Source organism: Dreissena polymorpha, chromosome 2 (assembly GCF_020536995.1).
Source record: "Dreissena polymorpha isolate Duluth1 chromosome 2, UMN_Dpol_1.0, whole genome shotgun sequence".
Taxonomy (NCBI): Eukaryota; Metazoa; Mollusca; class Bivalvia; order Myida; family Dreissenidae; genus Dreissena; species Dreissena polymorpha.
The window spans coordinates 124,137,461-124,281,639 of record NC_068356.1 but is presented as its reverse complement, the minus strand read 5'-3'; the positions used below and the strand labels follow the sequence as shown (position 1 = coordinate 124,281,639).

Genomic DNA, 144,179 nt, shown 5'->3' with positions numbered 1-144,179 from the left:
AAAAAATTAATAACAATTTACAAAAGTTATTTCAATCAAAAGAATCTTTCCAATTTAGAAAATGCCAAATAAAAAGGTTGCCAATGGAAACAGTTTTATAGCACAGTTATCTGCTGAGATTAGTGATTTTCCCAATCCAATTGATCTTAGAAGATCAGATGTTCAATCAATAAACCAAAACACAGTAGGTTAACTTGGCTTATCAGTAAAGATCAAACATAAGGCTATACAGTGCATGAGTACATATACAGTTATTTTATGACATAGAAACAATAGGTTTATTAAATTGCATGCAAACTACTGTCTTTATGTACACCACATTTTATGAAAGAGGTCCCAGGTTTATACAATGGAATTAACAATTAGAAAGTATGTACAGGTTATATTTCTTTAACATTATGGCCTATCACAACTAGACTGTTCACATGTTTATATATGTTTTACTAGGTACATGATGAGGAGACTTTAATAAACTATCTTATCTTAAGTGTAAAAAAAATAATTGTTTGTTTCCAGCGGCCCTACCCTACCTACTTTTTTGCCGCCCGTCCTAATCTTTTTTGAGCCCAAAATTCAAACAAATATCGGACAGCGTATTTTTCGGCGACGCTCAATAAACTTTCTACGTTATCCGCATATTATTTTTATTGTTATTGAAGCGCACGTGGTAGCTGGCCAATCAGCATTGAGTTTGCTCACACAGTGGGTCATTCATGCGCAGACACTGTTGATCTTGTCGTCTGCCAACAATATAGCGGCCGATGGCAAACGTTGTATTTAAAGATTAACAAATTAAAAGAAGCGTAACAATAAATAAATTATTTCTAAGCTGATTACTTAACACTTTTTCCCAACTATCGATCTGAATTAACGGATAATTAAATAATTAGTTCTATTTTGACGATGTTACACCTTTCTGCCGATGATCCTTTGAAATTAAAAGGTGATAATTTACTTGTTTTTTACCCACAAAAATGCTATTGTAAAGCAATATGTCAACCAAATTGTATATTGCTAGGTTTTGCAATGTCTGCAGTCAAACAATATGCACATTTTATTTAATGTGCTAAACGCATACAATATTTCGGACTGTCGTTTTGGGATACATTATTTTTCGTCGATTATAATTTATTTATTTTCGAAGTTCTTTATAGAAGAAATAGAATGACGAATACACATGCGGTGATACGGACAGTGTTTGGTTAATAATATTTTAAATTGTAATCACCTGATAATACAATTGGAAATACTATAAAAAAGAACAATTAGTAAGGGCTCTGGATGGGGTGGGGGATCTGCCCTTTATTCCTGTTGGGTTCCTGCGGCTGCGGTTCCAAGCCCACTGGCCGAATTTTCAGGATTTCAAATTGGAACAATCAATACCCCTATTAAATGTACATCTATAAAATAACTTATGTTTGTACCTTGACAAGTACCATACTGATTAATTCTGTATTGAAAACTGTATGTTACATTATGTTATGTGATATGCCCTTGTTGTCATTAAAAGAAATATAAACAAGTTGATAGTACATGTATATATAATTATTTCAAAACCAGTTTTCATGCATCGAAAAAACAAAAAACCTGGTTGGCTCAAAGAAATTTGGGGACAGCCTAGCCATGGTAGATAGACCCCACGACACCAGTACATACTATAATCTGAAAATGTGGTCCTTTGGAAGCATAAACTGCATCCAAGAAATATAATAGCACACCCATTGGGTCTGTTCATGGTGATAATGTTACATGCAACAGCATTCGCGTCCCCCTAGCAAGGCTTTTGGGCTATTTAATATATTTTAAATTATAAATAATATAGTATACACTCCATGATCCCTAAGGAACAGAAAGTATAACAACACTGAATCCCTATAGACACTGAGGGTCAAGCTTGCTGCGACTTTAGTTATGCCTTTTATTGGTCATAAAATGGACTATTAAAGCAGTTGCCAGAAGTCAACATTAAACTCAGAAATAAGGAAAGCAACAAATGCAAAATTAATGAACAGCAAGTTTTTATTTCATAAAAGCATTTAAATAAAGCCATATAGCATTACATACGTCATCAAATTTATTGTACATACAGTTGAACACAAAAAAATAAGAAGAAGATGCACCATGTACAACATTTTCAAAAAAAATTTTTTTTTTTTAAATAAAATTGTTTGCCTACCTAACTACCCTAATTTTTTAGGCCATGTCAGTTGAAAAAACATAATTTTATTTTAGGCCTTATCTTATCATGTTTTCACTATATAAATATAGAGAAAACTGCACCATCCCCTGGCGGCCATGTTTTTCCACCAATAATGACCATTTTCGAACTCGTCTGAGATATCTATAAAATTGATGTTATAATGATTACCATAGGCAAAAATGTGATTTCTAGAGTGTTCACAAGCTTTTTTTCCTATATAAATATAAGGAAAATGACCCCCCCCCCCTGGCGGCCATGCTTTTTACCTATCCGAACTATTTTCGAACTCAACCGTCATATCCAGAAAACACATGTTCTGACCAAATTTCATTAAGATTGGACCAAAAATGTGACTTTAAGAGTGTTCACATGTTTTCACTATATACATATAGAAAAAAACTGCCCCGCCCCCTGGCAGCCATGTTTTTTCACCAATCTGGACCATTTTCTAACTTGTCCGAGATATCAATGAAACAAATGTTTTGACCGAGTTTCATGATGATTGGGCAAAAATTGTGACTTCTAGAGTGTTCACAAGGTTTCTCTATAGCCATAAAAGGAATACTGCCTCACCCCCTGGCGGCCATGTTTTTCAAGGGACCGGAACCATTTTTTAACTCAACCAACATATCATTTAGACAAAAAATTTGACAAAGTTACATGAAGATTGGGCATCAAATGTGACTTCTACAGTGTTCACAAGGTTTTTCTATTTTTTGACCTAGTGACCTAGTTTTTGACCCAGCATGACTCAGTTTCGAACTCAGCTGAGGTATCATTAGGACAAATGTTCTGACCAAGTTTCGTGAAGATTAGGCAATAAATGTGGCCTCTGGAATGTTCACAAGGCAAATGTTGACGACGGACAACGGATGACGCACGACGGACAAAAGGCGATCACAAAAGCTCACCATGAGCATGTTGTGCTCAGGTGAGCTAAAAATGTAGTGCCTTCCTAGATTAGCCTGTGAAATCTGCACAGGCTAATCATGGAAGACACATTTTGCTTTATGGTCTTTTTTGTTTTAAAGGGGCCTTTTCACAGTTTTTGGCATGTTTTGAAATACGTCATTAAATGCTTTATATTGATAAATGTAAACATGGGATCTTAAAAGCTCCAGTAAAAAATCAAGAATAAAATTTAAAAAAAGGAAAAAAAAAGTAGCCGCGGCTGGACTCGAAAACCAGTGACCCCCGGAGTCCTGGAGTAACCTGGAGTAAAAACGCATTAGCCTGCTCGGCTATTCTGCCAAGCATATTTGGTTGAAGTATTTTATGCATTATATGAGCAATCTTCGTAGTTTCACACAATTTAACGACAACAACAGAACTCTCCAAATTATTCAATCGTTTCGCGTTGCAACCCTTTATAATTTTTAGGTTTTTAAATCGTCAAAAGATGCATATACTGGCTATATCAGACCATGGTAAATGTTCAGTAATACTGTTTCCTCACAAATATCATAACTAAAACGAAAATGTGCGAATCTGAAACAGCTTTTTTCAATTTTGCCAATTTACCAAACCGTGAAAAGATCCCTTAGAGGAAGTCTCTTCTTAGCAAAAATCAAATTAAGGGGGAAAGTGCCTTCCCTGATTAGGCTGTGCAAACTGCACAGACTTATCTGGGACGACACTTTAGGCAAATGTATTTAGCAAAGTTTTCTCAGAACAAGGCTAATAAAAGTGGTGAATACAACTATGTTGATCCATTTGATGCTTGATAAATATACATCAGTTTCTGTAGTTCATTTCTAAAGCATTCTAAAACAAACACAAAATCAAAGAAATTATATGTCAGTATTCACATACCAATATAAAATGGCCTTTCACTCTCTGGAACAAGCTGACTGACTTTACTACCGAGACTGTCAGATTCAAACTGGTCTTTGATTGTTGCTAGTCGAGATCCATAGCTGTAATTGTAAGGTAGATACAAGTTGTTATATTACACAATCTATGTTTCTTTTTCTCACTTGTTAAATCAGGTTGCCTTTTATCACAAAATATATCTCTTATGCATGTAACTATTTGATAAGCCCTCAAACAGCTTATGGAATTGATGACAGTACCTGAAACATAGATAAATGTAAGTCGTTTATTTAACTTCTAAGTGCACAATATTTGTGAGGCAAAAAATAATATTCTGCTATAAAAATACATTAGCTTTGAAAATAGAAAATCAAAATCACTGCGAAAATATAATGTTTTAAATCAGAAATGTCTAGTATGATCATAAGGAAATCAAAAGCAGTGTGAAAATATCATGTATTTTAATAACAGTTTACAACATGATGACAGTTTACCTCACACATATATCTTTTGCCCTGGCATAGGCTCTTCGGTTATTCCCCGCGAATACTTTGTAACATTTACTACCTCCCAAGTAAAACCATCCATTGCTGGTGTCACAGTCCAACTGAAAGGTTTAAAACTTTTCTTAAGGTAATCAACGAGATTAACCCTTTGCATGCTGGGAAATTTTTGTCTGCTAAAATGTTGTCTGCTGAATTTCTAAAATTAGCATTCTCTTCGATTTTTTTTCAAAGAATACTATCAGAATAGCAAACAGTTTCGATCCTGATGAGACGCCACATTTTGTGGCGTCTCATCTGGATCCAAACTGTTTGCAAAGGCCTTCAAAATTCGGTTCCAGCACTGAAAGACTTAATGTGTAGTTATCATGTATATACACATTGACAAGACACTAATTTTTCTCTGACAAGACAAAATGTTTCAACTATTTTTACACAACAATTTTTTTTTTAATTTAAAGTTGTGATCTTTCTGTTAATCAAGTTGGGGACAGATATCATGCCCACAAAAATTGTTACTTTGTTGGATGACGATACTATTATAACAATTTGAGAGGTGTAAATTTTGCCATTTTTTTATTATTCAATGACCAAAATTTGGAACTGCTAGAAACTATCTAGATGGTTATTTAACTTGGATAAGATATTATGCCCACAGACATTACAACCAAGTTTCATGAAGGTCTAATTTAAAGTTTTTGAAATAGAGAAGGAACATTTCTGTTTCACCACTGCTCGCAAAAGGTGATCACATAATTCATACTATTCTTTAAACAGAAATCTTGATGTGTTTAGATTTAAAGGGACCTTATTACGTTTAGGTAAATTGACCAGATTAAAAAAAAAATGTTTCAGATTCGCAAATTTTATTTGTAGTTATGATATTGCGAGGAAACAATAATACTGAACATTTACCATGCTCTAAAATATCCATTATATGCATCTTATGACGATTTAAAAACGTGAAAATTATAAACAGTTACAAACGCAAAATGATCGGATAATCTGAAGAGTTCTGCTATTATCATTATATTTTGTGACACTTCGAGGATTGCTTATATAAAGTAACCTTTCTCTGTATGAGGATGGATGGCTGAGTGGTGTAAATGCTACACTTAACTCTAAGAAGCAGTTGTTCGAGGCCAGTTGAGAATTACTTTTTTTCTGTGTTAAATTTTATTCTTGTTCTTTTTACCAGAGCTATTTAGTTCCAATGTTTACATTTATCAATTAAAAGCATTTAATGAAAAACTTGAATACATGCTAAAATCTGTGAAAAGGTCCTTATATATAAAAAGACAATTTTCCAAAACTTGTCATACATTAATAAATGATGAATGCATTTTATTAAAAAAAGCTAGATAATACTTCTCAGAAAACATGTTAAAAATATAATAATATGATGGTTCATTAATTGATAATGATAAATCTAATTTTTAAAATTATAGAGTAACGTTTTTCTACAATAATTCAGCATAAATATGTTTTACCAGTACCAACATAGGTTTTAACTACAATACCGTTACGTAGACAAATTGAAACCTGCATGTTGCAATAGTAGTGAATTAGCTTAAAATTGCTTCTACAGGTCCCAGGTTTGATGTGAGGACAAACTCATTTAAAAGCAAAACAATTTGGCCCTTAGCATTTAATGTCTCATTTATTTAACGTACCTCATTCAATTCCTATTTTATTTAAACCATGTCAATATAATATTTCAAATTAATATCTCGCATAACATATTATGTACCACTTCCCACATACAGAAGTTCAAACAGAAAAGACCTTCAAACCCCAACCCATTGGCTTTCCACCTATCATTTTCAATGGCTCAGTCTCAGTTATATGGTTTGAACTCTCTATAATGACGATTTCTATAATGATAAAGATTGGTCTGTATGAGTTTATGTCTGATGATATAAATACAAAACCAAGATGGGGATTATACTCAGAAATAAAGTACAATACATTATCACTTATCTTGAGACAAATGTTTCTTTTCGTTCTAAAGTGTCTGAACAAATATATATTTGACCTGAGTGGTGACTACTCTTATTTATTTAACTTGTCAGTATACCCAAAGTGTGGATTCTTCCTATATAAATAAAAAATATCTCAGATTCGCCCATAGGCCACGAATCTTATTATTTTCAAAAAATGAAGAAATGTCAATCATAAACTGGACCTGTTACTAAGTGTTGATAGGTCATTGTGGGCTCAGGTACTACTTAAAATGTACTCTGGGTACCCTTCAGTATACTTAAATGTACCCCGGGTACGAAAAATATACTGAAACGTACCCACGAAATCAAACGCTTAATCGGTTGTTGTTGGCTATTTTTCATTTTAAATTTGTTCGTATTAATGTCAATATTCTGCGAAATGGCCTTTATTATGAGTTTATATTATCGAAACTCCTACTCAAAAAGCATGTTAAGGAAGGTTTTGTTCAAGGAGAATATTGATTGGTATTTTCTTTGCGCTCTGTACCATATCGATTTTGGGTGGGAATAAAACTCGCGTACAGTCTAAACTGGCCAGGTACGTGTAATCAGGGCTCGAATTAAACTTTTGTTTCTACTTGCAGCTTTAATACCAACTCGCAAAATCAAAAACATTCTCGCAAATTTTGCTGGAAACATAATTTAATTTCGTTTTTTTTATTCAACAGTTAACTTTGCTTTATTTTTCGTATTGTTATTTCCATCTGTGGGCAAAAAGAAACTAGTTATTTTTCGCTTCGACGCCATGTCTGTTCAAGTTCAATGAACACATGTGAATTAGTCGACTGTTTAACATTCTTTGTACCAATACCATCTTCATATCTGTACTATAAGTATACTAGTCTATATATATGCGCGCTTCCACATACGGGTATTAGGACGTTCTATGACCTATGGTTTAGCGTTCAGGACGTCGAACGCATTTAGCAATATTACTGTTTTTTTTTCACTATTTCTTTACTCGCAAAAAATTACTAGTGGCTTAAAACTTAACTCGCAATCGGTATTTTTCACTCGCATTTTGCGAGTGTGGGAGTGTTAATTTCGAGCCCTGAGTGTTTGCATCTTTTTCATACACGGGGTACATTTAAGTATACTTAAGAGTACCAGGGGTACATTTAAGTAGTACCCGAGTCGACAATGACCAATCGAGCGTTAATAAGGGTTGATACTTTAGTCAAAGACTTATTAATATACAAATGTATATTGATAAGTCTTTGATTATTAATAATCCAATCAATTAAATTCAAACTCTTAAATAAACAACCTTTAATAAGCAAAATGGCAGCAAAAACTATGATTTCACCTGGACCTTATGCATTATTTGTCTCAGAATTACCTTACGGAACTTCAGCGAGGTTTTTATTTCGCGCAAAGGGAAAGGCGGAAGGGGGTTGCCAGAATTAATTGCGAAGGTAGTGAAGTTAATAAAAGGGGAAAAACTGTGTTGTGAATTAGAGGTTACAGTACAGTAAAAGTTATTTAATACAGAAAAATTGTACAGCAGTATGTAACCGAAAAACTACAAAAATATCCCGTCAATTATTTCATATTAAAATAAACTTTACTTTATTAAGAATGTATATAAGGTATGTATTGTGCTTACTTACATTTACATGTATTCATTGATGATGAATACTTCTCGACATTTCTTTAAACAAAAAAGTACCGTTTTCTTAATAAACTACTGGTAGCATTATAGATTTGTTAAAAAGTCGAACTAAATAAAGATAAGTTTTACCAGTTCAGAATGTCCGTAATGCACTACTCCAAATAAAAACACTCCGATCGCTGCTATGAATTTTAAATCCATATTAACAATGTTTATACAAAATCCACTTTGATTTGCGACAAGCTAGGTCCATACGCAATTAAATCATTTTACAACAAACCGACACACATATATTAGTTCACTTGTATAACTTCTAATATCGTGTGCGCGTATAGACGCTCTGTCGCATTGTGCGCAATTTCACCGTCAACAATCCACCCAAAATTATAAAATACCTGTGCGCGACCCCACCCGAAACTGAAAATTATATTCATGACATGCTAGCAAGTTTATTGTCGGTGCTCTTGGGAAGAGACGGTCTCACTCAAGCGATTCGGCCACCTTTTTAAGTTACTACGATTAAATTTCACAATCGACCTACGACTGCGTTAATGTAGCCACCCCTTAATTGTTTGGGTTAGCTGCGTTCCGTCTGCGGCGGTCACGGATAGAGGTGTTTAATTATCAAAATAAAAACATTTCTCATCCGAAAAAAAAATAATCTGTACATCGCTTTATTAATATTTATACACATTCATATGAGACATATTATGGGTATGGGTTTAGGAGGCAATTTATGTAACGAAATTGTCTGACCACATTTTGTCTTTGGTCAAGTTATCTGCAATTTTACTATCGCATGTGAATTTATAATCAAAAAGGATGTATTCGCATGTAATTTAAATATGAAAGACAACGCCCATCCTATCACTGTAAAGTTAATTTCTTTGTTAACAAAAAACATTACGTTAAGAGCATTGGCATTGGTGGCCATTTGATGATTGTCCATGTACACTGACCCTGCAGTTGTTGAAATTATGTTTGTTATTTATTCAATTGTTATGTGTAAACTCTTTCATTTTTTTTCACTATTTAACAATGAAAGTGTAAGCAAATGCGCACTCAATTAGTTGTTTCAAGAATATGCGAAAATAAACATTATTTTTACAAAATCGACATTGAGACCATTTTTCAAGTTATGTTCGGGCGTACACTTGGTAAGATTTTTATCATTCAAATGAAAAAATAAATAAATACGTTATTCATTTTTACGTGATTATGTTTAAAATCGGATTTGTGAGTCAACAATGACCGACACGTTACACACTACTGAACTGTCATTCAAATGTTGCGGTAGAAAAATGTTGATAGGTGGATATATTTAGACTAGTATATATATCAAAATTTCACATTAACGCTTCGATCATCGTGCACCATGATCCATGCATGTAAAATGGTTTAATGGAAATTGATCACCAATAGCTTTAAATCGCAATATTTGTATAACCAATAATTTAGTCTTCAAAAGAAAGAACAGCAATGATATGCGGCTTAGCAGGCTATGATTAACAATGAACTTGCGTACGGCAGTGATAATCAGTCTGTAAGTTCGCATTATGATTATGTTATGATGTTATCTAATAAAATACAAGGTTAAAACACTGTAAACAAGATTTACTGCAGACCAAGAGAGTGATTGCCTCTTTAGCCTTTTTCATATATGTGATTCTTTTCGTGACATGCGCATGTAATTAATCAATCCTTCTCATGTTTGTGTTTGAGATATTATTTAAATATAAGTTTTGAAATGTTTTATGTTACTTAACCGAGGCAATATATATAGGATCTTGCACGAGTTGTCATATCATACCATATTTTATTAAACGAGTTCAGGAATTTTGTAAGTAAGCGAGCCTTTGGCGAGCTTACTAACGAATTTCCTGGACAAGTTTAATAAAATATGGTATAAAATGACAACGAGTGTCAGATCTTTTTATCACATGCTTTAAAATGAGCAAATTAAAAAAATATTTACGCAAACATAATGTTAAATCCCGAATGTTGTTAACATTTCGTGACGTCATTTGACATTGCAACGTCATTTCAGCAAAATTACAAATCGCGATTGGTCAATCGAACGAAACTAAGCCAATGAAAATGCTTAAAACGTATATCACACATGTGTAAGATAAAACTATTCGTAATATAGGATCTGGCACGAGTTGTCATATCATACCATATTTTATTAAACGAGTTCAGGAATTTTGTTAGTAAGCGAGCCTTTGGCGAGCTTACTAACGAATTTCCTGAACGAGTTTAATAAAATATGGTATGATATGACAACGAGTGTCAGATCTTTTTAATCACATGCTTTTTAATGAGCAAATTAAAAAGATATTTACGCAAACATAATTATAAATCCCGAATGTTGTTTACATTTCGTGACGTCATTTGACGTTGCAACGTCATTTTAGCAAAATAACAAAATGCGATGCTCAATTAACGAAAACTAAGCAAATGAAAACGCTTAATAATGTTGTATTACACTAGTGTAATATAAACAATATGTAATGGTTGTATTACATGGGAAACAGGGTATAGCATGTGATAAATGGTTATATTACATGGGAAACAGGGTATGGCATGTGATAAAATAAGCTACGTCTCAAAACAATCTGGGCAAAGAAAAACGTCAACACAATAATTATGAATGCCTCGAGCAAATAAATAAGTAGATAATAAAATGGATCTTTTGACCAGTGTTTTTTATGGCAATTTCGGGGCCGATATTCGGCCCCATTCCCCTCAAAAAAGAGTATATATTTTCCCCCTATTTTGTAGAAAAAATCCCCTCCAGAAGTTAAAAAAAAATTATTTTTTTTTTAGAAAGAATTATCTAATGATTAATATATCTCAAATTTATTTCATAAGCAACTAACAAAGTATATAACAAATTATTATGTTTTTGAAATATTATAAAGAGTTATATTAAATTATTTTTTCCCAAAACTGGACTTTTCATATAAATTGCCTTTTTTTCCCAAAATGGTCACGAAAAGGCCTGATGTATCTATATTGAGTCAATATTTGTTGATAAAAACATTCCACTTTGGTCCATTCTATTAAAAAAAATAAGCTCAAATTTGCCATTTTATCGATTAAAAAATCCCGATTAGACTCAATATGGCAAGGAAAACTGAGACTGTGCATGAAGGCTGAAATGTCTGAAACTACTGTTGAAAAAATCATTGATATATATTTAAGAAAAAGAACAGAGAAATTCAGCTGTGAATTTTACATTCATACAAACATGTGTATTCATATAATAAATATCGTAACATATAAAAGAGTGATTTATTATAATTTTCCCCTTTTTCTAAAAAACGACGTGTTTTTCCCCTTTGGACGGGCACCGCCACCATTCCCCTATTTGTGAAAACAACACTGTTTTGACGATTGTTAAACCACTCTGTAATTAAAACTATGCGTATATATATATGACATTATAAGGGCTTTAAAAGCCGTCAACGGACATTTTAATTTTATAGCTCTCTTAGTCGGCCGGCTTGTTATCGGCGCGCAAACGAGATGGGGGTAATTGTGAAACCTTGCATATCCTTGTTATCTTACGATGTTGTTAATCAGTGACATATCTAACATTAAGACTGAAAATAGCAAAGGACAACACACCACCCGTGTCAAGCGTCCACACTTAGCTTCGGGCAAGACGATTTTTGATATGTTGCAAACGTGTTATCCGACACCTTGTTAGGATATTGCATTTAAATATTCGGATGGTATTTAAGATATGAATCAGTTATTAGTGCATACAAGTAATGCATCGCTTGATTTCACTCTTAACATACATGCTAGACTTAATAAATGATACCGCAAAAATCATATTGTTATATATGACGTTTGTTGGCGGAAAGTGTACATTCTTTTCTAAGCACATTCCTGCTGATAGATTCTATCTTTAAATATGTCTTACCATATTAATGCAATCAATTACGTTATTGACCCAACGTTTTGTTAAATCATTTAATCTCATCCGATAACCGTAACAAATGGTTCGCTTAGCAGGGTACATATTTATTTAGTTCGTACTAAACTAAAATAAATAAATTAGAATAATTTTTCCCTAATTAGTTTTTATTGTAAATCTGTCGGTTTATGATTTGATTTCATTTGGACGAATTAATGTGTGTAGCTTTGATCAAGGTACGTTACTAATAAATACATACATGTATAGGTTGATACAGCACACATTTTGTGGTACAGTTTAACACAAGATTGGAGTAATAAAGAGTGAATCACCGTCGATTATGGGGTATAAGGTTCTTTGAATAATTCAACATTCGCAGCTTTACGTGAATTATTATGCGATTGAGTTACAGGTACGGAGCCTCGGGGACTAAGTAGAAGTTATCGATGTCACAAATGAAGAGTAAGTTTCCACAATTGACAGAATACCGACTAACGTTCCATGAATATTGTGTATTAAACATGTATGCATGTAGTATTGGTGCTCTATTGATATATTGGTAGAGAGTGCGTTGCCATCAAAAATGTTATATATTTGACCAGTTAAATTGCGCGTGTATATCTTGAGAAATGTTTGTTGTCCAGAATTAGAAACTAATTCGACCAGGCGATTTTGAGTAGACCCGAGTTCGCCAGCTTGGCATTATGTCCGCGGAATCTGGAAAATATCATAAGACGTACAACTAGTACCGTAGCTTTATGGAACATTAAGTAGTGGCTGTCTCCACTGCGGCTCATCTCGTTATTTTAACCATAAAAAAACTGAACAGCTTGTGTTATTTATGATGCATAAAAACGTCATGCAATCGCGTTGTATGATTAAACATATCGAGTGATAAAATGATTTCGGTTGCAATAAGTAAAGGGTGCAGTAAAAGCGAAAACGTAAATAGTATGATAAATTCAAATTTACGATCGAAACGGCATGATGAATTCATCCCATAATGCCCGATCGCTGCAAATATATTTGCTGTCAGATTTTATGAAGTTTTTCAAATTGTCAAACCAGTCCACAATAAAACCAGCCACTTGAAACAAAAAACAATCTCAGTATAATGTAACAGGAATTGAGATTTTTACAGTGCATTAGTGTTTTTTTTATCCATGCTTACAACTTAAAGAATGATTATACGGTAAGGACAGTGGTGGACATTTCATTGAAGAAGAAATAAAAACAATCGAAAATCTAACAACATCCGAAACTGTTAACTGCTATTGAATAGCAGACAGTTTTAAACCAAACCAAAATATATTCCGAACAAGTGAAAAACTAGAAGAATAATTTTATGTTGAAAATGTGTAATTGTTAAAGCTTATAAGCTGAACAACATTTTCTGTTAAATGTTCAATCAATTTGAATGTATTAAACATGCACGTGTACTAAGTTTTCTTCGCCGAACATGAACGTTTACACAAGTATAACCATGATATTATTAAATACGTCCCAGTTACAAAATAGTCGCAACTCAGCTGGAGAACTATATTTTATTTGTCACTAAAGGCGAACGATCTGCAATTTTATTTCCAATTATCCACACCCCAAAACGCGTCATGAATTCAATCAGGTAGGGACGAAAATAAAACTGTTTGATTATTACTGTGCTGAAGCTTCAATCTTTCTGAAACGAAACATTTCAGGTGAAAAGAATTCCAACTGTTTAACGATAATGTACTGCATGAATACATGTTATTTCCACGCCTGACTGCCCCTAAAATCCAAATTTCACATTTTACGGTCGTTAATTGCTTTCTTTGAAAGGAAATTGTATCACGTTTACATGACGTAGGTTATTAAAAGAAAACATTGCTTACATTCGTTTCAGTTGAAAAATGCGACTAAAAAACGCAAATTAACAGAACATTTTATATAATCACACATTCACTAAGACACATGTTTGCTTTGATACAGAAAACAAATGAGTCGCACTCTGAGCAAATTGAGACGATTTCATGTGCATGTGGTTTCGTTCCAGATTAGCCTGTGCAGTCGAAACAGGCTAACCAGGGTGACACTTTCCACCTAAACTGGATTTTTCGTTTAAAATCCTTATGACGAAAAAATGGAAAGTTGCGTCGATGATAAGCCAGCGCGAACTGCACAGACTAATATTAGACCACACCAAGAGCGAGGCTAAATAATTGATTGTCTGTGCACAAATATCAATCTTCAATAAAGTATATCAAGAAATACTTAATTGTGGGATCATAAGCACCTCGGCTATATTATGCATGTGTTTTCCAAAAATCTTATTTAACATACTGTTTTCCACTGTACTTGACCTTTTTGAACCCCAATTTTTCTTAATGACAGGGGATCTTGAAAAAAACTCGTGTTACCACTGCTGGTCTCTTCATAGCAACCGTGCGGAAAGAAATTGAAAACGCCTTTTTAATGGTGATGAAACTTGATACATAAAATACGCGTAGAGTACTGACATTTCTAAAGGTTTGTGGCGTTTAAAATTTTGTGTCCATGCTGATGGATGCTGGTTTGTTAAATAAATAATAAAACATTTCGCACCTTTCAAACATGTAACTGTGCAGTCATAAAGCGAAGTCTTAATGGCAATATGTGCAGCCATTATCATTGAGAGCATTGGTGCCGTAGTCAACTTGGTCAATTTAAACATTTAGAAGGATAATGAAAGGCCGTCAGACGACTTAACACAGAATGAGAAAGATCGTTGTTTGTATCTACAGAAAAGTTGTGGAGTAAAAAACTTATTTATACGCGACACTTCTTGTCATCTAGTGTTATTTACGCATATGAGTAAAACGTTTGTATTGTACTACGTTTCTTTTATTTCAAATTTATTAAACTAACTACACATTAACTCTTTTCATCCTATACGGTTGTGAAGTACTTTTGTTGATAAAATTAATGCTTTCCATTTTCAAATTCTTTGTACGGTATCAACAAAAAAAAAACAACCAAATCTTTGACCATGGTAATTTGAACTTCACGTACACATTTTAATAAAGCCTTAGAACGCTATAATGGCAGACACACCATAATAGATGGTTTGATTTCAAATTACCAGACACATTTGAGTACCCGATTCCTACAGCAAATGAATTCATCATTCATGAAATAAATCTCTGCCTATGTATATCTCCCACAGTTCGTGTAGAAAGGATTGGCGATGTTCGTAGGTCCTATAGTCCGTTCATCTTAAGACTACATGTATATGATTCACTAGGACATGGTGCAGGCGTGTTGATGGTATGTCCGGAGGGACAAGACAAACACTATTTTGGCACATTAGTGAAATGCAGTCCGGCAAATGTAAGCAGTTTTCTGAGTTTTATGAAGGAACCCAAAATTACGGTAGTCCTCACAATAGAGCGTTACTTATGGGCTTCTGTGCCTCTTCATGTCATGGAATCGACTTGAATGTTTCATAGAAGGACGACAGACTATATTTTTAAAGAATGCGAGCTACATAAGGAAGGTATCCACAGCTTGCCGAGTCTGAGAGCTCGTTCTGTTAACAGGAAGGTTGGTACGAATGTATCGTGGTGTACCTGGCATAGTGAACACAGAAACAGCAACATCGGCTTGTCGAAAATCGCCTTAATTAACTTTACGCCTAGGAGGCGTATGCCCGTGTCCGAGCGTTTCAAGACAGCTTTAAGGATGCCCCTATGCCAGTTTGAGACAATAGTTGTGCGCTATTTCCGACTGGCTTATTTCGCTGCTACTTATCAGTCCCATAGTTGGCATCCTAAGATAAAATACAATTGTTGACTGCTGACTGGAGCAATGTTTATTAATTTGTTTAAGTTCCCTGTTAGGTAGGTTAAACCTTAGTGTCCTCTGTGCATGCAAATTCATGAAATTTAAAATATTTTCCAAATTATCATAATTTTGTAAAATACTGAAGTATGCCAGTTTCTAATATAATTAATTACTATGTTCCGGCAAAGGTTTAAACCATCAGAAACGCGTTACTATATTTTATGGGCACTAATTTGAAATGGGTCACGCGCCGATATTATGTATGCTAGCTACACCTCTCACCTAAGATAGCGTAACACGTTACTGATCTAATTTTGTTGCCAATAATTATTTTCATTACAGAGGTTCCAGATCGCTTCAACCTAAATATTTCAAGAACTATTCCTGACTGCGGTACTCTGAGAAGACCAATGGAGTGTTCTGTGCTCCTTGTTACCTATTTGCTGGTGATACTAAATACCCACATTTGATCAGGCAGCCGTACCTGGATTGGAGCAACGTGTCTTCCACTCTGAAGAGACACGAGAAAAACCCTGACCAATTGACCATATTGCAAGAGTAGAAACACTGAAAATCAGCCCAGCTACGCCCCTGAAATTTACTGCATTTATACTGAATGATAGCCAAGTGTATGAATTGTTGAGCACTATCTATTGTGTTTGTGTCATGCACTAATTCCGGAGTGTTTTGATCCTTGCGGGTTTCTTATCATGATCATGTATTAATACTTTGGTGCATTATACGCGGAACGCCGGCTGTAAACGTAATTGTATCATATGGTAAGCGTCTCATTCAGAGCCTTTGCCGGGCTGCCAGTTTAAGGTCGCCTATTTTCAGACCCATAGGCACTGCTACGTGAGGGTCTTGTTTGTGTGGGGCATTTCACAGAACATGCTTTGTATGATGGTAGATGGTAGATCCAGCAAGACCTCACGCGACATTTACCAAGTTGTCCCCTAGAGATCTAAAATGGACGCCGTTATTTTTTAAACTGTAAATGAAATTATCGATATCATTTTATTATAACAATTTGCGAAATCCAAAAATGCGTTTTGTAAGAAGTACATTATTAAAATGTGATCTTTTTGCAAAATTTTAAGGTTAAGCAAGAAAATCAATAAATGAAACGTATTTTTGCAATGTATACTTAATTCAGTATAGCAATGTGATGATAAATAGAATGTTAGGTTTAGTATTGAAAGCAAAACGTATGATGTTTTGTTTTGTGATTAATTTTTTATTTCATTATATTGGCAACCAATTGTGCTTTCTTAAATGAATTTAGTATCCCACAGAGACCCCCTGTTTCTAGTATAGTCTCGATTTCTTCTATGGTTTTGATTTTAACCTTAGTGAATTATACATACAACTATGTGAATGTTTCTATTGCATAATGTTTATATAACAAAAAAGTATGCATTTTTATTTTAGTTTCACAACGGATGGCTTTAAAGCCCTCTTCTCTGTGGTAAATATCAAAAGTTCTTTATATTAAGCAGTACACTTTACATCCATTTCTGTAAGTAATAAAGCTGTATTTTTAATTGTTTATCGTAAATGTATAATGGTGTTTGTTGATGTATTTGCCAATCAAATATAAACATTATCTTAACACGTGCGTACAGCTCATGTCATATAAAGCATATATAACATTGATACTGTCCTTTACGTTCAGAAGTTCTGTTTTGTTTTATTTTGAAGTTTGATTTCACAAACATAATTTGCTATAATTTGGATTTTCTTTTATCTGAAAATAGTGTATAAATAAGTGCAAGTTTATACATTACTATACATGGTGGCGATCTTGTTGTTTTTTGGGGTACTACTTAATTTGTCGTTAGGGGTCTGGCGTCCGAAATATCCGCGGTACCTTATTCTAGCATCATACCAAGTACCACGATTCCAGAATGAATGGTACATTTTATAATATACAATAAAAAGACCATCGCCAGCCGTAGTTTATTCAAGTGCTACAAAGACAGTCTAGTAATAGAGCGGGGCATATATACTTACTTGTCTGGTACCTGGGTGAATATCAGTCTCTTTCTGAGAAGACTGGGCATAATGCATGTGCGTTAAGTGTCGTCCCAGATTAGCCTGTGCAGTCCACAGAGGCTAATCAGGGACGACATTTTCCGCTTTTAGGACATTTTTCGTTTAAATAAAGTCTCTTTTTAGCAAAAATCCAATTTAGGCGGAAAGTGTCGTCCCTTATCAGCCTGTGCGGACTGCACAGGCTGATCAGGGACGACACGTTATGGGAAAAATACGAATACACGTTATTCTCTACGTTTTCGGACACTCTTAGTGTCCGGAATCCTCTTTAGCTAAAGCAATTATATTTGTGACTTATTTTTCGGACATTTCCCCAGATTGTTATTACTCTAAATTTTCGGACAGTTCCAGTTTTCCAGATTTCATCATATTTGCGTTAATTCCGTGACATATCATATACATGTCTTTTTACGAACGGATACAGGAAACACGGACTGACAGATGAATACAAAGAGTCACTCAACCGTCAAATTTGCTATAGTTTGTTACAACGGCATGTGCAATTGATGTAGTTCATGATAAAGAAATTAAGCAGATGAAATTATCTTCGTACCGAAACCGATACGTTTCGCAGTGTTTGCTTCGTATCATTTCGAAAACAACTATTTGCTGTCATTTAGTGCCACTTGTGATAATTTGAATGCTTTGAAAATTATTGTTTAGTTGGTTAAAAAGTACAAGCCCCTCTTGTTTGAGGCAACAACTTTAGTAATGCACGTAGTTGACGAAGAATAACGGGCTGTGTGGGGTTGAATAGCTCGCTGGGACCTGATATGTATTGATCTCTTGCGGTGCTATATTTTTGCAGAAGATGTCTTCAAATCAGAATGTTAATTAGGTTTGGAAGTCAAATTCCTCAGCGCTGTTACTGCTTGTGGGTTTAGTGTCAGCGCCAACTTCGTTCCAGAATCCTTTCTGCTCGGGTTCAGGCAGTTCATCGATAAACTTGACCTCAGCGGCTTTGAGCCTAAAGGCGACTTCTCGTATTTCACGATATAAACGTACATTTTGCCTTCTTTTACTTGCATCGTTTTCGGGCGAATATGCAACTTTCCCATCGGAATTCCATGCGATTTGAGACTTGACGAGCTTCTCGTGACGCGCCGTTAATGCTGGGAAAACTCCAGTTAAAAAAAACTCAGAAGTTAACCTTTGGATTAGTACTGTACAGAAGCACGATTGATACAGTTTGATTAGTACTGTACAGAAGCACGATTGATACAGTTTGATTAGTACTGTACAGAAGCACGATTGATACAGTTAATAGTACTGTACAGAAGCACGATTAATCCAGTTTGCGATTATTTTTCATGTTGCAGTATTTTTTATTTAGAACTTTAGAATGTTGAGTTTTTAGCATAGGTGCAACGCACCTATGCTTATAGTATATACTACATTTCGAAAATGCACACGATACGGTTGACCATTATGAAGCCTTACCTGATAAAAAATCAGACGAAATTTCTATTTAATAAAGTATGTGGTAATTCTACAATTTTTTATTTGGAAACATTTTTTCTAACGTTTTCTTCCAAGAATATTGCTGACACCGTTTTTAGTGAATTTTTCTAAGACCGTTTTATGTCAAAAAATCTTCTTATGACCTAAAACAAATTTCGTTCGTAAAACAATTCTGTCTGCACTATAAATCTCAATTTCCTACGCAGTGGTCTCCCTTATACTAAAAGTTACTGACCGGGCGAAGCAAGGGAAGTAACTGCTGTGAGGAGTTTCTATAAAAATCTGCATTCAGAAATCTGTATTCAGGTTACAATATACTAAATCATTTTGGTGTTCAATGCTATACCCTCTAAAGAATGGAACGTCATTTATTTGAAGACACAATTCTCTGTATGGGCACTTTCCATGACTTTATTTTTGAATATTTCTGTGTGCATGTGGTAGGGAAAACATTGTTGTATACTACAATTTCAGTGTTTTGCTTATTTGCATATAGGTTGGAGACTACATGAGATTTTGACAGATGGCGGGAAATCCTCATCAACTGGAGATCAGCCGGTAAAAAGGTGGCCTTAAAACAGTGACCGTTGATTCGCGTCGAGTTCTTTCTTACATACTGCATGACCTATATTTTTTATTGTTTAAATCCATTCGGCTTGGCATGCTCTTTAAGAAAAGGTATGGGTATGGGGGTGTCTACGCGCACAAGTTTGACTTTATTTTTCGTTGAAGTTGTCGGTTTTACATTGAATTTGTTAAGGAAATCTTTTGGTATATTGTGACCTTCAGAACTAAATCTGTTGTGCACGTCTGCATCTAACGCTTACCACAATTTTTACGACAAATTCTTGACGCAGACGAATAGGGTAGCGTCTATTTACTTAAGCAGCAACTTCCCTGTATCTTGCACCTATGCTTTTAACGCCATCGGCGCTCTCGTTGATAGATGGTGACGACAAATAGAGGACATTCGTACATCGATTGACTGTATGCAGCAAAATTCTATGTTAGCAAGAAAAGTAATTATTTTTACCCACCATTCATATGCCTAATAATACAAAGTGACAAACTACATAATGACACTTCGTTTACTTGTGTAAATAACACTTGTTCAAACCACAATACACATTGTTTCAAATTACTCGCTTGAGTAATTATATCATCACAATGCATCATTCGTTGTCTTTTGATTTTATCAGCCACAAAAGAGAGCTGACACGGTATTTTGGACGATTGACATACTAGCCTAGAACATCAAAGGCGATAAACGGAATGTCATACCAGAAGTATTCACCAATACTAAGCGATGTTTGTTATCAATAAGGTGACAATGCAATACCTATACTAGAACACCTATTATATTTAAAGAAATTCCATCACATGTGCGTAGATAATTATACAATAGATGAATCAGCTGGATAAATGAACATTTTATGTCCATCATACGACATAAATTTGTTTACTCGCCCGTTGTTTTCAGCCTTTATTTAATAATCGCCATGGTTTATCACAGAACATGTATTTCCTTAATCGTTTACATTTGTGTTCACGATACTGAGAACGATAAGTTGTTAACTAGTAGGATAATTCCTTATATTGTCCTTGAAAGAGACCAACGCACATGTATATTATGTAACCTAAATGGCATCGATGATGAATTTCACTTTGTTCTTTAATGTCCGCATTATAATGATGTTAGGAATGCATTAGTTCCAAAATATTATACAATCCGGCCAAATATGTTCAAGTTTATTAAACTACTTAATAGTTCAAACAAAACTGTATTAAAAAAGCTAGCCATGCATAGTTTAAAATGCTATAAAATAAGAGAAAATGCTATATATATGTAGTGTAAAATAATAATACATTTTTTTGCAAAAAATAAGGTCAGAATTATGTAATTATTGCTACAATTGTGAAACTATACGTATATAATAATACTGTCTGATGACTATGTATTAACCCCATCCATGTGACATTTTCACGAAATGTGTTCACGAAATATGTTTATTTCGTGTTTATTTAGATTAACTGTATTTTTAAATGATGTGTGTATTGTGTGTTCTCAACGCATGCTGTTATTTATAATGTATGGTTACGACGATGAGCTTCACATGCTTAAGTGAAAAATGAACTATTCTGTTATGTTCTGTTCTATATTTAAGAATTCTAAACCGACATACACTATCGATTCAGATAAACACTATCAAAACCGATAGACACTATTTCATTTCTCCATAAAAGTGTAATAAGGCCGATCCATTATTATTTCGCTTCGCTTCACACGAATTGCGATAAAATATGGCGAACTTCTTAACTTAATAATTACCGGTAGTAAATAATGACAATCAAGTACCGTGTTCATCATAAACTAAGTATGATCGGCGTATATTTTCTTTGATAATGTTTTGTTCAAAAGCGATACAAAATATTGTATGTTCAAACAGTCGCCTTAAATACTTGATAGAACATACAATTGACAAATACATGTATCATCAGAGCTGTGAATGAGGTAAAATGTTGAGTGTTTGGAAACCATACCATGGAATGGTACAAAACATTAAAACAAAAGCAATCGCGAACTTGTAACTTTAAACCTTGTATGGGGCTTAACTTGGACATGTATTGTACTGGCTAGACAAAATACCGTAGCCAAACATCGGAGTTGAGCTTTTTGCTTTTCAAAAACCGCGCTATTCAAGGTCAGCAGGTTACTCAAGTGAATGTAGTCTTATATAAATCGCCCATTGACGTTAAAATAAAATTACCTCACATTATTGAATATACCGGGTAGCTTATTAAGATTCGTTTGGATTCATTTCGTTATGATTTAGTTGTATTTCGTGAGAAAATACATATTCGCTTGTTTATAAACAGTATATCTGAATTGGCTGTTAATCGTGCAGAATACTTAAAGAACTTAAACAAATAACAGATTTTCAGAGAGATTTTAATTGCTTATTAAGTAACGCACAGTGCGCACGCGTTCAAGTTTCTTTCTATAAACATAGCTTATGTATAAAGTGAGTAGCAAAACACTGTATTTAATATATCATAACAATGCAGATGATCTACTGTTCATTTGAAATGTTACATACCAATTGTCCCACTGTCAAGGCTATAGGCGATGCTAACAGCAGCAATGTCACAAGTTTTCCTATTCCACCCATGTTCTATGCAGGCATATCCCGGACGCTGCTCTTAAGTTTGTAAGGATTTCAACTGATCCCAAATTCCAGGTTTCGTCGCTGATTGTTCGTCCACAAAGGGCGTGACTGACACCTTTTCAATTACGAGTTGCACAAATCTTCGATTAAACCCGATTTCACATATAACCAATTTCCTTCAATTTGGTATCTGCCCGCTAAATACTACAGTGTAAATTAACTTTGCCCCCTTTCCAGCCCCTTTCTTTTCGCCGCATTGACTACATGTGCACGTTCGCCGTCTATCGCCAGCAAACACACCTTTTTACGCAGATGACTTTAACTTCTTCAAGCGCAATAAGTGACAACCACGCCTCGCCGAGCAGTTGTCATACGAAAATTTTAAAGATATTTAAACAGTTCACGCTCACTCAAGTGAATCACAAATAACTCTTGTTTGGTTTAAAGATTCACCGTATAATTTTCATCCGCATACAGGTATACATTCGATCCGACAATAATAGTAGTATTTGTTTCCGAATAGTGGCCTTACCAAAATAGAAACGACGGAATCAAGGCCGTAGAATATTTGATTAAGCAGAAATCAATTAATATGTGTTCTCTCGTCGCGATATATATCAAAGAGGAAATAGAACAACAGGTGTCATCAATACAGTCGGAACTTTTCATTAGTCAGAAGTAAAAATGTTATACATGTGTCTAAAACACATATGGGCTACTATCATAGTTAAGCGACGCATTTAAAACTAGGATAAAGGTGAATGAATCGATTGTTATCGATCAGTAGCCGATATCGTATTCATGATTTATACAATTGTTTTAGCCTGGTGCTTTGCTTGCATATAAGGCAAACGGCGTTTGAATGCGTCACCTATTGATGTTTTTGTGTGTTGATAAACACGGCCTACAAAACGGTTGAATATGTATCTTGATGTGGTCGTCTGGTTAAACATATGACTTACCAAATAATTCAAATATAAAACTTAGATTGACATCATCAGAACCATTCAGTGGCAAGTAAAGTAGCATCAAATTGTGGATGATTCCATAATATATGTGTCGTGTTCTGAGAAAACTGGTCATAATGCTCGTGCGTAAAGTGTCGTCCCAGATTAGCCTGTGCAGTCCGCACAGGCTATTCAGGTACGACACTTTCCGCTTTTGTGACAAATTTCGTTTAAATGAAGTCGCTTTTTAGCAAAAATCCAATTTGGGCGTAAAGTGTCGTCCCTGATTAGCCTGTGCGGACTGCACAGGCTAATCTGGGACGACACTTTACGCAAATGCATTATGCCCAGTTTTCTCAGAACAAGGCTCATATGATCGTTTCAGGCATTAAAATATCCAGAATTGTATACCTTTGCGTATGATGCTTGTCAATCTGTATCTGTCACAACTATTAAATACAAAAGAGGTTATACAGTGAATAAATGTTAGATAATTAAGTGGTTTTTCAAAAGCATATACTTTTTCCAAATTGCCATTTTTAACAATGCCTTAAATGACATGGTTAACAAAAAGCGTATGTTTAATGCATAAATAATGAACCATGCACTTTCTGTCTTACTGAACAATGAAGAATATATATTATTTTATTATACTGAAAAAAGAATGCATATTAAGGGCTATATTCGATTTGACAAATCTTGAAGTCTTTGTTGTAATGTGCATTTTATAAAATCTGATTTACATATACATGTGTTTTAACTGATTATAATATGCAAAACTGCTTACAATTTTACTAAAGTTTAGACAAGAACACCGCCATGAAATATAGATAAAGAAATTGAAACGTCGCGATTTTTTTTGCTACAATCATGTTAAGAAAAGCTTACCTCTCAGAACATACACAAAATAACATGTATCAGTTTACAGTATTTTTTAACACATATTCATAAACAGTATACACACTACAAATTAATTCAGCACATAAAAGTAAGAGAATATAATTTGCATGTTAATAGCTTGAGTGTTTACAAGGATTGTTTCCGGATTTTCACGTATCATAATTCCGTACCCGACCAACCAGTTAACAATTTCATATTTTGTAACTTAGCTCGCATTTTCAACGTTCATTTTTGTCAATATTGTGAGCATTTTAATAATTTAAAACGTGATCAACGTGTATTTTAGAAATAAAACTAATATAACTTGAACGTCGCGTATGATATTTAGTTTGCTTTAGTTTTTACGAAAAATAATATAAGTACCGTAAAGTGGAAACGATTGAAAACCCTTAATTAAGAAGATTGTCAGAGTAATAACTGTCACTTTACTATATAGAAGTCAGTGACTCCTACATTAAAGCAAGAACACATATTTACACTTAACATTGTGCAATTATTCGTTTGTGCACAAACAATTTTTGTATCTCAAATAAGGATTCCGATTGCCTTGTTGCGGGTCCGTTTTCAATAGCAAGACAACTACGCAATTTGTTTTAAAAATCCGGGTTTTACTTTTGTGTACATGTGCCTCTAAGCACGATTCATTTGAGTTAATCAGAAATGTTCATCTTTATTGCATTGATGTAAAATTTTCATATCGTTTTAAATATACCAGGAACACAACTTTATGAAGCGGAACATATACGCCAGGAGTTCAAACTGGTGAATATATGTGTTCTAGTTAAATTACCCTTTACCGTTTATATCGTATGTTCGGCTGCTAGGCTTATATGGCAATTTATTTTTCATTTTATTTCATAAAAATTATTATTCTATAGGTTGTACAAAATACTATTACATCGACAGACATAGTATATTTAACGGAGCATAACGTAGGTTGCTAATTATCTGTTTGCCCCTGTATTATTAGTAATTCAAGGGAGACAAATGTTATTTTTATTTATCGAATAAGCTCCCTTTATGAGAAGCGATGTGTTTCTTGCATTTTTTATTGGCATGGTCATGGGAAATAAACATAGAATCAATGGTCTCGTCGAATACTAAAACAATCGTATTTTCAACATGTTATATCCAGTCAAATTTTTAACGAGGCGTTGTAAGCTAAAATGTTGAAATAAGAAAACAATCTTATAAGCTAAAATGTTGAAATAAGAACACAATCTCACACTCCTTTAATCTATGTTTTCTCTTGCTTGCAACAACGTCAAAAACTGCGACTTACGGGAGTAAGTCTTGTTTAGTAATTTCTTTCGGGAAATTATAGCATTCGCAGCTCGGAAGTTATTTTTTGTTCCTGTAACATTTATTTTAGAAACACTTTTCTACTACAGAAGAACGATTCAATTAATTATAAGAACATAATGCTATAAATAAATGAAATACTAATTACATATTTAAATATATTCAGGCAAGTGGTACCGCAAAACCTATCAAAGATTCTGCACGTATCTATAAAGATGTATTGTAAATAAACATATCGGAAAAATCATTCATGTATCAATTGTGCACTGCTTATTAGCCATACATCGAAACCTCAGTGTTTTTGACAGTGACCAAATTGTGTTAAAGATTTTTGTTTGCAGTCGTATTGCTGAATATTGAAAAAAAAACTATGACTGAAGTATTGTCATGCCTAACCAATCCAAACTGTCGAAGATAAGGACGTGCATATGTACATTCACGATTGTGTTTATGTACGACCACACGAATAGATAATGCCGCAAACAGATAACAATGCTCTATGCAGCCGTCACGTCAATTGTTTTCGGTAAGCAAGTTGTTTAAAGTACTTGTTCAACTTCAATCTTTAATAACATTCATTGACTCTTTCATTTAAAGTACAATTTAAACAGAGAGCCGAATTTCATTTTAGTTTAACGATATACATGTACGGATAATTTACCTATAATCTAGGTAAAATGGAAACAATACCAGTGTTGATCAATGTAATTAGTGTGCGACTATATTTTTCAGTCCAGATATTTCGGATTGCGTATGGAGAAAGCTCTGCAGATCCGTGTCTTGCCGGAAACCACGATAACATTACGTCCATGGGTTTCCGGCAAGTGACCAACAAGGACTGTTCCCTGAACAGGGTCACTGATTACCGGCTCGTCCGCGCCTGGTATTACGCGGGACCGGATCCCATTCTCACCTCACCGCCTGATCAGCTGTGCAGATGTGGGGCCAACTTCCCTATATGGATGAATGGTGAGATATTGCGTGTTTCAGTTGAAGTGGTGTCACTTATGTTAAAAATGGAACTAAGTCATGTGTCTATAATACCTAATATTTACTGGTTTCGTAGATGAAGATGGATACATGCAATTATATTTTTTACTTAAAGGACTGTACTGAAGCACGGGTTATCTTACGATTCAAAGAGCAAAATTGGTACACTAATTTATGAGGAAATTATATTAGTTGTCCTGATCGAATAAATTTCAAAAAGTTACCATTTTAATAAAATGAACATTCAACATATTATTTTTCTTATTAACCACAAGTTTATAATCAAAAGTTCGCCTTACAAATATAAAAGTTTTCCTTAAAAATGTCTCGCACCAATTGTGAGAAAATATTTAGCCTTGAGCCTTGATATCACGACACTGTAGATGAGTTTCAAAACGGTTTATGGCTTCGACTGCCAGGTTCTTTGCCTCACCCACAAGATGGAATCGTCTCACGTGACACGTGTCTCAAGTACTCGACTATTTGTGACACGCGCTTCGGTATCCAGGTGAAGAATTGCGGAACATTCTACGTGTACAAACTGCCCCCAACCCGCGAGGACCACACGGCCTATTGCTTTGGTACGTTTGGTACTACTACTACTACTACTACTACTACTTCTACTACTTCTACTACTACTACTACTACTACTACTACTACTACTACTACTACTACTACTACTACTACTACTACTACTACTACTACTACTGCCACTACAACAACTACTACTACTACTACTACTACTACTACTACTACTACTACTACTTCTACTACTACTACTACTACTACTACTACTACTACTACTACTACTACTACTACTACTACTACTACTACTACAACAACTACTACTACTACTACTACTACTACTACTACTACTACTACTACTACTACTACTACTACTACTTCTACTACTTCTACTACTACTACTACTACTACTACTACTGCCATTACAACTACTACTACTTCTACTACTACTACTACTACTACTACTACTACTACTACTACTACTACTACTACTACTACCACTACTACTACTACTACTACTACTACTGCTGCTGGTACTACTACTACTACTACTACTACTACTACTACTACTACTACTACTACTACTACTACTACTACTTCTACTACTACTACTACTACTACTACTACTACTACTACTACTACTACTACTACCACGACAACAACAACAACAACAACAACAACTACTACTACTACTACTACTACTACTACTACTACTACTACTACTACTACTACTACTACTACTACTACTACTACTACTACTACTACTACTACGACTACTACTACTACTACTACTACTACTACTACTACTACTACTACTACTACTACTACTACTACTACTACTACTACTACGACTACTACGACTACTACAACTACTACTACTACTACTACTACTACTACTACTACTACTACTACTACTACTACTACTACTACTAAGACTTCTACTAATTATTTATAGTTTATTTATATGTATTATTATTATTATTATTATTAAAATTATTATTATAATTATTATTATTATTAAAATTATTATAGTTTACTTTAACGCACATATAAGTAATGGTTTTATTTGATTTTCAGGAAGCGTCCCAAATGCGATTTCAACGATTGCACCTGGTTTGTACTAGATGAAGACCTACTTTATAATAGTTATGAATCTCTCGATCCTTTTTACAAATGTCCTCTGTTCCTGGCGATTTGATATTTTCAAATAGAAAGCGGAAACAAATGACAATTTTTACCTGCATTTTGAGAAAACATATTGTTAATAGAATATATTAGTTTCGAATTATATGAATGATATGAATGGTTTTCATCATTAATTGGATTGATCAAAACAATACCAAAACACAATTTATTGTATTTAAGAATGCATTTTATGTGAGTATAATTATTTTGAGTATTTGCTATCAGATATATTTTCTTATTGTTCTCTAAATTCACATAAGATTGTATTATGCGTTGTGGTCATCTTTTTCTCTAATGTTTAAGTAGTTCCGTATGTATAATGTAATACTAATATAACTTCCAGATTGCGGCGACCCAAACGACAAAATAAACCTAGATTCGGATGTTGTCCTTGGTGAATTCAGATCAATACAATACAATTCCACTGGTGTCGATTCCCACGCAACCGTGTATTGTCTCCCAGGACATGGAGTTGTCGACGGTACTGATACATACGAGTGGTTCACACTTACTTGTACATCCGGTCTAAAGTGGAATTCAACACGGACGTGCAAGAGTTTACAAGGTTTACATTGATCCTGTTCATACGTTGTACTCTGTAATAACGTAGAAATGCCTTGTTCGATTGAATGTTTATTTTTTAATGAAATTATGATCCATTTAAATGCCATTATGTAATGTCTTACATAATTATTAAGTGAGGGAAGCAAACTCGTTAAAAGCGTCGGATACATACTGATCAGCGCCCTCTTCCATCAAGCTAATTATGTGCTTAGAATTTAACATCATTATTGTAGACACATCTCAAATCTGAAGACCACATACGATGCATGTTATAAGATTATTTGTGTTACATTATTTCATATAACCCACAACGTTTCCACTTTAGATTGCGGTGACCCAAACGACCCCAAAAACCACGATGTGGACGTGAAGCTTGGGGATTTTCATAACATCACCTACACCACTTCGACCACAGATTCTCATGCTATCGTTTATTGCAGCAACGGGTACGGTGTTCAAGACAACGGTATTAAACAGAATTGGTTCCAACTCACGTGCAAAGATAACAAATGGCATTCCTCTCGCACTTGCAGGTCTCTTGAAACAGGTATATAGTATTCTATATTTAAGAAGTTTGCTAGCTTAAATCTTAACTAAGGTGTTTTTCTCTTCATGAATATAATTTCAACGACCTTATGAGTTTGTTTAAATGATCAAAACTAATTCAATCTAATTAGCATATTAGTAGGGTCATTCAAAGAATTGCGGCCTACAGAAAACTTTATGGTTTCAGCGGTGATGTTCGGATAAAAATGTACCATCGGAGAATTGAACATTCGTGGACTCGTTCGCCGCAGAAATTGAATACACCGATAATAATTGATAGTCAGGACTTAACATACAAAAAACACACGAAATCAAACTAGGTCTTATTATTACTATTATCCGCAAATAAATGTACGCACCTACGTCATTTGTCTTAAGTTTGTCTTGTTAAAGATACAATGTGAAGAAACAACTGGTTCCCTGTTGATATGTAAATTATACTATTGTGCGTCAATACATATTATTAAACTACTTTCATTACTTAATCAAATAAAATACAAAACAGAGCAATTCGATAAAAACAGATAAGGAAAACGTTATAACAAAAATCTCTAGTGGGGAATAAACGCATGACGTGGAAGCCTAAACATCGCTTAAACCAAGGTAAATATACATGTACAAACTGTTGGTTTATGGAATACGCGAGTCTTCTTAACAACCGTTTGACACAATACCTTGATACTAACGAAATTGTTTATGGAGGAATAAAAGTAAAATAATGGCTTCCACAAACTTACATATTGCACCGATCACCTATTCACATTGTGACCCATCATTGGCACAAAAAGGCAGAGGGACTAGCAACGTAAACATGCTTCATTGCTATGATAAATTCATTTGATAGGGTGGACGGGGATTTCTGTTATCCAAACTATTAGCAATAGGTGTGAATTGGCGCTTCTAGCACATTCTACGTCACCTTTGAAGCTTTTTGAAAGCGAGGGTGAATATTATCAATCAATTAACCGACTACTTCAACATCGATTTCTCAGTCGAGCAGGAAATATAAAATCACTAAAGGTTATTTGGACTCTATATAAATGATTTTTCTCTTGAGTTGAAGGAAACGAACTGCAATCTAAAGATTAACGTTGAAAATATCTGTATCATACTTTACGTGGACGATATTGTAATTTTAAGCGAAAGCGGGCACAATCTCCATGATGCTGGATAAAGTCGATGCATGGTGCTAAAGATGGCTCATGAAAATAAATCCTTTCAAAACAAACGTTATGTATTTCCGAAAATAAAGTCAGCAACAAACAACGTGTACCTTTAACATTGGAGATCACCTTATAAACTTAACGAACAGTTATACCTCGGATTCATTTAATCATTTACGTTTGATTCTCCGTCTCCGCTAGCACACGCGCGGAATCGGCAGGACCGGTTCTTGGTGACATTTTACTATGTTTAAATAAAGCTTAAACATTTATAGGACTTACGTTTACCGTATTCACCAAACTTGATAGCAGAAGTGATATTCCTGTTATGGATAATAGTTTAGAGGTTTGGGTATAAAAAAAAACATACTCGAAATGTGACACTATACAAAATAGGACGATTCGAGCCTTCCTTGGTGTTCTTAAGCACGCGTCAAATATTAATTAACGGCGACGTGGTGTTGGGGTTTACCGCAAGAAACCGTGAATAGATGCTCCTGTGGGACCGCCTTGTTAAGCTGCCAGACGTAAGGTTAACAATTAAAGAAGGTAATTAATTGGGACTTATCTCACAGTAAGGGCTATAACTCCGACAATAAAAACATCTTTGACTTACTGAACCTCCAGCACTAATTTGCATCCATGTCAATGGGCAACATCTAACTAGATAGTCTATTCAGTCGGGCCACCGAACACTATTAGAAAAACGACATCAACAAATGGACGCAGGACCTCCTAACCAAACCGGAATTCAGAAGATATCAGCAATAATTGCCCGAAACACTTAAGGTCGTTATTGCGCAGATCAGAACTGGAACCTTGCCCAACACATTGAAACCGGGAGAATTCGACACCTGAAGGATGAAGAGAGGCTGTTTTTACTGTTAAAGGAACCAAATAAATTTGACTCAGAGTAACACTTCTTATTATAATACTCCTTTTATACAAACCTTAGACCTATGCTTGATAATTTGAACATAATAATAATATCAGACCTGAAATCTATGGACTATTTTGACAGACTTAAATGCCTTATGACGGATACACGAGTGATATATTTTTTCTGTATTTATAAAGGGTTGCTACATAAAAGCAGAAAGTATACTGTGTGTTACGACATGACTTAATTATGATTAGTATACACAATTGTACATGACATTTATAAATTCTATATCCTATATCAAATCAGTGATTATTGTACTACTGGTCTTGTACGTAATTCCAGCCACTTTTGGGACTATTTTAACACAATCTTTTGTTTTAGGCAACTGGTTTAAACTAAACTTCACATATATAATCCTGGGTTCAAAACTCACCTAGCATGCAAATTTCAATAGAATTAGATCAGTGTATGTTACTTTTATGAACAGAAATTAATGACATATAAACTATCAATATTCGTAGGGCAATTGTACCTACAAAATCGGCCACTTTTCAGTTTAATCTGCAGGTACAATTACAAAGAAATATCTTTAGACGAATGTCCTCATTTTAAGAGTATTAATAAAGGTTTACACAAACACAATTTTCAACTTGAAACTTAAAATATATGCGACATTATTATACCAGTTACTCCCCCTCCCTATTTTAATAAATATTAACAGGCCTGCACGGTTAATGGGGAACTGCAAATTCATAAAAAATATTTATTTTTAATAGTTTTAATCAATTTTACTAACATAGCTAAGAAATTAAAAACATTTTGTTTAAAAAGTTGCCTTTAGTGTCGATTTTTAGTAAACGCTTATATTTAATTTTACAACATGTAAACTATTAATATTCAAATCAAGGGAGGTAATTTATATATTAAAAGTTTTTATCTAGGTCCTGATTTTTTTGTTTTAAATGTATGTTTTTATACAATTAATTAAAAATACCTTAATTAAAGTTTATCAGATAGAAATAATAATAATTTTATCAGATATATTTGTTTCTTATATGAATATAATTTTTGCAATGGATAATGACGTCACTTTTCCCATGAGAGAAATATCTTGTGTTATGTTTGAGACATTTTAATGCAAACGTTTACACTGATATTATTCTTTAATTTGCAAATATTGAGATTAGGGTTGGTTTTCAAGTTGAGTGTTCTAAAAATAATCAAAATATGTGTGTTTAGATCCTGAAAATGATTAAACACAGGTGGCCGATTTTTTACGTACAGGCCGGAATTACGTACACGACCAGTATATACTTTTTACCAGTCATAAGATGGCTACACTTCCCCATGTCTGATTAGTGACTGATGACTCGGTAGTACTTCAAACATTGATGTAATATACTTCATGACTCAATATAATAAACTGGTTTTTGATTATTTTAGTTCGATTTGAAACTGTATATAATTATTATTATATGTATGCACTATGTTTCACTTCAATAAAATATGAAACTACAACTAGAATACTCACAATTATGGCATTAAAATGTAGACATGAAAAGCACCAAAATACACATGACCCATATTTTAAAATGATTTTTCCCTTTTAAATGAAATTGAACCTTAAAGGGACGTTTTCTTATCTTCATTTCAATGTTGCAAAAACGCGTACATCTCAACCGATTGTGTCACTGGACGAAGATACCCGCTTTTTTGAACAAAATGATAAATATTTGCCAGTGCATGTTTAACTTAATTACTACTTTTTATGAAGACATGAACTTGTTAGACAAATTATTGAAATACTGTCCTGAGGATAAGCTCTTTCCCAGCTCGATATCTGATTGGGCGATTGGTGTGGAACGAATTTGATCTGTTTGGGTTTCACTAACTTTATCAAAATCACACTGAAACCATTCATATACTGTGTCCACTCAGCATTCAGTTTAAATAACTTTTCACCTTGTTTCACATTAGAATGAAAAATTAAAGCGAACCTTCTTTATTTGATATTCATCACCTGTCTAGCCTATTCCAATTGTTTAACGTGCTATTTAGAAGTATTACCATACCATTAATATTTACCTAAATAAAATACATTTTATGGTTTTCCAACCCTCCACTACTCGTGGTAGTGGTTTTACCTTTGCTATGCAGAATGAATTTAGCCATGTAGAAGCACGTGGTTATTTGAAAACAAGATGAGTGTGATTTTTCTTTTCCAAGTTATTTTCCGAAAATACGGAAAAAATGAAAAATACGGAAGCATTACCGCATTATCCTCATATATTCTAATGAATTGAAATCAAACAAACACCAGCGCTGTTTTGTTCTGTCAAATCTTTCACGGCTACACTACTTGAACATAAACGAGTAGACACAACTCGTCTGTGCCCGACACATATTACCAGCGCACTGATTATTTGGTGGCACTGAGTATTTGGTAACGGTTAAAGGTAGGCGCGCATCTCCATCTCATCTCATGTGGTCTCGGAAGAAGTATGACTTATTAGAATCAGGTGTTGAACACGTAGATTGAATGCATATTTAGACGGTCAATAACTTACAACATATAAATAACTAATCGCATCAATATCGGCATATAATGGGCATGTGTTGAGTATGTAATGACATTGGTTTGGTTTTGTTATATACACCGCAGTTTGTCAGAGTGTGATTATTTTAAGATAAAGAAAAAAACTATCTAGAAGATGTATTGTGCGCCCGATTAATCGCCTATGTAAAGTTCAAAATTTCAATATAGCAATGCTATGCATTTTTGTTAAAGCAGTGTGAATTGGTATGCATTTTTCGTCAATGAAAGCTCTTGATATTCAATTGTTTAATCTCTCTACAAAATTTAACATCACGTGGAACAATAATTGTCAATTGACATGCAAAAGTGCAAAACATGTTCTCATTTGAAACCATAATTTGTCAATCAAAATAAATTATGCTTTCAAAATTGAAAACACGATTCTATTTCTTTATTTGCATAGGCTTATATCACATCGGATTTACGGGCATCTTGGATTAATGATACTGTTTGGCTATTGTTGTATACCAGGCTTAGAAAATATGTTTTTGCATGGATCACCATTTAAAACAAATCTCAAGGTTTTAATTTATTCCCTCGCATTATTTCGTATTGGTATAAATTATTTTTAATTTAATAATACGGAAAGAAAAATAAATTTACAATTATGCAATGCTAAAAAAATTACATACAGTGAAGATGTGAAGATAGAGTATATAATAACATAACAACATAAAGATCTATCATTTGTGACGTAACATCATAATGTAAACATTACTTGTAGATTTGTGTCAGACATCTTACATGGGAAGTTATTTATACGTTAAAGCTATAAAATACATAAAAACGTGTAAAGTATTAATACATAATATTAAATCTAGTAAAAAAGGACGTTTAATCGATGGATAGTTACGTTTATTGTTTAATCTCTCAATTTCAAATCAAGTGAACATTCATAAAACAGCAATACGTAGTTTGTTAAGCCTTACATAAGCTGAATAATCATGACACCTGTACAGATTTAAACCTCGATATCGCTATTATTTCTTCCTGGTCAGATTGAGAATGCTTTATAGCATATGCTTCTTTTTGCCATGATTCTCGACAGGAGCGGTATCTCGAACAAACATGCGTTACTCTCTCAGATCTCAGACGATTTAAATGGGGCCTTTTCACAGATTTTTGCATGCTTTGAAGTTTGTAATTAAACGCTTTATATTGATTATTGTAAACATTGGAAATAAAAAGCTCCAGTGAAAAATCGAGAATAAAAAAAAAAAAAAAGTAACCCACAACTGGGTTCGAACCACCGACCCCTGGAGTTCTGGAGTAAATGTATAAACCATTTAGACCACTCGGCCATCCGCACTCACACAATGTGAAAAGTATTTTAAACTTTATATAAGCTATCCGCGTAGTTTCACAAAATATAACGACAACAACAGAACTCTCAAAATGATTTCAATCGTTTCGCATTGCAACGCTTTATAATTTTCAGGTTTTTAAATCGTCAAATGATGCATATATTGGCTATTTTAGAGCTTCGTAAATGTTCAGTATTACTGTTTCCTCACAAATATCATTACTAAAACGAAAATATGCGAATCTGAAACAACTTTTTAAAATTTTGTCAATTTACCAAAGCGTGAAAAGGCCCCTTTAAGCGTTGTTGAATTATGCGATGTAAGCCTTGTTCAAGTATACGGGCAGATGACGTTTGAAACGGGTAAACGAAAACGCAATGACTTGTAAATTATATTAATATAATAAAATATTTGTTAGAATTCGTTTAAACCATTAGACTGACAACAGAAATATGAAGTTAATTTAACAAAAAGCTGGTATGCATCAAAGTTGTCAAATGTCAGATACGAATTACTTTAAGATAACGAGTTTGGCTCTTTGCCTTCGTGTAGTATCAAGAAATGGAAATACATGAAGTAGCATTACATACAGAAATGTACTATATTGAACTGAACAAGTTGTTTGTTATCATGTAGTTATTAATGAACTCTAAATAACTTGCTTTTCCGTATTTTTCTGTTTGTGTATTGGATATGTCTTGCATTTTATGCAATTTTATGTCACATGCCACACATTTATGTATAAGCATTTCGAATATTTATTATCTGAAACATATGAAACATGGGTTTTGCTGAAATTACTTTGCAGCGGTTTTATAATGAAGTTAGCATTAATATTATTCGTCTTAGCTTATTTGAAAGAATGGGATAAACAGATCTGATACGCGTTGTCATGCTATGATTTGTTTAACTCGTTTTCTATAATAAGGTAGGAAATGAAAACTCGTGCCGGATCCTATATGGTTCGACCAGATTTGCATTGACTTGCTTATATGTGCGCGCAAAAATATTTTGTCGTATTTTGTGACCCACATTAACAGCAAGAATTGTGAACAATCTTAATTTTTAGTTTTAACGTACACAGTTATAAATAAGATAATGCGTTTACATCAATTGCAATGTTAAAGCACATACGCCTTTATTAATGAATACTCAAGCTAATAAATAATCATACATAATGTATTTTATTTATCATACGTAAGTTGTCAATTGTAAATACAATCTTAATTAATTCAATGTCTTTTTTTCAATCAAGAATGCTTTTGCACCAAATACCGAGACATGCTCCTGGGTCGCGGAGTACCGTATTTTTAAAATGTTATCTCAGACCGGTCAAAATTATTGATGTCATTCGAGTGGTCGTGGTTTTATTGTTTGCAGATAACACGGTTGTTATCAAATCAAAACTGGATGTTTGAAGATATATCATGTCATTTGATATTTTATACTATCTAATTATCAAATTTCATGTCTATCAAGACGAAACCAACATTATTAAATTTGCTGTTGTTTCATGATTCGTTCCCATGCTACAACTGTTATATACCATAGTATTGTGGATAATTTAAATCAGTTTCAATTTAAACGAACTGCACTTATAGCATGGTTCTTCTGAAATTCAATTTAAGACTATGCTAAATTGTTCTTTAAGCACAGATATTCACCGTCTGTATTTACTTGAGACAACTATCAATCTAATACGCACTGTCACTTCAAAATATCTCGATTATGTGATGCAGACAATCATTAAACACAATGTGCCTTTTTAAATTCCAAACCGAATTTCAAATTGCTATCGGAGATGATCCTGTGTAAACATATGGCTTGTTTAAAAAAAAAAATCCCCGTTGGCCTGTCAACCGACGTTTTATCAATAAGGAAGAGTTGGTAAATCGTACGGCCACGAATAAATGAAACCACGTGACGTGTGACTATATAGCCAACATCTTCCTGATCGCGCTCAAACGTTGGATTCTTTGTTTTCTAAATGGATTGACAACTGATAGGCAATGCCGGCGTGTCAGTTTAATACGATTTTGTGTTGGCTGCTATTTACGCTACCAATAGGTACGCTACCTTATTTTATTTGCTTTTTAATGTGTACAAAAACACTTATAAAAAGTATTCATATTTATGCCCAATAAAAACGTATTTATATTAATATTATATGATGTTACATAATAACATATAATAACAAAATAAAATAAAATAATATATATATATATTATAATTTATATTTTTGACAATTTTTCTCCATCAATAACTTATTTCGTATTAATTTAATTTTAATGCATCACCAATGAGGAAGGACAATGACAAGTCGTATCATAGACATTTTAACTGTTCTCCCGTTGAAGGAATGATATTTGTATTAAAGTGTCAGCCACCAATATCCGCCTTGTGGGCGGAAAGACGCCGTACTCTGGTCGAGTGGAGGTGGAGCACAACGGAGTATGGGGAACAGTTTGTGATGATGAGTTCACTGTCAACAGCGCCAAGGTCGTCTGCAGGATGCTCGGATTCACGGACATGGGGTACGAGATTTACCTTAAACGTGCTTTATTGCTAAACCGTATGATAACTAAATATTTTAAGATATGAATCAATCGCAATCATGGTGTTTTTATATAGTGATTGAATGCATGTATTTTTTAGGATTGTGGGTCTTATAAATGTTCGTTTTTAGTTTGAAGCTTAACCGTACAGCTTTACTTGTTTTATGGGGCGTCTTACCTGAAATATTAGAAACAAATTTTGGTCAAACTAATATTGCAAGGCACTTAAGTGGTCGCTGTTGCGTAGTGGATATGGGAGGTCCTTGGTTCAATCCCCACTGTGGGAACGTTCTTAAGATCTCCCCCATGAACTCGTTGTACTGGTTCTATGCCCAGGAAACGGACTCGAAAGCGTTTCAAATAAGTCCTTAGCTTTCGATGCAATCGATATAAAATAAATAGGTTTAAACTAAACTTAAGTTGTTCAGGACTATACTTTTTGAAGCGTTTGAAGAAAAGTTATTATTCCCATCCATTGTGGATGCACTATCTCCAATCCACGAACACTGTTTTAAAACTAAGTTATCAGTTACAATCATTAACATAATTGAAATAACATACCACGTATATTTATAATAAAAAAAATGATCACGTCATTTGTCTTATAAATGTATACAGTTTAGCAGAAGTTGTCCCGCCAAGCGTGTTTGGCCCAGGAAGTGGAGTTATCATGCTAGATAGCCTCAACTGCATTGGTCACGAAGGAGACGTTGCAAACTGCTCGCATGATAGTTGGCAAATTACTGATTGTTCGCCCAAAGAAGACGTCGGGGTCAACTGCCGTATGTTGATATATCTATGCGTTATACATATTGCATAGCGTTGTTTTAAGTTACCGTTACGGCATCAAGGTTAGCCAAATAACGAAGCAGTATGCACATTAAAAATACACACGGTAATTCTTGAGTGTCAATGAAAAAACAACATGTGAATGTGGGGAATTCGACTTAACAAACCAATAAAGGCGACTTATTTTGTATCTCATGGTTTGTTTTACTCATATCAAGGTTATATGCATTACTTGTATTTGTAATGGGTGGATCACTTAAATGATACGATTCATATCCGAAGTTAGCCGATAAACTAGATAGATATACTCACGTTCGATAATGGAAATTATATCATAACATTTTGAAATTGATTGCACCTTGTGTCCGATAATCAGTTATTGTTCAATATTTAAACGCTGTTAGTAGACCACCTAAATGTACATGCGCACATCTAAACTTTTTATGCATTTGTAGTTCACACATGAACGATACATCTATTTAGAAACACACTTGCGATTGACATCCGGTAATACCATACACGACGGTCAGGTGGAGCTGAACATTTCTGGAAGCTGGGAACCCATGTGTGCCGATAATTTCACCATATCCGAGGCCCTGGTCGTCTGTGGAATGATGGGATTTGGTTCAAAGTAATGGATTCTATGTTTTATGCTATCTGATGTTTTTCCGTTAACAATATATTAAAAACATTAAATAGATAACACATCAACTCGTTTCATCGTTAATATTTTCAAAAGAGTAGATTTAAAATTCAATGATATATCGAAAGAATTCAACTGTCTAAAGCGTGATTTACTTTATTTCGCTATTAACTTACTGATATCTTTCATTATAATTTATTTTTCATTTTAAATCACTCGGACGACTTCGAACTGAGCAGAAACTTTATTAGTAAGGTTAAATCCAAAACTAACCACTAAGACGTCATAAATTCTAAATGCTATGTTTTTGAAACAATATTTAAAAATAATTACCAATCGAAGGTCCCATTCAAAGAAAAAAAATAATTAAAAAGATAAAATATTAACATAAAACATCATGCATAACATTGCTAATATATTGTAAATACCCTAACTTACTTGGTTTGTCTAAAGATAATAAATTATTTGCATAAACTGTGCAGTAGGACGAATACGTTCAATACCATATAGATTAAATGAAATGGGCTTCTTGAGTAAGTTCTCTAGTTTCTTTCCAAGAAGTATAACCGTTTTTCATTTGTATGTGCTGAACTGTCGCAATATAAGAAACATATGTTGTATTTTAATTATATATTGAACACTTTTCAGTGGAGCGCAACTTTCTTCACCTCGCATCTTAAGCAATCAGTTCTCACCGATATCCTACAGCTGTAATGCTCGTGAAAAGGATATTTCCATGTGTACTCGTTGGAATGGTACAACATGCTCTTCATCGAGCGTGGCTTCAGTGAACTGTCGTGAGTACAATAAAGTTCGGTCTTATATGAACGCATGAGTAAGGGAGTAAGGTGTACATGGAGATCTTACATGCGACCACTTCATTGTGAAGCAAAGCCCGTTCGTTGCCTCTATACCAAATAGCAATCATCGTTAATTTCAGACATATGTTACCAATATTTATAGAACATAATGCAGTAGTTAAGCTAGCAATCTTTCAGTGCATACAAGCCTTGCACAACTTTATGTACTATATTATTGACAAAACATCTGATTAACAAAAATTACCCGTGCAGGTACACCGATTCGACTTGTGAACGGCACCAGTGCCCAGTCCGGTCGTGTTGAGGTGGAGTATAGGGGGCAGTGGGGGACGATATGCGATGACAACTTTGATGACCTTGAAGCAAACGTCATCTGTCGCATGCTTGGATACAGCAAAAAGTACGAAAGTAAAACAAATCGTTTCATTAAAGGGGCCGTCACACAGACTTTGGCATGTATTGAAGCTTGCCATTAAATGCTTTATATTGATAAATTAAAACATTTGAACTAAAAATCTCCAGTAAAAAAACAAGAATACAATTTAAAAAAAGGAAAAAATAACCCGCAACAGGGCTCGAACCACTGACCCCTGGAGTGCTGGAGTAAAAAGTCTCCCGCCTAGACCACTCGACCATCCATGCTGATGCTTAGAGTGAACGAATTTTTAACCTAAATAAGCAATCTTCGTAGTATTCCAAAATAAAACGACAACAACAGAACTTTCCAAATTATTCAATCGTTTCGCGTCGCACGACGCTTTATAATTTTCAGGTTTTCAAATCATCAAAAGATGCATATAATAGATATTTAAGAGCATGGTAAATGGTCAGTATTACTATTTCCTCAAAAATATCATAATTAAAACGAAAATTTGCGAATCTGAAACAACTTTTTTGAATTTTTGTCAATTTACCAAAACGTGAAATCTGTAGGACGGCCCCTTTAACATATTTAGTTATAATGCGTTGTGTAACATACTTTTTTAATTTAATGTTTTCAAAAATATTCCTCAGAGATGCAAAAGCATTGGGTGGTGCGTACTACGGCGAGGGCAGTGGATCAGTATCCATTGATGAAATGCGTTGTACGGGAAGCGAAAGTGACATCTCTGAATGCAAATCAAGCGACTGGCTCTCTCCATCGAACTGTCTCCATAATGAAGATGCCTCTGTGAAATGCAGTATGCTACATTTATCACACTTTGTTAAGTGTTGGTTCATCGAAGCGCTGATTTCTAATTTGTATTATTAAACACGCACAAGAAATTAAAAAAATAGTCAAAAACTATTTAACTTTATACATGTTTAAATGTTATCATTTAAATCAATTATTATTATTAATATTACTAATCTAACAAACTTTTTTGAACAAAATGATATCGTATGAAACGAAGTAAATTGCTGAAGATGTAATTGTTAACTTAGTTTTGCAAACACATCTGTAATAGATATACCGGAAAATCTTTATAATTAGTGTTTATTGATCAATTTACTTTTCATACTATTGATTAGAAATGTCTAAATTTCTGAATATGTAATGATTTACTTGTGTTTGCAAAGAAATCTTTACATGGCTTTAGCCTAGATATACTGGGAAATCTTTCTTATAATTATAGGCGTTTATCAAACAATTATCATCTCAAACAAGAAATTAGAAACGTCCAATGATGCTACGACGCATATAACATACTTTCATTTTTTTCTATAAGGGTCAGAGGTTCGCCTACAGGATGGTCCAATGCCGTATTCTGGTCGACTGGAAATCTTGAATGGATCATCATGGGAAACTGTGTGCTCTGACTTAGTTGATAACAAAACAGCAATGGTTGTCTGTAATATGCTGGGATTCGAGCAAGGGTTAGTATAAGTGTGTGTCTATTTATATAAAAAACTGAATACACCATATTTAATAATGCATTTACGTTGCAACGAATAATGAGCATTGATACCATAACAGAAAACTGAATGCGTTTTAGAAATATAACGGTTTACAACGATGGGCGTTTCCATACTGGGAGAGAACGAATGAAATTGCACGGATACAGGTGCACTGGAAACGAAACAGACATTGCGGACTGCCAACACACTGACTATGTGGAATCGTGTATCAATGGAACCAGTGTCGGTTTCAATTGTTGTAAGACATGATTGGCTGTATGTTTCGAAGTTATACATATTCATTACTGCCGTAATCATGTGCGTCTGCGTTGTTGAAGTGTTTGTTAATGTTTAGATAATAAATTTTTACGCGAAATGCTTAAAGCTAAATAACGCTTGTGAAAGTCTGTGTCTCTTTCTCAAGGCATACATACGCCCAATATGCCTTCATTCGAAACGGTTTCAATATATCAACCATATCAAACTTAAAAAAATTCAAAGCCATACAATAAGGTTTTGTTTAATATATTACAATGGTAACCAATGATTTTCATCGTTATTCTTACTAAACTGAGCAAACAGTGTCATCCACAAAAACAGTTAAATTCCTGAATGATCCCAAAATGAATTGTGTATGTATCTTACGGCAATCAAAAATTCTATGCAGTCGATAGGTCAAGCTCCCGCGTATGATCTGTATTTGATAAATTAATAACAAGCCATCGTTTTTAAAAAAATGAATGATTTTAAGAATATAACTATGTCATATTTTGTTGAGACTATGGCTGAATAGTGCGCATGATTATGTAAATATAACAATTCAATCCGTTACCTTACAATTTACATAATAGTTTGGTATTAAGAACGAAGGTTTACGAATCTACTTGCATGTAACGTTCATATCAGGGGGAACCTTGATCAAACACAATAATATACATGCTACGATTTAAATAATAAATATTACAACACTTATTTCTTTTTTATAAAAGATTCCAGAACACAGATACGACTAAAAGGTGGAAAAAATGCTTTTAACGGTAGAGTGGAAATATATAAACGGGAAAATACAGCAAACGGGTAAATGTTATGTATTTTGTTTTATACAAGATTTTTATTCAACGTTGTTTGTGTGTGTTTTTATGGCACATTTAAATGGTCTCTCAACATATTGCATTGTTTGTATTAAAAATATATCTTACCTATACTACGAAGTATGTTTTAAGACAAACGTATTTAAATCTTCTGATATATTCCTCGTGTGTGATGAATGATAAGCAGCTAAGAATATATTTGAACGATCATTGAACGTTATCGGTCATTTGTCAAAACTATGTCACTCGCATCTTGACATGTCGAACACATCACTGTAAAAATAGATGTCGTCTTCGTAAACAACAGCATGCAATTGCAATCACAATCTTATAACCGTGATGTTCTATTTACAGTGCCTGGAGGGGAATATGCTACGCTGGGCAAACAACAAGGGATGCGCAGGTGTTATGCAGAATGTTAGGGTTTAGAACAGAGTAAGACTTTTAAAATCAAATGTTTATCTTAAGACAAGGATTCGGGGGTGAACAAAAACGCTAAATACAATGAAATTAAACTAAATAGAGGTTTTATGTTTATTGTTTATTATTTTGAAGTAATTTATGTGAGCTTATAAACTGTTGTGTTTTTTACCGTTTGTTTGAGTTTTGATGCTTCTTTAAAAAGGTTCAAGGCCACTATGGAGTGTTTCAGTGTTGTGTCACTAGTTTTAGTCCTTGGTCATGTTTAGTGTTTTTGTCACGTGGTTTATAGACAATAATTCGAGCAGAAAATGCCAATTGTGATGATACTATTTGTTGAGTGTCCTTGTTTATATATTCAGGTATGCGTCCATACACGATGCCTCTGAACATTACCAATCGTATGGCAGTTTTGATGCCATCAGTGGTCTGGGGTGCCGAGGCGACGAAGCAGACATCACAGGATGCACGCCGTCTCATAAATGGACGCTGGGCGCGTGCAGTAATTCTGATCATGCTGCCATCAATTGCGGTAGATGCAATATATATATATATATATATATATATATATATATATATATATATATATATAATACATACCTTACTATATATAGTAACAAAATTGTACAGTTGTTCATGCCATTATCACCATTGCGGAGTCATTATGAATATTCGGCCCTAGGGCCGATTATTTATATTCGGCCCTCAGAATGTGTGCGCGTGACGTTCAACTGGAAAAAATGGCGTCCACGTCCACTCTTAGCCATAAAAAAGTAAAACATCTAGGTTATTGTTCTACTCACCGAAGTTGTGTAATAATCATGTTTATTTTCGTAAAGTTTAATTTGCTTCCATGACGAGTTAAAATTTTGGACACATTTCTTGATCGCCATCCACCTTTTCCATTTTAAAGCACTGGATGTAAGCAGGAGATTCTTTGTGGAAAGACATTCTTTGATCGACTGACAAAGGAACGACCTATTCATCAAAGAAATTACCCTTTTAATTCAACATCGATTTCCTTCGAACAGTTTAAGAAGAATTCACTTACACTTTTCTTAAATTTAATCAATCAATTATTCAACAAAACATCGCGTTATTCGACATTTTAACGAAATCGAAAATGCAGATTAATTCCAGTTTTATATCCCAACACTGTTATTCACATTCATAATATTATAATAATCCATCGTAAAGTAAACACACACACTAATCGTTCACGTCATAAATTGCGTAATTAATTCAATGAAAATATAAGTACGGAAAGCTGGTTCTTCATAAATTTTAGTGAAGGACCAAAATAGCATGATTTTATGACTCAAAACCTGTGCCCATCTATAATTAGTATAAAAGTAAGATATATATTTTAGATGTTAATACACGGCTGAGCCGGGCCGGGCAGTGATAATCGGCCCCAGGTGGCAAACGGCCCTCGGGCTAAAGCCCTCAGGCCGTTATGCTCCCTGCCGTGTATTATCCTCTAAATAAATAAATAAATAAATATATACATGTGTGTGTGTGTGTGTGTGTGTGTGTGCGTGCGTGCGTGCGTGCGTGCGTACGTGCGTGCGTGCGTGCGTGCGTGCGTGCGTGCGTGCGTGTGTGTGTGTGTGTGTGTGTGTGTGTGTGTGTGTGTGTGTGTGTGTGTGTGTGTGTGTGTGTGTGTGTGTGTGTGTGTGTGTGTGTGTGTGTGTGTGTGTGTGTGTGTGTGTGTGTGTGTGTGTGTGTGTGTGTGTGTGTGTGTGTCTTTTAAATAGCGATTGAGATAAAGTTAACGTTTGTACATTCCAACATGTGTACATAAGGTTTGAGAAGATATCCTAATAATTAAAGTAATATTTTCGAAACATTTGCATATCTCGCCCATTGAACATGACAAACCTTCAACAGGACCCGAAGTACGTCTTATGGATGGGCAAACAAAATATTCTGGGAGACTTGAAATCTTGAATGGATCAACTTGGGAGACTGTTTGCTCTGATTTAGTTGATAATAAAACGGCAATGGTTGTCTGCAGGATGCTCGGATTCGAAGGAGGGTCAGTATCGTTTTCATAATTGAACTCCTTGAACTCCTTGTAGGTATTAAATAAACAGATACAATTTCTATTAGTGTCGAACCATGTATAAATAATTAAAAATACGTTTGCTTCTGGGACTTTCTAATATCATTTTGTAATAGTCGATATCATCCTGTTTCGAAGGAACGAAAACCCATTATCGAACTGTTTACACTTTTGAAATAACATTAGCTACTTTACAGAAACATAACCATGTATTACAATGGGCGTTTCCATATCGGGACTGGAGGAATTAAATTACATGGCTACGACTGCATTGGGAACGAAACAGATCTAGCTGACTGCCAGCAAACTAAATATGAAGAAACGTGTGTGAATGGAACAAGTGTCGGTTTCAGTTGCTGTAAGAAATAAATCAATCTTAGATGTAAAGTTAACTATATTATGTTAATATTTATAAAAAAAACTGTCTATGTAGCACAGGTAAACCTATTTAAGATGTATAAAGGGTCGCGTCTCGGTCTTCTTATTTGATGATGTGTTTGATTGTACTGTAATCGGATCGAAATATGTAAAACATAGTTAAATACTTGTTTGTACACTCTTGTACCATATGGTTACTAATTAGGCATTATTAATTTGGCGTTCTGGCGTACACGCCGTTCTTGTTATTCTGACATGTTGTCAACTTTCAACTTTAAAACACGCCAACGCAACAGAACGACAAACGTAGAGCAAACATGCATTTATTTACCCGCTACAACTACAGGTGTGGTTGAAAGTCTATAACCAGACATAACGCCAAAACAACACATATACCCGCTGAAATAACGAACTCACTGGTCGTCTTAACGTATCTGCATGTTTGTGGACTTAACAGGCGCAAAATGTCGACATACCAACACAAAAGAAAGATAAATGACTTAATTTTAGTATTGGCGCGTATAATTTTGGTTTTGGTGTGTCCGCGTGTTTGCCCAGTTTAACCCGCCAATAAAAAAGTAGAGGTGCCAACATGTAAAAAAATCAGCCTCAATATAGAAATATTTTTGTGTCCTGTTGCCATTCCTACCTATGTTTTAATTTTATGGCGTGTTCAGGTTTGAAAGTCGCTAAAACGACAAGACACAAACGATGCTTTTAATTCTCGTTTCGTCGAGTAAAAAATATTGTCTTTTATGCGTATTACAAAGATAGCTTTTCGAACCCGCCAACACGAAATAAAATTAGCACAAATCAGCCACCATAATGATGGACTAAAGGGAAAGTTACAATTCGGTTTACAAAACACCAATTGTAACTCACGCAATGTCCGCCGTTTGGTTCAAATCTCGATATACCTGGGTTTTACTAAAATCATTATAATATTTTTATTATTTGATAAAGACAAAGAAAGCTATAGATTGATTTGGTATGCTTCTCCAGTTGGGGTAAGGACTACATTTATTACTTTTTAAGATGGTTTAAGGGCTAAATTGTGCTTTCTACTTTCTTGAGCAAAATTTATGCTTGAATGCAAAAGCATAGCTGTTACTACTTGATTATATTGCTAATGCTTGAATAATGTTTTTGGAGATAAGACTACGCGTAATATAGTTTAACTTTTATCGCAGTATAAAATGGCGCACATTTGAAGCTATGGTTCGATTACCTCATTGTTCAAATGTAATATGATGCACATGCGTAATATCATAAAATATAGGTCAAGATTCGACTTTGGTTTCAATAAAAAAGAAGTTGTTGTTATATAAGTACCATAATAATACAGTCTATATATACTAACTCATGAATGGACTCTCATATTTAAAGCATGGTTTATATAGGTTTGGCATCATATACTTCAGTTAATGTTCGACGTAGGGTAAAAACCATTGTGCATGCAAACCAGTAAATGGTCAAAGAGCTTTGTGTTATTCATAACCATTTCATGTTTGCTTGATCTTGTCAGGTTTAAAACAGTAAATTATGTTTGAAGTGCTTCATACGATCGAACTGGGTTAAACAATCAACAGTTTAGAGCTGTATCTTATCCAAAAGAGTGACAACAGCTCATAATTTATCATATTTACGTACATCATACGGTACAGGTCAAGTTTTACTTTGTGAACACATTGATGAAAAGAAATCTCGATTGAAATAATTCATATCCCTTTTTCCAGGGAAAAGCGCATGAAACCTTGTCCTATTGTAAAGTTTTGACTGCGCAGATATAATGGGTCAAGTTTTATTTAAGTTCACAAGAAAAGTCGACCTACTACGTGCTTTTACTACTTTCGGATCACGGCCTTAAAATTTAGATGAACAAAATTACATTTACGTGGAGAAAAACACGTTTTTTAATATATTTTGCGGGAATATATGTCACTTTTGTCACAATATTGTTTGGTCTTACATGTATACATTGTGTATGCTTATTCTTCTTTATACAAGTCATGGATTACGTTTTATAACAGATTCCAACACACAAATACGACTTGTTGATGGTACAACAGCATATAACGGGGGAGTTGAACTATACATTCCAGAATCTACAACACAAGGGTACAACGTGTTTTAATTTCAAATGCAACATGGGTTGTTTATAAAGTTATAAAATAAAAATGTAAAAATGTGTCGAAGAAGAAAGTTGTCTGCCACAATAAAGTTCGATTTTGACACGTTTTTAAAGATCCGATAAACTTCTTCATTGCATCAGATTAGCTTTCAATTAAGCAATGTGTCGATTACAATAACGGTTCAAATCCGGCTGGTCATAGTCATTAAGTTTCGATTCATATGAAGTTATAAAAAAATATTTTTGAGTAAACTAAGATATAGTAATCGATTGATGTATTAAATGGAACATATTTTCACGTATTTATTTACAGTTACTGGAGAAGGATTTGCTACGATGGACACACACAACAGGATGCTATTGTCTTGTGCAAAATGTTGGGACTCAATGAAGAGTACGATATATATTAACTACTACTACTACTTCTACTGCTGCTGCTGCTGCTGCTGCTGCTGTTGCTGCTGCTGCTGCTGCTGCTGCTGCTGCTACTACTACTACTACTACTTCTACTACTACTACTACTTCTTCTACTACTACTACTACTACTACTACTACTACTACTACTACTACTACTACTACTACTACTACTAGTACTACTACTACTACTACTACTACTAGTAGTACTACTACTACTACTACTTCTACTAGTACTACTACTACTACTACTACTACTACTACTACTACTACTACTACTACTACTACTACTACTACTACTACTACTACTACTACTACTACTACTACTACTACTACTACTACTACTACTTCTACTACTACTACTACTACTGCTGATGCTGCTGCTGCTGCTGCTGCTGCTGCTACTACTACTACTACTTCTACTACTCCTCCTCCTCCTACTACTACTACTACTACTACTACTACTACTACTACTACTACTACTACTACTACTACTACTACTACTACTACTACTACTACTACTACTACTACTAGTACTACTACTACTACTTCTACTACTACTACTACTACTACTACTACTACTACTACTACTACTACTACTACTACTACTACTACTACTACTACTACTACTGGTACTACTACTACTACTACTACTACTACTACTACTACTACTACTACTACTACTACTGCTGCTGCTGCTGTTGCTGCTGCTGCTGCTGCTGCTGCTGCTACGTCTACTACTACTACTACTACTCCTCCTCCTCCTCCTCCTCCTCCTCCTCCTCCTCCTCCTCCTCCTCTACTACTACTACTACTACTACTACTACTACTACTACTACTACTACTACTACTACTACTACTACTACTAGTACTACTACTACTACTACTATTACTAGTAGTACTACTACTACTACTACTACTTCTACTAGTACTACTACTACTACTACTACTACTACTACTACTACTACTACTACTACTACTTCTACTACTACTACTATTACTACTACTACTACTACTACTACTACTACTACTACTACTACTACTACTACTACTACTACTACTGCTGCTGCTGCTGCTGCTGCTGCTGCTACTACTACTACTACTACTTCTACTCCTCCTCCTCCTCCTCCTCCTCCTACTACTACTACTACTACTACTACTACTACTACTACTACTACTACTACTACTACTACTACTACTACTACTAGTACTACTACTACTACTTCTACTACTACTACTACTACTACTACTACTACTACTACTACTCTACTATCTACTACTACTACTACTACTACTACTACTACTACTACTACTACTACTACTACTACTACTACTACTACTACTACTACTACTACTACTACTACTACTACTACTACTACTACTACTACTACTACTACTACTACTACTATTACTACTACTACTACTACTATTACTACTACTACTACTACTACTACTACTACTACTACTACTACTACTACTACTACTACTACTACTACTACTACTACTACTACTACTACTACTACTACAACTACTACTACTGCAACTACTACTACTAAGACGACTGCTACCTCTACGACTACTACTACTACTTCTACTACTTATTGTAAATTTGGATTAATTTAATTTTCTTTTCTATATATTAAGGCATCCTACCCTACACAATGCGTGGACACAGTTCGGTTCACAAGATAGCTCATATGTCATCAGTGGACAGGGTTGCCGTGGAGACGAAACAGACATACTCGAATGCACTCCGCCGACAAATGGGATAACTACTGTGTGCAGTTCAACTTATAATCTTGCAGTGAATTGTGGTAAATTTACTACGTTATTGTTGAGAAAAACGTAGATACCAAATCAACTGAATATTTTCATTCATTACTATCAGTCTATAAAATGTGTATTGTCAATTTGCAGATAGATATTTAAATTTGTATGAAATATATTGTATTCTAGCCCCGAATTCCACTGTTAGAATCAGAGATGGTTCTTCTATCAAATCTGGCAGGGTCGAGGTCTTATATAACGGAACATGGCTCGGTATTTGTCGTCAACGCACTTATTACAGTGACATTACAGCCACAACCGTAAATCTTCTATGTCTACAATTAGGATTTAATCAGAGGTTTGATTCATGTATTTGTATTAAAGCTTAATTCACATACTGTGGAACAGACGTCACTATGAGAAATTGGATGCGACCCCGTAAGGTTGTGTAAGAAATTATATAATCTTTTGTTTCATTCCAAAAAGTGGGTATTTGATCACGTCAACGCCATCTAAAAGTATGACTGTAATACCAAACCTTGAATGCGGTGACGCTGCAACAGACGTTTCAAATTGTAAATCCGGGAAATGGGGAACGGTGAGTTCATGTACACCCGCCGCCATTGCATGCGGTGAGTACTTTGTGACGATTGTTTAAAGTTGTTCAAACAATTGTTTATTACATTGCCACATATAAATAGTTCATTGACATACACCTTGCATAAATATTATTCTAGCATTAGCCATTATAATTAACAAAAAATAAATCGATTGTTTTTTAACTTCACCATTAATACACAATGATACTTTCGACGGCATGTGTACTTTTTTTATGTAATTTTACCACCACAGACAGCACCGTACGCCTTATGAATGGTAGTAGCGAGCGCTCTGGAAGGGTTGAGGTACATCACAATGGACAATGGGGAACCATCTGTGCTGACGGATTTGGACAAGCAGAAGCAAATGTGGTATGCAGAAAGGCTGGAATTCGTCTTTGGTAAGCTTTTCTATATAACTGTTATTTCCGGTCGCCATTTACAATATTTTATAAATATGTAGATATATACATAAATTCTGCAAATGTTAAAATCAATATATAATAATCACCAAAAAAATCATTTAACTCGAACATATGTAGACATTTCTTAAAAGCATGCACCACAATAGTTTCCCACCTTCAGAAAATGTATCAAAAGGTTCCGGTTTCTTACCATAAACAGCCACACATTACTTGTGGTCCACCATTACACTGTAATACGCGTATTCAACCGTTCGTATTTTTATAACAATAATTAATGATTTATAAACTTTAAAACTATTCAATTGCTTTGAACTTTCAGTTTTTAAATGTGTTTCTACTTGCTTGAAGAAAATATATGAAATATTGTGATTTATTTCACTTTGTATGAATATCAACGATTGTTCATGGATAATAGCGTTAAATTCAAACTTATTTAAGCAAATTGTGTCGATGTGCTTTCTTAACTTGCGATTCCCAGCCGATTAGCAAATACACCGTACGCACTTATAAAATGGTGTTCATAACATAAGCTATGCACGAAATTAAATTGTTGAAGCAAATCATTGCACAACCTGCTTTTATGTGATACCTTTCTCGAAAGCGTCACTTCGGGCATCCGTATGCCGTCATATTTTTAGCATAATAGAATTGGCAGTTGTCTGGTTATCCGTATATTGGTTAGGACTAACTGATTGAACGACAATAATCATATTGTAATACATACCATTCATGTAGACGTTCATCTGCAGAATCCATATATTTAAATAGACGTGTGTCCCGGTTTTGCAGAGATAATCGCGGTTTCGCGAGATACCATTGAGGTATATTTTGTAAAAGTCATTCCCAGAAATAGATATGAGTGTACAATACAAGTTTTATCGGCACGGGTATTTATTATGGATGCAAAGGGACCTATTAACAGTTTGGTAAATTGACATATTACAAACAATGATTTCAGATTTGCAATTTTTCGTTGTAGTTGTGTTATTTGCGAGGAAACAATAACACTGAACATTTACCATATTCTAAAATATCTGTTGCATCCATCTTTTGAATATTAAAAAATCTGAACATTATAAAGCTTTACAAACGCGACACGATTGAATAATTTGGAGAGTATTGTTGTTATCGCATTATTTTTTGACACTACCTGGATTGCGTATATAAAGTAAAAAATTACACAAGATGTACATTAGCACGGGTGGTCAATGGGTTAAGGTGTTATACTTTTACTCAAAGGGTCGGTGGTTCGAACCCAGGTTTGGATAACTTTTTTTCTTTTAATAATTTTTTCTTGTTTTATACTGGAGGTTTGTAATTCCAATGTTTACATTTATCAATTTAAAGCTTCTTATTACAAAATACAAAACGTTCCAAAATATGTAAACAAGTCCCTTAAAGCTAGTGAATTAAGCAAAAGTACCGAATAACACTTGATCGGGCGTCCGTTTCATGCATAAAAAGACATTGTATTTGAATACGCGTATACAGTTGAAAGGTATTATGACTCAAGATTCTCGTCATTTGACAGAAATAGGTTTTGTTTTGATAAAATGCAAATGTTATTTTCACATCTTTAGGAATGCATCAGTACTAGACGATTCCCCCTTTGGGTTTGGTAAGCACGGATACCTGCTTAACAATGTTTCTTGCAAGTCGAACGAGCACGACCTTGGAGAATGCAAGAGTTCCCCGTGGAATGATACATCATGCGAGGATGAAAACGTTGCAACAGTTGACTGTCGAGTCCTTGGTGGGTTCAAACTAATGCATTTAAATTTGTCATAAATTCGTATCGATATATACTGCTTATAAGGCAATTTGAAACAGTTACAGTTTTATTTTTGGTATTTTTTTATAACAGAAACGCCGATTCAACTGTCTGGAGGGAACACAAACTACGACGGTCGTGTTGACCTATACTTTGAAAATAAATGGAGACCCATTTGTTACGATTATTACATGGGAAAGACCAGCCAAGACGTTCTCTGTCGGCTACTGGGATATAATTTTTCACGGTATTTTATATTGATGAATAACTACTATTTGTTGTTGTATGATTTTTGTTTCTTAGTAAACAAGTCGCTCTAACTAAATGTTCGTTGAAACGTGTTTATTTGCCAAGAATGATATCTTTCTCAAAAGCGATGCCACCTATACAAGCAACAGTTATTATCACAACGCCTTACTGAGAGACCTTCGTTGTGTTGGCAATGAATCTGACATCTCGCTGTGCCCTTCATCGGACTGGGGATACACAAGCTGCAGCTCTGGACTCACAATAAATTGTTGTAGGTTGAACATTTACATTCTATTGAGTAAATGAATAGCCTGTCTTTTCAGAAGATTATTATGTAAAATGTATACGTTGCTGAGTTGTTTTTTCTTTATGATGTTCCATGATTTATGGTTTACTGTCATAGTAGCATGTCGGCAGATAAGTGTTTGTTTGAAACTTTCAGTGTCTCCAATACGTCTTGATGGCAGTTTAACGCAACATATGGGATATGTAAGTTTGACGAAGACCGGACGTAGTGGTTATATGTGTGCTGATAATTTAACTGCTGAGACCCAGGCTGTCATGTGCAAAATGTTGTTCAATGTCACCAGGTAAGATTGTTTATCACGCGATAGAACATTTTATATCGTGTAGACCATTATACACATCGTGTTTCGTCTAAAAGGGCTTTTTAAATTGTAAGACAGTACTGCTTTTTTATTAAAATAAAATAACATTCATTATTTTAAAGTGTAAAGGTTTACGGAGTATCCATTACATTGGTCCGTGGATGGTTTAAATTGACACAGTGTACTTTAAATATCTAATGTTTCTTGTATTAAATAGGGAGTATGTAGAGGTTGACCGACCATACTTCAAGCCTGGATTCGAAACACCGGTTGTAGTGGATAATGTCTGGTGCACGGGTAATGAGGAAGATTATCAGATGTGTCCATCATCTGACTGGGGCTATTATTCACAGTGCAAGAATCCAGCACTTCTTAGATGCAGTAAGCTATAATTACAATAACATAGAACTACGTGTATGTTTAACGTTCAAGGGGCACAAGATGGTCCTAGTTGCTCAATAAAAAAATTAAGAATAGATTCAGATTAAAAAATAATGTGTTAATCAGTTAATTTACGAATACATTTTCTACTTACATTTCAACTCAAAGGCTATTGCCAAATTTTACTCTAGAGGCATAATTTGAACAAAGTACTATAGCGATGAACAAAAGAATACACTACAACATGGGCCTTGCAGTTTCACAAAGAACATATTTATAAGTTATGTTGTTTTACAAGTCATGCCCATATGAAAAACTAGTTCTACAATATACCCCTGCTACGTGGTCAGTGTTTACCTAATGGCATGATCTACACAGTTTGTAGATTGTAACTATCTGATATCGCATACGTCATATCAAAACTCTGCGTATTGTGTTTGAAGAGAATATTATAAAGTTGTGATATAGCATATAAAGCATGTGATTCAATGTGTGTTGCCACTTGTGACCCCAATGATTGAAACACAATATGCTGCGGAAAACATTATGATCTCACACCATAATTATATTAAACCTATTGACTTAATATTGTCATATAACAGTATATATTAAAAGTTTTCATTTTTTAAAAACAATTTATTAGCTGAGGAGTTCAATTTAAAGCGGACCCAAAATATAAACAATCTTTAATGAATGTCAAAAAGGTTTACTTCTTGTTAAAATCATCAAAGCAGTTAAGGCGGATGTGTAATTGGAAGCATATTAATGCTGACACATACATATTCACGCGATACATAATGAGGCACCCACCACAATAGCTAACCACGAGCACTTTGTTTATTGTTTGTTTTTATTTATAGACACACCTGTCCGTCTTGAAGACTCCGTCAGTATGCATTCTGGAACTGTGAAGATGTACATAAACAGTACATGGTCGAATGTGTGTTTTGACGATAACCAAAATAAAGAACATGCAAAAATATTCTGTAAAATGCTGGGATACAATTATGGGTACATACTACTCATTATGTTTTCAATATTTTAAAACATTGAAATAAAAAACAAGTTATTTTGTTCTGACAACAGATGTGAAGATTGAATTCTAATACTGTTCATGTGTATTTCACAGACAAGCACAAGCCAGCAACGTGACCACAAACAAAAACTCCAGTCTTCAACTCACTTGCAGCGGTGACGAAGATGATGTTGCGAAATGTGGACGGATTGCAGATGAAGCTTGTGACTCAGTTCTCGTTATTTCTTGCGGTATGTTATCAATCTGGCTTCTTGGGTTATAACATTTATCTCTTCATCTTCATGTTACTTACTAATTCAATTTTAATGAAAGAGGAATGTAATGCTATTCATTTTATCTTAAGCATCTCTGATGGAACTACATAATGGAAGGACCAAGTACATGGGACAACTGAGAGTGCGAGTTGGAGATTACATAACAAATGTAGGATCAATACAAAACGAAAAAACTGTTGGGACTTTATGCAGACTTCTAGGATTTAACTTAACAAGGTTAGTATTTCATGTCGAATGTTTATTTAAAATTCCATTTTCTCGGTGGGTCCCTACCGTATTTGTTATAAGGCAACGGACGGGTACTGGTATTTCACGTGCCTTAAAGATAACATTACCCCCAAGAAGAAAAAAAAGTGAACCATATACAGTGTTATACATCAGAGTTATGTCCATCTAAAAATGCAAAAAGACTTTGTTTACTTTTGTTTATTACAGAAATTATCAACTGCCTTCGGTTGAGTTCCTTCGTCAGAAAATTGCAAACTCAGAGAAAAAAATTAGCACATTAAGCTGTGGTGGCAATGAAACTGATATTGTAGAATGCTTGAATAGCACAGTGAATTTCACGTCATCAACACAAGATATCGGGATCAATTGTCGTAAGTTTTATTTCTAATTTAAACACAATGTCATATACGATTGAATACAGTAAGCGCATTACTGCAATTTAAACATTGTATTTGATAAATATACGATACTAGTATATTTGTTTTATACAGAAACATCAATTCGACTAAATAACGGGCAAAGTTACTTGGCTGGCAAACTCGAAATAAGCATTAACAAAACATGGGTGCCAGTTTGTTCATACGGATTCCAATTAAATGACGCATACGTAGTATGTCGAATGCTCGGACATGTACATGCAAGGTAAACAAGTTATTTACTTTTGGTTTAAACTATTTGGTAGTTTTGAATCGCAATCATTCAATCCTTTGCATTCAAGTCGGTGACCTCAGTGTTATTCACTTGCGTATGTTTTTGCGTGGTTTTAAGCTGTATTCTGTTGTTGTGCTGCCCCAGGCTGTTTTGTTTCTTGCCACACAGATAGGACGTTGTGCTTTTAAAAAGGTTTCCCTCTTGTGTGTGATGACAATATGTATATTTTAAGTTGGTGATCTTTGTTGCCGTTTATTGTATCACTTTCACGTCGATAAGGAATGGAACTTATACACTGGAACCATACAACGGTACGTCAATCTATGGCGGCTTATCATGCGATGGAGGAGAAGACGATGTTTCACAATGTGCTGGGTACAAGGAGCAGAACGTATCAACATGCGATTATGGCTATGTGATAAACATTAACTGCCGTACGAAACCTTGTTAATTTAATTTAAGACGCTTGCGCGTTGAATTGTTAAACGTTTAGAACACACAACTGCAAAATGTTTTATCCTTTGAACATTTTTTGAAGTACGAAATATGAATAAAAAGTAAGCCGTCTTCAGCAATTTAATTAGTTTTATTTCATATTTCATATAAATGAGCAATGCCAAAGTCTTAACATTCAATGGTTTTGATACAAACAATTACATAACACAACTATTTTATACAAATGGTGGAATTCCAAAATTATAGGATTACTACGATTAAAATTCATAATTTAAATACAATAATCGGCGGCGCTTTTAACAAGTTCTTTATTCATTCTAATAGGTAAAAAGCATAGTTTAGTTACATTATTTCATCAATGAGCTTACATATTTGACTATGGGTTTTAAGAGACTATGGTTCGACTTTCGGATGGACCCTCAGCAACTAAAGGTCGGGTGGAAGTGTTCTACAATGGAACGTGGGGGCCCGTCTGTGGATATCCAATTGACAGAAAGGAGGCGAATATTATATGTCGATCTGCAGGATATAAATACGCGTACGTAAAAATAATACTGCTATCTATTTTTCTTGTATGGTATTCGATTGCTCGATCTTACTTCAATGTCTTCAATCTTGAGCACACATATGCCCAGTATTTGCTGCACAAAATGCCATGTAGTAAAACGATTTCAATATTGATTGAAATTGTAGGTATGGTCTTCAAAATACCGGAATGACACTCAGAAACAAAACATTTAGCAACTTCATGATATCTGGCCTTTCCTGTATTGGAAATGAATTGTCCATCACAGAATGCAATTCGCAACCATGGTTGAATAGCTCATGCAGTTATTCAGTACCACTGGAACTGGAATGCAGTATGTATGAAATCGTATGCTTAAACACATTTACTTTTACTTTAATAAAGAAACCTCCAAACAGAAGTATAAGCTACATATATTGATATCGCTCAATCACTATCTTGCAGAGACATACGTATCCCTTCAATATGGTGTTAGCAAATACTATGGACGGGTTGAATTGAGATTACAAGAGATGTATCAAGGCACATATGGTTCCTTGTGTGGATCTGGCTTTAGTTCGAATGACGCAGACGTTATTTGTAAAATTGTTGGGGCTCCAACTTACGGGTAAGTTTTTATAAAACTCTGATAATTAGAAACTTCGCTTAACTTGAATAAAATTCGCACGCTGAAAGTGCGATTATCAATATCAAGAAAGTAATCTAGACACCGTTTATTTTCAAAATATAGAAATGCGACTGTATATACAAATAACGTATTTGGAAGCCCCTCCTACAACTTTGTTATCGAACAACTGAACTGTTCTGGCAAAGAAAACGATCTCCAAGAATGTCAGTCCAAGCCTTGGTCAGGAACGTCGCATATGTGCAACTCCAGTAACACGGCTGTGGCGATTAACTGCAGTAAGTGTTATTAATAATAAATTAATGGTGTTATAAACTTTGTTAAAATTCAAGACGATATCATATACACCATTTATACAATTTATGAAGTTTAATAATATATTTGTTATATTTTCTGTTTTCTCATTGTTTATATCTTGAATTTTGCTTTTACTCAATTTTGCAGGTCCTTTCTAAACACAATGCTCAACATATTCTTATAAAAAAGTATAATTTACTAGTCAATCATTAAAATTCTGACGAGATATAAACTGACGTTTGTATTATCTATTGCCATTTTAAATTTTACCTTTTAACGGGTCTTTATGATGATTCATTTTAATCTCACAATACACATAAACAACTACTAAAATATGATCACATTTTTTAAAATGTGTCATTTAGTAACAGAACCTTTATATTGCCAGGACCCAATACACCGACGCGGCTACAAGGAATTGATCCCTCGAATGGAGTGGTTGAAGTATTTTTTGATGCTGCATGGTATACCATGTGTGGCTACAATTTTGACTTTAAGGAAGCCGCTGTAGTTTGCAACAAACTGGGATATAAAATAGGGTAAAGGGAAACATGATAAGTTCATTTGCATTATTATTTCTGATACTGTATGCAATTTCTTAAGGGTAATGAAAAATAACCATATCTAAGAACTGCTTAATAGTAAACAATGAAATGTAATCAGTAGGGAATCACATTACATAACCTCTTACAATACAATTAGCATAATCTAAAAGTAAAACACCTTAATATTAACATACGCATGCCATTAAAATAAGCGTTGGTCACCGCAATATTGCGAAAATAAGCATATTTTAAGGGTATTTAAATACTAATAAATGATTGTAGGAAGCCTGACCCTAAGTATGATTATAGCTATGCACTTGTGCGTGGCATGAGCTGCAATGGCGATGAAAAAGACATTTCCCAGTGCCAGTTCTCATCGCAGTGGTCCACAGGATATTGCCCCGACGCATCTTCTCAATTTTCCCAAAAAGCAGGAGTTACTTGTAGCGGTACAAATTTGGTTGATCACCCACAAATTATTAAGACATGTTTGTGTGCTCATCTTTGTACCACGTACTTAAAATACGAATGTTGTATCGAAGTGTGGCAACATGATGTCAATATCATAATCCTTGTTCAAAAGTCTAATAACAACGAGTTAATTAAAATTGAAAATTTAAATTGTCTTAACATTGGTAGCACAGGCAAATACGAGTACAAGGAAACATCTTTTGAGTATTTTAAAGGATTGTCTTAACCTCATTATCAACGCAATTATAGGAGTAACTTAAAGCCAAGCGACACCTTTGGTTATTTTTTCTTGCAAACATAAATTTGCAAACAAATGCTTACATTTTTGAAAAAAGAATTTTGTTTAAATCCCATAAATAAATTTGAATAAAACAACTGTGATTAAACAATTTCAGACAACCGTGTTAGGCTTGTCAGCAACGTTAACAATTACCAGGGTAGAGTTGAGTTCCAGTATTTTGGAGTTTGGGGAACTGTCTGTAATGCAAACTTTAGTCAAAACGATGCACGTGTCATATGCAAACTGGCTGGGTATGAAACTTTGAGGTACGTTATTTGAACCTTCTAAAAACCATAGAAGGACTTAGCAATATTATAATGATATGCAATGTGGAAACAAAGAGTTAGTAGAGACCTTCACTAATTAATATGAACAACTCAAGACACACCAGGGTGGCGTTCGCGCGGCACTCCAACGGCTTAAGCAAGACAAGAAGAGCGACGTGTGACTGCCGTGTCATCGCATTTGAATAGTTTTCGCGAAAATCATTTTGATCAAAAACATAACACGTATGGCATGCCACTGGTGCATGAATAGATGACCTTCTCGTCCTTGCTATGCCTCGATTTTCCTATCATGATGTTGACACGTCGAAAGCAAACAAGCAATGATTACGTTACAATGTTTAAAATACACAGTTCATTTAACCTTCTTAAATTCCAAATGCGTTATGTGCACGCCGTAACCAAACCGCATTGAACGCTGTGTGAACCATATGATAAGAACGCGATAAGTGTGAAGTATGGAGTAATTATGTCGCAACGACACTATGTGAGCGCTACAAAATGTTTATTTTATAATTTTCGCTACAGAATATTGATTTTATCATTTTACGCATTTTTTCACATCGATCACATGGCGGTTTGACAGATTTTAATTACACCTTGCAAGCGCTGTGGCAACGTATGACTGGCCCTTAAATATAGCTCAAAAATAGAATGTTTAACAGTATACGGGATCGTGATGATACTCATATTGACGTGTACTAAAGATTGCGTCGTTTGTTTTGCACGATATGAAGAAGTTTATAGTATGTAGATTGAAGCCCCATAAACACTTAAAATCAACAAATATTTCATAAAATATTTCGTAAAATAAAGTTCACACATAAAAAAAGTTGTGTTCCTTATAGCAATAGCCAAACGTGTAACGCTAGATGTGGTCTGGTAACATAGATTTAACAATATACAAAATGCTCGTTTTTATTTTACAACATCCGAACATTATCGAGTGAACGCGAGATTGGCTTCGGGCAGCGTCGGTAGCACGACGTACGTCATGAATAATAATTATGTTAATTATAAGCGCAGCTCACGCAAGGTCGTCCTGCTATTAGTGATTCAAAAATAAAATGAAAATAAAAGATAGCGTTCACAAATGAAAGTGCATACGAGGTAATACATAACATTGCGTATGGATCTTTTATTTTTTTCTTTAATTTGAAGCGCACTTGACTGTGCTTTCTATTAGGTCCGCGCGTTTACTTTATTTATCGACATATTTTAAGAAATATTCGTTGACTTTGATTGTTTATGGGGCTTTAAAACAATTATTTCAAATCTATGAATTGTTTGAAGTCTTGTCATCCTACTATGTTAATCGAACACTTAATTTAAAGTTGTTACTTTTGTGTGTTAGATGAACACCAACGTGGTGTGTTCAAAACAAAATACAGCTTATGCATTACTCTTTGGAAAATATGTTTAAACTTTCATATTGATTTTTTATGAATTAATCGAAAACGAAACTATTTGGGTTGCAGTTACATCACAATACATACAAATGTAAGCAAGTACGGACAAGGGTCAGGTAACCTTATTGTTGAGGACTTGAAGTGCAACGGAACAGAGACGGACATTGATGAATGTGCCTCGTACCCATGGAAGGAAAATTCTGCAAAACAACCATGTAACTCGCATTACTATGATGTCGGCGTTAATTGTAGTAAGTACTAATGGCGGGTAAATATACACATCGGTGACCTCGGTTTTTCGATGTTTGTGTATCTGTTACATATCTCTCTTGCTATGCAATATAAATATTTGTTCAACAATCAACACAATGATAATGAAAATAAGCCCTGTTTGATGTTAACACCTTTATTTGATATAGCTGAAGAACAACGTTAATCGTATAAACCCGTAATTTATAAATACGGGTTAAAATATTTTGAACATGTATCAATACATGCGTTTCTCTTCACAGGACCTGTAACACCAATGCGCTTTGTGGGTGGAAGTAACTATTCTGGGAGAGTTGAAATCGAGTACAAAGGAGTGTGGGGCACGATCTGCGACAACTACTTCGATGAAAACGACGCTAAAGTGATATGCAGAATGAAAGGACTCAATACAAAGTAACTTATTCTTACATAAGATGTGTCAACTTATAGTATTTGAAACGGCTGTTTTGCAACGCAATTTGTTTGTATGAAATAATTTCAAAAATGCATAATTTTGTTCTGAAGACCATGTATAATCAGAGAAAAAACTGAATATGTTGTCCATTTAAAGAAAACGCCGAATCCAAACAAAATGTAAAAAAACGAGTGTACCGTTTGCTGTGGTTGTCTTAATATGTCTTGTTTTTGTTTAGGAGCTTAGCGATACGAACGAACGGCTTTTACGGGATTGGGAATGGTAGTATTTTGTTATCAAGCCTTAACTGCCGTGGCGACGAGCCTGACATCTCCGAGTGTAGTATTGGTTACCAATGGGGCAGTAATTATTTCTATTGTACCCATAACAACGAGGTAGCGGTGCAGTGTAGTACGTTTGTTTTTTATTACTGTTTAACATATGACATGTTATATTAATGAAAGCGTCGAGATGCACTTTATAATTATTTTCATATATTTCTTATTGTTGTTTATAGACACACCTGTTCGAGTTCGGGAAGGCCTGACATTCTATTCAGGTATAGTTGAGGTTTATATTAACAGCGGTTGGAAGCGTGTATGCAAAGACAATTTCACAATGGACGATGCGATTGCGATTTGTAATCAGGCAGGAAAGAGAGACAACTACCATGGGCAAGTACCATAAAATTAAAAAACAATTATCAAAATTGCTTTCAGAATAAAGCGTCTTAAAAAAATAACATGTTTCCTGTATCTATATACGACTTTGGTCGTGATATATACAACAACATGTATATAGACTTATAATGACGATATAATTTTTATATTGCAGAAATGTCTCAATTCACAATCAAGATTTCGCAAATATTACTGCTGAACATACGACTCTTGGTGGCTTCGGTTGTCTTGGCGACGAAGCTGATTTATACGAATGTGGATCCGGACAGTGGGTTGAGTCAGCACATTATTGTCCTAGTGGAGAAAACGTAGCGCTTAATTGCCGTGAGTAGTCAACACGTGTACATGTTGTTTACTTGCAGATTCTAGAAGTTAATTTATTCAGCTGTTTTCTAGCGTTTGTTTTTATCGTCCTGCATAACGAGAACGTATGTTTTAAATACATTGAACACTCATGAAAAAGTTTACTTAGCAAAAATAGTTAATCCATGGGGTAGAATTTACATCAGCATTGATAATATAAACGAATATAAACCGGTCGTTTACAATATTGGCATTTTCGTTGCGTTCATTTTGCATTTCTGACTTTGTTATGTATATAATCAGGTGCTCAAACTCCTGTAAGATTAATGGATGGCCTGCATGAGGCAGGAGGCAGTGGACTACATAAGCCTGTACAAGGAAGGGTAGAAATCCAGTATAGGAGGTTTGACCAGAGTTTACAAAAGTACCGTGATGATCATTGGGGCACAATTTGTGATGATCAGTTTGGAGATGAAGATGCCTTGGTGTTGTGCTCTATGATGGGATACTCTGTTGGGTACGGACTCTTCTTTACTATTATAAATACCATATCCATATTTCACAATAATTAATCTACACATTTGATAAACTTCTATGTGAGCAAGTCGTATGCATAAAATATGTTATAATACTTCTTGTCCACATAAATACTCGTTTTAGCTACACACAAATGTTTATACTTTAAAATGGGAGATTATTGATGTCGCATAATTAACAAAATATTTACACAATGAAAATGCATAACACAAATAAATGAATGAACAATATATATAGTAAATTGTCAAACTTTAAAAATAGATTGACACAATAAAACTAGTTTTTCAAGAATCGGATTTAACCGATAGTTTAGATGCCATCAACTCCTCTCTATATATTTCACTGCGTGTCATGGACAGTAATTCACTACATACCATCTTACAGTAAGGTATACCGACCCGAGGCAGAATATCCCATGTTTGGCAATGAGACAATTATACTGGACGACCTGCAATGTCTCGGAGTTGAAGGAGATGTGTCCGAGTGTAAAGCACGAGAGTGGGGCACCCATGACTGCGTACACGACGAAGACGTAGCCATTTATTGTAGTGCGTATATACTTTGTCACGTAAAAATCTACAAATTATTACTGTCAGTCCTCATACAAAACAATCATATGCAAATTCATGTGTCGCTAAGAACTACTTTTTATTTATTGCTGTAGTCCCCTTTTTCCAATAGGTGATGTTTACAATACCTGATGTTTATAATATATTTTTTTATTCAGACTACCAAGACAACATTGATCCCTGCGACAAAGAGAACTACAAGAGACTCCCTAGCCTGGAAATGAGACTGGTCAATTTCAAAACAAAGTCAAATCCCATTAATGACAACAAACTTTCCTTGGGCTGGTACAATGTTGGCAACAACACTTTGCCAGATCAAGCACCTCCGATGAACAGATGTGCTACAATTTTCCCGGTGTATAGCAACGGTATTTTTTTAATTTTCTTTTTTGTTTTATGATCAAAGTTTAACGGTCGTAAACGCTTACAACACAAATTTGTGTCCTTAATTTCATACTTATTAAATAAGCAAAATAATCGTTGTTGTAAAATATTGATATAACTTTATGAATTGTATGTACCCGTTAGTAATGATTACTTAAGAATACATACTTTCATCGGCATCCACGTTGTGCAAAAAGACGAGGGAAAAAACTACAGGCAAGAGAAAAATAAAATATTTCAACTACTTCTATTAGCCGGTATACACATATATGAATTATAACACGGCGTAAGAATTTAAAACGGCCCAACACATATTTGTAGTATAATATCCCTTATCGCGCGTGCGCTAATCTACATTACGTTACTAGGGCTCCGGTGACCCTAGCTTAATTGTGGAGGTCGGCTTTTCAATATATTAAAGATGTGTTACTCGCTTATCGTCACGTAGACGAAGAAAATAATAGGAATTGTAAACCTACTTTAAAATAAATGCAGACAGAATTCCTGAATACATTGTACATATATTTATTTAATAAGTTAGACTAAGAATGTTATTCTTATATTAAAGAAATTGTGCTCTTGCTTTAATTTGGTTTAACAGCAGAATTCTTGACTTCGTAACTAATTAGTTCCATTGTTCTGTTCGTAAACTTGCTTTCCACTATAACGAAGTGCATACATACTTTTTATGTTTGAAACAAAATCAGATCCCAACGCGGTACCCAAACTAGAAGATAAAATCAAGTCTTTCAAGGCAGAACAGTCGGGAAATTCCAGCATAACATATGACTTACAAGCAAAGAACTGCGGAGGTTATTATGTATATCGACTAGGTCCAACCGTAACAAAAGACAGTGCCTATTGTTTTGGTAATATGTTTATAACACAAATGTTTTTGTTGAATACATGATTTTGATGAACTTTTGTTCTGCGCGGACTTGCTATTGCTGCTTAAATCCTTCTTTTGCGCATATGTTAATTTTTAGTAGTATGTTTTTTTTTCACAACTGATGTAAATTTTGATGCTTTTCAGGTATTGGCTCGGAAAGTAAGTGCTTATTGTTTAACTTTCTACGTTTTTGAAGACTATTTCGTTTCTCTGGATACAGAAACCATATCCAATCATTTTTATACTTTGACTTTACAATCCTTGTATCAAATTTGCTTACAATGAGTCTTATTTAGGGCAAAAGATAAAATCCAAAACATGTTCACATCATTTATTGATTAATGTATACAGTAATTCAATAGAACTGGACATCAGATATTAGGACGGCCCAACACTTAAATATTTGTAGTACAAAAATAACGTTATATAACTTCATAGTTATTTTTTGAAAGTGTTTATGTCACTTTACTTTAATGTTCATGCAGGGTCCTGCTCCTAACAACATTATATAATTCTAGTAGAAACCCAATAAGATTTTCCTAAACAGTAAAGAAATATTGCAGTATTTTAACTAAATTCAATCTTTACCTTAACAATCGTTTGTTATGCAATCGCATTACTCACGCATTGAAGTAGAAAGACGTTGATGATTAAAACTTATAATTGAAAACATGTGAATTTTAAAAATTATATTTCGAATAGCTCTTTATGGCTGTCGGTTATTCGAAAAGCAATTGAAACAAAATCCGATGAAATGAAACACAAACTAATGTACATGTTTCAAAAATATCGCAGATAATTTCTTATGTAGCAAAAACTAATTGAACATTACCAATTTACTAAATTTCGTTCTTGTTCAGTAAAGAAACGACTTAAAGAGGTTGAATTACCATAACCAAGTCACTGGCTAGATAAAATTATTTCAATGGTTACTAGGTTTTTTGATAACTTATGTCAATGTTAACAAAATCCCAACCGTTATAGCAATGTGGGTTTTATAATAAGACGTCTGTACCAGCTGATTAAATCGCTTAGTTAGAACGGAAAACGTATGGAAAAAGGTGGAAAGAAAAGATATATTGATTCGCAGCTGGCATATAAACACGTGTTAGCTTACTGAACTCTACAGTTTTCGCGCCTATATGTGAAAATATCCTTCTCTTTGTTTGTTATACAAGCCATTTATAAATTGCTCACATGGTTTGGTGCATTCATTATACATTTCTGACTACGTCAAAAGATTAACGTTTTGGATGCGTTTATTTAGATATTGAGCTTTTGTCAAAATTTCACTGCCAAAACACTGTTTGCTGGGGGTGCCTGCATTAAGGCGAATGTAATATTCTGAGAAAATGCATGATTTATCTTCCCCCCCCCCAAAATTTCGAAAACAAAATCATATTTCTCTTTAAATATATACTAAGTTTTCTCAATCGTATAAAATGATTATGCAAGAAAACAGCCTTGAAAATTCACCGTTTTATAAGGGGAACCTATTGGAATCGGAATTGGAATAAATTAACTGTAACAAAAATTAGTTGGCGCCTCTTTAGAGTCCACTTTTGTATACCATCATCACATAGCTGCGTTATTTTATAGATTGCTTTCTTTAGCGGCTAAACATAATGATTAATATCACAATATATAAGTTTCCTATGATTTTTTATGAGCTACATGATTTTTTCGGTTACAGTAGTGAAAGAAAAATACGCTCTCACTGCAAATACGATCGTGTTTTAAAGCCAGATATAGAGACGTTGTTTTTCATTATCACAAAATATGCGTTTCCTTCAATATAACATTCGTTCAAATAAACATTAAGAAATATTTGTTTTTACAGAGTTCCTTTTTGCTTCAGGTATAAAAACCATTTAACAAACATGCCTTTTGTGAATATTTTATGTATCCTATGCGAATTCAAACATTTCGTGCATTTCATTTAGTGCTACGTTGAGATTTACACGAGAGTGCGTTTATAAAGGTATTGGGCTTTTGTAGGAATTTAATTTTCCAAACCCTGTTTTCTGATGATCCCTTCATTTCGGCGATGGTATTTTCTTTAACTATGCTTTACATATATTTTTCAAATTTTCGAAGTATGACATATTCGTCTTTCAATAAATACCCTGTGTACGCAGTCTGACGTAAAGCAAAGTTAACAAACGGATTGAAAGTTCTCCGTTTCATAATGGTACCCATGTCCCACTTTTAAGAAAACCAGTACTGGATTTTCTGGGTCAACTTGTATAGAAAAAAATAATGTTAAAGTATTATTTTATTGACTGCATTTTTGTGGTAAACGCGGGATAGATATCAGCACAGTTTTTGTCTGCGATTTTAAAGCGATACATTATTTTGCGAGTACAAAAGCTTACAACAATAGATACAATACGAAAACCCGCTTTCGGGCTCTGACTGCACATACAATCATTGTAAGAAAACTTTTGCCCGTTTTAAACTTTACCGATTTAAATATCATTAAAACAATTCTGAATGAGCTTTTAATATTGTTGCTTAAAATTATTCACAAGCGCATCTAAATTCGCGCTCCCTTCGGCATTGAAGTACAAAAATACAAGCCAGACTATCGTGTATCGTGTTGAATTTTTTGTGATGCATTTCTTTATTATCGGATCAACCTAAAATTTTGCGTGTGTTAGAAAAAGAATAGCAAAAATGAAGATAGGGCTTTGTAGTGCAAATAGGTAAGTAATTATGTAGATGCGTGTTTCTATGGTCTCAAATTATTGAGCTACCTTTAAGACTACATTAAACTAAAGATAAAGATATTTATCCAAAGTCAAAATTAGTGTCTATTTCTATAGATTTATTTTCTTCTTAGTTCACACCTTATATTTATTCAAGGCAAATGCTAATACAACATGTTCAAACAAAGATAATGTTATTTTGACACTGATTTAAATTTGCCTTATTTTCTTAAACTAGTTCCTCCTCCGTCGTTTGTTGCGAACGAGGTTGGTGTTGTTAAAGACAACAATAAAACATCAATCTGGTTTAAATGCAAGTTTGACCCGGACCAATCCGAAAATCTCTACTACCAAGTAGAGTGGCACATCATAGGAAATTCAGAGCACGTAGTCACAAAACAATACTGCAACAAGACCGACTTGTCACCGTGTTATCTGACGCACAAGGATCTAGAAGATATGAATATCGGCATGGGTACAAATGTAAGTTGAATAATATTGAATTTCCTACGCAAATGTTTTGATTTAATCAAAAATATAAAACTCTGATGCATTTGTATTTGTTTAATACATGGCATGATACGTTATAAATAGGTTATTCATTGGCATTCAAATATGACCATGTTAGAAGCACACATGTTTTAAAAGATAATATTTTGTATAGATTTCATGCGCTGTTCGTGCATTCAACGAACCCAACAGTCAGCCGGGCCAGTTATCGTTGATGTCGGACCCATTTTTTCTGGGTATCACAGTGCTAACCCCTCGCATTTCCTTGCGTCGAGGAGAGTATAAGTCTGTGGAGATGAAATTAACAGTTCCGATAGTGTGCGATAATGTGAGACCTTCCAACAACATCGCATGTGGGGTCAATATTGACTACTTCACACCAGATTATGGAACTTGCCCCAGTAAGTTTTTAACAGTTTACTGAATACTTTTGCTTTGAATCTAGAAAGTTATTAAAACTATGCAAATTCCCCCTTTGTCGTTAGATATGTATACATGTATACATAAAATGTTTTACATGTTTTAATTGATAAAAGTCATAAAATGTATGCCATGCCAACACATATGTGTTTTATAAATATCTGTAGTGAAAATCTTACACGTACAAAAATGAACTACTTCAACAAAATCTGTTATGCTGATATCTCGTTTTTGATACTTGATATATAATCTACTTTAAATTTCTTACGACATTAGTTCACCTACAGATTTCCCGCACCCGTTGAAATTGTCAACGAAGACAACTTTCTTCATAATTCTTTAAATAAATTATTTATTTATTTATTATTTGTAAAAATAGAAATTTATTTTGGGTACACATTTGATACATTATGAATAAAATATAATATTATTCACGAAGATATTATAAGCGTGTTAAACGTCGTTATGCACGCGTCTTACATTATTGTAAATTTCACTAAAATTGTTAAAGGTAATCTTGTGTATGTTTCTAATGTTATTATCTACAAAAATAGCAGTCGTGCGCGTGGCATTAAACGTGCGTCATAGTAAACGTTCATTTAATGATATTAACATATATTGACGTTTAAATTGAACCAAGCCTACCTCGTTCACATAACTTTATGATATGAAATAAAGAACTATTGATAATACGTCTTCAAAACTGTTCAGATGCTGAAGGCAACTTCCCAGGCGGATGTTCAGTGGCACTTAACGAAACGTCATTTGACAGGACGATAACTGTGAGCGTCAGTGCTGCGGAAACAGGACAGTACGGCGTTGCCGGGAAGTTCACTCTGTTCTTACAAATACCCAGAACTAGAGGAGTCGCCCTCTTTTCAGTCCCTTACAAACTGCCTGAAATAGAGGTAAACGTCACCATATTCTTTGTTCTCTCTTCATTGTACTTAATAAAATGTCCACCAAAGTACACACCTTGATCAAGTTAAATAAATATTTACTCATTGTACCAAACTATGAATATACTTTTTAATCTAAGTTCAAATATTTTCACAAGATGAACTATGCGTAGAGTACATGTGTCGACTTATTTCCGTTTAGGTTGAAGTACTTCCAGAAATGGATCGACAATGGCGTGGAAAACTATGTACAGCCCGAAATGATCCACACATGTATACATTTGATGGCAGGTTAGTGCATTTTTTATGGTCAGTAAAATACAATATTCATTTTATAAATGCTATTGCCGTAGATCAATTGTCAGCAGGAAAATTTAAACCAGAGCCGTGCTTTGTTGCATCCTAACTTTCCAAGAATGTTCTAAGATCTGTAAGCAGTGCTCTATAAAACTAATATTGTTTTTGCAAGAAATCAATTTTATATAGGCTGTTTATTGTCAAAGAATTCATGTGTATTCTGGGTGACAATGGATATAATTACGTTTGACGTATTGTTATACCGATTAATTACAGGTCGTATGAACATCACGCTGAAGAAGGAGACTACATCTTGTACAAGCACTCTGTGTATGGAAATGTCGAGGTGATGCTACTCATTATCCTTATCCATATTTGACTGTTCTATGACATAAAAAACGGAATCACTTTATTTTCCTCCCGGTTTTGTAATTAATATTTTATTTGCTTTCATTTCGTCATAATAAGAAGTACTTCACATCGTGAAAATAAATGTTACAAATGCAACAGATGGGTTTCAAACTGAATATGCATTATGAATAATACTTTTTTCAAGCACTATTTTATATTATAAGTGCGCGTTAATTATCGTTTATATTATTGTAGTTATTGATGTTATTGTTACCGATGTTTTCTACAGGTCCAGCATAGAATAGCAAATTGCACGGATGGCCAAAGTCGAGCGAAATGTAACTGTGGCGTGGCAGTAAGGGCTGGACGTGACGTCTACGTCATCAACGTGTGTAATGGATACTTCGACATTGGCTACAGGCAGTGCTGGGATAAGGCGTTAACAGTGAAAAAAGAAAACGACTATACATACACGGTAAAATTATGCTATTATATAAACGAAATAGTTTACGTTTAATTGTTATGCTTACAGTTATAATTGTTTAACTTAACAAGAGTATTACACTTGCCTTGTTTGAAAGTATCCTGTAATACTCATAATTCATTCATTTCGAATTGTAGATCTATTTGCCATACGGCACTGCAGTCAGGGCGCGGATAGACAGCGCACCGTTTATGGGTGCGCAAGGAGGCAGAGTTTTGGACATTTCCGTAAATCCGTCTATTCAAGATAGCAGTGGGAATAGTACAGGGTTATGTGGATCCCTTAATGGTAATTCGGCGGATGATTTTGACAATGAAACGCAATTTATAAACGAATGGAAAGTGCAAAGAAATGCATCCTTGTTCACCAACGATTCGTATCATAAAGATCTTGAGCCTTGGGTTTTTCCAACGTGCACATGCAAGAAAGCGACCGGAGGAAACGGCGCATATTCGTGTGACAGGAGTATCGCAGGATGTACCCGAGGGACGATTGCTGGTTACCATAGTTGCGGTGAGCTGATAGAAAGTCGTCCAGTGAGATCCACGACAAAACAATCAAGAAAACCAGTGATAAAGATACCAGTCTTGCACCAGCGATTCCATGTCCGAAATCGTGTAAGTAGCTTTTGTAATACGTTTTTGGGAGGTAAACTAATGTAAAGATAGGGAAACAATTAATGTATAACAATTAAATATGAACTTTATAACTATTTTATATTTATTGATTTCAGCGAAGCGCAGACGTAGGGACGGACGATATGGCTCGAAGTCTTTGTGAGCAGCAATTCAAAGCAATACAGGACATGTGTAATAAAATTCCAGACACACACACGAACGTGTCTTTGGAAAATTGCGTGCTGGATATAAAGGTATGTATATGAATAAAAATACAATTAAAAGATTAACAGACAGTTTAAGCGTTAATAAGGTTTGGTTAGTAATAAAAGTGAGAGAATATATTTATGAAAATAGATAATGTTCTTGTTATGTTTTAGATAACCAATTCATCAGACTGGTTAGCGATGTCAAAGCAATCCATGTTGCAAACTTGTCAAAATGAGATCCAGCGTAATAGTACTGTTATTAAAGACTTAATTGAAAGAGCGGAGAACAAAAACACAACAAGCACAGGGGCAGAAAAAACACATATAACAACTGTCGCTCCACCGACGCTCGCAGAATTGAACATTTTGAAAGAAATTTTAAAAACCTCTGAAACCATTGAAGAACGATTTTGCATGAATAATTGCAGTGGAAGTGGTAGTTGCGTCAACGGTAACAGAAAACTATATTAGTGATATCTTAAAATTAAAATACATTTTTAACGTCATAGGAATGATATTTATTCTGTAATATACTTAGAATGCAAACATGAATGCAAGTATACGCAAAGTTAATTGTTATAAAACATGTCTTTTCAGGAACGTGTCAATGTAGCTCGGGTTTCGGCGCGGTCGATTGTTCCATTGATCTTAAAAAACCACCAATTATATCTGGGATATTAGATCATGGGCTTTGTGACCAGAGCAAGACGGACTGTTCTAAGATTGTTGTCTTTGGTGGAGAATTTACATCGTCTAACTTGACTTGCCGATTGAACACATTTTATGTAAGGCTTAACACAATGTTTGGGTTTCAAATTGTGTGTGATTGCACTTTTGGGTCTGTTATATCGATCCTCACTATTTTGCAATAATATGTTTTCAGTTTGACATACACGGGACACCTCACAATGAAAGTAGACATGAAGTTCCTGGGCACGCTGAAACAATTGTGGAGACAATATGTCCTCTCCATGGATTACGGCAACGTAGATCCATTGACAATAGGTTTGTTGTCGGATTCCATGTATCCGTAAGTAACGACGGTGAAAACTACGATGACGACAAACAAGGATTAGCCTACATCTATAACTCGCAATGCCAGACGTTTGGTTATGCAAAAGATACAGAATGGATATACACGTTTTCACTGAAGGTAATATGCAAATGTGGTATGTTTGTTTTCGTTGATCGATTTTTTATCATCATTGCATAATTCGTGTTTTGTTGTGTGTAATATTCTGTAATATATGAAAACCTGATAAGTCGCCGTAAATGTAGGACTAAAAGATGTTAATAGGAATTTCCCTACCTAATAATGTTTCTGGATAAATGAATAACCGGTATTATAGTATAAGCCAATGTAAAATATATTTAGCATACAGTTAGGCAAAGTTCAACACTGACAAAATCCGTATATTCTTTAGCCATGCGATTAAATTTATTATCCATACTCGTGAACAGGATGGGTTCTGCTTTATCGAAGGCCAGTGCTATTATAACGGCACTTTTCACATTTCACAAAAGATGATATGCGATCCTCTCGCAAACCAAACATCATGGACAACGTATACACCTGGTATGAATTAATTCGTTGTATTGTGATTGCGACATTTTTAGCTTACATAATATTCCTAATTTGCATTACACGGTATTCGGTCAATGCTATATTGAATATAGTCAGTCACGATTTTGAGGTACACCACAATAAAAGTGACGCTCGAAATGAAACTCGACAATGTTTAACGAACAGAGACATTTAAAGACGACACGCGACATTTTAAACGACAAGCAACATTATTTCGCGCAAATGTTGTGCACTTGTGGACTGTCAACTTACACCCACGGAGAACGACAAACGTTATTTAAAGCAATGCGCGACATTTTAAACGACGCACAGCATTATATGAAGCAAATGTCACGCACAAAATCGTTTGTGGAGTGTCGACCGGTATGTCAGTAAATTATGAAGCGAATGATGATTGTGTCTAGTTAAAGAGCTAACAAGATTATGTTCAAATTCCGCGTGTCGTCTTCAATTGTTGCTTTTCGTTTTTAAATTGTCGAGTATTGCGTCGTGGGTCGATTTGATCGTCGTTTGTCTAGCTCAAATGTCAATAGGCGACATTCAATGCTGCAATACTTTTATAACATCTCTCATTTGCTTTCTTCAGCTGTATCATATTTATTCCTGCCCAAGAGTGTGTTGGAGATGGTAAATAACACATGTTAATTGAACATTATAGCTTGTTTTAAACCGATATGTATTTGTGTTCCCTGTGATCTTTATTTATGTTTAAACAGAAAAAAGACATTTGCTTAGGCTTCTTAAACACTTTTAAAGTAGTGCTGATACCAATGTTCTGTATGTACTGTATCATCAGTAAATGGCTTATGTAAGGCGTCCCATTATGCTATCTTATTGGCATATTTTAAGTTATTTGATCGATAATCAATTCAACATTTGAATTAATCTATATGGCAACAACGTTATTTTGCAACAGAGGTCATACATAATAATGGCAAAATGTATATGGTTTTGTTGTAATAAAACCGTCTAAAAGCGCTTTTTTCCGTAAATTCTCTGTAAACAATTTACCTTTTACTTCGATTTAAGCATGTTTCATTACATTACAATAAATAAAACATGTTAGTGTATCGATGGATTTCAATTGGATCCATACAGTTTTCTATACGCATATTTTTTTGTGTCATACGTCATCATACTTGCACTAGGCAAATCAGCATTACATCCCGAAAAAAGAGAAAATGTTTATCCGCTAACTGAAGCATGTGTAAATGGGAATGGTAACTTGTTTGATATTAAAACAATAATAGAAATTCATGTTCAAAGTCGGCACTTCATGTTAATCATCGGTTTTAAGACATTGAATTGTATCTGTTTGCGTTTGATCCACAGATTGCAAACAGGATGAATTTTGCAAGACGAAACGTAATTCTGTCTGCGAAATTATGAACAACACAGTACATTGTTCATGTGCTCGCGGCTACAAACAAAATGAATCCGATTCTAGCAACTGTGCAGGTCCGATTTTTTGTTACTTTGAGAATTCTCTAGATTTGAAGATTTATCAAAAATCAAAGATACCATTACATTCTAAGACACTATTTAGTTCGCATGACTGATCTGTATTTCGGTTGAAATGGATTATAATTTAGCCTGTGAATTTGTATTTAAAATATATATTTCATTTCAGAAATTTCAGAGACAAATACTGTTCCGGATGAAGGTTAGCGATGAATTACTTGTTTTGACAAGAACTAGATTTATATATTTTAAATAATAAAACAAGTAAACGAGTAACTTGATATTTACATTCTAAAGTTAATATTTGTCAAAAAGTATTTTATTATTCTACCCTCAGTTTATGATGGCAGACACAGTCATGTTGTTGTTGAAGTAAAGTTGGACTACATTTTACCGCAAGGTTTTACATTGAATTCATCAAGTACCTACGAACGATACGAACTTGAACTTAGTAGCAAGGTAAGGTCACTCAGAAAATTCATGTTCCTTTATTATGCAAATCGTTACTACAATCACGTTACAATAAAATCACGTTCAAAGACTTAACATTCATACTGGAAATATTACATAAATGCGATACTTTCATTAACAATTAAATCTCTGACTTATTCAGTGGACTGTTATACATGTATGGTGTAATTCATTTGCATGATGTTTTTTTGTCAAATATTAAACGCCATTGTTCTTTCATTAGCTTACAGAATACTATAAAGACCTTCTTGGAGAACAGTTTTACAAAGTGGTTATTAAAGAAATAAAGTACGTATACGTAGACCAATCATTGGCATTAGATCTATATTCACGGCATGATCGTAATTTAAACTTTGTTTTGATACAAACACCAAATACATTCCCATTACATGTAAAATAACGATTAGAACACTTAAATAAAGAGTAAATCAAGAACAAATTTTGTTCAGTTTTTGCATCCTTTAAACGTAATGTAATACTTAAAAAAACGAACAACCCAATGTATGTACATTTGTAAACATTTCCATGCGAAGGAACGTTTGATATGTTGTTTTTTTACTTCTAAAAGCATGTGTGTGCATACATGTGTTGTTATGATAAATGGTTTATGGTATGTTTTCTTCTGCATTGAATTAGCAATTGGTCACTTGCCTTACATTTAACACTAGTGGGAGGTAACAATATTTTCTTTCCTGATATGGTTTCTTGAGTTTTCATATGAAAAACATTCGTTTTATATCATACCTATAACGAAGCATTTTCTTTTTCATGCATTTGGTTGATAGTTAAATGCCACTGCCACTGTCTGTATCTCTTGTAATTTCCTTGATACACACTGCAGTTATGGAGCGCTATATTATACGCGAACAATTTATTTATAACGCAACATATCATCCTTTGATAAACAATTTTCGATTGATTATTTTAATGAATCATAAACATATGTGGTCGTTTAATATATATATATGCTTGTTTATTTTAATTACAGAGTGATGAAGCTATTAACAAATTTAATAATAGTTCTTTTCTATTGAAGATAATACTAGTTATTTTCTATTGAAGATGCATGTTTGGTTTTAGAATCGGAAGTTTAATCGTCGAACATTGCGTGGTTTACGTACAAAATGAGCATAATACTGTCAATGTTTATGACGCGTTGACTCGTCATTCGGACAGGCCGCTGGTGATCTTTGATCAGACAGTACACGTGTTGAATGTATCAATTGTTAACAACGAAGGTACATCTTTGTATTATTTTAATATTGGATACAAACACCCTGACTATAAAAACAATAACAAAACACAATTATATTTTACTTATTATCCTAAAAATTTACTACTATTTTATCCTATTAATACTTTACTTGATAATTTTGTACGCAAAATTGTTTCTTCGATCCACTCAGGATGTACATCGCCTATTACGTGTAGCAAGAAGAAGAACTCTCTCTGCGAAGTCTGGGAAGGTGAAACGCGGTGTTCGTGCATTCGAGGTTACATCGAAAGTGAAACTATCCCAAACACATGTGTCGGTATGGATGTTTCATTGTAGTCATTCTTTAGAATTTTCTTACGAAAAGCATCCAAACAAGGTTGTGGGTCGTGTAATGTAAATGAATGAGCAGCTTCTTTATGGTACACGTTTGCAAATAAATTCCATGTTAAGTTTTTACATAAAAGATGCAATGTTTGATGCCAACGTTCACGATGAAAAATCAAGTCGGCTATAGCAGCAAATATTGTTCGATCGATAAGGCCATAACCTTAAAAACAACAACAGCTTAACAAACTTATTGTGTTATTTATCAAAATATTGAACTTAAAATTGTCTTAACCGGCATGCGGCTGCCATTATAGCGTGAAAAATATGCCGAAAGATGCAAGGCTTGAAACCACTATTTAACAAAACAGTGACAAGAACAGCGATATTTTATTTTTGCTTTATTTGTTTACATTTGAATTGAAACCAAACCAGATCATCTACAATGCACTAAATAATTATATGAGTCACATAAGTACACACTCAATCATGTATGTTAATTATCAAACCGAGAACGGGTTTCGGCTATGTAACCTTTTATAACGTTTTGCATTTGAACAAGCATATGCTTAACTGCTAGATGATATGCTATTTATTGATTTGTAAATGTGCTTTTATTATAAAGATGTGTTATTTACGAAACACAATCATATGTTATTTATTAACTCACTTAATTTTGGCCTTTCAAGGAATTGTTTAGCTTCGCTCAACTGTTTTTAAACGTGCGAATGCTTATTACCTTAATTTATTATTATTATTTGCTTGTGAGCGTATATCGTACACTCAAATGCACTCGAAAATATTTGTCACTTACTTGTGCCAATAATTATAATGTAAATAAACTAGTTGTTTGATGTTTGTTTTATATATTTCTTTGCAGAAAATACCCATGCAATCATTGTGCCGGACGAAAACGCTTGTAAGAAATTTAACATTCTTTTATAACTGTTACTGCATGTTTCTAATTCGTTGGCTTTGTCAAATATTTCATATTTGAACTAGGCGCAATTTGCTAAGATGATCGCGGTTATCTGATGTATTCATGGTGTAATACTGCCACTCTATGTATTTTATGTACAGTGTCTGATGACGCCCATGGAGTCTTGCAAGTGGAAATAAAGTTGGGCTACTCATTACCTCTGCACAAATCCTTAAATACGTCCGACACTTACGATCAGTATGTAAAAGAACTTAACACATCGGTAAGTAATTGCGTAAACTTTGAAGAGGTTGCCATGTTAAAGTTCTTATTTAGCACTCGTAACCTTCAATTGTCAAAACAACTTACCTTAATATTTTAATATACGCGAAAACATCTTACGTACATGTTAAATATTAGAATAATATTGATTAATTTAATGTTGAAGATTTTTCTAGATTTTGTTATAATTAGTTTTCTTGTCTGTATGCCTTATCATAAGTCCATGTATAAGTCGTATTTGAAATAACATCTAAACACGGAAGGGTTTTTCAAATTCATGCAAATACTCGTAAAATATTTTGTACAATATGTAAGCAGAGTATAAATCAATGCACGTTAGTCAAGCATCATTGCTATTGACTCCTTAAAATAACGCTTGGTAGTCTTCGAATATTGTTTTTATGTTAAAACACTTATAATATATAATAAAACCTCTAGCCCATCCCTGATCTAATATATTTCCATAATTATAATGAACGCTTATCAATAATATTTGACCAGACTTAATCTTTTTATATTTTATCAACATTATTTTAGCAGAATAAACATTTATTTCATTCCAATTTACAAATTCATATACTTAAACAAATACGATATATACATTCAAATTCTCACAAACAAATGAAAGAAAAAAAGGACTATACTTTGATTTGAAAATAATGTCCTATAACAAACACACATATATTTATCTTTATTATAACCCCAACTATATGCAATTTATTTAGTTTTTTAATAATGTATATGGTTTTATTCCTAAGAGCATTTATGGTTAAAATGACCCTTTTTACTATTAAATCTCTGTTGACATAAATGTGCTGTCATAATGTAGTTGACCGAGTTCTACAAAGACGAAATAGGGCATTGGCTTTCAAAAGTAGTAATTCGAGATATAAGGTATTTATTAAGTTTATCTTTTGTTTTAATGTTATCTACCCAATATCAATAGAAAACGGTTAGTCATTTACAAAAAATAGAGTGTTTTTTTGTATTTTGTAAAAAAGATAAATAAGTTTAATGCGTTATAGTGATAGTAATTTAAATATCAATCACGATAATCCAGTTCCGTATAATACATGTAGTGTGAATGTAATTTAAATATCAATCAAAATAATCAAATTCTGTATAATTATGTTAATTTCATTTAACAATCAATAATTTGTTTGTTTTCCCAGAACAGGAAGTCTATACGTGGACCACTTTGTTGTATATCAAAAGCGAGAACAAATTTTGAGCGATGTGACACATGCGGTGGTGAAATTGGCCGAAAACGGCCTTGTAATTTTTCGTAAAACATACAACGTCACCAATGCTTTCATCGGTAAAGATAAAGGTAAATTATTAGTATCTGAAACAAAAACGCATTTATTTCGATTTTTAGTTTTTACACTCATTGGTTATTAAGTTTTTAACATCATAAAACAAAATGAAAATGACTGACGATCCATTATGTTCTTTTTGCAAACAAAGTGATGAAACTTTAGAACATTTATTCTGGGAATGCCAGATATCTAAAACAATTATTGACGAAATGTTACCAGGACAATCTTTTCCTTTCATTGATAAGACAACTTTATTTCTTGGGTATTTAACAAAGTCTGCTAGAACCATAAATAATGTAATTTTATTTTTAAAGCTACACTTATACAAGTGTTTAACGAATAAAATTATTCCGAGCATAGCAGGAGCCAAGAAATACCCAAAATATGAATATGATAACTTGAAAAAATTTCAATTTCAAAAACTAATTAAGAATCCTTTGATACTGAATAGGAACCTTTTTAATACCATGTTATCGAAGACTTAGAATTTAAACGTGAGGATTGTTGTAGTTGCATTTGTTATTACAATGTATACATCATTTATACAACATTGTTTATCTGTACACACTGAAAAATACTATATCATTAAATGCACCTGTTAAGTTTTCTCTCTATGCCTTACATTTGTTAGTAAAATTTATACAACCTTGGTCGTATATCTATACACTGGAAAATGTCTTTTCTTTTTCTTATTTCTTTTTTAAACACAAAATTAAAAGCATCATATAGATAACCTTAGATTTTTTGCATTTATAAAGCCTCTATAACGCTCAAAAACAACGAAAATTTTGTTTAGCACTTCGTAAAATAAAGTTAACACCTAAAAAATCAGGGTTCCTTATAGCAATAGCCACAATTTCAACGCTAGATGTGGTCTGATTACATAGATTTTTACAGATACAAAATGCTCGTTTTTATTTTTTTGTGCCACAATACCATTTTAATTTCCAGCGAATATATCTATTCATACGACACACCACATTAGTGTTCATGTGTCGTATGAATAGATATCGTTGCTGGAAATTAAAATGGAGTTCAATATGCAAAACAATAATTAAAAGGAGCATTTTGTATCTACAAACATCTTTTTTACCACTACACATCTGGCGTTGAAATTTCGGCAATTGCAATAAGGAACACTGATTTTTATTGGTTAAGTTTATTTTACGAAATATTGTACGAAATTTTCGTTGATTTTAAGTAGGAATGTTACTTTAATTATTGCTTTTGATCTCTTCATCTCTGATTGCATCACATCATTTATGATTTAATATTATATTTGTTTTAGTTTTTAACATATAACGTATTGAAAACTTCCTTTATCAATTCTGTATTTTGTTAAATCTGCATAATCAGAGAGTCATACATAATGCAAATTAACACTTTAGTTATCTTTCATAAACAAATGTGCAATATAATATTGAAAGAATAATCACGTACGTTCATGTAAAATTATATTTAGTAAGTATGTAAAACAGCTACTTTGAAGTTTTTTATTTTTTAAATATGTTTTGTGTATGAATGTTTTGAGCACAGCTTTGTTTATATACTCCCTTTAAGTACATGTACATGAACTACTACATATAAAACATGTATGTATGTTATACTATATATTGAAAATAAAATTTTGGAGTTTAAAAAAACAAAAACAGAAACAACATCATAAAACAAATGCGTATATGAATGTTAAAGGTTTAACAACAATACTACATCCACTATTACCAAGGTATTTATTATGCGTATGCATTTAACTCACCCGTAATGATTTCCCGCGATTTCTTCGAAGATTGGAGAGCCTTTTTACTTGTTTACTTATGAATATCTAATTTAAGCAGGTACTAATGTGAAGTTGTCGTGGCCGAGTGGTTACGGCGATAGACTAAAAATAATTTGGGATCTTCCCGTGCAGGTGCGAATCCTGCCGACAACGCATACTTTTTGAGACGCGTTTTATTTCGTTTCTAACGTAATTTTATTCATTATAGCATTTAAGCTATGTTTATTGTTAAATGTGTTGCAATTTTTATGCACATTCTTCAATTTTAAAATTAAAACAACCTTATGACTAAATTGGGTGATTTACTACTGAAAATACGAATCATGCATGTTGCATTTTTATTATTATTTCAAAAAGTAAACGGTAAATCAGTATATTTCTTGGTATTTTTGCTGTATATAGTGTATCTATGAAAACTAAGATATATTACTTAAATGATACTATTTTGAATTTTATGACACTTTGTTTTTAACCAACCCAATTTTTACTTGGCTTAAACCACTTACATTTCATGGCGCTCTTCCATAGATAACAAGTTAAAAACAAATGTCTGTAAAAGAATACTTATTTCATCTTGTTTAAACACCTTTAAACACCTTTACATCATCTGTACACACCAACTGCATGCCCATATTTGGAAATCTGGATGAATTATGGAACTTTCATATACAACAGGGTTGCAAATAAACTGGACAAAAGCCGAGCGTGAGGTGGTATTGAAAAAAAATCTGTAAAGTTTTTTTAAGCATTGAAAGCCTACCTAAACATTTGCATGTAGTTTTGTGAAATGATGCTGATTAAGAAAATAATACATTAGATTATATTTGGAAAGGTGCCCATTACGGGTGCGCTACCTCAAAGAGGTTATTCTACCTTTTACGTGTTAGCCACATAAAAGCCGTTGATCATTTGTTCTACACAGGAAGACACATTTCATTTTAAATATATACTATGGCACGAGCATCTGAATTGTAACGAACTAATCAAAATAATTTTGCTTAAAATTTCTTTGGCAAGTTCCCTTACACGACAATTCGGAAGAGAAGAAGTCTGCAAAATGCCGTGTATATACTAGTATCCATCCATGTAACGATGACGAACAATGTGAGGTTGACGATACGGTAGTTCGTTGTGTGTAAGTACATACACAAACTGTTATTTTTTATTTTGTAAAGCTGAACCGTATTTAACACCATGACATTAATCCTTAAGAATTATATCTTAGAACTTTTGGTATGTTTTCCTTAACAATAACCATAATATATATTGTTTGATTAACTATTCTACAAATGTTGCCAAGGCATTGTTATCGGGCCCATAGTGTGTCCTGTGATGTAGCTTACCATTTATATTGAATTGATAAAATAGTATGTGTTTAAGTCAAGAAGGTTTTTTGAAACATTTATATTTTCACGCGGTACTCAATCAATTCTTTTTTTTAATTTCAGTAAAAAGAAAATTACACAGGGTAAGTATTTCATAAGTCCAATACCGGTAAAACCAGAGGGGACTTATAGTTTGCGCTCTGTGCGTCTGTCAGTCTGTCACACGTTTCTGGATCCTGTGACAATTTTTGAAGTTTTTATTTTTTATGAAACTTTAAACATAGACAGATGGCAATATGGACATTATGCACGTCATTTCATTTTGTTCCTACGTCAAGAATTCTGGTTGCTATGGCAACATATAGACTAGAAATATTGCTGAAAATGGTGGAGTCTTACCGGTAGGGGACTTTTATTGCTTGGCAATAGTCTTGTTTGTTCTATTTTAATGTTAACTCTTCGAATGCTTGTCAAAAGTATGTATAATTGTTGTAACAAACAGTTAATTTCTTCTCTAAATGATTGTTGTAATTAATAATTATTTTGTTTACTAAATAAAAGTATAATGCGCTTGATTTGTATAAGAGGGACTGCATTATTATATTCGATGTTATCTATTATTTATATTTGCTCACAGATGCCGACTCGAAAATGCTCTTAATAGTTTCGGCCGCGGTTGGTGGTGTTTTGTTCCTGATCATTGTCGTGCTCGTGGTCATTGTGTGCAAAAAGAAAGCCAAGCAGCCACTGGAGATGGACCATCTTGAACCGAAGGTGCATGACAACACGTACCAAGACATCTCCGCACGGGAAATGTCCGTGTTCAAGGATGACAAGTCAGATGTGTACAAGATCCCTCGCGCCAAATTGTCTGGGTCCCAGGCTGCCTTTCAACAGAGTCTAGCTGCAGACGTCAGGCCAAGCTCTCTGTATGAGAGGTAATACATTTGCACTTAAAGCGGGTATATACGATCTTGTGAAATATTTATTTATTAATATAAAATGTGTAAAAATTTATTATACATATATTTCAATATGAACTAAAATAAAAGTTAAGAAGAACATGTGTCGAAAAATGCTAAATAAGCCAGATATTTAATTCTGAAATCGAAAAAGGCTGTACAGCCGAATTCGCCAGCATGTATATCATGCATGTACGATGTGAATCTAAATTTAGTTTAACGGTTCATTTGAAATTCCTGCAGCGATATCGATTCATACGACACACAAACACTTACTAAAAAGACGAATGCATCGGTTATTGTAGGAAAATAATTACGAATTATCTTCGTCACAATCGGCTCAGGGCCCTAATTTGTATTTGCTGTATTTTATGAAATTCGTCTTAAATGTATCATTTTTCTTGCATATTGTGTGTTATTATAACATATTTGTATCAATATTTTACAATTCAGCACATATAAAAATCGTATATACCCGCTTTAAGAAGATGCGTTTACATACAGAAGAAAATATTACTTGTGGTAAACAGCGTTTTGTGTAAACAAATGGCATTTCGTAAAAAGCCATATAAAATTATTGACAAAAAGGCTCTGATAGTATGCATTCAAAACAGGAGTATTTTGCCGTTAAAAAACAACAACATGTGCACTAGGTGCAAATGTCCTCAAACTATTTACTAGCCATATTTCATTATGAAATAAATCAATTTGTAAAGCACATGTTTGTAAAGCACGTGTTTGACATTTGCATAAATGAAGGGTCATTCTGTCATATTCCTCTCGTTAATTTTAATATTTTATCATGTATAATGGCCATATTCAATTTAATTGTTTTTGCAAACAGACAAACTGTCAGATTGGAAAACAGAAAAAGGGAATGACAGAAAGCACACAAAATGTGTATACAAACGTTCATGATAATAAATGCAATGTTTGAGTTACTGCAGTATTAAGTTTTGTCATTTATTTGAGTTGTAGTGTCCCGACATTTCATTTCTGATTGAAACTAAAATTCGCAAAATGTCCACAAGGTCGTTAATAAATATTCCTGGTTTCTTTCAAGAATCTCCAGAAAATGCTGACGGATCGCAGGATCCGGTTTACGATATGTATTTTCGATTTTTGCGGACGGACGGACATTCGGATGAATAGTAGATGAAATTGAAAGACATTTGAAACCCATACCTCATGTTTATGCAATGTTTCATGATAATATCGTGTTTTCACCTGTTAATGCCATTTATAAGTATATGAAGTCTGTGTAGTTCTTCGAAAAAAGGCAGGAACACGTTGTGCAGACGGACTGACGAAACGAAGGACAGACAGACAGACGGACGGTGGGGTTAGCCCATATTTACTTACGGTTTAATTGCGGGAGGGATGGTCATGTAATAATTAACTACCTCAAAGAAAGTTACATGAATATTTTAAGTAATTCATCTGGCAAAGTTGCACAACAGCCTTATAATTAGATGTGAGTGCGTATAAGAATCATTACCTGATACATTTATCATTATTATACTTCTGCCGGAAACAATCTTCGCATTTCGAGTGCATTATGATTAAGCCGAGTAGTATTTACATTGTTTATGAATATAGCAACTTATTGCTTCTAATTTATGGTGCATGGTTTGTCTATGATACATAATTATTGTTTTAAATTCACAGAAATCGCCGTGAGACAGAGGCCGATAGAAACCGATATGATGGGCTACCACAACGAGGTCAAAGTTACTACAATACTGGCATGCAGTTGTAACACGTGGATGTTATTTGTGTTTGTGGCTTGAATGCCTTAACAATAATGTAGTTTAACATTAAATGTGTATCTAAGAAATATTATTGTTTTCCCTAATTTTGTTGAATGCAAAAGCGAACATGTTTAATTTCTGTTTTTGAACGTGCATATAATCAGACTTTGATTTTTTTATGTATGAAATAGTCATTACCTATACACATGTTTTATCATTGTTTGAGTAATAAATGAAGTTGTCAATTATGTTTTGTAAATAAATTTCTTCATGATTGCATTTAAATTATGTTGTATATAGGCAAACAAGATATATTTTTGGACTGTATAGACATTTCCAACAAAACTTATCAACTTTATCAAAACTTATTCGGACATAATCTTTCTGCGGCGTTTTAAAGCGGACATAAAGGTTTTAAACGTTATATCCATCAAATCATTCTTAATGACACATATTCTTCATAATTGTCGAATATCATTTTATTAATATGCGTCAAAAATAAATGTATTTTCTCCTTCCTGCTTTTGTTTATGTATCTATTTGAGAATCCTTAATTAATAATTATTTACACGGCTTATTACTTTTAATGGCACAATGAAATAGAGGTTATGACACGTCTTCAAACCATATATAATTTAGCAAGTTCAGGTATTTTGGTAATAATTGAGCCTTTAGCGAATTAAAAACATTTTTTATGGACGACATTTTTAAATGATGGTATGAAATGACAACACATAATAGGTCTTTTTCTTACATGCTTTTCAACTGGCAGATACAGTTAATATTTACGTTAACTTCATGATAAAACTGGAAAGTTATTTACATTGCGTGACGTCACTTGACATTGAAACCGCATTTCATCAAAATAATGTCAGGTTCTGTGTTAGTAATCGAGCCTTAAGCAAGTTTCCAAACAAATTTCCTTGACGACTTTAAGTAAGTAAGTAAATATTTTATTCAAGTGACATGTGCAAACATATATAGAAATAACAACAGACAATTTCAAAAAGGCATGCACCCGGCCCAAACGGGCCTATAAGTCACATAATACATGATAAAACATTAAGCATGAAAACAGTAAGCGATTCAATGGTCAGTCACATAGTCAGTATATCAAGAATTATCGACATAGTCATATCACAGATTCAGACGTCAATCAAAATATATATAGTCTTCTTTGTAATTAGGCAAAATATATGTGCTAAATTGTCATTAAGTTGAGTAAATGAGTATTTTCATGCTAAATCACATTCCATAATGGTTCATGTAGCGCCAATAATAGCGGCATGTAAGTTCTGACTTCAATGATGTTACATTTGTACATAATGTGATTTAAATCAAAACTCATACTTCAAAGTGTATGTAGTGATAAAAATATTAAACCTTGTGCGAAAAGTCAAACTACTTGGATGAAACATGAACACAATATAATAGTTATTGTAATATTTAAATAAAAGTGTATTCTTAATCGAGCCGAAAGATCAAGATTTACACTTCAAGAAAATAAACAATATCAAGGGTTTTAAGTATGCGACTGATGAATTCAGAACATAAAACAGTAACAAAACGCCACATGTATACTATTGGCGTCGCACTGGAGTGCGGCGACTAGTATGTAATGCATTTTTTTCGCTTATGGGAGGAGAAGTTATTATGCGGATCAATGCATATATTTTTGTTTTAAGAATATCTTGCATAGTGGTGATTTGTTTGTGTAAATTAGTGTAAATAAGTAATGCATTTGTGCCTATTACATTTATTACAACATTTATTGCCAATAATGCAAAGCTAATTGTTTTAATTAATAACTGATCACAGGGGAAAGATCACAGGGACTGGGCAAATACGCGAAACTTTCTGGTTTTGTATAAAAACAAAACATAATCAAAATATATTTATTTTGTGGTTTTTCCAACAATAACGCAGACTTTTGCTGTTCGAGTTTTGGTTAACGCGTATTTTCTTCAATTTAACAAGACGATAGCGATTACACGGTTTATTGCTTTATTGATAACCGTTACACTACAGTCAGTTATTAAGGCAGTAGGTGCCTAGTGAGATCGGGAATAGTCGGTCGATACCGCCGTATTCGGAAAGCGTTTTGGCTATAAGCGATATCTACGGTAAAGTCCGGAAATTATACTAAATACACGAAATAAATTTGTATTTTTTTATTTAAGAGTGAAATTTGCTTATCTCTTTAAGATTTAATAACTATACAATACAAATATAAGTTAAATTAATTCGTTTCATAAAATATTTGTGTTCATGACGTCACGGTTGACATTTTCTTAGCAAAATGAAAGCGCGAAATAAAAGCGAGCGATTTGCAAAATCGAAAAAGAAGCAAACACCGATCGACAACGTTGTGTTCGATAACAATTATTCATTAACCGAGCTCTGCGATGGCGATTTGTGTGAAAATGACTCACGTAAAAGCTGTTCGCATTTGCTAAATGGCGTAAAAAGAGTAAGCAGACGTGGGTGGGGGATGGAAGACGATTTATTGACTCGTTGAGCTGGAGGTTTTGCTAAACAAATTAAAATATGGTCAGTTTTGTAATCTGTGTCTCATTCCTTTGACAAAATATAACATTGTTGGCGAACTACAAAATGGCCTCAGCGGTTATTTGTACGTTGTTTGTGAAAACCCTGACTGTAGAAAAGTCAACCGTGTTGCTTATGGAAAGCAGCACAATCTCACGATCAGGGGAATGCCATGCTTTGACGTAATTACCAAGCTTGGAACAGGTATGCATGTCTTCATTTTTCAACCTGCAATTGCTATCAATGTTTAATCATTGTACAATTGTCATTGATCTTTGGACTTCTTACACATTTTCAGACCCCTTAAAATTCCAAGTGTCATTCCCAGTGAATATTTGTTTATCATGTAATATATAAGGAAACATTCCGGTGTCCATCATATTCAGTTTTCAAATTTAGTTTCGCATTTGTGTTGTTAAATCCAATTGATTGCTCATTCATGTTATTTAATAATGTAATGATGATACGAATGGATTCTATGAAAATACATTGTGACGTCATTATTAAGTAACTACGGCCTTATTTCGCTTTCATGTTCTTATCATTTTCAATTCTCTTTTCAGCAATGATAGTCAGTTTGGGCAGGCCGGTGAAGGTAAATAACTTCCTAACCACCACTCTTAACATAACGCTTATTGCAAAGAGAAATCTTAAGATGGAGGCTCGTGCTGGGGAGGCCATCAAGAAAATCTCAACTGCGTCATCTAACAAGGCTGCCATTGATACTTATGAGAAAGAAATGGAGTAAGTGTAAAAACTAACTTTTAAAACAATGCTATTGGCTATTTTGGTGCCAAATTTTAGTATTTGTTCTCATCAACTGTCTTCTTATTTCCAATTCCAGATAAACATGAAACCTATTAATAATAATTGTTTTATTAAAGGCATAGTTCAAGTTGGGTAAAATTACAACTTTTCAAAAAGATTTTTAGTTAGAACCTAAGGGCAGGCACATTATTAAAAATATTTGTGATTGTTATTATAAATATTAAAAGCTATTCCAAATATTACATTTTTTTCTTGTCAATATGTAATGTGCTTGTTGTGCTGAAAATTGATTTTTCTCATAACCAATGATCATATAAGGCGTCAGAATGAAACTTAAAGGGGAATTATAAAATTCATGAAATAAGCATTGTGTGAATTTAATTTTGTATTTCAGTTCGAGGTACAGTACTATATAAGTAATAGTATTACTCAGATTGCTGCTGTGCATTTGAAGACGGGTTTTAAGTACTTGACATATGTGAAGACAACAGTGCCAATTTCTTCCGAAGCTCAGAAAGTGATTGGCATCTCTGTTGATGATCATGGCATAGTGCGTGTAAATGGTGGAAATGTTGATAGTGTATCAATTAAAACTTCTCTACATGATTGTATGATGTTGCTTGCAAAGTTTCCCAGAGCCATTTTTGTTGCTCATAATGGGCGCAGGTTTGATTTTCCGGTTTTGGTTAGTGAATTGCTGAACGCACACTGTTTTTGTAATTGTGTAAGCAGTTTTGTTGACTCTTTGCCGGTTTTCAAAAATCTTATCCTGGACAGTGACACAAATAGGAAGATCTAGTGAACGTGTTCTCCAGGCAACCTGCAACGCCCCCAGTGCGTCTGATGATGTTGAAGCACTGGGATCTGTGCTTGAAACATGTAAAATTACTGACAATATGGCTCACATCTTTACTGTTACTGCAATCCATAAATCAGTTTGTTTAAGTCATGAAAAGCCTTAAAGGCAAAGATAATTAGATTGTTAGACGTGCTATTGTATAGAGGAACTCTAAAGCGACCAACAGCTGAAAACATTGCGGGATATGGACTGGCCTTGTGTCATTTGAAAGCCATATTTTCTAGTTCCGGAGAGGATGACTTTAGGGATACTTTCATTGCTAAAATCAATGAGGGACTACCAAAAGTCACAAACGCAAAAAAATATTTTATCTGAAGTGGTCCCTCAAATCGGTCTGTTTTTCAGTGACGAAAAATGACGGAACGAGATAATATGGCTTTCAAATGACACGCGGCCAGTTAAAATCACGCAATGGCTTTATACTGATACTAAATTATGTACATCTAGTTGTCATTAATCTGGCTGTTTTTATTAAAATATAAGTTGTATATTATTGTGCTACATGTTTAAAGAAACATGATAACTTATACATCTTTATGCTACGTAATATTGGGACAACTTTGACATTTTGTGGTGAACTGCGCCTGTATTGATATGTTGCTTTTTGACTTTAGGTGACCTTAAGATTGTATTATTAGCTCGGTTGTTTTCGGATAAAACTCCGAGGTATTGTCATAGCCGTCGTGCTAAACCTTTGCATTGGCTCTAAAATTAAAGTGCTTCCACCTACAACTTTGTAACTTCATATGTACATGCACCTTGATGAGTTCTACACGCCACACCCATTTTTGTGTCGCTAGGTCATAGGTCAAGGTCACTGGGACCTTTAATATAAAACTTAAACTTTGCCTCTAACATCATAGTGTTTCCACCTACAACTTTGAAACTTCATATGTAATATTATTGTAACCATTTTTTGTTTTTATTATGCCCATGAAATATATGTGAGAGAAGGTGGGTGGGGGTCGTAAACAAATTAAAACTTTTACAGTTGTTTCATATCAATGAGTACTCAACCCCTATCGTAAATGAGCAACGTAAGAATAAGTTCAGAATCATCTCCCCTTGAAGTTGAGAAAAGTATGAAATACGCTTTTTTTTAGCAGATTTTTTAAAACCTACACAGTTCTGTTCCATTAATGAAAACTGCACACGGATGCCAGTAAAAAAAGGAAACCAATGTAAATAAAATGAACTATGAAATATTTGGGGGTTACAACACAAAATCATAGATAATGGTTATTTTGGGTTATAACACAACATCATAGATAATGGTTATTTGGGGGTTATAACACACAATCATAGATACTGGTTATACCAGTATCTATTTCTATTTTGTTTAAAATAATCGGCCAATATATTAATATTTACAATAGAAAAAAAAATCGTTCCATGTAACTTCATTGACTGCCTTTTACACTGAAATTCCCGACGCCCTTTGATGCTTTGCATCAATACTTATCTTGTGTTTTGTTGTAGCGAGTTTATATGCGCTTAGTGGCACGACATTGTATTGGAAATGGTCGTTGATTATCAATTGAAATTCCTAATGCACTTATATGTACAATCTCTATTAAGACTAGTTATATATCCCAGTCGCTTTATACTTAAACGCATTAAGATATATTCGATAAGTCAGATTTAAACTTATTGCACAGGTATATTATTACAATGTTTACAAATAAAATGGTTAAAATCCAGTTTAATCGTGTTTTTCTTATTCTTAGTTGTATAAATTTCATAAATCACAATAATACCATGCTTTTTTATAACACAGACTTTTTGTGAAATCGATTGATAGTTCACATGATCATTGTATGTGTAAAGTTTCTATATAAGATAGAGCAAAGCTCAATCATGAATAAGACTGGGGATCTTTAAGCTAAATGTTTTTAACTGTGCAGCAAATCATTATGATCATTAAAGCGAGTATGCACGATTTTGTCAAATATTTATGAATGTATATAAAATGTGTTAAAAAAACTTATTATACATATATTTCAATATGAATTAAAATAAAAGTTAAGAAGACCATGTGTCGAAAAATGCGAAATAAGCAATATATTTAATTCTGAAATCGAAAATGTCTGTATAGTCGAATTCGTCAGCATGTATATCATGCATGTACGATAAGAATTTAAATTTAGTTTTACGGATCATTTTAATTTCCTGCAACGATATCTATTCATAAAACACACGAACACTAACTCCGATCCTAATAAAAAGACGAATGCTTCGGTTATTGTAGGAAAATATGTACGAAATATCTCGTCACGATCGGCTCGGGCGCTTATTTGTCTTTGCTGCATTTTATTAAATTCGTCTTCAATGTATAATTTATCTTGCCTATTTTATGTTATTGTAACATATTTTTATCAATATATTACAATTTAACACATATACAAATCGTATAATCTCACTTTAAGGCAATGCAGATTCCAGCAGATTTTAGAACGCAGATCCAGCTGAGACTTGCTGCTACTGGTTGGCTGTGCGTAGGATGCTACCATGTACATCAACAGCTTGGGCAACAATCAGGTCTAAAGCGTGGGGTTAGCGCGACATTAAAACTGACACTAATTGCATTCATAATTTTCACAGATATTTTGCTGAGATACTGCCATATCTGCTGAACAAAAATCAACATTGTTGGATTCTGTTGTTTTTTCCAATATATTTATGTTATTGTTCAACAGGTCCCATGAGAAACATGAAGTAACATGTTTCTTGCAAATCAGCAACTCAACAAAAGATGGAACGTTTCTTTGTGAACGAAAACTAAGCTTGTTTACAGACTGGCCAACTGCACAACTCAGTCAAAGTTTACAAATTAGAAACTGTTGCTTAATACATTTCCGTTTGTCTACACAGTTTGTTTTAAATCCTAATTAAATATCCAAAATAATGGGTATCCTGCACTAAAGAGGTTAAATTGGCAAAATCTTTTTAAAAATCGTTGCAAAAAATGTTGGTAGCGGACTAAAGTAGACAACTTTTTGACCCATTACAACTGCTATAAACATTGTTTCAGCTATATGTCTTGAAATAATAACTGCAAGTAAAGTTCACACCATTTTTATTTCCATATGACACTAAATCGGTGCTCTTCATTAAGATTGATGCCACGCTTAACCTTAATGTTTAATTCATGGCAAATAAAGAGTATTCAGAAGTATGATGGAGTACTCTTTCCACACACGTTACTACTATCGTTAAGGCGTAAATGACTACAATTGCTTGCTCAAAAATCAGTTCTAAAACAACAGCATATTTCTAATCAATCAATAGGTACATGTTCGTATCGAAAGCTAATGCGATTGTGTTGATATCAATACTTATGGTGTGTAAATTTAAACGTCTAAAAAGCTCTTCATAACATTCATCAAATGCCGAATTCATTCACGACAGTTATTTCGTATCAAAACTTGTAATATAGAGCTGTGTTTGCCCTTTGACAGTAAGGACCCAAATGGGCTTAAATGAAAGTCAGTTCCTCAAAGAGGTGTTAAACAGATATGTTGCGGCAATAAATTAATGATAAGAGATAAAAACACGTCGGGAAAATCAAATTACCTTGATTATTGTTATACTTTATTGAACTGTGTATTATTAGAGAAAATGATATTCGTTCAACTAATTCATCGAATGTCACGTGAGTAATTAACAGATTTATCGATTGTTTTTCTTTTATAACCTTTTTATTCCGACGTCTACGATCTTGAAACAAAAACAAAAAAAAACTGAGGGAAGCACAAACACAGCAGAGACGAAATGGTGGCTATCCGGGTGAAAAAAAACACACGCTACTCCTTCAGTAAAATCATGACAACGACGCCATTTGGTAAAATCAATTCCAACTAACCTAACGTAAACGCAGTCAGCTCAGATATATTCATGACCCCATACCTCCTGATTAATACCCTTTACCATTTAATGGTGTATGCATGAATTGTTTTTTTAATCATGTCCATTTGTCCACAACTGGCATCTAAATGGTTGCATAGTTAATATACAATTATGTAGCAAAATAAATGGAACAAACTTTGTTTCCATAAAGAAACCCAAAAAAGTTCGAGGGGCTATAATTCCCCATTATGAAAAGATGGATTCATTTGACTTGCTTTTAAGAAATTCTTATGTTTAGATTTTTTTAAGCTGAATGTAATTCGGAAATCTTGCAACTTTTGATTGTTGTAGAATGAATGTTATTCATCGTTTGAAAAGAGAATATAATAATATCATAAATCGCAGCAATATATTTGGGCCTTGCTATGTGAAAATGGGGTTTAATGTATGTACGTAAAGACACTTTCCCCCTAAACTGGACTTTTGCTAAGAAGAGACTTCCTTAAAACGACAAATACGATAAAAGCGGAAATTGTCGTCCCTGATTAGCCTGTGCGGACTGCACAGGCCAATCTGGGACGACACTTTTCGCACATGCATTAAAGCCCCTTTTCACATAGCACGGCTCAATTATTTGTGTTTCAATGGAACGTTTAAGCACTCTATAAATCTTATGTTTCGATTTGAAAAAACAAGACAAAAATAATTTAGCATGATCACGTCTATTTATACTCACAACTTTTAAACGAATAGTAAATATTTCAGTGTAAAACGGTAACGTGTGATATCTTTTTGCACTCACCATTTTAAGTTTAAATATTTCAGTCCGAAAAGGTATGCACTGACATGTGGCGCATGTTTTGGTTGTGAAACAGACAAAGTAACAAAGTTTAACAAGAAAAACACAATATTGCAAATCGACATAAAGCGTGATTTAACAACGCAAATCATTATGTGTTGTCCTTAAAGTAAATATTAAAACAAAACACGAAAATATAGAAAAATCACCAACAACAAACATTAATTAACGAACGTGTTTTTGTAGCCATAGCGAAAACATTGTTTGAATATATTTAATATACCAAAAACATGAGACAACAGCGCAATAAATGTTTTAAAGCAAAATAGTATACGGTAATCTTCGTAGTTGGTAATATTTGCCAATACTATTTTTAAGACGTCTATAAAATGTTGATTAAATGTATTATTACATCTATTGATCAATCTAAGTGTTTGAATATATATAATATAATATATGTGTATTTTATATAATTTGTATCCGACTACCAACATGTAGATACGCAATATTAAAGTGGTAGCTGTTGTGTTTCTTTTTCAGCAACACTTTTAGAAAAGCCATTGAAAGTTACATGTGATAACGTAGGCGTTGAAAACAATATGTTACTTGCAAATTAAGCAAAACATATTATTGTTATCTTGTGTGCGTGGTTACAGTGACCGATCGAACGACTAACTGACAAAAAAACATCACTGTCAATTAAAAGTTTAATGACGACGTTTCAGTTTTCTGAAATATGACTGGTGTTAAAGTGAGAATAGTACGATTTTTATATGTATTTAATTGTAATATATTGATCAAATATGTTACAATAACATAAAATAGGCAACACAAATTAATATTTTTTTTTATTCAATATCATACATATAATGTAAACATGTATATGATCATACAACACAGTGTTTGTATAAAGCAATAAAGTTCAGACAAGTTATACAAGATATGCTAATATATATAAATATTTTTTTAGAGAGAAAAGAAAAGAACAACAGAGGAATAGTTATGAAAAATGATGAGTTGTATAAAGTCGGAAGAAAGCATACTGTATTTGTGTATTTAGTTGTATATTCACAATGATCTTGTCAGATTGAAAAATAAAATAAACAAAACTATTTTAGAAAGATAAAAAAAATATTTTAGGAAGATAAACTAACATTAGAGTGAAATGTATATAAGTGGACAAAACATTATGAGAATTTAATCCGATTCCATTTTTGTTCAAAGATTTGTAATGTGTCATTACTGAGGGCTATTTCTTTCTCAATCTGGATTTTTAGTTTAAGACTATGGACAAAACAATTAAAATTTGGTACTTGTTTTTTGTACTTCATGTTTAAGATAAAATATTTCATCAATATAACCATAAAATTCACAATATTGTTACCGTCTATTGATTTCAATTAGTTAATTCCGAAACTTACATTTAAGAAAGATAGTTTAACGTTTAGTTGCTGTTGTTCAAGAAAAGATGTTAATTGATTCCAAATAGGCTGAATGTGTTTGCACTCCCAAAAAATATGTTCTATAGTTTCAATGTTTTCACTGCAGAAGTCACACAGATTTGAGTTAGATAATTTGCATTTAAAGAGATATTTATTTGTAGCTATAATTCTATGGATGTATTTATATTGAAAATTTCTCAGTGTGCTTTCAATTGTTGCTTTATATGGCATGGTAAATATGTGTTTCCAATTAAGTTCATTTTCTCCAAAAAGGACTTGCCATTTATTTTGTATTTTGGAGTTTTCCGTAGGGTTTTTAATTTGTAGTTTGTAAAATATTTTATTTGTTTTGTTTTTTCTTCCAAGTATGTTTTCTACAAATGTTGTTTGAGTACATGGTGTATTATTTGTATTGATTTCAAATTTAATTTGTATGGGTATGCTTTTGATTAGTGTGTAGTACTTTAGAAAATTATTTGAAGGTATTCCGTATATGTAGCATATATTATCAAAAGAGTAGAAATCCTTAATTCTATAGTCATATAATTGGTCGACATATTTAATGCTTCGTTCAAACCAATCTTTATAGAAAAACGTCTTATTGTTTGAAGTTATGTCTTTATTGTTCCATAAAATTGTTATACTGCTGGTTTGGGTTTCTAAGTTATGAGTGACATCGATCCACGCTGATAGAACATCAGACAGAAATATGTTTTCGTTTGCAATTTCATGTAAGATAGTATTGCTGATGTTACATTCAAAGAGTAAGGAGTCACCATATTTTTTTAGGATTTTCTGGTAGAATAATTTTCATTTACTCGTATTGGTATTATCTAGGTATCTTTTAACCCAGCTGCATTTGATTGCAATCAAGAATGAGTCAATGTTCGTTAATTGGATACCTCCATTTTCTACAGATTGAATTAACTGCGTTCTTTTTATTTTATCAGGCTTACCATCCCATATGAAGTTAAATATTGCTGATTTTATATCGTTAATAACATCATTTGGTGGATTTGGGAGAACTGTTAATACATATATTAATTTAGGAAGTGCAAACGTTTTCAATACTGTGCTTTTTCCGATTAGTGTAAGTTTACGATGATGCCATGATTTTAAGCAGTTTTTAAAATTCTGTAATTTAGGTAGTATGTTTTTAAGAACTGTATCCTTTTCATTATTTGTGAAAGTAATTCCTAACGTTGTGGCTTCATCGGATGTCCAATTAAATTTCATTTCTTTTTTATATAGAACATTACTTTGTTTTAATTTACCTACTCGTAGCACAGTACATTTACTTTTGTTTAGTTTTAGACCCGATGTCATTCCATAAAGGGTTAGCGACTCTATTAGGTTATGGAAAGAATCGTAATTGTCGTTTAAAAAGTAAGTTGCATCGTCAGCAAATAGGGATTGTTTGATTTCTTCGTCAGGTTCTAGTGATATGCCTTTTATGTGTTTATTTGATTGTATGTGATGTGATAGATACTCGATGCAAATAATAAATAGCGATGATGAAAGTGGACATCCTTGTCGAACCCCCCGTTCGATGTTAAAACTGTTTGAAAAGAAGCCATTGTTAATGATTATACTATTAATATCGGTATAGAATAGTTTGACCCATTGAATGAGACTTTCACCAAAGTTCATATTTTCTAAGCAGGAGAACATAAATGAATGATCAAGCGAATCGAATGCCTTTTCAAAGTCTGCAAAGAATATAAGACCAGGACTATTTGAATTGTTGAAATAGTTTATGCATTCTTGGATAAGACGAACGTTTTCACCAATGTAACGTCCTTTTATGAAACCAGATTGAGATTTTGAAATAATTGATGGTAATATTTTTTTTATTCTGTTTGCTATACTTTTAGTTGCAATTTTATAATCATTGTTTAGTAAACTAATCGGGCGCCAGTTTGATAAGGATTCTAAGTTTTTTCCAGGTTTTGGAATAAGTGATATAATACCTTGTTTTTGTAGCGTAGTTAAGTTTTCATTGTTAAATGAATAGTTAAGTGAATTAATTAGATGTGTTTTTATATCATTCCAGAATATTTTATAAAATTCGATTGTGATACCATCAGATCCTGGGCTTTTGTTATTTTGCATTTCTTTTAGGGCTAATCCACATTCATATTCATTAAGCAATCCGTCGCACAGTTGTTTTACCTCCTGGTTTAAAGCGTGATGTGTATTTTAAAAAAGGGTGTTATTTTTAACATTTTTTCGTTTATAGAGGGTTTCGAAAAATAAACGTTGTTCTTCTAGTATTTGAGTTCTGTTTGTTATATCTTTGCCATTGACTACTAATTTGTGTACAGTTTTTTGTTCACTTCTACGTTTTTCAATGTTTGCGAAATATTTTGTGTTTTTTTTCATTGTGTTCAACACGCTGAGCACGCGCTCTTAGTATTATTCCATTGAGATGTGTTTGATAGATTCCATCTAATATTTTTTTTTTTTTAATGTTATTTCATTTTCAATGTCGGTGGTATCATTTGTGTTTGTTTGATGCAATTGTTTTTCAAGTGTTTCAATGGTTTTGATGGTTTCAGTTTCAAGTTTGTGTGTTTCTTTTTGTTTAAATGATGTGTATCTAATTGTTATGGTTACGTATATTTCCTTTAATTACTTCCCATAAGGTGTTTGGGTTTGCATCTTTATTATTTTGAACAGTATTTAATATTTCCTGTTTTATTTGTGTTTGATATTGTGTATCTAATAAGATGCTGTTGTTAATTTTAAAGTATCCTGGGCCTCTTTCAGGTTGTATATTGTGCAGTTTAAGTTCAACTAGAGAGTGGTCAGTCATAAATCCTGGTTTTATGTTACATGTGTCAATAATGTTGCAAATAGATTCAGATATTAAAAAAAAGTCTAATCTACAAAATATTGTTGGTTTTGTGTTTGAGTGCCAGGTGAATTGGCTTTCGTTTGGATATATTGTACGCCAGATGTCTATCATATTGTAGTTTTCAATTATGTTATTTAAAATGTTTCTATTTTTAGGATGAGTATAAAGGTTTCCATTCTTTTTGTCTAATAATGGGTTAAGAACAGTATTAAAATCACCACCGATTATAATGTTTTTATCTTGGTTATTAATTATAAAGGATTTTAATGCTTCGTAGAATGTGGAATCATCTATGTTAGGGCCGTAAACATTGATTAATGTTAATTCTGTTTCGTGTATTTTTATATCTATACTTGCTTGTCTGCCAATTATTATTTCGTTAAAGTTATTGACTGTGATCCCTATATTATTTTTTATCAGAAAGGCAATGCCTTGTTTATTAGTATGTTGTCTACTAAGATAGATGTCTCCGTCCCATTCATCTTTTAAGGTTTGTGCTAAAGTATGTGTCAAGTGACTTTCTTGTAGTAGGCATATACTATATTATTTTTCGTCTAACCATTTGAAGGTTTTAATGCGTTTGTCTTTATTGTTTAGCCCTTTTACGTTCAGAGTGCATAATTTAATCATTTAAAGAGAGGGAGGGTGTGTAAATATTATTATGTGGGTTTGTCCAGTAAGTTTCTATTTTAAAGATGTCCATACATACATACAAAATTAGAAAACAAAAATTAGAGATACAAAAATATGAAGATTCTATAGACGTGAAGAAGTGAAAAGAAATAATCACAGAAGGATGAAAAATGAGCTGTAAAATATGAATCCCAAAACAGGTATCTTGGAACAATATATATAATACAATATTCATAACTTTCAGCTCCTGCATGTTTAGACACAAACAATTCAGCAACTTAAACACAAACATACAGTATAAGAACAAAATAACAACAAGTACAAAAGAAGGCTTAAGGTATAATGAATGATTGTGGTTACAATCAAACATAGGGACTTATTTACATTAAAATACATGATTTACACCATATGAAAATATATTATATGTAATTTTATGGGTGATGTATTATGTATGGTGAAACATAAACATGTGACAAACAAACTAATGTCTTCATGATTCACACAAATAAAACCCGAATGCAACAATGTATGATGGTTCATTTTATTTCTACTTTTCATATGTTTATAATTTAAATAATTATTAATTAAGCAATAAAGTTGGATAATTTGGAAAAATCTACACTTAAATATACTTATTACAAATACATTTGAGCTAAACATATATTTATGGAAAGAAAAAACATCACCAGATATATTAAATTAAGTATTTTCATCAACATTCGTGTATTGCAGATATCAATGATATTCATTGAAGACATTTGTTAAGAAAGAAAAAACACATCCCTAAAATGAAAGAATTTTCATTGACATTCATGTTTCTAATAATTAGAACATTTCGCAATAATTTTTTATATGGAAAGCTCACTTAATCCAGACTTACTTATTTCACAAAAACTGCATTTACACATACTTTTTACATATGTACACGTGTTAATTATATAATTAATGAAAGGATACATATCTCAGATAATAAGAATTTTCATCAACGTTCACTTGTTGCAGATATCAATTACATTCATTTATAGACATGACAATATTTAAAACATGTATCAAAACTTATTTATGTTCCAAAATATGTGTCCTTTACAGACTCTTATTTCAAACATTAATAAAGAAAACGAACAAGTCCGGTTGAATAATTAACCATTGTGATAAACTGCGTATGTTGTAAAGAACAATTACATTCATATTTATCTTTACATCTGAGATATAGTATACAAGAAAAGGCTAGTTTACAATAGTTGTAGTTCTTACCACTCACAGTAGAATTGTAAGCATAGAGTAGTTTTAAAGGAGCCAATATAAGCACCTGTAGTTTTATCTTGTCAAGCTTACATGTATAAAGGAAAATAATCAATGTGATCAGATAAACCGTTAAAATATAATTATAAGGATGTTTAATTTTCAATAATTTAAGAGCATCAGTAGAAATTGCATTTTACAATATTTTTTTCTTTAAAGAGCAATACATTGTTTGTAATAGACCTATACGGATAGGTATAGGGAAAATAATCATAAAATGGCAACACAAATTATACATTGAAGACGAATTTCATAAAGTGCAGCAAAGACAAATAAGCGCCCCGAGCCGATTGTGACGAAGATATTTCGTACATATTTTCCTACAATAACCGAAGCATTCGTCTTTTTATTAGGATCGGAGTTAGTGTCCGTGTGTCGTATGAATACATATCGTTGCAGGAAATTAAAATGATCCGTGAAACTTAATTTAGATTCACATCGTACATGCATGATATACATGTTGGCGAATTCGACTGTAGACATTTTTGATTTCAGAATTAAATATTTGGCTCATTTCGTATTTTTCGACACACGTTCTTATTAACTTTTATATTAATTTATATTGAAATATATGTATAACAAGTTGTTTACACATTGTATATAAATTCATAAATATTTGACAAACTCGCTTTAAACACGAAGGCACATTATCGGCTAAAGAAACTAGTTCACAGTTTGGTAAAATGAAAAACGGTGAAAGTCCGTGTTAATCATTTAAACTGTTAAAATATTTGTTTTGTTAGTAAACTCATTAAATGACATTTGACAAAAACACGAGAATCTTTGAGAAAGTCTGTGTTAAGGGCAAGAAAAAAATTCATGTTGAAAATCTGAGATCAACGATGACTTTCAGAAAATGTATTGCGTAAAGCGTTACTTTAAAATTGCTGAATTTCCCAGTCTGTGTAATACAATACAAAAAATAGGAATCACTTTATGAGCTTAATTAGGTAAATATCATGAGATCGAATCTTAATGAACAGTATGTGCAACTGGCGAGTTTCGTGATTTGCTATGTAAGAGCAGCTTTCTCCTATAAGGATTAACATCTTAAGGGTGAACATTATTGTCCTGTGCAATCCAACATAAAAGAAAATGCTACTGACTTATTTTGTGCTCCTGGTTATGAGAAAAAACAAAGCAGTATTAAAATGTCACCTTTCATTGACATCATCTTAAAAATGTAATTGTTCCTTTTCAAATTAAACAGACCCAATATCATCGTATATGTATTAAAGTCATTGTATTATAACTAGCATGACTGTAAATGTTACTGATTTCCATTTATTCACCGTATTTCCAATGGGTGTATAAGGATTAAAGAAGAATTGTCGGCAATCCAACTGTTTTTGCTTTTTTTTGCACTTCAGAGAAAAAATATATTCACATTCTATAAATATAATTGTTTTAAAATATCCCGCGTATTTTTATAACAAATGATTTTTTATTCGAAGCACCTTTGAAAATGGGGGCATATTAACGGCATACAAACGCAAAAAAAAACATACACAATTATTTTCACTACAACCGCAGCCGATTAATGTCTATACTTCTTATTTTCTTCTTCTGCTGATCAAATGACTGACTAGAGTCACCCATTATTGTTTTATTACAAGTCGCTAAATATTACGAATATAAACTAGTGACACATAACTGTGCAAGACATCAATAGACCTCTTTTATGGATGCGATGGTTCAGCGATAAATCCTTTTCATGTCTCCACAAGCTGTGATAACATATTGCCTTGTGCACATTACTGGAGGATCATCATATTTTATCATTATATAAAGATACTCGTGAAGAACATTATCAACGTGTAACACACTCTTTGTAACAACACGAGCAGCCATTGTGTTGCTGTTAACTGAGACAGCAATATTTCCTCTTTGATATATCTCAGATCTCCCTCAAAGTAACTACATGTACTTTGGCTTTGGCTTTTCAACTGTTCTATTGGCTGAGCCATATTGTCGCAAGCGAATTAACTGTGTTAACTGGATTTCACCCTTTTGCATAATAGTGCAATCATCTTTTGTAATGATGAATTCTTCGTTGAATTCACTTGATTGAATTTTCATTTCGTTAGATGTGTTATGTTTATTGTTGCAAAATTCGTCTACTGCTTGTCTAGTTTTCTTGAAATGTTCTACTTCTCTCTGAAAATTTAGACCTTCCAAATTAACTTCTCTATTATTTTTTTCAAAAAAGAAGTCATATGTCATATAATCAAACTTTGAATATTCCCTGTGTAAACTTTTCAGGTCTTCTGACACCCGAAACCGTTCGGGCTTTTTTCGAACATTCTTCATGACATACATGATGTCATTTAAACTCCAATGTAATCTTCGTTTCATCAGAATAAGGCCCTCGTCGAATCTTTCAGCCGGGATTACAACTGCAAACTGTTTATCCAAAACGTTATGTAGTTAGTCAAGAAATCTCGCATTGTCTCGTGTGGCTATTATATCAGGATTGACGCCATATTCTATGGCTAGCCGATTGTTCAAGAACGACATTTGAGGCTTTGGCGAATCATATTTTTGCGGGGATTTCAAAAATGTTCGGACTGGGTCGTCGTCCTTTATTTCAAATCGTTGAATAACACCCGGCTGGAAGTAATTCAATATTGATTTGAAATGACTGAACGGTTCTCTGACAGTGCCGATAGTGACAGAATCATTCGGCATCACTGAAGCCCACTGATCACGCCCGTAAAGCACGTGATGACAAAGGATATCAAAATGGTGCCCAACTAGTGGAGTTAAAGTATTATACGGGGTCACTGACTCGTTGATGCTTATTACGTTTGGGTATTAGAATGCGTTGTATTCTGGTGGTAGTACAAAGTTCAGACTCCTACGCCATCCGAATCTGAGAAATATGGACTGTGTTGTTGTACTCGCAGCTTTGAGAACCTTTAAGAATCCTACATGCATGGTTGGCGCGGTATTGTTTACATGAACAGTTTGTTGGAAGCTTATTGTACTAATGGTACTGTTTGTTTGATCCATAAAATACTCGTTTGTTACATTGATTATGATGCCGCGATTTGGGTCCAAGTTATCAAGCATTTTAAGTCGCACAGAATTGTGAGCGCTGAAAGTCTGTAAACCCAATACAAACGTCACGATGGTCAGACTTCCGGCTACGCTGAAACGAAAGAAAATACATTATAAGTGCACGAGAATTAACAAACATGTTAAAATCGGCCATTAACTTGCTGTTACCTTCTCTCCATGTATATGTATATGGTTTCCGCGATATTGATTTTAAGGCATATACGAAAAATCAATCTGGTTGCAATTGAATTACTAGTAATTAACCCATTTATGCCTAGTGGACTCTCCCATCCTTCTAAATTGGATCAATGTATTTCCAAAATTAGGGATGTCTAGTATATTTATTTCCATGATTAGAATATTTCTTACAGAAATTCCTTTAAGAAAACAGCGCAGACCCTGATGAGACGCCGCATCATGCGGCGTCTCATCTGGGTCTACGCTGTTTGCCAAGGTCTTTTTTCTACACGCTAGGCATAAATGGTTTAACATCTCAACAGCGGACATATAATTGCTGTTACCTTCTTGCTACAATATATGAGTATATGGTTTCCACGATATTTATTTGCATGCCTATATTTGCTTATTGTTTGTTTACAGAAATGCTTTTCTAACGTATAAACTAGTATTAATTAATGAGCGGAAACAGATAAGAAATCGATTTTATAAATTTGATAAAAAACGAAAAATAATATAAAATTGAGTAAAATGAGCATTTTACATATACTTCTTAATGCGCAAATTACAAACATAAAACTATTCACAACTCGGGTATGTATAATGTGACATGTCCGACATGTCTATATATTGTATTTTGGGTCGGTGGTCTTTAATTATGAAGTAAATTGTCTTGTCTTGTAAAAAAGGAGAATCTATGTCTCAACACGGAATTTGCATTTGTGAACTTTTAAACTCAGTCTGAGACTATGGCCATAAATACATCTACAGTATTGAGTCTTTTTTTTTTAATTTCAAACTTAAAACGGTTGAACACGAAAGAAGGCCGACGCTTCCGTATTAAAAACTGTTTTTCAGAAAAGAATTTTAAGGCTGTAATATGGTGTGCACTTATGTATCAAATAATTTTAACTCCAGACAGATATCGGCCTCTAATGTCAACTGTTTGTATAATGATCAAGAATGTTCACATACGGAATATATGGTAACTATGAGTTAAAGTAAATGTACCGTTCACTGCACACCATTAATGAGGAGTAAAGAATAAAAGTTATAACCTATATGTATTTACATGCTCTAGCATGGTATTTGTATTTTTTTCTTCAAAGCCTTATGAAATATCTATTGATTTAAAACATATTAATATTATAATGTATAAAGAATAATTCATTAAATTTAGCTCACATGTATAACATAACATGTTTTCCGGGTTTCGTTAAATATATAACATGGTTACGAACAAAAGGAAGAAAGTTTACACATTTTGAAATGTTGTATATTTGAATTTGTACTAACAAGCGTGAGTTTAGTGTCGAGACATACAAAGGGGCTAATTATTCGGACGATACAGTCCTTTTATGTAGTCATACTGTTTTTAAATGTGATATTTAACCCATTTATGCCTAGTGGACTCTCCCATCCTTCAAAATTGGATCAATTTATTTTCAAAATTAGGGATGTCTAGTATATTTATTTCTGTATTTATACTATTTCTTACAGAAATTCCTGTAAGCAAACAGCGCAGACCCAGATAAGATGCCTTTTTTCTAGACGCTAAACATAAATGGGTTAATCGTATACTTTCAACTTAACTTAAATAATATTTTATTTTATTATCGAAATAGTCATTAACAAAATATTTATTAAGTCACTGATAAGGGTATATACTCTATATTAAAAAAATAAAATAGTTTAGTATGTGCAATTACAATACGCAAATATGAAATAAACAAACATGAAACATCTTACCGTATTAAGAATTTAACATAACGCCTCAAAGATGATTGCATTTTCAAAAGTAGTCACCACGGATATCTCTTATTAAATAATGTCTCCGTTTGTTGAGCGGAATATTATATTCGCCGACCAAAGTACTTCAATCCACACTAGTCAGCTTAAAGCAAACACACAAGGTACCACTTCAAATCCCTCGCGTAGTCTTCTCTGTTATTTACATATCGGTATGCCGTATATCAAGTCTTGACTTTGCTTGTTTGCGCTCCAAGAGTCGATAGAATACTAGTTGCAACTTATAACGCACCGAAAGGCCGCACTATTGCTTGTAAAACAATTTACAAAATCCAATAAGCATATGTCACTCATGAATCATTTATAAGTCCACATAATAGTCTAATAATTAACGCAGATACAAAGCCCCGGTTAGTGTAATAAGACTTTAATGTACATATTGATTGAACACAATTTAATTTTGCAGAACCAGGTACAATTTTGGATAAGTCGACATTTGCGACAACAGCTTATTTGCGCCACATTGTGTTGCGTTGTAATTGTTTGTTTTTCGTTTTGTCCGCTGTTGGCAACATTTAAAGACGGATGTATCCAGTTCTTTAACAATCTGTGATCCGAACAAATAAAGCAAAGTTTGACAAAACAAATTTAATGCACGTGCTTTTGATTTCCTTCGTTGCGTATAAAAGAAGTCTTTTGTAAACATGTAGAAACCAGTATTCCCCCCCCCCACCTTTTCATACATATTATATTATTATAATGTTGAAAAGTGTCTTATCGTTATACAATAATACGATCTACGACATGTCTATGCTTGTACTAATGTGTTATACATATACTTAACATGAATGAAGTGTAACAGCAACATGCATGTAACGTTCAACGTATCTTATCAATGCTTTAATTAAAATATTATGGCATCGACATTGATTACGATATGATTTTATAAATACAGTCATCATTCACAACAAAAATGGCTAATATTAACGGATAAACATTATTATTGCTTCATACATTGTATATGGAATAAATTGCTCCTACGTTTCAAATATGAGGCTACTAAATACTTTGCTAATTTCCTGGGGTGATATTTTACAAGGTTAACAAATTTATCACTGAGTTACTTGTAAGCGCCAATCAGTTTTATGCAGTTCGGTGATGGATTGTTTGGCTTCTTCTAGATTTATTGGTTGGCGGCTAGTGAACTGATCATTTAATATAATTTTTGTCATAATATCTTTTATTTCACAACACCAGTTATTTTGACAACGGATGTAGTCAATATTTAATACTTGTTTGGTGATTCTATTGTCATCGAGTAACACGAGTCTATTCCACATTCTTAAAATGTTTAACCATCTTCTATAGTTTGTCGGGATCCAACCAATATCACCGGTAATAGCGAGTATGGGCGCAAATCTGTGTACGCCCAGATAGTATCTGATCGCACGATGCTGTACGTTGACCATTGCTTGGTATTTCCTATAACCCCAAACGCCCGAACAGTAATCCATAATTGGCACAACGCAGGATTTAAACAATTTTTGGAATGTATTTAAACCGAATTCTTTAAGGTCTCGTAGTTTTACTATTATTTTGCCAAGGGCTCTTCTAGCGCTTTTTCCTAGAATGTCAGCATTTATTGAAAAGTCACATCTGCAATGGAATGTCACGCCTAAATATGTGTAGCTATCCACCAGTTGTAAAATGTTTTCACTATTTTCAATGAAACGTCAGTACATGCTGCACGGCCTCTGCGGAAGTGAATGCATTTCGATTTTGCTGTATTAATGAACACGCGCCAACGTCTACACCAATCACGTAACGTGTCTATGATGCGTAACATGCGTTGTAGGTCATCTTCTGTCTTCGCTTTACAAAAAATATCCTCGGCATATAATAACATCGACACTTTTTTCCCATCTAATTCAAGGCTAAGGTCAATTTCAATGAACGCCGTAAATACCGTCGTATTATTACGTATGATGCCGTTAAGTGAAAAAACGTCGTCGTCGCATGAACGATTACGCCGGAACCCGTTCTGCTCGTCTTCAAGGATTTCGTTTTCGTCCATATACCGTGTCAAACGTTTATTAATGAATCCGGTATAAAGCTTGCTCACACAAGATAGCAGACTTACTCCTCGGTAGTGCAAAGGTATCCGCGGATCAGATAACGGATCCTTAAGGATATGATAAATAATTGACTTTCTCCAAATCGAGGGTATGATGCCAGTGCCGAAAATTAGTTGAAACAGTTCTTTTAGCGTAGCGATAATTGCGGGGAATTTCAGCACAAAGTATGGTATTTCATCATGGCCGCAGGAGGTCATTTATCTCAGTTAACGTGATAGTTCCGTTAAGGGTTCGGTTATAATGTTTATCAAATTCACTATTGTCCGTGCCGTTGTGTAAAGTCTCGCTTCCATTTTCCAAGAACTGCATCTTCGTCACGCACAACGTTACCATTATCATCGATAATTTCACATGGGATTGTTTTATCACTTCGGGGGCCAAGCTTGTTAATCTGATCCCAAAACTCATTTGGGTTACTTGTTGATATAGATTCTATTTCATCAGCTTTTGCCTTTCTATACGCGCGTTCTGCTTGATGTAAAGATTTGTCGAAATTGGCCCGTGTATGTATGTCTTCTTGTCTCAATGCCGTACTGACCCGCTGACTTTATTAAACCATGGTATACGATGAAAACAGGTGTGGGATATTTAGCCTCACATGCTTTTCTTCTGGCAGAGACAAATAATATTTACGTTACAGTCGTTAAGGTTTTTGACGATGCTGGAACAGCATCGTCCAAGGTTTGATAACCATCTATAAAAAATTCCACAATAGCGACCTATGTAAAAGACCGAGCCAGTCCGATTGAGATAACTCGATTTTTCACTTACTTCCCTTTTGCATTCGCCACTGCGTAGGAGATTGCTCGTCATTGATAAAATTCTCCTAGCAGAGTTGTCGTTCGTGTTTCAACATTCAACAATGGCCGCCCCCATGAGAGTCTCGATTCAAAACTTTCTTACTGCATAAATTGGCTTGTTTCGCTATTTAGAAGCTGTCATTTAGGATATATGAATTATTTATTCATTAAATCTCCGCTTATGACAATAATAGTTGAAATTCGAAGGATATATACTCGATGTGAATGAAGGACTTTCTGGATCGTAACAGCTTGACACGGCAAAACTGGCATACTGGTATTTTTAGTTATCAATATAAGTCACATTGTGCTTTATAAATTGTATTCGAGCATTTTGCGACTTATTGAATGACTATGATACCCGATATCAACATTTCATCGGGGATTTGCAGATCACCAAGCTGTCCTGATATTCAACATTGATTTCAAACTCTTTACTGGTTTGTATACTCTTTCTTAGTGTTAGTACTTTTTATCATTTTAAAGTTAAATGAACTGTGTCACAGTAAAAGAGACATTAAGGCGATTGTGGCGAGTTTGGATCTAGATCAGCCTGCAGTCGCTTGAAAGCTGTTTGCTTAAAAGCGTTTTTCTGACAATAACAAATAATTTAATTGGATACTGATTTGACTGCGCTTTTCCTGTGACCTGGCTCAAATAATAGAATTGTCATTAATCAAATTATTTATTTCGAACATTAATCAATTGTTTTTCTTGTCCCTAGGGATTAATGACTCCAGCACTTTCCTGTTGAGAATTGAATACTGATAAAGGCGATGCTAGGTGGTGTGAGGGATGTTGCACCTTCCAGTATCGCTCGATTGTTCATTGTCAGCTCGGGTACTACGTACATGTACCCCGGGTACTCTTAAGTATACTTACATGTATCCCGGGTACGGTAAATATACTAAAATGTACCCGGGAAATTTAACCCTAAATCAGTCGTTGTCGACTATTTTTTTGTAATAATTATATATACATATCAGGGCTTAACACTAACTTTTTTTCAACTAGCCCGTTCGGGCTAGTAAATGCAGAACCTACTAGCCCTGACCAATCTTTCATGTGCCCTGACCCAAGTATTATAAAAACCTTTATATTTATCATTCAACTTGTATTTTCTTGTGCTTGGAGATGCGCAATTATGATTAAATCATTCTTATTAGCTTGCCTTACTAATGCTATTGAATTCAATATTCATCTATTTAAGACAACTATTTGTAATCTTCACGCCATTTCTGGAGAAATTTTCTTGTTTTTTTATTTCCTCATACTTTCTCTTACTTTCCTCCTTCCCTTTTCTTTTCGTATCCGAGGAACCCCCATGCCCACCCGTAAAGCCAAACTTAAACAACGACATGAACGTTAAAACCTTTTTTACATAGATTGCCGGGTTACCGTCTCACAAGAAATGGTAAGTGAATCTTAGCAAAATAACGTGTTACGGTAGTTGTAACAATTGTACAGGGTTAACTCTCTACTAAAAGCCGGGATCGACCATTAATTTTAGTTTTGCTAATTGCATTGCGTAAAAAATATTGTCAAAACACTTTTAGTCTAAATAGAGTCTCTATCTTCCTCTAAATGGATTTATTAATCGTCTAAAGGATGGAATAACTTTTCCATAATGACAACAAATTAAAATTATTTAAAATTGATAAATAACTATTAATTTTATAGTTACTTTGTGTTAATGTCGAGTTTTATACCTTCATCATTCCGGACGATCCTGGGCGACCCCGGCTTTAAGTTTCAAACGTATTTTCATTGAGAAAACACGTCACTTCGAGGAAACCAATCAAAAACCATGTGTCTAGCGGCATTCCGTTTAAAAATAGGTACTGACGTGTTTTACCAGGAAAACCGCCGGAGATTTTCTGAATTGTCGGCCTGTTTTTGATTGCAATCAGGGGGTTCCGAATCTATTTCGAGATACGATCCGTTTGTTGTCTCCGAACTCACTCTGGGATTTAATTGTCATCTGATCGTACTGTATTAAGATTTTTGCATCTTTGAAAAAGCTTATTTAAAACGCAGTTTATTGATATAGAACATATAATCCCGCCCAAAATACACACGACCGGTCGGGCATGTTCCTGGGACATTGGCTAGCCTGGACCAAGGTACAGGCAGTGAATGTCGTTCGGACGTGCCTTAGTGTTAAGCCCTGCACATTTATGTCAATTTTTTGTAGATAGGCCTCTATATTATCGGAACACATACTCAAAAAGCATGTTGATGCAGTGTTTTTTGAAGAGAAGTGTGTTTAAGATAATCGGTTGCGCGTTTTACGACATCGGATTTTGGGCGCGAATACAACTCGGGTACAGTCTAATATGGACCGAGCACAATTACGTTTATTTACCGTACCTTGGGTACATGTAAGTATACTTAGAGTACCCAGGTTACATGTAAGTATGCTTAAGAGTACCCGGGGTACATGTAAGTAGTACCAGAGCCGACAATGACCATCGAGCTCTATTATCCCTCATGAACCGACTCAAAAAACCGAGTCGGCAATATTTGACTTAATTTTTGGTTTGGTTGCTCTTGAGGGAACGAAAATTTCAGAATCTTCCTAAAAGCCCTATGGGTTCGATCCCCAGAAGCGACATTGAAAACTAGCATACTTTGTTATCTAAAAGGCTGCTAAACCTGATATACAATGATAATGTGAATTTTCTCTCACATGATGTTCATCAGTCATATTATATAAAAACTTACAGCAGTAGTAAACAACTGGACAATAATTAATGAACGCATCTTTCATTTGTCTTTGACACTTTGATTTTGACATGGCCTAGATTTAAATATGTGACTGGACTTTACCAGCACTCTTGTAACAGAGCTAAAGTTTAAATGTACCATTGAAGATCACCTAAATCCAGATTTGCTATTATAGAAGTGTGGAAAGTTTTAAGGGTGTGACAAGTAAGCAAAAGTTGGTCATTACTTAGAGGCCACAACTGATCTATGACTGTATTAAAACAAGAAAAATCAGTGCCTGATTTAGATTTTCTTAGATAGTTCAATAAAAAACTACTTTCATAAGCCTGGTAACAGTTTAACGGTAATGCTACCAATGTGTCACACCAGGGCCTTGAATTTGAAATCTAGGACATGCATGGTCATTTCTTCATGAAATCAGGACACAAAATTGTATTTTAAGTCCTTAAATGACCTGGCTATAGTTCTCAGATTATTATAAGCTCAATCAGTATATTTATATCATTATTTATGCTTTATGTATTGTTGACATATACACAATCATGCAGTTACATGATAGCAATAAATAATATCAAAGCTACCCATACTATAAAGGTCATTGACAAAGCCTATGGTCAAAATGTGAACACATTGAGTGTAATCGCCCTCTCGTGCCAGCAAAAACAACACGTTGACAGGTTGTTATTTTTGACAGTTCTACTTTCACTTTCATTTTGTGATATCAAACTATTAACAATTATGTGGCTGAGAAAAATATCACCATTGCTTTTTATGCCCCCGGTAGGGTGGCCTATATCAGTTGAACTGTCAGTCAGTCAGTCAGTCAGTGTGTCAGTCTGTCCGTCCGTCCGAAAACTTTATTGGCCATAACTTTTTTAATATTGAACATAGCAACTTGATATTTGGCATACATGTGCATCTCATGGAGCTGCACATTTTCAGTTGTGAAAGGTGAAGGTGAAGGTCATCCTTCAAGGTCAAATGTCAAATATAAAGCGTCTGTCTGTCTGTCCGAAAACTTTAACATTGGCCATAACTTTTTCAATATTGGCGTGCATGCGTATCTCATAGAGCTGCACATATTGATTGGTGAAAGGTCAAGGTCATCCTTCAAGGTCAAGATCAAAGGTCAAATTTTGCAATATTGAAGATAGCAACTCCATATTCGGCATGCATGTGTATGTCATGGAGCTGCACATTTTGAGTGGTGAAAGGTCAAGGTCATCCTTCAAGGTCAAAGGTAAAATATATGGCTTCAAAGCTGCGCAGCAGGGGGCATTGTGTCTCACAAACACAGCTCTTGTTTAATATATTTTCTACACATTTCTTCAAAAAACTTACATCAATACACGATTTTCTTCGTTAATTCAATCATTCCTGACAGACTTGTGTACATATTTCGCTTACATTTTGACGCGCGTAGGTAGGACCGCATTACCGCTTCCGAAATGTGTATTCATACTATTGCCTTCGAGGAACTTATCTGATGTTTGACGGAAAGGGCCGAAAATGTGCGAGTGTGGGTCAAGTTCCCAACAGGTACTACTTTCCCGTTCCCCCAATTTTTTTTCCGTACCTAAAATTTTTCGTACCCAATTTTTTTTCGTACCCATTTTTTTTTCATCCCCAATTTTTTGTTCGTACCCAATTTTTTTTCGGTGCCAATTTTTTTGTTCCCAAAGATTTTTTCGTACCCAAATTTGTTTTCATACCCAAATTTTTTTCGCAAAATTTTTGTACCAATTTTTTTTTCGTACCAACATACACACTTGTGGTGATTGTGGTGATGTAGATAAACTTAACTTGATGCTTTTTTATCCATCCTCTCAAAAGCATCGTCACACCAGTACTGTCAGTACTTTGATTAAATTAAGTGACGTTTTTTGACGTTGCAACCTCATTTCATGAAAATAAAGTCATTCGATTTATTATTCAATCAGCAAGAACCCGATTAGTACGCTGAAAAAGATGTGTTACACATGTTTTACTTATGTTAACATTCACTGCGAGAAGAACTGCAGTAAAAGTTTGAATTACGGAAAATAACGATCAATACATTTTTAAATAAAAATGAAATGTTTATATTGCATAGATAGGTAAAACGTGTGATAAGCCGTTTCCTCGTATATAATTAACAACTATAATAAATTATCACTAAATATATGACAAAAGTATAAATGTTTCAGCTTTGATTATATAATAAGTTTATACAAAAAGGTTTAATTTGCCATTGACATCGACGTTTTATTGTCAGAATGGTTCACGTCTAACGATAACTGGCCGTGGTTAACTTATTCATGTCAACGACGACTTTTCAGTCAAATATAAACTGCTTCGAAATAGACAGGGTACGAATTTGGTAACATTTGCTTTTAATTATACAATATTCATTTTGGCAACCAAATACTCTTAGTGAAGCTTGCGTAACAATGATCCTTTATGAAATGTAGTATTATAACACTAAAGTTAAAATGAACCGCATTCAACAATATAACTCAAGAAACAGTTTCAATGGTACATATCGGTTTGAACAAAAAGAAAAATTATTTTTCAATTATTACATTTAACTATCTTCTATTTTTTGCAGTGGGAATGTCAAAATCCGCACAGGGCTTACAATTAACAATTTGCTGGAGTATTACAAGAAGTGGAGTGTAACAGTCAACGTCGACGAAAATTGTTATCTAGCCGAACACCATCAATCTACGAGAGACTGATCCTCGTGTATATCCAGTTAAACGCCTGTCAAATGTAAAGTTACTGTTTCCAATAGTGTTTATATTGCACTTGCAAGTTGGAAATACTAATAATTAAGGATCTTTATGGTATAAATTTTAATAGCAAACATGGGCACGTTTTCTTTACTGTTCTTCCATTAATAAAAGCGTCGTTATTTTAAAATAATCTGATTGATTATTATTTAGACTTCCGTTGTTTTAAGGATTAAAAGATATATCCAATAACCTTTCCCCGGATTGACACAGAAGCGCTGCTTATGCGGATGTATGCGGTAGATATATCAAGAATATAAAAATTCACTTTTCGACATTCGTTTTTAACAAACCACGGGTAGTTTATTGTTAAAGAAAAAATAGTTTGCTATCATGGTTTGTTGTCAAATAACCCACAGTAAGAAGTATAGATGCGTAGGAATTAAATCACAAGTGCGAAGCACGAATGATTTGATAACACGCATCTATATTCCTTACTGTGTGTAACTCGACAACAAACCATCATAGAAAATTATTATTTCGATTCTAACACGATTCTGATTGATTTGGTTCAAGCTATTAGGCGTAAACTATATTTTTCAATACTCCGCCGTTCTCATTCTATACATAGATGGTGACGTTACTACGTTATTGTCAGTAAGACCGGTGTGTACACAATGCCACCCTTCTTAGTACAAAGCTCACTATTAAGTGACGTCATTGAATTATACAAACGTATGACGTCGTTTTCATTCATAAATATTTGGCAAATGACGTCAGTTTAATTTAGGACAAAATCGTAGAAACTAAATGACGTCACGTTTATTGCTATAAATGTTTTCTTAATTACGTTTCCTAACAAATAACATTATTTTTAGGAGTGGTTATGCCACTTATCACCAAATATTCAATTTGTTGTTTCATTACATTTATATACATGATACATTTATTTAATTTCTTTTAGAGCGGGTTTTAGCAAGTGCATTTTACTGCAATATTGTCTTTATTTATTCGGAATTATTTACGAAACATTAAGCTCCGCCCATACATTGTTGCAGAATAACCCACACTTGATTTCCTTCTTTGCCTATAGCAAACAAGTCGCGTGTATTGTTAGAATTGATAATATTTCTATATAAAACACTTTTACTTCAGTAAATATATATTGAAATGACTCAAATATTCCTTTTCAAACGTTGATACCGTTTATGTACAGTCGTTTTCATTTTTCACCCTCATCGCATAATCCCAGCACTGCCAATAACCAATGCTGATGTTTTCTTTACACACGTTGATGACGTAAACTTCTTGTCACGACAATGCCACGGTAACATTTCGATGGATTGGTATCGACTGTGCAGTTAGCTATTCGATGTTAGACCTATTTGATATTGTCAAAGTTAAGTATGGTTTTATAAAGTTATGAATTAAACTAAAAATAACTATACGTTAAAATCGTCGTAACGTATAGTGTGAATGCTTTTTGAAACAAGCAAATCCGTTGAATTGATATTCACCACCAAATCAAGTTTGTTAATGGATGGGTGCAAAGCCCTTGATTTATGATAAAATCCTAAAATATATTGAAGTGTAGGGTAATTGTTTTTATGCATTACAATTATCCTCATTGATATCTATACACTTTCTTATTGAAGTATTGTATTGTATCTGAGATATAGCCCTTAAAAGTTACATCATACAAAAAAACTCAATACATGGCAATAACTCTTATTTAAGAAAGTGTAGGGTTATGTTCATGTGCATGGCGCTTTTCCTCATTGATATCTATACATCGAAGTTTCATGTTGATATATTGTATAGTTTCTGATATATAGCAATTAAACGTTTTGTGACAGACGGACAGACGGACTGACGGAATGATAGACTGACTGACTTACGGACGGACGGACAACACCAAGAATATATAAATATGCCATGTTGGTTCATATTATGAATGGAGGACATTTTTAATTTAGAAAAAAGCTTTGAAAAAATACACGTCTGTTTTAAAGGGAACATTCGTGAGTTAATACAACGCAATGCTTTGCGAATTAAGAACTAAGTCAATATTCAAAACAGGACATTACGGACTGAGAAATGGTCAACATGCAAAACTGATTGAGAAATAGGTAAAAATATACAAAACAGGGGTACGCGCATGATATCACCTGATACTATCATTAATAAAACTATTTATTCATAGTGTATGTACGAACATTAGGATTTGAGGAAACTATCGTTTTGAGGTACGAGTTAAGAGGCGGGTCCAGAAGATGAACTTATTATTTTTTCAAATAGTCGAGTAGTTCAATGTCTCAAAAATACGGAATCCGGATAGTGCCATCTATAATCTCGCCCTTCTTTTAACAAGGGCGACACACAACACACGAAGCGATACACGATATTTTGCGCGACAGTCGCGGCGACGCGCGATATTTTGCGCGACAGTCGCGGCGACGCACGATATTGTGCGCGTTACACGAAGCGACGCGCGAGAATGTACCATGAAATATCGGTATTGATCGGGTAGCCCAAAAGGCGATATGTCGTGTTAATATATCGTGCGTCGCCGCGACTGTCGCGCACAATATCGTGCGTCGCCGCGACGGTCGCTCAAAATATCATGCGTCGCCGCGACTGACGCGCAAAATACTGTGTATCGATTCGTGTGTCGTGTCTTGCGTTCAAAGGACGACGCACGAAACACGAAGCGACTCACGATTTTTTGCGCGACAGTCGCGGCGACGCACCATATTTTATTATTCAAATATCGCCCATTTTATCCGAATCTCGGGTATCGGGGTCTAATTTCAGTCCGCGACACACGACGCACGAAGCGATACTCGATATTTTGCGCGACAGTCGCGGCGACACGCGATATATTTACTGTTCAAATATCGCTGTAATAATATTGCATGTCGACAGTCGCGTTTTCAAAAAATCAGGGGAGACGAAAAGGGGATATTTTTACGACATCAAGCATGTGCGTTATGTCGTTTATATATCTTTTGATATAATATTATTTTATAATAATGTTTATGTCTGATGAGCAATCAAAATGTATATTATTGTTATAATATTGTTTTAACATGAACAACGCTCCAGGAGTGAAATAACGTAATGCTCAATTTAGTTTATTACACGGGTGTTATTACACTAGTTATATAACTGTGAAGTGACGTCATCTTTTTGACGAAATGACGTCATTATTCCAGCGAATTTCCTCAGTTATTTTTAACTTTTTTACAATGGGTGAAAAGAGCATACAATAAAATGAACATGTGTTTGTCATGTTATAAATAGTATTGAATTTATTAAACTCGTCATCTAAATCAAGATAAACACTCGGCAAGCCTCGTTTTTATCTTCATTTGGATGACTTGCTATAAAGATATAAACGAGGCTTGTCTCGTTTTTATCTTGATTTTGATGACTTCAATAAATTCAATACAAAACGAACATAACACGATTGGTGTTGTAGTTTTTTGTTACAACCATTGTAATTGGATATATGGAAATATGTCGGACCATTGAAATCGACGTTTGTTTTCGAAATAACAACATTTCAAAGGGAGAGCACTCTTAAAAATTAGTGACGCGTTAGTGTTCTTAATGACCAAAAGGCTTGAAATTCACGAAAAGAGTGATTCTAATGGGGTGCTTTCGTTCTTTTGGCAAGTATTAGACTTTTCAGTATTTAGTCATAATTTTTTTGGCCTGTCACAAGGACCGGCGATATTAGAAACTTTGCCGGACCGTACATAATTTTGCCAGACAAGACCGGCGGTCCGGCCTTTTCAGGAAGCCTGTATACGGGTATATAGGGGTGTGTCGATTTTATGGGGTGTCTTTTTCGACTAAAATTATAGAAATGGGTATGGTTTTGAGCATCTAAGTATAGATATGAGTATTGAAATAAGAAATTTGCTTGTATATAAATGCATATAGATTTGAAAGTATTAGTATCAAAATGGGTATGATAAATGTCGTTCTTGTATATAAGTGGGTATCAAAAAGTAAATTTCAGTAGCGGGAAAGATGCAGCAGAAACTTTACTGTTTTTATCTGTTGCTTGATCCACCAAGAAGATAATGTGACGTCATATTAATATACGTCATATATTAAGTGACGAAATCGTTACATAATCTAAAAGTGCCGGGAAAAGTGCAGTTACTGCAAATGATTTATGAAAATTGTGCCGAAATTAGACGACTGTCAAAATAACCGTTCTTCGATTATCGGTCTTAATGTTCTATTCCTTAAATCACAAATATTACTTCTACCATATTTCTAATTCAGTGAGCGTTAAGCGCCGATGCTCTTTGATGCATGAGAGGCGTAAATAACTAAGTCGATGATGTAAAACAGTCAATTTTATTCTCTGAAAATAATATCAGAATCAGCGATTAAAATTCTAGTATGAAATTTGTCCACTTAATCAAATTCTAGTATTGAAATTGGTCCAGTTTATCAAAATTCTTGTATTGAAATGGGTCCACTTTCTCAATGGTATCGTATACAAATGGGTATGCTTTTTCAAAAATCTTGTATAAAAATGGGTCTTCTTTATCAGAGTTCCGGTATAAAAAGTCTCAGCGGGACACCCCTACCCTAAAATTTGGGAAGTTAGCCCCCCCCCCGGGCCTACGCTCCAGGAGTGAAATAACGTAATGCTCAATTTTGTTTATTACACGGGTGTTATTACACTAGTTGTATAGTGTAATAACACCATTGTTTAATAAATTCGATACAAAACGACCATTCATTCAAGATCTTATACTTATAGCAAGCTATTCGCTTCTTTTACTTCAATCTATCCATAAATGAATATTTAATAATATATAAATATTTTATATAAACGTAGATGTATTTGATAATAGGAAAATCGCTTTGAATAACGATGTTGAATTTAACACTGAGTTCGCTAGGTTAAGTTATCATTTGTTCGATTCTACCGTTCAACGTGCATTACGTGCTTTTTGTTTAAATCATGTTAGACACGCACACAAGTAACAGTGTGAACTTTATCTGAATATAATTATATAATAGTCATTTATATTATATCTGGAATAAGCAATATGAAACAAACGTTTTGCGCCCTTCAAAAGCGTTCTTGTTAGCCAATATAAATATTATAATTGTTGTTTGCACTGTATGCAGCATTATTTATGCCGATAATTTATTTGAAAAAGCATGATAAAAGGTATTTAAAAAGTAAACAATACCAGCAACAAAAATACCGTCTAATTAATGTATCAATATACTGGACATTAATGTTGCTCGTCAATAATCTGGATAGCCTATAAATGATGATTACACATTTACTGAAAAGAAATCCACTGGTTTCATGTCTTACTTGAAGTTAAACTTTATCTACAAATATGCAATCCTATTGGAAGTGATACAGATTATAATGATATTTGAATTATAAAATATGGTGGGTCGCCGCGACTGTCGCGCAAAATATCGTGAGTCGCTTCGTGTTTCGTGCGTCGCCGCTTGAACGCAAGACACAACACACGAAGCGATACGCGATATTTTGAGCGACAGTCGCGGCGACGCACGATATTTTGCGCGACAGTCGCGGCGACGCACGTTATATTTATAACGATATATCGCTTTTTGGGCTACCTACACAGCACGAGTAATACAGCGTATATTTGTTTTTATCAAATTTGTTTAAATTATATTTTCAAAATAATTACCACTAGGTAATGGACCATAATTAAACATGCTCAGAAAATGTAAATATATATATCTTTCTATATACATGTATGACGAATATTAAGCATATTTAGGGTCAACAGATGCCATGAAACAACCTTAATGTACACTTGAAAAAGCAGACTATGATAAATCCATATTAAATTGTTGATATGGTGTGATACAACTTATCTCTTAATTCAAATTTCAATGTCATTCATTTACTATGAATCCTTTTCGGACCTTCACACATTGGCGAAATAAATGATTTCTTGTCATGACACACATCATTTACAACTTTCATTTGTATTGTGTTCTAATTTCTGATCAACAACTTACTTCACTTCAGCAGAAAATTAGTTTATATGCAGATGTTCTTACCAGGTATTTTGACTTAATATAATCATAACATTAAAAAGACAACAACAGAACTATCCAAATTATTCATTAATGTCTTAATGTTTTGTGACACTACGATTGCTTATATAAAGTATAAAATACATCACTCATTTAATGAGCACATATGGCCGAGTGATCTAAGCGTTAGACATTTACTCTATGGGTCAGTGGTTCGAGCCCAGTTGAGGGTACCTTTTTTTCTTTAATTTTATTCTTGTTTTATTCTTGTTTTTTACTGAAGCTTTTTAGATTCTATGTTTACATTTATCAATATAAAGCATTTAACGACAAACTTCAATACATGCCAAAATCTGTTAAAAGGTCCCTTAAAGTATCATGAAAAAACCATTACAATTATGATAATAAAATAACACAAAAGATAATGTGAGCAGTTCAAATACGTTTTGTATGACGCTGAAATGACATACATAGCGCTTTAAGTATCTTGACAACTTGTGAAATGCTTGTTTTTCTTTCACATCTGAATACTTTTCTAAAAAAAGCATGAACTTCGCAACATACATAATTGAACTCAATAATGCAACCGCATTTTCAAACATAAACAACAGCTAAATTATAATAGCGTAATGTTGTCAACATAAGCTGATGGTAACACGATGTTTTCCCTCTGCTAATTTATGATATGAGTTCAATATGAAATATTCACCATTTTCTCATATTTAAACAAACGTTTGCACAATTGAACTATTATGTATGTAAACCATGTTATTCTAAATATCAATTCGTAGGTGAGCAATTAGGACTGATCAATGTCAACAATATCGGACCCAATAACTTTCGTCTATAATATAATATACTATATGTTATTCATGCTTGTCCACATATTATGGTAGTTGTATATAAAGACGATAGTTTTATGCGATTTATGCATTATCTAGCATTCTCAATTACAGAATGATTATGGCATAGTCATGTGTGCAAACGTGGGTACCCTTTCAAGTGAGGCTAGAAATTAAAATGTGTGCGGTAAAATAAGTATGTTTATTTTTATTATTTATTAGATTTATCAGATACATTTCTACGCTCAAAGTTTGTATTTTCCTTCTGCATTATTTTTATTATAAAATATTTTCAAAATAACTTACGACTAGAGATTAGTTTTTTTTACCTGGTTTTCTCCGGGGAGACAACAGCATTTGTGTGCTTACATTTTCTTTATTTCACTTGTAACACTCCATGTGCTACTATGAATACATACATAAGGTATTGATATTCATGTTTACACATATACCAAATAAGTATTGCTTTTATCAATATTTCGGTTCAAAAGAGTGAATTTTTTAATGAAATGGTTATGAAAACAACTGTACAAAAAAGATTGATGGCAACTTTGAAAATCTGATAAGCGTCAATTACTCGGTAATTGTTTCTTTAACTTTGATTTTGGGGGCAGAATACCATGGTTATAGAAAAGATGTGAAGAAAGAAGAGAAACCAAACTGTCGTATTTCTCGTAACGATAGATTGATAATACATTCAACCAAAAATGTGATTTTCAAATTAATGTTGTAGTCTGTTAGGTTAATTCTTAATAAAAGTGATTATTTTCGTAGTCGTTGACGGCCATATTGTTGTATCGTGGAACACCAATTTTGGTTTTGCAGGTAGGACGTCAGTGACTCGAAATGAAAAAAAGATTAATAAAACACCAACATGTCATAAGTTGTCCTTCCTTTGAATTTATTGATGATGATGATGATTATCCTCATTGGATATACTTATCTGACTTTAACTAGATATTTTGAAAAAGGCAATGCTTTATATTTTTCTTCAGAATTAAACAACTTTTATTCTGTTGGTTTTGTGTAAGCGAAAAATTAATCCGTGATTTCTATAATATACCCAATTTATAAATGAGCATCAGTAATTTCGTTTATTCGTAGATGTTGTCTTTTTTCCTTTAATACATAATTAATTTGATTAATTTGACAAAAATATATCAATGTGGTTTACACTGAACTAAATCAGGCATTAAAGGGGCCTTTATGTTTGCATGTTTTGAAGTGTGTCATTAAGTGCTTTATATTGATAATTGTAAATATTGGCAATAAAAAGCTCCAGTAAAAATCAAGAATACAATTTAAAAAAGAAAAAGAAGTAACCCTCAACTGGGTTCGAACCACTGACCCCTGGAGTCCTGGAGTAAAAGTATGTACCAACTAGACCACTCGGCCATCCGCGCTCACGCAACGTAGAAAGTATTTTATTCTTTATATAAGCAATCCTCGTAGTTTCACAAAATATAACGACAACAACAGAAATCTCCAAATTATTCAATCGTTTCGCGTTGCAACGCTTTATAACTTTCAGGTTTTAAAATCGTACAAAGATGCATGTATTGGCTATTTTAGAGCATGGTAAATGTTCAGTATTACTGTTTCCTTACAAATATCATAACTAAACCGAAAATGTGCGAATCTGAAACAACTTTTTGTCAATTTACCAAAACGTGAAAATACAGCGGTACATTAGTAGTACCATGTGCATAATTGTAAATAGCATAATATTCTTGCGTCTTTTATCTTATTCCAATTTCTAAAAAGTATTGTTTACGTTCGAGTTATAATTTGTCCAAGACGAAAATAAAATGCGATAGTGAACTTAATTCAAGCAATAAATTAGTTGGCCATCGCGGATTTGTGATTAATTATCACTTGGTTTAAACCATCAACACGTTGGAACATAAATTGTATTGTATCAGTAATACGTTTGACGTGAACCCAAGCATATTAACTCACCAATTGTAGGAAAGCAACTTAAACATAAAAAAGGTCAAAATATGTGCACTCACACGAACTCACACAATACAATACTTGACAAACTATCATAACCTTACATTCATTTCGTCATGCAGGTACTGTTTGGTTACTATATAAGTTTTTGTATTTATATGAAGTGTTAAATATAGTAGTTTTTGCATGATTTTTGCTGACGAGGATTGAAAAATCATTTTTTACCAACAGGTAAACATGCTAATTTAAGTGTATATGAACGATTTTAATGTTAACAATTGCTTGTCGTTTACTCTTTAACCAACACATTACTATGATCGAGAAAAACAATCAAGTTATCTGTTAATAGTATCATATATCAATTGTTGTTAACGTCAACTAAATTCATAACGACCAAGGTTTTCCAAGACCCACGCCGATAGTTGTATGCAGAACCAAAATGTGTTCTTATGTTGAAGATTTTCCTAAAAGTATTTTTTCACATGAATAACTCCGCGGCTGTTCAATTGAAATTGGTTGCAATTGTATCAAATTATACCTGCCTTTAGGTTGTTATAACAACACTTAAATATATTTTCTTGTGTGTTATTCATAAATAAACATAATTCGTAAATAGCCACTGTTCGTAAAGTTATTGATAGAAAACAAATGGAGGTAACCTATCAAAAAAATATTAGGGTAATATGGGGTTATCGTTACATAAAATGATCGGAACTCGTATATGGCTTAGAAGTTTAATACCGAACAATACTTTATTTTGAAATACTTATTCATACAGTCTGATATAGACTATTTGAAATCACTTTTTATAACGAATTATTAGGAACATGTTTATGCATAATGTAACAAACATACGGAAAATTAAAAGTGAAGTCAAACCATATGATTAGGTATATATTTGTACACAATATTAAAATGAAAATATATGCCTTTAACTGGGATATTCCATTAGTTAGTAAGGTATCTAATATTGAAAAAGTTTTGCTGTTCCAAAGTGCTGGCTTCGGAGGGTTATATTGACTGTTAACATAATTTATGAGTTTTTAAGAAAACAAATCAAGTGGAATTCAAACTGTTATTTCAACATATCAGTAGACACCATTATGTAATAAAAACAATCCCAGCGATCATGGGTGAACAGTACAAGAAAACAGTCCTGATTAAATATAGATAAACATAAAGTTGAAAAATGCATGATTAAATATAGATTAAAATAAAGTTAAATAAAACATTTTTATTATATTAATTATTCCATATAATTATGTAAAATTGTCTGTATTATGTCCTTTATTGTACACGAAATACAATTATTATCATTTTCAGATCTTATATAAATCAATTATACACTTCGCATTTACACAGAAGGTTTGGAAGTTAATGTTTATCAATGTAAAATATACAAAGCTTCCGAACATATAAATCTAGGATGCGGTAGGCGGCAGGTTTGTTTTTGAATAAAATAATGTAATTTACCATTTCTTGAATTCATGATATGATGATTGTATCAATGTTTCTTTTCGATACAATATCATAATTACAAATTGAATAAGCAAATCTTACTTTTGCATTCATCTTCCTCTAGTTTGTAGCCTCTTTTGCAATTGCAATTCGCAACGTTGGCAATTACCTCGCATACGGAGTGGAGTATTTTCTTAACCGCGTCTGGGTCTTTACAATCTGTTGACAAGATAAATACTTGTTTTGCTATATTGTAGTTATATTGATTAAAAGTAATAAACAAGGAACAAAATTGTCACAAAACCAGGTTTTCAGTTGCAAAATGTCTGATAAAGGGAGACAATTCAAAATGTGTATTGTTAACCCCTTGTTTAAAATTGACCTTGATTTAAATTAGAAAAAAAGTCTGATAAAGAAAGACAACTCAAAATCAAAATGTGAATTGTTACTGATTGTTCATAGTTACATAGTTGTTTCAAAATCAATCTATTTTTAGTTGCGGCGACCCTGACCTTGGAGATATTGACGTAATTCTTTCGCGCGACACACCGTCCAATAATGGTGAACACATGTGCTAAATGATTTTAAAATGTCACAATATATGACATAGTAATGGCCCAGACAAGCTCATTTATGGCCATGAATGACCTTCGAACTCAAATTGTGACATTGACCGTGGAGATATCGACGTGATTCTATCGCGCTACACACCGTCTAATGATGGTGAACAAATGTGCCAATGATTTTAAAATCTCACAATGAATCACAAAGTAATGGCCCGGACAAGCTCATTTATGGCCATTTTTGACCTTTAAACTCAAATTGTGACCTTGACCTAGGAGATATCGACGTAACTGTTTCGCGCAACACACCGTCTTATGATGGTGAACAAATGTGCCAAATGATTTTAAAATCTCACAATGAACGACAAAGTTATGGCCCGGACAAGCTCGTTTATGGCCATTTTTGACCTTCAAACTCAAATTGTGACCTTGACCTTGGAGATATCGACATAATTCTTTCGCGCGACACATCGTCTAATGATAGTGAACAAATGTGCCAAATGATTTGAAAATCTGAAAATGAACGACAAAGTTATGGCCCGGACAAGCTTGTTCCGCTCGCCAGCCCGCCAGCCCGCTAGCCCGCCAGCCCGACCGCCTGCCCGCCAGCCCACCCGCCCGCCGACATCGCCAACTAATAACCAGTTTTTCCTTCGGAAAACCTGGTTAAAAACTGAGTATATCATCAAACGCACATAAAACAGTTTAATTGCAAAGAACTCACAGTGTAAATAAACTATACCATATGTCATGGTTAATGGAATAAAGTCAGGTTTGTTTAATCGCGAATTTAATTTACAAATAAAAAAAATTATCGGTAGCTACAGCACTCATGGTTCGAATATTCATACATTCAGCATTATTCATATGATACAAGCGTTAATAAGAAAGATGTATTTGAGTTGTTGAACAACTTTAAAAAACTGTTCATCAATGTATGAAATTTAAACTCAATTCATGTACACGTTTATCAGAATCTTGATGAACAACGATTCCTAACCACTCCCGAAAACGATTTATCATGTAACAGTGTTTACGGTTAATATATATGTATGTATATATAGGGTGCCACGAATGTTTCTTTTAATTATATATTGGCGAAAATAAAACACTCAATAAAATACCAAGGGATTTAACTTGCAGTTAACTCCACATGGACCCCATACACATGTGTATGAAGTGACAAATTGAAAAGAGCAATATCGGGAAGTTGACTTAAAAGAAGATCAGTATATCTATAAAGCAGCGTCATTGTTTTAAAAGTAAAGCACTGCACTCTGTCATCTAAACATGTGTTTTGCTTGGAGTCAATCTTTTAAGAAGTATTTATGCAATTAAAAAAACACAAACATTTTAGGGTTTGAAATTTATATTCCGGATAAGCGATCAACTAACTAAGATAGGCAACGAATTGACAGTCAAATTAATTGAATTACCACGTTATAATTGTAATTATTACAGCACATAATTATAAAAGAAGTAAAAAAGATCACGGACCCAACGGAGGAACGTATCTAGTCCACGATGTCTTATCAGTTGCGGGGTCACATATAAACGCTTTCGATACATCTAGTGTACCGTTTATGTAACATTTGTCTTCAATAAAACAGTATTCATCCTGAAAAAAAAAACACAACAATAAATAAAACTTGCATGCTAATGTTAATTAGTACAATTAAGTATTCCTACCAAAACTCAAGTTTAAACGACGTTACAACGTAATACAAACACAGTGTCAAATGTACGCATCGACTTAAAATATAATAAAAAAAATTGTCAGAATTACTTTCAGCGCAAATGTTAAGTTTAATTCTGTCTCAGAATTGGTAAAATACAGCTGGCACGCATAATTTGCAAATGTAGACAGATTCCTGTTGATCTTCGTTGAAATTATATCCATCATTGCTGATGGAAACACGGAGTCCTCGGACAAACTTATTTGCACTCGATCTACGTGGTCGTAATCTGTTAGCAGGACTAATTGCCGTCCCTAGTGTTTCGGCCTCACCAGGAACCAATACTGTTTGATCATCGCTGACACTTCCATTAATGTCAACCTACGTCAATGTAAACTTAATGAGAACAAGCGTAAAATATATAATAGTATAATATTAATAGGTACCTCAACGCCCTACATTTTACCGAATATGTCATGTGTTCACAAAGACAACACGATAGCAATCAATAAAATATAAAAGTAACTTACGTCAATGTAAACTTAATGAGAACAAGCGTAAAAATATATAATAATACACTATTAATAGGTACTCCAACGCCCTACATTTTACCGAATATGTAATGTGTTTACAAAGACAACACGATAGCAATCACACAAATAAAAAAGTAATAACTATTTCTATATAAATAACACTCATGAAACAATTTACAAACTCACAGTGAACCATTTCAATCTGCATGTCAAGTTCGATGAAAATTCACCGCCATTGACAACAATATCAGAGCAGTCTGTTTTATTCGTATCACAGAGACCGTCATTCATTAACGCAATCTTCGGTGGCTTGGTCAAATCCATTGGACAATCTATGGCGCCATAGTTCAATTCACACGTACACGTACCTACCAACAACTAGCTATTTAAAATTCGTGTCACAATAGTGATTAAAGTGTGCCTTGGTATAAACATATTGATATTAAAAAGAATAATTATAAAAACAAAAATCACACACACGTACATTAAAGTGTTGGAACGATTACTGTGCTAGAAGCTCGTTCATTTCATCTGTAATTTCTTTTAAGAACACATGTCTAATTGTTTCTATGTTACACATTATTTTAATGTTGACATGGTTTAACAGTTATAAAGCAGTTCATATTATTTACAGACATGATTTAACTATACGGGACATAATTTTGTGAAAAGAAGATACCGTAATTACTCTATGTTTTTAGACACTCTAAGTTTTTGGACACCCTCTATTTTAGCCAAAATAATTATTTTTTTCATGACTCTTAATTTTCGGACAAACGGGTTTTCGTCCATAACTAATGTCTTTAAATTTTCGGACAGTATAGTTTACCGCGCTATTCTACAGACTCTGTTTTCACTTATCTTGTGGCACTTCGATCATAGATTTTTACAACGGGATCAATGTCATAACACGTGACATATGCATGCCTGAAGGCAATGAACAATTTCATTCGCGTAATCGGGTAAATAACCATTAAACCGGTAGAAAGTAATGGATTCACCCAACACGGTGTGGACTTATTAAGGAAGCAGTATGTTTTCTGTTTTTACTTTTTGTTCTATATCATTTAAGACAAGAAGTGCTATTTATTTATTTTTCAAGCAGAAAAAAGAAGAATTAATCACACGAAAAGTATTGCACATTGATTAATTATTGCATTAATTTCAAAATAAATATAATTTTCAGACACTTTAATTTGTGTCTCTAAATTTTCGGACACTTGTAATTTTTTAATATTTTTCGTATCTAAATTTTCGGACACGAATTTTTATTATTATTTTTAACTGTCCGACAACTTACAGTTATTACGGTACACAAATAACTCAACGCTAAAATATTTACCGTTAGTGCATTGTCCGCGACCATTACAATTATTGATGCAAAACTTTTTCTCAATTTCCTGACCAATCTGTAGTAGGTACTGGAGTTTTTCGAGTTCCTCTTTCGTCGTACCGTTATTGTCGGCCGTGCGATTTCCCTCCGCTTTTTTCAATCAAATGCCTAATTACAGTACTGTTACGATGAATTTGATTTTGGCAGGTTTCCAGCATAAACTGCCTTGACATGGACAACCATTCAGTGGAGTTAGCAAGCTGTAAAAGAAAAGGAGTTTACTTAATCAGGCAATATGCTTCTTAAATAAATTGTATTATTTACCTTTCTATGATAATATACTGTATGTCAAATAATTGAAACAATGAAATACATAGAGTGAATCTAAATTACCATTTGTATCGTAGCCAATTGGGTTTCACAAAAAACCTGGCATTTTCAACAGTCCAAGTGTTGGTGCTCCTCTTAGTCTGTATTTTTTTTTAAATATTCAAGTTTTGTTTGCAAAAGTACATGACTGTTTAATTTCAAGACTGCTTTACACTGAAAAAGTTCAACGATCCATACATTAATTCTCAGTATTTATCAAATTGATTATGTAACTTACAACAGATTTGTTGCTGCTGCGCTGGTGTGTCACTGGTATTCGCATACGTCTTTGTTTAACATGTCCACTTACTGAACGAACGGGTCGACTATTTGTAACTTCATTGCAACTGCGATATCCCGTTAAAGTTCCTCGTGTACATCCAGTTAAACTCCTGTCACATGTATAATCATTGTTTCCAATATTGTTCTTCTTGCAGCTGCAAGTTGGAAACACCCAAGGTTCTAAATCATAATGGTACATATCGCTAGCAAACAGGGATGCGTTTAGCTTGACCTTCCACGTAATGGTAAAAGCGTCTTGATTCTCAAAATCATCTGATTGATCATTGTTCAGACTTCCACATAACCCTGTACTGTTACCGTTGGTATCTTTGTTTGAAGGGTTCACAGAAATGTCCAATACCCCTCCACCGGCTTCGCCCATAAACGGAGCGCTATCTATGCGGGTCCGGACCGCAGTTCCATATGGTAGATAAATCTTCAATAAATATAAATATCGTTGAACATTTGCCTATAACAAATCGCGGATATTGTGCAATACCGAATAGCATTTATTTTAAAAGTGATAACACTATTGCTTTAGTTTAAAGATATTTAATTAAATTAAATGATCTCTTTAAAACTTGTATACCGTGTATGTATAGTCGTGTTTTTTTTTCACCGTCAATGCTTTATCTCAGCACTGCCTATAGCCAATGTCGATGCATCCGTTACAAACGTTAATGACGTATACGTCACGTCCGGCCCTTACGGCAACGCCACAGTTACATTTAGCTAGACTTTTACTATCTGTGCAGTTGGCTATTCTATGCTGAACCTATTTGATTGTTTTTTATGTGTAGCATGTTTTAAAACGTAATGTAAACACATTTTGAACACACACTATACGCAATTAGCTTTTAAGTTTATATTAAGAATAATTTACAGACTTTTAAGCATTTGAAAGAATAAAACAATAAGTGACAAAGATGCACTTAATTGCTTGAATAAGAATTAGGTTTATGCGGTTTGAGATCCTTGTTAAAATACAAAAAGGGCTATGCGGCTTGAGAGCACAGTCAGCAGTCAGAGTACAAAAAAGGACGTTTTGGGTGATAACTTGGTCTATGTAATTATAAAAACATTCAAACATGTTTAAACATTTGATTTTTTTAATCTTAAGGTAAAAAATATGTTAAAGCTAAAAGTGTATACCTCGATATTTTCATATTTTGTATGTTTATACAAAATGTAATCGCCCTCTTCAGCGTGATGCTCATACGATCTACAAAATGTTTGCAATGTTAAAGATATATGTGTATTTTTCAATTTAAATCAAAACTACATTCTTATAACAGTCAATATCGAAAAACAATTTTCAACAAGCTTGTATTAAATTCTATTGGGATTACCCAGAGTGTCAAATAAGACTTTCGTTTATAAACAAACAACCTCGTACCATGAAAGGCTCGTGTTATATTGCTTGATTTTTTTTATCTGAAAGGAACATTCATTTAACGGCATTAACTTGTATGATGCAATCCAACACATTCATTTAATATTCCTTATATATAATATGCACGTATAGATGGTTTGTGGTTTAATGAAATCATCATTAATGGTACATATACACGCGTTTAATATAACACTTAGAACTTGGTGTTGTAAAAGTCCTCTAAAAAACGATTGTTGTGATTGTTTAAGTGTAAGTTAAATTTCGCAACTGAAATATAATGATCTAAAAAGAAATGTCATGCCGTCCATAATTTTTTATATTCGTCAATGAATTCGTTAGCGACCTCGACACATATTGCAAACTTTAAGAATAAATGCAGTATTGCAAACAAAAGTATAATTCTTAGGCACGTAAATAGATAAAACCAATCCTTCCTTAACGGTTCCTTAATTTCGTAAATACATTCCATCAAGTGTACATGTGCGGATCATCTCGTGCAATGCATAATTTTCCTTGCCACTGTCTGTCGGCTTCAGGTAAAATTTCAACCCAAATATACAACAGTATTTCATTCAACACGGTAGCGTAGTCATCGGTAGGAATTAAACACGGGTAAACACACACACACACACACACACACACACACACACACACACACACACACACACACACACACACACACACACACACACACACACACACACACACACACACACACACACACACACACACACACACACACACACACACACACACACACACACACACACACACACACACACACACACACACACACACACACACACACACACACACACACACACACACACACACACACACACACACACACACACACACACACACACACACACACACACACACACACACACACACACACACACACACACACACACACACACACACACACACACACACACACACACACACACACACACACACACACACACACACACACACACACACACACACACACACACACATATATATATATATATATATATATATATATATATATATATATAGCATTATTTAATTATTGAATGTATTTCGTCTAATGCATTTACATATATTTATAATCGATGTCCCTTAATATATGTATTCACCTCAATTGCTGGCAGTTTATATGGCACATCCAAAAATGCAATGTTTTCATTTTTTTGAATTTTGTAAGAAAAGCGTGAACTTTCCGGCAACTCCGTATTTGCCAGTTTCTGCTGCACCAACATCAACGTTTAATATTGTCCCTAGCGGTTGCGCCCCGACTGTTTGAGAACATCCTGATGGAAAGTCTCCCTCTACATCTAAACAAAACAAGTTCGGAATAATGAATTCAAAAACATCATTGAATCAGTAATTATCCAGTTGTATTAAAGTTAAAAGGAAAACAGTAAATCGTATTAGAATATGTATAGGCGAAATCCATACATCGTTAACTGACAGATTCACATCTGTTGCCTTGTGTCGTGCGTGAGATTTGTTCTGTCGGATGTGTGTATTGATGCTAATCTCAAACAAAGAATAAGTGGCATTAACGTTATGTTTTTGGAAGTATCAGCTATCCGAATAATGAGTCATTTATATCTTGCATAAAATACCCTTTTACCTGGACAGTTTGTGCCGTAATCTGGAGTAAAGTAATCAAGCGTGGCTTTGCATCAAAGTTCGTTCCTTCAGAAAATCGGAACGGTGAACTGTAATTCAATTGACTTTATTTCACCTCTTCGAAAGGAGACGTACGGTGTTAGGAGCTTGATACCCACAAAATATGTTTCCGAGAACACCGATAACTGCCCTGGTTGCCCACCCTCTTCATTGAACGCACGAACAGCGCATGAAACCTTCAAATAGTTAATGCAAATGTCAAAAGAATTAAATGAAGACAACTTTTGTATTCAATTCACTAATAATGTCAATAACTATAGTAAAAAAATAAGCAAGGTATAAAAGGGATGTGCTAACTTGGCGTTAATATGAATATTAGATAAACGTTTGCAAATAACGTACGTTCGTTCCCATGCCAACATGCATATCAGCAAATTCTTTCTCAGGAAGAAAGCAAGGCTGCATGTTTGTGTTTTGACAGTACTGTTTTGTTAAAATATGCTCTGAATTTCCGGAAACATGCCATTGAACTTGATAAGTTAGATTGTGTTCTGCATCTGTGTCGAATTTGCATCTGAACCAAACCGAGTTACTATTATTTTCAAGCACCGTGATAACGCTCCTGGCAACAAACGCTGGTGGGGGTACTGAAGTAAATTAATATATTAGCAGACGAACAATTGAACATACTTAAATGCCTATGAAATTATTTGAGTTGTTAACATAATTATATTAAAACTTGCAGATTGTCTTCCATGAAGTAAATTATAATAGTGTATATTCAAAGTATTAAAACATTAAAATATTACCAACAAAAATATTACAAGGATAATAAAATATGAACTGAGAAGCTGTAGCTCACGTTCAGCTAAGAAACTGTAGCTCACGGGTATACTTTCGAGAGGCTATAAACAAGCTTAGCAGAAGAATACTATATGAAGGTACCTCTCAATAGTTACATCTCTGGGCCTTTTTTTCTATACTTATATATTTTATAAGATGTTTTTGTAAATAAGTCTACAAATCATGGTCTTGGGAAGTTTTAATGCTAGTGCCATGATCAAGACACTATGACTTGTTTTTATAGAATATAATAAAATGTTCAAATCATAAATGTGAAACCTAGCGCATGATAAGTCTTCTCCACTTGGGTATCATTTGAACAAACTTTTTGGAAGACCTCTATAATATATATATACATGTGTATATATATATTTATATATATATATATATATATATATATATATATATATATATCTTTATTTTGGGGATGGGGATTTCACAGTATGTCTGCTTTATTCTGAATCGTAGCTAGGCGAACATGCCGAAGTCTCTTATAGGGATATGTATGTATGTTTGTGTATCTGGTTGTTCACGCATATCTTTCTCCATATATATACATAATCGACTGTGAACGAGTACCTAGTAATAGATCCCGGGAACCGGAAATAACGTTGTTGTGAAATATAATTATCTGCCTTGAAACACAAAAATACTCATAATTTCACTGTATTTTCTATATCCAATGTATTTACGCTGTGTTTTTAACATAGTGTTAGGGTATTTATGAATCCTTATCGGATCGTGCCTAAACACAACTATGGTTTCATGTTTGCAAATAAATGTTCATGTAACTGTCCCTTCTGTGTATGTAAAACTGTTCCAACGTTGGAGATGTGTTGCGGTAAAAGTTTGGGGTATATAACTAAGAATGAACCATCTTTATTTTGGGGATGGGGATTTCACAGTATGCCTGCTTCATTCTGAATCGTAGATAGGCGCACACGCCGAAGTCTCCAATAGGAATATGTATGTATATTTGTGTGTCTGTGTATCTGGTTGTTCACGCATATCTTTCTCCATATATATATATATATATATATATATATAATAAAGTCGGTCTTAGCCGTTTTTATAAAATAAAACGTTTTTATTAAATTTGCCGTAGCTTTCGACCTCTCGGTCTTCTTCAGAGGCATTTATTTGTCAAGCATATCATGTTTAGCGGAAGTGACGTTATATTATTGAACGTTACATTGCGCGCAATTTTTATTAGTCTTTTGTGTTAAGTCCATATGGTTTGAACGTCCTCAATTTACGCTTCCAAAGTTGTTCGATGGTCTTCCGGTTCTCGTCCGATCCATTTAATTTTTCGAGTCCCATGACCCGGAAGTCCGCGAAGCTGTGGCCGTTCGTGTAAAAGTGCTCGGCAACCGGGTCATTGTGTCGAGTACGTATCCGGAATAGGTTAAGGAGATGTCGCTAGTACAAGGTATCTCCCGTTTCCCCTACGTTTACAAAGGTCTTACATCGTTCGCAGTGTACAGCGTAGACTACATTGGTGGATTTGCAGGTGACCTCGTTCCGCACATTGTAGCTTTTGCCGGTGGTATCGCTGAACTTTTTGGCCTCCATCATGTACGGACAGGTTGCAGTCTCTTCTGAATGCTGCTAACGGGAGTTCAGGAAATACATTTTTCATACGATCGGAAGTGTGGAGTGAAGGCAGGTGTTTCCGGAGGATATGGCCGACATTTGGTAGCGCTCTGGAGAAAGTGATAACGAGCGGTACCCTGGAAGGACTTTTTGAAGACACCTTTGTACGCATCAGATCTTCTCGCTTCTTGCTATCAACTTTCTTCAGTTCTGTCTCGACAAATCGGCCATTGTATCCTCGCTGCAGTAGTTGTTCTTTGATCTCATCTCTGTGATTTTTTGTAGTCTGTCTCTTCCGAACATATTCGTTTCAGCCTCACACCTAAGCCGTACGGAATGGCCTTTTTCGTAGACTCGGTATGAGACGAGTCCTTGTGCAGGTAGAGGTGCCTATCTGTTGGTTTGGTGTATAAGTCTGAAACCAGCCTTCCTGTTCGAATTGACGTCATAGTGTCTAGGAATTCGAGCTGCTCTGTTTAGTAGCGGAGCTCGTGCTGTATCCGTGGATGGATTGTATTTGCAAACGGGCCTCTTCTCTTGGTACGCTGGGGTAAAGAGCCTTCACATCAAAACAATATATGATGATACCGTCTGGTAACGGCTTCTGTATCTGTGCTATTTTGTTTAGAAAGTCGGTTGTGTCTCTCACATACGACGGAAGTGACGTCACATGATCTCGCAGTTCATTCTCCACTTTTTTTCCGCCATCTTCTCTGTCGGGTGATTACGGCCGTTTACAATAGTGCGGAGAGCAATCCCAGGTTTATGAAGCTTCGGGTTGCCCTGAAGCTTACCGGAAGTTCCACCGCTGCTGGTGAGATACCTTCTAAGGTCACTGTCGATCGACCCCTTCTTGTAAAGACTGTCGGTCACTTTTTTCACTTTGTTTTCCACAATTCTTGTTCTATCATCCGTCATGAGTGATGTATTGGACGTCATTGATGACGTTCAATTGAACGAATGATAAAGGGGGCTAAGTTTCGTTAGGCTGACGCAAATCACTGCGATTTGAGGCGCTTGAAAACTGGCACAACACGTTTGCTGAAATTTGACATGTATATGCACAAGAATGCGATCTACCTGTTGGCGTAGGCGTTATACCTGGGGAAAATCAAGTTTTCGAGTATTTTGCGTTTAAATATTTTTATGGGAAACCACACGCGCGAAAATAAACATTGTGACGTCACGTTATGAAAAGCGCTTAGGCTAGCTTCCATCTTGCTAAGAAACAAAGAAACTAAGTTACGCGTTATTAATTCAATATACAGTTAGGCATTAAAACGATAAACAACGACGTAATAATTGTGTTTGAATATCAATACGAAGTACACATGCATGTATTTTGTGGAGATCGAGTGTGGTTGTTTAGATATACATGACATAAATCTATGTGTTAGATCTATTGTGTGCGACGAGTTGATGGAAGGTTTCCGAGACGTGTCGGATAAATGTAAGTACACTGGTACTGGTATTAACATGGTTTTCTATTTGTCCGATAATATCTTAATATACATGTGTTCTTAATATCCAATGTAATTCAAATTACAAATGCCTGATAACGTTTGATGAATTCGTTATATCAATATGCATTAACGTTCAAGGGGCATAATTTTATTGGAATGTGCGATTTAATTTGTAATGTTTGGATAATTAGTTGTTAAGGAGTAAAAATGATAAGTATTCAGTTTGCTTTATTTCATTTTTATTAAAAACATTGTTTTACTGTTTTTTTTCCTTAAAGTAAAACAGTTAAGTCGTCATTATATCTTGAATTTTAGATATTGAAATAGAAGTCGGATATTTTTTTATTTCGGACGTTGCTACGCAAGTTAGTTGTCCACATAATATACTGATTTATTTTTTCCTATGCTGTTGTGCAGCTGTTGTCTACGTAATGATGCGCTGTTTAATTTATAAAATGTCTGCCTGCCCCTGATAATAATAAGTCTTTAACTAGCTAAAGAAACTTCAGCGTACAGTTTATATAGTATTGACATACATGTACGCTGAAGCCAACCCCGTATCGAAAGTCGACCAGAGTCGTAACATATTTATGTCACGCTATAAACAAAGAATGCTCATTTTCTTGGATACATTTCTACATATATTGGTGAATGAATATAAATTACTGCATCGAGGAATATTTTAAGGTTCAAATGTTTTAAATGCATCTTACAATAGATGAAAAAAACTCTCATCAGTCTGAAATTCACAATTTAGACGCCATTTACGCTTTGTCACGTGACGAGTTTTCATTTGGATACTTTTGGATCGACCTTGACATTTTATGCTGAAATTGTAAACATTACTTTCGTTTTTTAAAATCTATTATTTGTGATTAACAACTTACGTCTGGTGGATTATAAGACAGATTTCAGTGTGAATCAGGTAGTTTTAAATAATATTTACTTTGAGTTTGTATTTACACTACAAATTGTTTACAAAACAAGCCAGAATAATCTTAAATAACGGGAAATTCATTCTGAATTTGAAAATACTTGAGAACACGGTATGTTACAAAAAAAAAGAAATAACGTCATATGACTTTGAAATCTCGGGAGATTCGCATTTCAAGAAAGTCTGTCACATCGCTGTTTTTCTCGATATGTAAGAGCTGAATAGATAAATTTTAAATGTTTAAGTTAGTATTTTGTGAAAGGATATATCAGTTAAATGTGAAAAATGTCAATCTTTCTGATCTAGTGGTTGATTTCGGCCAATAACTGCATTTAAAAGCTGTTTTGGATCGGTCTTTGTTAACTGTCAACTTTTCGGGATTTTCTGGTTGACTTTCCTAATGGGGTTGGTCCATAATTATAAAGTCGCGCCAGTCAAAATCATAAAAAGCGACATTTAAAGTTATGGTAGCCAGAACTAGTCTTTAACTTAACAAACCCGAGCAATGTCCATAACCTGTCAAGATATTGGTAATAAAAATATGTACAGCTGAGCAATATCAATGTCAGACTGATGTCTGGTTAGTGCAGTGATTTGTTCACCAGATTCTCACATAGGTTATTCCGGTTGATAACACCACAATTGAATATATGTCACTACACAAAAAAATTATAGCTGGTAATTACAACTGATAAATTGCATTGATTTAATAAAATATTAATTGTTTGCACAAATTTGTACACTCTCCATGGCTGGGATATGCTGGGTAAAATGACCTTTAAATCAAAACAGACATCTTTGAATCTGCGATATGTAACAGTAAAAGTTTAAGACGTGTAAAATACCAGAATATAAATCTGGAAATATCCAACTACACAAGGATGTACACCCTCAGTAATTTTATACCGTAAAAGAGCGAAGATGGTATGAAATACCTATCACGTGTGACGTATTTTTATTTTAACTCTGGATTTTAATGACGACAAGTCGGATGTGCAGTTAAATATTTTTATACGTATATTTTGTGACATAATCTCATTAAAACTCTAGATTTTAATAATAACAAGCCCGACACATTACATTTAACAGTAAAATATGTTTTAAAGTATCAAAAAAATAAAAAATAAATACTGGTAAATAAAACTCCTTCATTCCGTATAAAGATTGTACGTTACCAGTGATGTTTTCTGCCCATAATTACAGCCTCTTATAGGCCGTTTCTCAATGGCAAAAAGTAGCAATTTTTCCCAATCGGACAAAAATTTCCCCCAAAATATGCAAAACTTTTCCAATAAACTAAATAATTGGTTTATTGAGTTTATTATACAGCGATTTAATTCCCCAGCACTTTATTATATAAATTTTAGAAATCATGCATTTATAAATAATTGGTTAACTGTAATTTATAATCATTATCATATTTATAATGTTTAATTTTTCCCAATTGCATGGACTATCTCGCTTTTTCCCAATCCATAAGGCTAAGGCTGTAAACTATAAAGCGAAAAATATCACTGGTTACAGCGATGTGTGAAACAACGTCATAAAAAACAAAAAAATATGTTTGACCACACTGGTGGGTAATTATGTTTACGAAAAATACAAACAATATAGATTTATGATATAACATGTTAGATTTTTATCACCCATAATCACTCATAAAGCGATTTTAATATATGTGTACATGTTAAGACAGTTTGTTAAAGCCAGTGCCTTTTGGATTCGGATAATAAGCATGATAAACCATGAAATTGGGAAAAATAGCCGCTTAACCATACAATTGAGAAAAATGAAGAATAATTAATATGATTAGAATTACAGTTGTTTTTAACTTAATTTTAAGTGCATGTTTGAGTGCCTTTTGGATTCGGATAATAAGCATGATAAACCATGAAATTGGGAAAAATAGCCATTTAACCATACAATTGAGAAAATGAAGAATAATAAATATGATTAGAATTACAATTGTTTGTAACTTAATTTTAAGTGCATGTTTGAGTGCATTTTTAAATTTATATTATAAAATGCTGCTTCAATTTCTTCTTACCTTTCATAGGGAAACAATGAAGTGCCAAATATGACTGGGAAAGCTGATTTATGGTCATCTTGTAGCAAAAATGAAGAAAATAAGTGCATTAAATGAATAAATTCAGATTTTGTTATCTGGAATAGTTGTATTTCAAATAGATCCCCGACCCTATTATGGCCAAATAAGGGCTAAATTGCTTTGGGACTTAAAATCAAAAGGCATATTGGTTGATCGTGTAGCGTTAATGTTCTACATGATGTCTGAATTCATCGCCAGGGACTCTGTGAGCCACTTACGCAACAATAGCTTGTGCGTATAGCATGATCATTGAAACAGAGCAACATGGAATGGCGGACATATTTACAATATGGACATTGCAGCAGGCATTCAATTGAGCCAGCCTGCATATTTAATAAAATTATGAATATAACAAGCTTTATCACTTCCTTTTATTCATAAACAATACTTAAAATACATTAATGCATGTTTTTTTCTATATTTTAAATATATTCTATAAACCTTCAACTGTCCACTTGCGCACCCTAATTTTACGTCGAACAGTGTAGCTGTGTATTATCAGTATGAATGGACGTCTTCAGTGATATGGAATAGAGTCATATGATATTTTAGATATCCCTACTAAAATAAGACAAAATTATAGACTCTCTTGCGACTTGTTCTTTATACGAAAAGTGTTTTATTGACAACCGAAAAAAAAGATTTATCTAGAAGTTATCAGTATAATGTCATGTAATTAAAAAAAACTAAAAACAATAGCCACTAATAGTATTGATCAGTTTTAAAATTATGACATTTCTACTCTGATAGATAAAGGCTAAAACTCATACATATGCTAAAATGTACTGTAAATTAATATATTTATTAAAAACTACCAGTAATATATTAATAAATAATATGATATTATTACTTACTCTTTTGATATGGAATATTGAATATTGCAATGCTAACTAGTATAACATTATTTAATTTGACAGTTGTTATCTACTTACGTCATTATTCCTAAACTGTAATTTCAATTTTATCTTGAATAAAAGCCAGACAAGAGTAGCTGCCATGTCCAACTTACGCAGCAACTACTTTTTTCCGCTAGCAATCATTTCTTTTTACCTTTGTCGCTTTTTTTAGTTTTTCCGTGTTTGTATCTTTGGATATTAATATTGAAGCCACGTCCGAATGCCATCGGAAAATACAGACCCATGCACGTTTCAGTAAAATCAGCCACAAATTAATGCAAAATATAATTTTCTTATAGCGATTGATTACAACAGTGTTTGTGTAAACAAATTGCATATGGTCACATCCGGTGACATCCACCCTAACCCCGGACAATCAGCTAGTGATTCTTCAGCATCGCTAGATTCCCATATTTACTCACCATCTATATGTCTTATTGTCTGAACTATTCTCACAATTTGTCGATAGCACACTATACTTTGCAAAGTCTACTTCATAAACTGGAATTGCTAACTGAAAAATTAACATCATGCTAATGCATTTCTTTCTCAGAAACGCGGCAATCTATCAATAACAACCAGTTGTGTATACAATGTTTTAGTCTACGCGTCCTTCGCGATCGAACTCATGCTCCACACGGCGGAGTTGCTGTTTACTGCAAGGATAATATTAATTGTACTCGAAGACCAGATCTCAAAACTCGTAGCTCCAAAATTATTATTTTTTCCGTCTTTTCCGAATATATGAAGTCTGGCGCATGTTTTGTATTATATCTCGTAGCTAAACGCCAATCAGAGCCCATGAAAAAGCAACGTGACGAGATGGTGTAGCTTGATTGGTGTCTTTTTCATGTCTGGCAAAAAATCGTAGCGATTGTAGAAAAACATGAAATTGTGTAGTCGTGAATGAACATTAACAAAGTGTGTTTCATAGAAGTTAAAGGATATTCCGTTAATCGTAAGTAGTTACGCAATGTTCATTCTTATCCTACATTATGGAAGTTACTATTATGTTGCAATTAAAAGAGAATACTTATGAGAAATTAAAAAAAACATTTTTGTTTTGTAAACAATACTCATTATTTTTAAGCTATTACTGTTATTTGATGAAATTTCTGATTAATTATTATATATTATGCGTGCTCTATTTAATCATTTACTTACAAAAGCTATGTTTTTTAATGATTTAGTAACAATAAAATCATGCATGTTTCAAAGCTACGTCATTTCATCCTGATAAATTACGATGCGGCTGTTATTGCTACGTCATTTCACCTATAGGTGAGTCATTCCGTTTGGACAAATTTTACAAAAAAGTTTTAATATTTGCAGCTACGAGGTTTCGGCGCACACATGGATTCTCCTCCACCAGCTTTGCTTCGATTACCAGAGCATATACTAGTTAAAATACTTTCACATATATCTATACCTGACCTGCTGCTATATGTAAACAGATTTGTAAGCATTTGAATAATGTTATTGAGCACAAAAATGCTCTTTGGAAATATATAAGTCTTGACTTTCCGTTGTGTGGCGGCAGTGGGACCCTCAAGCGAATTCTTAAACACTCTTTTGCGTTCAGAACATTATTGTTACCATTCGCAGAACTTTCCTGTCGGAGTGCCGAACTTGACTTCTTGTTCACAACAGATCTATGTAAAGCTAAATATATGAACTGGTTGGATGTTAGCACAATCAAGATATCTACGCTGTATTTCTTAGAATACTTGCATAGTCTTGAAATGTTGAATGTATCCGAGTGTGTTAACCTTGTCGACAGTGACTTCCGAGTTATTGCTGACGTCAAAACTCTTGACCAACTGTATCTTTCATAAACACGTGTTACTGCATCAACTGTGGTCGAAATTGGCTCAGCACTGGAGTTGATGGGTTTTGATAAGTCAGGAATTCTTATTACCGTAGAACAGTGTGATCAAGTTATAAACCCGTATATGTACTATATTCAAGTATCCTTCGAACCAAACGAAACTGTGACTTCTATGGACCAATTGAAAGAAAAATTGCTTGACTGTCAAATTAAAATTAATATAAGGCGATAAAAATGTTAAGTTAAACTTGCATTAGAGAAAAATATGGCTTTAGACTTTAACGCCTCAGGTGTAAACATAGGCAATGATAACGGTAAAATTGCAGAAAGCGAAGCAACATTGCAGGAACCAGTTGATGTAAACAACACCTCATAATCCGATCACGATGATGGTGTACATGATCCTGATTATGTGCCTATTAAGAAAGAGAAGGTTCAGATTTCAAAGTATTGTGAGTGGTAAGTTTTTAAAAATAGATGACACTGTGTCGGATTCATACTCCAGTGATTCCATCTCGGACACAAAAACCTGTCAAACATTAACTGCTACTAAAGTACAAGATTTAGATAAAGTAAAGGCTCATTCGATGTTAAATTCAACACTATCAGGACATAATGAAGACTTGATTCCGACAAAAGTTGTTAGTGATGTTATGACAGGCTTAGAATTGAATACAAATGTTACTGAACAGTCAAGTTGTTCTTCAAATGTGATAAATGATATTGAGTGCAGTACTATTGTTGACCCTGAAACGGAAGCGAATTACGAATTGACTAAAAAAAAATTAATAAGTGATCATTGTGCAAATGTAACAAAACATGATGCAAATGTAAAAAAACAAACATGATTCAAATGTAAAAGAACATGGTGCAAAGGTAAAAGAACATGGTGCAAATGTATCAGAACATGATGCAAATGTAACAGAACATGATGTAAATGTAATAGAACATAGTGCAAATGTAATAGCACATAGTGCAAAAATGACAGAACATTATGCAAATGTAACAAACAGCTTTAAGTCGAACAGTGTTCACTGACTTGGTAAACAGTATGAACCTTAGCATTTATAACCCTAAAAAGGATCTGTGTGATACCTGTACTGGTAATACTGCAGGAACGGTAACCGATTGTGACTATTACGGACATATAAGAAAGCAAAACGGTGCCAACCTGTCTAAAGAGTTGGACAAGAAAGAAGTATCTGAAAGTGATGGCAAAATATTGATCATAACAGCAGACTTACAAAGTCTATTTCTCTGTCCTAAACTTATCGCAAGTTGCCTCTATTACAAAACTAAATTATCATGCCATAATTATACAACATTTGATTTGGTATCACACGCTGCTGTCTGTTTTTTCTGGCATGAGGTAGACAGAGAACTAACGCTAAATAATTTTACTTCGTGCCTAATCGACTACCTTGAAAACCATGTACTAACAGCAACTGACAATGTTATAATTTATACAGACAGATGTGCATACCAGAATAGAAATGCTATACTTTTTAATGCCCTATCAGCTTTCGCAAAACGTAAACAGGTCGTTATAGAACACAAATACCTAGAAAAGGGGCACACCCACATGGAATGTGACTCGATGAACAGTGTAATAGAAACCAAATACGACATAGAAACATCCATGTTCCCTGTGATTATGTAACACTTATACGGTCAGCACGTAAAACTGTGCCGTATACTGTGAAGTACCTTGACTACACGTTTTTATCTTATTATAGTGAACAAAACGAGTACAAGTCGATTACGTAAAGGAAAAGGAGTCGGGTCAAAAACAGTAAGTGATATACGGGTACTCTGTAGATGGCGGTATTTCATACAAGATAGATTATGAAGATGAGAATTAATTACTACCTGCGAGAAAGACACACAAGCCTGGTTTGCAAGATAAACCGTCTCGGTTGTATTCTGAGAAATTGCCACTCAAACGGACCAAATATGACCACCTACAAGATTACCACAAGTTCTATGATGATCTTCCTGTCAGTTAAACGTAAAATATTAGATGTGATTCCGTTATCTCTCTGTTAACAGGTAGACAATTATAAGTTTATGGTGTAAGCAAGACTAGCTATGTGAACTGTTATATCCACGTACATTTTTAAAGTAAGTGTGAATATTGTTTAATATTAACTATCAATATATGAGTTTATAATTTACTATAAATCTAAAAAAAATATTGAAAAATGCAAAATAGCATCACTTCTATTGTTCATGTTTGATTGTGCTTAGAGTTGAAGGAGCAGTTGACGAGCTATAAAGTTGTATTATTATGATACGAAATAGGCAGGTTACCAGTTTCATTACAAAATAATTATTCACTCACATGTTATTATGTCTCCCGATATTTTCGGGAGACATTTTGGTTTTGCCCTCGATGTCCGTCTGTCTGTCGGTCTGCAATATCTTGTCCGCTCCACATCTCCTATACCCTTGGTCCAATTTAAATGAAATTTCATTAAAGGGATCTGTATGAAGTCAAGTTGTGCATATTGTTACATATTTTCGCTTGATTGATTTATGACGCAGTTATGCCCATTATGTCCTAAGTGTCTTGTCCACCCCATTTCTCCTAAATCCA

General features: G+C 33.8%; 3 protein-coding genes and 1 long non-coding RNA gene across 5 annotated transcripts in view; 2 read left to right on the top strand and 2 right to left on the bottom strand.

Annotated features, from left to right (window-relative positions):
* The window catches only part of LOC127868867 (uncharacterized), a 9,074-nt gene extending 1,148 nt beyond the window's left edge, over window positions 1–7,926 (bottom strand). Inside the window, exons 1-3 of the long non-coding RNA XR_008044280.1 lie at window positions 7,858–7,926; window positions 4,507–4,619; window positions 4,013–4,116 (exon numbers count right to left, since the gene is read on the bottom strand). This is a non-coding gene — a long non-coding RNA (uncharacterized LOC127868867). The remainder of the gene's footprint in view (window positions 1–4,012; window positions 4,117–4,506; window positions 4,620–7,857) is intronic.
* An 18,148-nt stretch (window positions 7,927–26,074) lies between these two features.
* On the top strand, window positions 26,075–29,860 carry LOC127868853 (uncharacterized). 2 transcript variants are annotated; one of them, XM_052411001.1, is made up of 7 exons: window positions 26,075–26,211; window positions 26,418–26,654; window positions 27,095–27,256; window positions 28,278–28,313; window positions 28,729–28,950; window positions 29,275–29,496; window positions 29,683–29,860. In XM_052411001.1, the coding sequence occupies exons 1-7, from the start codon at window positions 26,178–26,180 to the stop codon at window positions 29,697–29,699; spliced, it is 930 nt and encodes a 309-aa protein (XP_052266961.1). In that variant the 5' UTR covers window positions 26,075–26,177; the 3' UTR covers window positions 29,700–29,860. The 2 variants fall into 2 exon arrangements, with proteins under 2 accessions (XP_052266961.1, XP_052266962.1); XM_052411002.1 differs by lacking the exon at window positions 28,278–28,313.
* Window positions 29,861–37,350: 7,490 nt separating this feature from the next.
* On the top strand, window positions 37,351–85,937 carry LOC127868843 (uncharacterized). The gene is made up of 74 exons (XM_052410929.1): window positions 37,351–37,508; window positions 37,819–37,975; window positions 38,615–38,778; window positions 39,269–39,416; window positions 40,077–40,225; window positions 40,502–40,649; window positions 41,264–41,430; window positions 41,959–42,106; window positions 42,226–42,386; window positions 43,117–43,204; window positions 43,573–43,653; window positions 44,001–44,170; window positions 45,529–45,676; window positions 45,901–46,061; window positions 48,112–48,199; window positions 48,526–48,606; window positions 50,271–50,440; window positions 50,583–50,751; window positions 50,880–51,025; window positions 51,246–51,393; window positions 52,998–53,170; window positions 53,282–53,435; window positions 53,563–53,708; window positions 53,880–54,027; window positions 54,263–54,426; window positions 55,287–55,437; window positions 55,556–55,692; window positions 55,806–55,953; window positions 56,173–56,336; window positions 56,457–56,607; window positions 56,896–57,050; window positions 57,463–57,610; window positions 57,766–57,932; window positions 58,043–58,205; window positions 58,329–58,501; window positions 58,909–59,059; window positions 59,348–59,514; window positions 59,932–60,082; window positions 61,579–61,760; window positions 62,022–62,172; window positions 62,412–62,584; window positions 62,691–62,847; window positions 63,008–63,177; window positions 63,460–63,673; window positions 64,078–64,241; window positions 64,421–64,630; window positions 65,354–65,515; window positions 65,680–65,694; window positions 68,482–68,726; window positions 68,908–69,154; window positions 69,885–70,081; window positions 70,275–70,363; window positions 70,646–70,715; window positions 71,010–71,195; window positions 71,342–71,821; window positions 71,938–72,075; window positions 72,202–72,481; window positions 72,628–72,815; window positions 72,914–73,183; window positions 73,492–73,606; window positions 74,948–75,073; window positions 75,246–75,278; window positions 75,414–75,535; window positions 75,771–75,835; window positions 76,628–76,785; window positions 76,954–77,079; window positions 77,968–78,006; window positions 78,168–78,289; window positions 79,118–79,182; window positions 79,461–79,618; window positions 82,402–82,519; window positions 82,833–82,852; window positions 83,347–83,647; window positions 85,340–85,937. The coding sequence occupies exons 1-74, from the start codon at window positions 37,451–37,453 to the stop codon at window positions 85,428–85,430; spliced, it is 11,208 nt and encodes a 3,735-aa protein (XP_052266889.1). The 5' UTR covers window positions 37,351–37,450; the 3' UTR covers window positions 85,431–85,937.
* Window positions 85,938–131,987: 46,050 nt separating this feature from the next.
* LOC127870055 (scavenger receptor cysteine-rich domain superfamily protein-like) overlaps window positions 131,988–144,179 on the bottom strand; it is a 31,308-nt gene continuing 19,116 nt past the window's right edge. The window contains exons 18-19 of the mRNA XM_052412714.1: window positions 132,322–132,566; window positions 131,988–132,155 (exon numbers count right to left, since the gene is read on the bottom strand). Coding sequence (XP_052268674.1) covers window positions 131,988–132,155; window positions 132,322–132,566 — 413 coding nt within the window. The remainder of the gene's footprint in view (window positions 132,156–132,321; window positions 132,567–144,179) is intronic.

Excerpts from the sequence above, each read along its gene's own strand:
- LOC127868853 (XM_052411001.1), top strand. The coding sequence starts at position 26,178 with ATGCTCTATGCAGCCGTCACGTCAATTGTTTTCG. Across the intron at positions 27,257-28,277 it reads CCACACGGCCTATTGCTTTG|GAAGCGTCCCAAATGCGATT; the intron begins GTACGTTTGGTA and ends TTTGATTTTCAG. Across the intron at positions 28,951-29,274 it reads GACGTGCAAGAGTTTACAAG|ATTGCGGTGACCCAAACGAC; the intron begins GTTTACATTGAT and ends TTTCCACTTTAG.
- LOC127868843 (XM_052410929.1), top strand. The coding sequence starts at position 37,451 with ATGCCGGCGTGTCAGTTTAATACGATTTTGTGTTGGCTGCTATTTACG. Across the intron at positions 39,417-40,076 it reads ATGATGGGATTTGGTTCAAA|TGGAGCGCAACTTTCTTCAC; the intron begins GTAATGGATTCT and ends AACACTTTTCAG. Across the intron at positions 48,200-48,525 it reads CCAGAATCTACAACACAAGG|TTACTGGAGAAGGATTTGCT; the intron begins GTACAACGTGTT and ends ATTTATTTACAG.